Source organism: Pocillopora verrucosa, chromosome 1 (genome assembly GCF_036669915.1).
Source record: "Pocillopora verrucosa isolate sample1 chromosome 1, ASM3666991v2, whole genome shotgun sequence".
Taxonomy (NCBI): domain Eukaryota; kingdom Metazoa; phylum Cnidaria; class Anthozoa; order Scleractinia; family Pocilloporidae; genus Pocillopora; species Pocillopora verrucosa.
In genome coordinates, this window is record NC_089312.1 from 31,889,560 (window position 1) to 32,011,455 (window position 121,896).

At 37.8% G+C, this 121,896-nt stretch overlaps 6 protein-coding genes, 1 long non-coding RNA gene and 2 pseudogenes across 9 annotated transcripts; 4 read left to right on the forward strand and 5 right to left on the reverse strand.

Moving 5' to 3' along the window:
- Window positions 1–14,663: 14,663 nt before the first annotated feature.
- LOC136279177 (ficolin-1-A-like) lies at window positions 14,664–16,046 on the reverse strand. Its single transcript, XM_066162726.1, has 3 exons — window positions 15,962–16,046; window positions 15,420–15,806; window positions 14,664–14,926 (listed from the first exon to the last, which is right to left on the reverse strand). The coding sequence occupies exons 1-3, from the start codon at window positions 16,044–16,046 to the stop codon at window positions 14,664–14,666; spliced, it is 735 nt and encodes a 244-aa protein (XP_066018823.1).
- Window positions 16,047–20,538: 4,492 nt separating this feature from the next.
- LOC136282306 (angiopoietin-related protein 7-like) lies at window positions 20,539–27,460 on the reverse strand. Its single transcript, XM_066169797.1, has 3 exons — window positions 27,031–27,460; window positions 23,177–23,560; window positions 20,539–22,788 (listed from the first exon to the last, which is right to left on the reverse strand). The coding sequence occupies exons 1-3, from the start codon at window positions 27,224–27,226 to the stop codon at window positions 22,514–22,516; spliced, it is 855 nt and encodes a 284-aa protein (XP_066025894.1). The 5' UTR covers window positions 27,227–27,460; the 3' UTR covers window positions 20,539–22,513.
- A 7,751-nt stretch (window positions 27,461–35,211) lies between these two features.
- LOC131768471 (fibroleukin-like) lies at window positions 35,212–37,409 on the forward strand. The gene is made up of 3 exons (XM_059084206.1): window positions 35,212–35,299; window positions 35,510–35,896; window positions 37,342–37,409. The coding sequence occupies exons 1-3, from the start codon at window positions 35,212–35,214 to the stop codon at window positions 37,407–37,409; spliced, it is 543 nt and encodes a 180-aa protein (XP_058940189.1).
- Window positions 37,410–38,999: 1,590 nt separating this feature from the next.
- LOC131775998 (uncharacterized) lies at window positions 39,000–53,358 on the reverse strand. Its single transcript, XM_059092125.2, has 7 exons — window positions 53,318–53,358; window positions 43,811–43,880; window positions 42,448–42,610; window positions 41,994–42,317; window positions 40,844–41,302; window positions 40,089–40,222; window positions 39,000–39,839 (listed from the first exon to the last, which is right to left on the reverse strand). The coding sequence occupies exons 3-7, from the start codon at window positions 42,566–42,568 to the stop codon at window positions 39,756–39,758; spliced, it is 1,122 nt and encodes a 373-aa protein (XP_058948108.2). The 5' UTR covers window positions 42,569–42,610; window positions 43,811–43,880; window positions 53,318–53,358; the 3' UTR covers window positions 39,000–39,755.
- On the reverse strand, window positions 52,244–70,668 carry LOC131776002 (contactin-3-like). Of its 3 annotated transcripts, XM_066159864.1 has the most exons (8): window positions 70,527–70,668; window positions 70,318–70,438; window positions 57,285–57,442; window positions 56,813–57,136; window positions 56,059–56,346; window positions 55,126–55,407; window positions 54,513–54,652; window positions 52,244–53,978 (listed from the first exon to the last, which is right to left on the reverse strand). In XM_066159864.1, the coding sequence occupies exons 3-8, from the start codon at window positions 57,400–57,402 to the stop codon at window positions 53,880–53,882; spliced, it is 1,251 nt and encodes a 416-aa protein (XP_066015961.1). In that variant the 5' UTR covers window positions 57,403–57,442; window positions 70,318–70,438; window positions 70,527–70,668; the 3' UTR covers window positions 52,244–53,879. The 3 variants fall into 3 exon arrangements, with proteins under 3 accessions (XP_066015961.1, XP_058948112.2, XP_066015963.1); XM_059092129.2 differs by lacking the exons at window positions 70,318–70,438; window positions 70,527–70,668 and adding an exon at window positions 61,165–61,301; XM_066159866.1 differs by lacking the exons at window positions 70,318–70,438; window positions 70,527–70,668 and adding an exon at window positions 58,863–59,012.
- Window positions 70,669–94,110: 23,442 nt separating this feature from the next.
- On the forward strand, window positions 94,111–97,371 carry LOC136279183 (peroxidasin homolog; annotated as a pseudogene).
- Window positions 97,372–100,041: 2,670 nt separating this feature from the next.
- LOC136279185 (angiopoietin-related protein 7-like) lies at window positions 100,042–102,270 on the forward strand. The gene is made up of 3 exons (XM_066162742.1): window positions 100,042–100,651; window positions 100,951–101,334; window positions 101,978–102,270. The coding sequence occupies exons 1-3, from the start codon at window positions 100,486–100,488 to the stop codon at window positions 102,268–102,270; spliced, it is 843 nt and encodes a 280-aa protein (XP_066018839.1). The 5' UTR covers window positions 100,042–100,485.
- A 2,209-nt stretch (window positions 102,271–104,479) lies between these two features.
- On the reverse strand, window positions 104,480–106,883 carry LOC136279976 (uncharacterized). Its single transcript, XR_010717088.1, has 3 exons — window positions 106,528–106,883; window positions 105,975–106,048; window positions 104,480–105,643 (listed from the first exon to the last, which is right to left on the reverse strand). It is a non-coding gene; the product is annotated as an uncharacterized lncRNA (long non-coding RNA).
- A 4,034-nt stretch (window positions 106,884–110,917) lies between these two features.
- On the forward strand, window positions 110,918–114,103 carry LOC136279972 (peroxidasin homolog; annotated as a pseudogene).
- Window positions 114,104–121,896: the final 7,793 nt, after the last annotated feature.

The window sequence follows — 121,896 nt, forward strand, 5'->3', positions numbered from 1 at the left end:
AAAAACCAAAACCCGCATTGGATATCAAATCCGAAAACCCGTTAGCATTTTCCGCGAAAACCGAAAACCTAATGCTAAATAATGGAAAATCCGCAAACCGCCATGAACGCCAAAACCGAAAAACGGAAGTTTTTTGCCTCAAAAACCGAAAAACCGATTTAAAAATAGCCAAAACCGCAAAACCGAAAATCCCAGCTCCTCTTTTAGAGCAGGCAATGAGATAACCCCTGGGTTCCGTATGCAATGAATCAGTTCGTATTATCAGGTTTACCTCTTCTAATTATGACTGATTTGCCAAACTTTGATTCTGGCCAGGCATTATGATAAACAATTGGCAAATTACAATGAGCTTTATGCTGGCACCGCATTTGCCAATTTAGTTTATTATGAAATTTCTGCGCAAGTGTGTGCTCACAAACAATAACCCTTTTATACAACTTAACATATGCCAACACTTGCTTTATTGCTTCTCGAGGAGATTACTTTATATGTTTTGCCTACCTTGCAGCTCAATTTCGACAACTTTTTGCCTGCAGTATCCCTCATAATCATTCTGAGCCTCACAAGTGTAGTTTCCAAACTGTTCCATAATCAACCTCTTGAGTATTAATGTGCAGCGTAGCTTTATGACTTTTGATGTACCCTGCAGGCATTTGGCTCCAACTGATCTGCCCTGAGGATCATACCACTGAATATACTTGGTCCATCTCCTTGGATAAAGCCGGTGGTCATACCTTGGCCACGCTATGCAAGTCAAGTTAATATCTGCACCTACTCTTAATGTGCGGTTTGGTGGACTTGAGAAGATTTCCATTTCAGGTATCACTAGACGGAAAAGTTAAAAAAAAATTAATTAAATGTGTAATCCTCGAGGTAACCTAAATCAATCATAACGATGATTCAATCAATAAATTCATTACAAAAATTTATTTGTGGATCAAGTATGTAACTTAAGATTTGTAAACAAAAATGCAGTTGCTACTAACCAGTTTTACTATTGCATCTGTTGCTCATTTCCTCGGATGAAAGGTTGCTTATAGCACTGGTAACAAGAAACAGCATGAAGAAGTTGCCAGCGTTTCCAAGCCAATGTGTGTTTAGCATTCTGGTCATTAAATGTTCGTCCACTTCCTCATACAAAAGTTACCTAAATGTAAAATCGTCTGTTTGCTATGGCATGATGTAAAACGCCTTTTTTAAAACCAAAGCGGGCAGCAGGTGATGGAAACTTTTCTCTTCATCAACAGATTAATTGTAAAGTTATTACCAAACTTCCATAGGGAAAATGAGCCGAAGTGCAAAATGATAGGCGAGGGAGAGGGTTAAACCTGCTTTTGAGGATGTGGCTTTATCATTATTACTATTATCAGACTTATTATCATTACTTTTACCATCATCATCATAATGATAGCTATCATCATTATTATAATTATTATTATAACTATTATTATCATCGTTATTATTGTATGCATTTTGGCATATGAGTCAATTTTAAAGAAGCCGTGATAGCAGTTGCTATTTCTATTAACCGAGAAAAAATAATCCCATTATTTCCCCCAACTGGTCCAAAAAACTTAAAAGAATAGAAGCATGAGACCTTATCTCAGAAAGTCGATATTTTGTGACCAAGAAGATGCAATGAACAAAAAAGACAACCAGATGGCTTATAAGTTGTCTCACGTAAAATGTCATATCTTGTTTCCTACGCAACCGATGCTCACGAAACCTGACCAGAATGTAAATTGAAGATCTGAGTAAAGCCTCATGAAAACAGCAGGTGAGAATTTTTCATAAAAGACTGAAGGGAAAAACGTTAAAGAAATGAGAAAACCTCATTCACTTACCTTGTTATATTTTTATGATTGTTGTTGATTTTTTAATTTTTATTTTTGACAAAAAGTCATTTCCCACAGAATAATTTAAGTGAGTCTTGCAAAAGCTTAAGATGTTCTTCTTTTGAAGAAATGTGAAGTTTCTCACGGATCACTCAAATTGCCGAATCTCCATGAGTTTTGGCACTTAGAGACATCTTTGGTGAGTTTTCGCGAGCATAAAGTATTTTAAAATTAAAAAAATTAATAAATTTTGAAAGTCGTGATGAGAAAAAGATCATTCAACCCACCTCAAGTCTTTTGCTTGCCACAGCAGACAAGACGAAATGTGAATATATTCAAGTTTCTTACGTTGGAATAAACATAAAGGAAACAGGTGTTTTTGCCTACATATGTCACAATGTAGATCTTTTTTCGATCCAATAGTATACCTTGAAGCTATATTTCAACCTAGGCCATGCTAAGAGACCATTTAGGCCTCCACTTATGTCCATTAAACATATAAGAGTGTGTTAAATGATTCTCAAGGTTTGGCAGCAACTGTGATAGACATATCTTCCTAATTGCAACCCAAGTTTAAAATTTATGACCCAAAAAAAAAAACGTATAAATGATATAGCTTATCGTGCGTCATGAGGCATCTAAACTAGCCAGACTTATGAATAATTTTGTGACACCGAATGCGACTTTTTATTTCTATAAGTTCATAAAAATATTTGGATAAAACATAATTATGATCAAATAAATGGGATATAGCTGGTGGTCATTCCTTGGCCACGCTATGCAAGTCAAGTTAATATCTGCACCTACTCTTAATGTGCGGTTTGGCGGACTTGAGAAGATGTCCATTTCAGGTATCACTGCGCGAAAAAGATGAAAAAAATTTAAATGCGTAGCCCTCGTGGTAACGCAAATCAGTCATAACAATGATTCAGTCAACAACTTCATAACAGAAACTTGATTTGTGGATCAAGTATGTAACTTTAAATTTGTAAAAAAGATGCAGTTGCTACTAACCATTTTTAATGTTACATCTGTTGCTTATTTCCTCTGATGAAAGGTCGCTTTCGGCACTGGTAACAAGTAGTAGCATGAGGAAGTTTCCGGCGTTTCCAAGCCAATGTGTGCTTAGCATTCTGGTCATTGGATGTTCGTCCACTACCTCATATAAAAGGTACCTAAATGTAAAATCGTCTGTTTGCTATGGCATAAGGCAAAATGTCCTTTTAGAACCAAAGCGGGACTGAAGGTTATGGAGACCTTTCTCTTCATCAACAGATTAACAGTCAAGTTATTACAAAACTTCCTCTGGGTAAACGGACCGAAATGCAAAATGATAGGTGAGGGACAGGGTTAAACCTGCTTTTGAGGATGTGGTTTTATCATTATTACTATTATCAGACTTATATTAAAGTTCACACGGCAAACATCATCATCATTACCATTATTATCATTATTATTATTTTAATTGTCTGCATTATGGCATATGAGGTAATTCTATTGTGGCCCTGAGATGCTGTGATAGCATTGCCTTTTTCTATTTACCAAACGAAAATAATCAATTTCTCTTTCAAATGCAAGCACTCAAAAGAACACAAGCATACTGTGACCAAGCAAATGCACTGAACAACTAATAAGCTGTTTCGTGAAGTATGTCATATCTTGTTACCTAGGCAACTGATGCTCACGAAACTTGACCAAATTGTAAATGGAATGTCTAAATAAAGCCTCAAAAGAGTAGGCGAGAGTTTGTCATGAAAGACTGAAGCGAAAAATATTATTTTAAAGAAAGAAGAAAACCTCATTCACTCCCCTCGTTATATTTTTATGATTGATATTGATTTTTTAAAATTTGTATGTTTTTCATAAGTGTTGGCAACATAATTTCCCATGGGATAATTTAAGTGGGTCTCGCAAAAGCACAAGATGTTCTTCATTTCAAGAAATGTTAAGTTTCTCACTGATCACTCAAATTGCTGGATTTACATGAGTTTTTGCAGAGCTTTGAGAGCTTTGGTGAGCTTTTGGTGAGCTTTCGTGAGAATAAAGTATTTAAAAAAATTAATAAATAATATAAAAGTCATGGAGAGAAAAAGATCATTCAACCCACCTCAAGTATTTCGCTTGGCACAGCAAACAAGGCAAAAAGATGTGAACATATTCAGCTTTCTTAAGTTGAAATAAATATAAATGAAACAGGTGTTTTTGCCTACATATGTCACAATGTAGATCTTTTTCGATCCAATGGCATACCTAGCAGCTATATTTCTACTTACTTGAATCCGCATGAGGCCATGCTTAGAGACCATGTTCATTAAACATGTAAGAGTGTGTGAAAAGGTTCTCAAGATTTCGCCGGTTTTAAAACGCAATAGGCACTTCTTCATAATTGCAACCCAAGTTTAAAATTTATGACTGGAAAAAAAATACATATAAATAATATGGCTTATCGTGCGTCATAAAGCATTTAAACAAGCCAGACTTGTGAATAATTCTGTTTTCTCGGCGCAAGTCGTAATATTAGCACAGATGAATACATACAGTTTGCAAAATTTGATGAGACACTGAATTCAACTTTTATTTCTATAAGTTCAAAAAATTGTAAATAAAAAAAATAATCACGATCAAATAAAAATATATTATGGTCCTTTTTACAGATTTCACAGAGGAGCTAAGCTGTTTTGGCGAGAACTTTGTACATCAATATCGCCCAGCAGTTAGTTTTCAACATTCGAAGTTTCCGCTTGGTAGACACGCACATAAAGCAGAAAGAATGATCGAGGATTATGAGGATTTTTTCTCCTAACCACGCTTTCCTTTCCGTAGGTTTTACTGCCCAACAAAGAAAAACTTCGAATGACTCACTCATTCAACGAGTTAACAAGAACGAAAAACGCTAGAAATCGCCTTTTGCGTAAAGGTGATAATTCATTGTAATGTTGACATCGTTATCCATTGTGACACCACGAAATGTAAGCTGTTCGTAAATTTTTCCCACGTGTTGCCAAAATATTTGAAGGATAATAAACGCAATAGCCTTCATTAGGCCCGAAAATATGCTCGTAAATGTGCTCATCAGGATCACTACAAATAGAGAGAAATAAGAGGGTCTCAATAGGTCGGGATGATGGTTTTTACGGCTTACGGTTAAAAATTTTGGCCAATTCACGGCTCTCGGATATCTGGATCGGCTGCTTCAGTGCTAAAAACTGTCTAAATCGACCTCAGCGTAAAGGAGATAATTTATTTTAATACTGACATCGTTATCCATTTAATTGCATTTGCAAGCGATCTTTAAGATTGGTAAAATTCAACTTTGCTCAAAGTATGTTGATTCGCTTGAATATTTTTTTGATTATGTAGGTTCTTGCACCTGTTAAACATATAAACTCCACGAATCTCGCTGCAAGGTCCTCACATTAAGATTAGTCAATGTAAAAACTAGCCACATCATGTAGAACAAATGGCTGCATTAGGCTAATATGACGATTGCTGACAAAGTAGCTGTTAAAGCTCTAGGACAAGATGCAATCGCACTGTGATACCAAAGACTTCCTGTGTCTGTACTTGTCTGGTAATTTCCTGATGTATTTCACATAATTATGACACGGCAGTCTTAGCTATAGAGCTTATCACTGGTTACAAAGTTAATGAGTTCTGAACTCCTTAAGGGAGGCACAGGTTCCTGATATCATTAAGGAGCGGATCATACGTTACCATATTCTACCCTGATGGCTGGCCTCAGGTTCGACCTTGAACGATTATAAATTTTGTTTTGGTCCAGTCGCTCCAGTGCTTCCCCCAGCTCTCGCTCGGCAACCGTGAAGTTGGTGCCATGTCCATGTATATCTCTTAAGGCTTCCCTCTGCGGTTGACAAAACTCAGATACGCACAGTTAAACGAGACTGTTTCCGAAGTGTGCGCGACTTCGATGCGCAATGCTCTCCTGGTTAGGCATGAAAACAAACGTCTGTAACGTTTCACCTGATTGCGACCTATTTTAACAAAGAGGAGGCCAAATTAGTCCATGCCCACAAGAGTAAATGGTGGATCTGTCGGAGCGACTCGTGTGGCGCAATACAATGTATTATCTATACTCCAATAATGCTTCATGTATTCGAGGTTAACTCTTCAATCCTCTGAAGTCCATTATTTCGAGTAGTTTCTCTTGTTTTAACGTACCGTTTTCAACTCGCACATTTCCTCCATTTCATTGTTTACACGAATTGATTGGATTTTTTTCGAGTCCTCGATTTCTAAGTGTTATGTTAAGTGCTTTAACACAGCACGAACATTTTGCCAATTTTGATTTATCGAAAAAAAAAGCTCTATCCGCCACTTTAGGCGTTCAAGGGGTAGGATTGACATGCAAGTGAGAAATGGTGACCTAATTTGCTAGTATGTGTCATTCATCAGCAAATTCTCAGGAGATGGAACTCCCATCAGAATATTTGCTCCAATTAACCATGGAAATAAATTATCAGGGATCCGTGAGTTAGCTTTCATTTGGATCGAGGCCTGTATCGTACAAAGTGGAAAAAACTTAGAAGGTAACAGCATTATGATTGATTGGTTTGCATTCCAAGGATCGCAATCAGGAGTATCTCATGGCCAAGCTATTTTCAGTCTTTCCACGATTGGATCACACTGCAATCGGGTTAAATTCACTCAGGCATGGATAATTAAAGCATAATAGTCTCTCAACGTCCTGTGTCTTGTGTCTTGACTCCTTCCGCTAAGAACACCTTTCGTCCTCCCTTTCTCACCTAATTCTTAGAAAAACAAAGAACCCTTTCGATTCGTTTTATCGTTTTTCTTTCTTATGTTCCTGTTTCTTCTGGAATTTCATTACTTCATTCTGTATTTCTTTATAAAGTTTTTAGTTTCTACAGTATCCGCGTCAACAGTACTTCCCATCTTTGCATTTGCAGTATTTGTTTTGTCGTTTCCTTTATCTATGATCATTCATCTATTTTTCTTTTTTATTTCTTTTTGATTAGTCGTTTACATCGATACCCAAAATTCACGTGACTTTGCAACATGGTACTTTAAACCAAGTTCAGGACGCAAACGTCTCCACGAATTATTTAGAAGTTTGTTTACAGGAATCGACGACATTCGACGGCCTTCACGATAAACTTCAGTAATATGTTGAACATAGAAATTACAAAACAGTTCCCATACGGTCAGGAAGTCTATGATATTTATTTTCCTTTTTTCAGTACTGGATGGCCTACGAACATTTCCACATCCTGGGAGACAAAGGATTCCTTGTCTGTAAGGTTTTCCGAAAACAAGGTACCATCTACAAGAAACAGTTACGCCTTATGTAAGGTATGTAATTCCAAAGTAATGATGCCCTCGACAAGGGAATGGTAAGGAGGCTCGAACCCGAAGAGTATAAGCCAGAACGGGGACGAAACCCATTTGGGTACGGTAAGTATACCCGCAGCTTCACAATTCGAATAGTCCGGGCCATAACCATTTCTGGATACTTGATGACGTCACCAACATGGATGTCGTAGTGGGACATCGAGGAAACTCACTCATTACTTTATTCGAGCCCTAGCGACTTAGTTCCCTACCCATATCCCATGAAACCTTGCAAAATTACAGAAGACAAGCAATTACACACAACAAGCAAAGAACTGATGGTGGTCGCGATGACTAGAAGGAAAAATTCAGATGAAAAGTCGGGTGGAGGTCCATGTTGCGAAGGGCTCTATCGAGGAATAACCTCTCTTTAGTTGAGGTTTCCAGGTATGCAACATTTTTTTTTATTCCTAAAAAAAATCTTTTAAAAAACTAGAATAAATTTGCTTCCAATTTGTCAAAATTCCAATCGAGTGCACGAGGTCATTTTTGCTCGAGTGCACGAATGTTGAAAGTCTGTTAGTGTGCAAACTACCAGACGGATTCCTTTGTTCAGATCCATCGGAGTATCGTGTAAACCATAAATTTTAACCATACGTTGTGGCCGGCCAATTTAAAGTAAAAGGACAATTATTTATCGGACCTTTATAAGCCTACATTGTGAATTTCAGATCAAGCAAACAGCATGGATGAACACATTCAGTATCTCGAGACACTTTGTCGTCTTTGTGGCACAAATCTGCCACGGACCTGGGTCAGTACTACAAACAAAGAATCTTTTACATCGGAGCTCTGGATGAAATTTTGAATCAATGTCGATCTTGACATCAGAGAGATTCATTCAGCCAAGGCGAATGCACACTAAAAAATAATTTCAGGAAACCACGGATCTAACACATAAATGTGATTATCCAGCGAGTAAGTTCTCCTTCGGGCAAACATAAAACAAAGAAGTATCACATCTTCAGGTATCGTATCCGGGAAATGTGCGATAAGAGCGGAATGAAGATGAAAATAAAGAAATCACATTGGTGGAAAGCCTTGCCGAAGTGTCTCTATTACAGCATTCCGGAAACAAAGGTTGGAGTTTAACTACACGAACTGATGAGAGTGAAATTTTCGTCTAAAACCACAAGGGACTTGTCTGTAATTGTGAAACTCGTTTAGAAACACCGCTCGTGCTTTCACATTTTTCAGTGATTACCTAAACAAACTTTCTATACAGGGTGTTCAAATCAAAGGGTAATTGTAAAGGACATATTATTGCTGACTAAAAGCTGTTGGACCAAATTTGTGGTGTTCTGAGACCTAGATTCTCCCGCGAATCGATCAATAGCGCGCAAAATACCTTGTATGATTCTCTTGCATTGAATTCGATCATGTGTATTCGTCTTAATATAGATTGCGACTACTTGATTATATTTTATCCCACTCATGTATTTATTGGCGTTTATTTTCCAGGTATCATAATTTCAAGATCAAAGCTCCACGTGGAACACCGCTTGTTATTCAAAGTGAAGACGACAACACGTATGACTCGCATGCACTGGCTTGTCTTCTTCCACGAGAAATGGAACGCATTCCAGAGGTTCTACGAGAAGTCCAGATTTTCAGCAAATCGCAGAGAAAGACATACACTTTAGGAGATGTCAAAGGACAGTAGATCGGCATGGTTCAGCACTTTCTAACATACAGCTGCATGCTTTGCTTCGATGTGGCAAAATAACCAGGAATTGAAGGGTAAGTTGCTGTTTTCTTGCTTTACTGTTACTTTTTGGGGAAAAATTTCCGCACAGCCCCATACTTCATTATGCATGCACATCTTATTAATTATGCATTCTACCCTTTGTCTTTGAATACAATAGACAATTCCCTTGGTAATTGAATATATACATCCATACATAAAAGAGGATTTTTTTTCACAGCGTTTCTTTCCGCGCTGTTTTTCCCTCTCTCTCTCTCTCCATTTTCCCCTCTTTCTCTTCCCCATTTCTCTGGCAGGCATCTTTCCTTCAAGGCCCCTCTCAGTCTATTGTTTCTTTTTTTTTAAGTTACCTGCAGGGTTCGAACTCTCAATTCTCTATCGTCTTCGTCAGACTAGCAGTCTACCCTCTATACCATTGTTCTACATGTGCTTCTTGCCGATAAAGGGTAACTTTCAAAATTATATTTCTAATACCTTATTCAAATTCCAAAAATTAACACTGAAATCATTTTCCTCACCTTTAAAACATGTTGGATTTTGCACGAAGAAATGAGACGTGTCGCCGCGGTCGCTACGTCGAAGGAAAGTTGGTCTTTGATGGCATTTGCCGTGAAACCAAGGCCTGCATCCTTGTACCGGTAGAGCGCAGGGATAAAGATACGCTCATACCCGTTATATGCGCTCAAATATTGCCGGGGATATGCGTGATGAGCGACATGTGTTAAGTTTATGATTGCCTACAGGACGAGGGCTACAATCATCTCACAGTGAACCACAGCCTAAACTTCGTAGACCCAGACACAGGCGCTCATACTCAGCGCATTGAAAATACACGATGGGGAATCAAACGAAGTATACCTCGTACAGGAATATCCAAAGATCTCTTCGGTAGCTACCTATGGTTGTGGCGTAAGCAATATGGAGAAGATCCTCTTGGAAATATAATCGAGCATATCACAGAAGTATATGATGTTCGAAAGACATCATAAAAACTGAGCTCCTCGTGCCTCTGTATGTGCTGGTGCCTGTCTACACAACCACCGCGGATGAAAATAAACATTCAATGAAGAGAGAAAAATAAGCAACTCTACTGTTAAAGAGAAAAGGAAAAACGACAACGACAATGAACAACTTTAAAGGTGAGCATCGATTTTATTTTCATCGTTTAACGAATGTTTGCTTTCAAAAACAACAATTTTGAGGCTAATATGAGGCGGAATTTAAGCTGTTTTGATTTATAGATTTCATAAAGCATAGTAATTTTTTATTTGACTGTTACATATTTTAAATCAGCGCTCGATTAAGCGCAATTTTTAATTAAAAAACGGCGATTTTTTAAAGGTTTGAGTAAAGACTTAAAAAAAAAATTCAACTTCTTGAAAACAAAGCGAATAGTCCCAAAGGTAATCTATTGTTTGCGCTATTGTTTTCTTCTAACAAAGGACTGTATGCATAATGAAGTATGGGGCTGTGCGGAAACTTTGCCCTTTTCGGTAAAGGCTTGATGGACTGAAATTGATAATGTCTATTTAAAAATCGGAGAGAAGCAAGATATTGTCTTTCCTCGACCTATACTGGAGAGAAATGAAATTGTCCCGATTCCGCGATCTTACACCTCACTCGTTCCAATTGTTATCTGTGCGCGTTATTTGGTTCAACCTTATTTAATTGGTTTTCTTGTAACCCAAAATAGGGAAATCAACGGAGAACGGACAGTAACATCGAGGCCAAGCTCTACCCAGAAGTTCTCCAGATACAAACAGGCTGGCGGAGGAGCTTTTATTCCTGTGACGCAATTGGTGGAAGGACCACAGCGTTACAAAGAATTTGTGCTAGAAAGAATCCGCTTTACTCTTCCAGAATGCGAGAATGTCGAGGACATGCATGTTGAATGTTTGAAATAAACGAATATTTTTAATGGTATCTTACTTCAAGTCCTAATTAGCGAATTTTGTTTCAGCTCACTACCGCATTACAACATGGCTGTCACAAAAAAAAAATCAGCTTCTTCTTGTTTCCAGCACCTCTCGGCCAAATTTGCTTTGTTTTGGTTTTGATCTCACCCAATCACAAAGCTCGAAACCGATATCCAGAAATGGTTATGGCCCGAACTGTCGAAAGATACCTACTAACCTGAGGAAACAATTAAGGACACTGGGGATACCGGTCATTAGTCTTCCCAACCCAGTCGAAGAAAAAAACATTGACTCCTTCGCAACCAGGGTTCCAATAGAGCGAATGGAACCTAGTACTAAGTTTAAAGTTTGCTTTTTTAAAGATTAGCGAGGCTGAGATATGGTATACGAGCGCGCTCGATCGCGAGGTGAGGCGAAGAAAATCCACCTGAAGTCACGCTATTGTTTATGCTCTTCCGCCCTAACAGCGCTCATGAAAGGATTGACAATGAAATTTAGGAAGAACAAGTCACAAAAAATGACGTCACGCGGATTAAAGCGCCAATTCCCGGAAACCGTTCGCCAGGCGAACGGTTGGAAGAGCATAAAACAATGATGTGACTAAAGGCGCATATTCTTTGCCGCGCGCATCAAACTCGTTCTCACGCTCCGCGCGCGCGCATTCGTGTATTGCACTTTGGCCCCGCCAAACCACCTGTTCAGCAGGCTAGACTATAGTTTGCATGAAAAATTTTTGTAAAATATTGCAACCCACTTAAGTAATTCTCAAAACGTTCTTTCGAGTTTATAATTTATGAGCTTCATAAAATCTTATTGTTCTCTTTCTACATTACATCAACCATTTCAGTGGCTTGCACATTGACGTTTTAGTACACCAACAATTAAATTAGCATTTATTGTGAAGTAGCGATAAAAGTTGCCGTCTGCTTTTTCTCTGACCAGTTCGGTCATGTTACCTGTAAGGAGAATTCTCTTAATTCAGTTGAATCAACTGAATTTCATGTAAACGATGAAAAGGTGTTTACATAGTATACAACGCAATGCATTTGTTCATTTTGAGTTGTTTAACTCCATGGCTTACGTATACCTATTTTGAAGTTGTGTAGAGGATTTTCGAAAGTCGAATCTGCGATTTTCATAACGCAAAGCCAGAGTTCGGAGAATGCTCCTTTAGTTGAAGATGGTTACATCGTCTATCTCGTTTCTAAACGGCTGAGAAAAGGATGCCCTGTATTTTTCCTTTTTCAGAGGAGCAAGTACGAGAAGTTTGAATAAAGTTAGGTTTCGGAAGCAAGTTAATGAAAATGGGCGAAGAACGAAGATTTTAATCAGTCCGAGCTGTAATTAGCACTAATAGTACTTCGAGTGTTATTGGAAAAACAAACAAAACAAAGAAACTTTGTCCTTGTTAGGTGTGCATTAATTAAACATTAAAAACGTGTTTATACTTCTCCCTGAATGGCATTTCATGTGGTTTATTACTATTAATTCACATTAAAACGTTTGTAAGTTGCGATCTACAATACACGATGGCATCCAAGAATTTTCACAAATTACTAAAAGAAAAAAGTGACAAGGTAACTCTAAAGCGGTTAATAGCGAGCTCACTGCAATTTTAAAATATTGCGGCAAGCTGGTTACAGCCAGTCCACTGCAATATAGAACGTTTTAGCTAGTTCAGGATTACCCTTAATAATTTCCCTCCTATTAGAAAGGACCGTTTCCACATCCCTCAGAAACTTAAACTGAATCAAATGGAATTGACAGAAAAATTTGCTTTCCCTCACTTTTTAAAAACTTCGACGTTAGTCCTCTTTTTAGCATATTTCTAACCTATCATGAAAAAATTACTCGGTTCAGTTAAGATAAATGCAGTTTTCAGTTAATTCAATGCAGAAGAGAGTTAACTCAGTGCAAAAAAAGTAACAAACCAGACTTTGTGATTGGTCAATGATCAAAGAAACTCACAAATAGCCAATCAAATGTAAGCCTTGGATATCGCAAAATTTGCGAGCAAAACAATGGCCGGCATTTTAGGTAGGTTTTCATTCGCCACCGCAACAACAATACAGCAGCTGAAAAACAGCTCTAACAACGAAAACACTGTAAAATGCATTGCTTTTTGGTTGTTGGTTTGGAAAAATTGGTGTTTAGAGAGGGGAAATGCCAAGGAAATCAAAATTACGAGCTGATCCAGCTTTACAATTTGCTCAAGCTATTCTACGTCGAAATTAAAAACAAACATGATTAAACCTCGCAAACGACGATTCCATTCCATCGAAAGTGATTTGGACACAGACCGAAAAATTCCTTGAACTGTCTAGTCGGACTTGTTTTGTGCTTTATAGATGTGAAAATACCTATGTATATTACTGTTTTGATCGTACGCGGTTGTTTTGACCGAATACACAAGCTTGAATAAATTATTTTTGCACTCGATGGGCGCGCTTTGCTTCTGCGTCATTTCTCGCGCAGTTTGGAATAAATAAGTTTGAAAAAATTTAGTCGTACTTAGTTATTCCAAATTGCACTCGAAATCATGTAATTACCTATGCTAATTATCTCAGAATGTTGTAAAGCTGCCCCAAATTTTATTTTTCGATTTTGTTAGCCCTTGATAAGATCTATTTTGCTTGCATTGTCAATGGCAAGAACATTATAACATCTTGAACGAATACAATATTTTTTGCTTTGTTTTTGTTTTTGTTTTTTAATTTAAAAGGGCGACAATAAGGGTAGGAAATAAATGAGAGAAATGTAGGCTTGGTTGCATTTGGGTTAGTTTTGTGAGTTCGGCTACTTTGTTTTTTTTGTGGGTGATCAGAAGACGTTTAGTGAGTTCAACAATGCGGATCAGGTTGTAAGATACAGGAAGAACGAATTTTTAGTGACTAAACGCCATTGAAGCCTTTATATGCAATACCAAGAAAGCAGGTGTAAAAATGGAATTCAGAAAATAAGTTATCAATTCTAAATGTGTCATTCTTTTACACATGAATTACCATCCTAATCGAGTATGTTAATAATTAGTGTATAAGGAGGATAAGTAACAACAATATTTAAAAGGCATTAAATGAACACCTGTTTCTTCCTAGCTTACTGTGAGAGCAGGAACTAGGGGTGACCTCTCAGTTAACGTTCATCGATGTTTAACCTGCTGATTAGTATTTCCACTTGCAGTACATTCAAGTAAAAGGGTTGCAATTCTCTCTCGTCTTCGGATTTACGGTCATTACACTCATTACGGACGGTCATTACCCCCCGATCTCGCTGCGTTCCGTCGGTCGAAACTATTTTCTCGTTTCACCCTCTCGCTCAGTTACTCCAAAAGTTAACAATTATTCACCTCCATCGGTGGCTAGTGGTGGATATTTATCGAGTCGCGAATCCCGTGTGAGTTTCTCGGAGGTGAGGAGCAAATATTCGTAGTTCGATTAGCCAATCAGGGTGCGCCTTCAACGTTATCCACTGTATCAGTATTAATCAAAATTGCAATTCCCTTGACTGTGGTTGGTTTTCAAAAAGTTTTATTTCACTCTTATTCACTTGTCAAGTTGTTATCGGACAGTTCAATAAGGCAATCATATTGAAAGTTGTAGTTTAAATTAACCAATCACAACCGTTGTTTCAATCGCCGTTAAAATAGTGTACAGACTCAGTTTGGCTATTCTTGGACTCTACTCAGTCCTGTTACCACTACGTATACTAACTCAATCATTGCTGACACTTCCAACGACTTATAAAAAAAATCAGCTCACTCTTTGGAGATACGTTCGATTGTCAAATTTTATTTAAGAACATATATCAATACACATGTACTCTTTGAAATAAAAAAAATTATCCTGAGCAATCAGGCTTGATCTTCATTTCGGCTTTGGTGGCTTTATATTGGGGCTCACCGGGCTTATTTTGACTCCACTGTGCCCATCTTAAACTGTCGTTTTGTTGGTATATACCGTTAAGGTTGGAGTTACCACAATGATCTAGACCAATGGGATACCACCAAGCTCCAAATTTCTTAGCACAACCGTGCTGCGTGTCTTTGTCCATTGTAAAAAACGAAGCGTTGCGGTTGTAATCAAAAGAATCACTTGCGTTTCCTACAGAGCGAAAAGAAAAGAAAAAAATAATTAAAAAAATCAACAGAATCAGTTCTTAAGTTCTTAAGTTCTTAAGAATCATAAGTTCTTAGCACATTTGGACTGCGGGTCTTTGTCGGATGTTAAAAATGGAGCATTGTTGTTGTAATCAAAAGAATCACTAGCGTTTCCTACAGGGCAAGAAGAAAAGAAAAAAAAGGATTTAAAAAATAAACAGAAAGATAACGGTATTTATTAAACGCTCAATTTCAGTCAGCTGGATAGAGGCTCGTATCACAATTAATTTTTTAAGACAAAATAAACAATCTAGTTGCTGTTCAGTCAATTTAATGAGCCAAACACTGCGAAATGATTCAGATTTCATTGCAATTCGACTGTCATCGCTTTCTGTATAAGGCTTATTCTCCAAGCCTAAAAATCTAGCTGATTAATTGATTCATTTTTTCAGACTTTGTATGAATGACAATGATAATCACCCAACAAATGTGAATACCTGTAAAAACCCTTCCAATTGTGAGGGCATAATCTTTGAATTCCGTTTCAACTAAGAACAAGTCGTACTCTTCGAAAATGCGTTGAATGCCCTGGCTGAGGTTAAATTCCAAATCTACTCTAAGCTTGTTCTTTGTTCTCCAAGTGAGACCGTTTATTTTGTCCAGTCCTAACCAAAACTCGCCACTCAAGTTACCGAAGCCACGCTTGTAGTCACACCAGCTACGATTAAAATTTACAGAGCCGTCCATTCTCTTCTGGATGACTGTCCACCCTCCTCCACCAGTGCTCTGGTCACAATACACATCAAAGGCACCTAAACCATCAGGATAAATCGTGTAGACACCGCTGGTTGTATTTCCAGCCTTGTAAAGCTCAGCACAATTAGCTGTAAAAAAAATGTGATAAGTCAAAAGAATTAACGGACCTAATCAAAGCCAAGTATTAGTAGAAAGTTTTGGAAAGAAAAGTAGTTCCATGTACGTACTGCTGTATGGGAAATATAACTTCTATGCAAGAAAACAGAAATAACGAAGTACTCACCCGCAAATGACGTGATTGGACGACCCAATATCTGATTCCTAAAAGCCAACGCCAGGAGCAAAAAAATCCGGAGAGAAACTTGCATTGTTCGAATGTTGAATTCACCTGAAACTTCTTATAGCAATGAGAGTGCTAAGTTTTGATGGCAGAACTAGTGCAGCCAACTAAATTTATACTCCCTGATGGTAAACATTTTTAAGGAAGAGAATACTTCGACAGTGCTAAAGAGCTATTTTAGTATCATGGACTCAAAAATTTAATTTTAGACAGCTGTTTAAACAGAAGTTCAAGGATCTCTTTTATGGCCATGCGGAAGCTTAGTGGAAGGAACAAAAAACATCCCACGGCTCAACTTTCGTTTTTGAAGAAACTGTTGCTCAATATTTAGACTTCCAACATTCGCGACTGTTTCCTCTTTAACTATGCTCAAGAAAACATGAACATGCATGTTTGATGCTTCATGTTACAGAACACAAATTATGAGCACAAAGTTTCATGCTTCATGTTCCTTTTTACAGTTGTTTAATTTCATATCTATTGGTTCAAACGATGGATTTACTCTTCAAAAGAAATTTGCTTCGAAAGGAGAGCATATGTTCATATACCCCTTGGAAGCAACACCTCATAATATATGAAACCACCTCTTTTTTTTCCTTTTTTTTTTTTTTTTTTTTTGATTCAAAAATTTTCCTTTGATCGAGCCAAAAAGAAAATAATAATTCTGCCCAGTTTTTATTTTGGATTCATAGTATTGGTCCTCAGTGTAATGTTGCCGGAATCTACACCAATCAAGATGAAATTATTTAGAGTTAATCAGCGGAAGATTGATGATGTCCATATTTTCTACAGTGGACCCTCTTTGAAGTTGAATGAAAAAGAAATAAAAAAGAACGAAAAAGAAACGCCAGCTGTTTTCAAATAGGAGGGTGTGAACTTCAAACTAAGAAAAACTCAACATGCTATTCAAGGAAGTAAAACAGGTCAAGGCTCAAATTAAAACTGAGTTAAGAATGCCAGCTGAACCTTAGTGGGCGAGAATTCCAAAGTTGACAGATGCAATTAAACACAAGATCCCAGGATGTTGAGAAGATTAGGATGTTGGCCCACTTATTTGATTTTTCGTATTCACTGAAGCCTGATGGAGAATTAACGATTTTACAGTTTCATTTTCATGCGCGTCAACGGCGATAGGAAATAACTAGGAAAATATAGGTTGGGTTATGTTCGTGAAGCTCGTGTTCTTATACTCAGTTTAGATACAGAAAATATCAAGGGGCTTTGTGATAGACAAGATCAATTGGCAAGAGGAAGTTAGTTCTGAAATAAAATGTAAAGAGGAAACCCTGACTTTAATTTATGATAATTAAAGGTATGTGGGTTCCTAAGGTGTGGAGTAAGCTTAATTTCGAAGATGTTATATGAAACATGACGAGCGAGTTTTTAATAGCGATTAGTCACTGTTGACGCGCCCCTTGCCATGGAAACGACATGAAAACAGGTGCAAGGGGTAGGAGTAGAGAATTTCCTTTGTTAACATCACGTTCACAATGTTTTATTCTTTGACACAAAAATTATTATTACTCGATGAGAATAAAAGGCATAGTACATTGTAAAAGGTGTAATTGGATATCTTTCCATTTCTGAACTGCTAGTTTAAGAAGCAGTAACCAGAGGTGAATTTTCAATTCATTTTGCTCTACGTCTAACTTTCGGAAAAAAATAAAAATTGACTTCACCTTTTCTTGTTGTGAAAGAACTTCTTCTGATTAAATAGTTAATTAAAAGTTTCCTTGCTTTAACTGCTGTGTCGGAAGGGCAGTGTCGCTAGTAAAAAAATTGTTAAAATTTGAACTTCCCCGGCTATCATCAGGATACATAGAAGTCGGAATCTGTCAGCACGTTTTTAGTATGGTCCTCTTTGTACTTTTATAAACTGAGCCTCGTTATATTAATGAGAGAATTATTGGCGTTTCCATCTGAGAAAAATACGCTGTGTTATCAAGGTATTTAAAGGCAAATCATTCTTTTCAACGGCTTTTATGATACAATGCACTGAAACGTTTGGTTGAAATTCATCAAATAATGGTTGATTACAAAACCATTTAAACTAAATTGCTGAAATGTGCCGTTAGTAAACGGCGTGAAATCTTTCAGTATGTACATATACCAACTGAAAGAAATTATGCCGCTAGTTAACGGTTAAAATCTTACAGTATGTATATTTATCGTCTGAGCCGAATTACGCCGTTATTTAACGGCTTAAAATCTTACAATATATGTTTCATCGACTGAGCCAAATTACGCAGTTAGTTAACGGCGTAAACTCTTACAGTATATAGATATACAGACCGGAAGAAATTACGCCGTTAATTAACGGTGTAAAATATTACAGTATATATCACCAACTGAGCCAAATTACGCCATAAGTTAACGGTGTAAACTCTTAAAGAATATAAATATACAGAGCGGAAGATATTGACCCGAATGAAATTACGCCATTAGTTACCGGCGTAAGATCTTACAACATGTATTTACACCGACTTAGCCAAATGACGCCGTTAGTTAACGGCGTAAAATCTTACAGTATTTATACACAGCGACTGAGCCCAATTACGGTTGAGGAAAAAATCTTACAATATGTATAATTTATGTTTAAATACTACTCAGAAGGCTTTATCCACCACAGGTACTCCTTGTTTCCTTTTTCATTTCGCTAATAAATAGTGAACTCTTGTACGGGTATCTAATGCCTTCGTTAATTGCAACTACAATATCCGTTGCATTGCGGGAGTGTTTCTTCTTTTTCTATTATGTCTTAGTGAGGTCACCTTAGTAAGTACCGCAACGAATTCTCAGTCAAACTTGAAAAGTGACAGGGTATGCGACAACTTTCACGGGTATTGCGTCGGTAACAACTTTCTCACCGTAGTTAATCATAACCGTAACTACAGTGGTATGTGTGCTTCTTTTGGTTACGAACCGCGCCCCATTCGCACTTCTAATCATCCAAAGAAAACCCAAGAAATTCATTGCAACCTAATTTGAATTCGAATGTCTTGTCTTGCTTTTTTTTTTTCTTTTGTGTGTGTGTATATTTGTGTTTGGCCGTTAACTAACGGCATAATTTGGCTCAGTCGGCGATAAATATATTTATATTATAAGATTTTACGCCGTTAACTAACAGCGTAATTTGACTCTGTCGGTGATATATATATGTTTATTGTAAGATTTTATGCCGCTAACTAAAAGTGCAATTTGGCTCAGTCGGTGATATATATTCTAATAGTAATGTCGGCTCGCATAGGACGGATTTTAATCATGAGTTGGGATGAATATTCATCATAACGAGTTATGTGACAAAGTGTCACGCCAGAATGTTATGTAGGTCATGCACGGTTTTACTTTAATGGGAGAAAGAAAACAAAACAAAAGGTTTTCAATCAAACAATTTTGATATTAAAATGGTCCTCAAATAACAAGCAGGACGTGGACTCTTTCCCAGTGGACAATGCTCAATACATCATAAAATAGAAAAAATGAGCATTCAAGAAGTTCTCACAAATCAGTCAACATGGCTACCATTTTTTTTTTTTTTTAATAACATCTATGTTAGCGAATAGAGGGTGGTATGTTGCTCGCACCAATCAGATCGTTTAGGGTATGTATCACGCACCAAATAGATCGCCGCATTAAGGTATGTATCTCGCACCAATCAGAGCGTCGTTTTTGTTCTTTGGTTTGAGAAGTGTTCAAATTTCAACGAAGTAACGGGGTATTCGGAGAGAGCGGTTCCAAATAGAATCATCTTTTAGAATGAGAAATGTTGGCTTTTCTGTGTTTTAAACATGTACATGTATTTTACCGCGCTTTATGAGAAATGCGATACTACTGAACAGATGAAAGATGTCAGATTACCTATAGTAAACTTGTTACTCGTGCTGTGAAAATGGTGGATAGTTGTTCGAGAGAAAATAGAGTCCTGTACATTGTAGCACGATCATGGTTATTGTTCCTTCACGACGAGAGTGAGTAGAAAAATTTTTAGGTGTAGATGAATTGCACCAAACATTTTGATTTGAGCAGTTCTTTAACGGCAAGCTTTGATGCAAGATTCATGATTTGTTGAGTGTGCTGATTATTTATTTCTGAATTGGTTTGCTCGTTGCTATCTCTGGCTGAATGTCTGATTAAAATTAACTATGGACGATTTTGTGTGTGTTTTCGATGCCTGAAGAAAGTGATCTTGTGGAGTCGTTTGTGTTTGGACAAGGACGATTTCAGATACCATCGTTAGTATGCTTATTTGGTTTTGTTATCTGGGACGAATGATTTACGGAGGTAAGTTAATATGATGTGATCTACTAGCGTCGAAAAATATATCAAGTCGAAGGAACAGTTTTGGTCTCAGTCTGCATTTTCGTCGACAAAATAAACAAATACCGCTTAAAAAGATGATAATACGACCACGTGCAAAGCTGTCAATTGTTTCTCGAATGTTGCGCGTGTCAAATATTCAATGATAGTGACATCTCATTTACATCTACATCTAATTTTATTACGTTGGTAAAATATGTACAGACATCATACCAACCAACTCGCGCGCAAAGTGAGAAGACTACATGAGGGCTTGAAATTATATTAAGATCGATTTTGATCAAGAAATGGACCAGGAATATTCCACAGTAGTGCAAATAATCGTGAAGGATGATCACGGAAAAGCGATTGCGTGACGCTCGGTAAGTTGTAAGATGACATGCTATCACTAAACGAAAAAACTCTTTAGATTCTCAGTCTGTATTTTGTACCCATTCTGCAGTCTGCAGTCTACATTTTGTACCTAGTCTACATTTTGTATCCGGTTTGCAGTCTGCAGTCTGCAATCTACATTTTGTACCTAGTCTACATTCTGTATCCGGTCTGCAGTCTGCAGTCTGCATTTTTTACCTACAGGTATCCGTGGCACCAATACAGTTTATTTTTGGTTACAGTTATTCGTACAACACACACAATCTACCACGAAATACCTGTGTGTCAGTTAATTCGCCATTTTCGTTCTTTTCCACGTTGATACTCTTCTTTCCATTTGTTAAGATGTAGACATCACTTGCAATGTTTCAAGTAATCCACCCACCCCCAAAAAGTAATTCTTGCTTGCATAGCATGCCTATGTTTATATCTTCGGGTGTCAAACGTTTTAAAAACATGTTTTGACAGTTCTTCTGTCATCTTCAGTTCTGAATAATAGAGAGAATTTTGTAGATCACGCTTCCACAACTTTTCAACTTAAAATCAAAGAAGCTATCCACATTCAAGGGGAGAAACCTACACCTAATCATCAACTTTATAATGTTAATTTAAAACTTTCCTTGTAAATGCATTGGTTATTCTGTTACCAATGTTTGTCTTGTCCAATCAACACTTGAATTCAACGTTGAACTTTGTATCATTCAGAACTGAAGATGACAGAAGAACTGTCGAAAAATGTTTTTAAAAAGTGTCGTTCATTTTCTTAAAACTACAACCTTATAGGATAAAGCAGTTAATGTCATCAAAAAGTCGAACAAAACTTTTATCTAACCCACTTCAGTAAGAACGAATGGCTGCTAATGAATCTCGCCTTTTCACTCATAAAAACAACGCCGATGTGCAGTAGGTAAACTAAAGACTAAAAACAGTTGGCAGTTACAGTTATACGAAAACAATAGATTATTAGAGTTGATATTCTCTTAACGTTAAAAAGAGTTATGATCTTATATCGATTGATAAAGGGCAAGCAAAACAGGTACCAAAAAAAAACAAACAAACTACGCCATGATTGCTTGTTCCCCTTGCAGAAGGTTTACGCCACCACCTCCCAATATTCCTAGTGATCATGATCATGTGTCTAGAAAGTCTATATTAAAAATAGTAGTCATAGAACTCATCAAGCAATGACAATCTTTTAGGCTTTTGACCGGAAAGTGCGCTCATTTTTTTTTCCTGAGGAAAAAAGTAGATTAGGGAGTTAAATAGAATTGTTCTGAGCCATTTGAGGTGATACAGTTCACACAAGAACCAAAAACAAAACAACGAAAACAAAATAAAAAACATCAACAACAATATTCAGAAAATTGGTCAGAAATTCAACTCTCGACGGGGGATTTTGTGTCTCCGGTTGCTCGGAAGGGTAGAGCACTCTTTACCGATATAATATATCCCAGTCAACATTAACAGGGTCGTTTCTAACGTTAATACCAAGGTGTTAGCGATATTAACATCTAATTATTTAGATTTCGTGAAAAAAGGAGAATATCAACAACGAATCGCCTTAGATACATGCTAGTAGCTTATAATGATAAAGCTTGGTATGAAGGAAAAGCGACTGACAAAACTGGTTCACTTAAAGAGTTGCCTTGTGAAGATGCCATTAACAAAACAAGGCTTCGCTGCCTCTTATGGTCTTATATAGTTCACCAGCTAGTCTCCTTTATTTCTTTTCTCTGCCTTCCAACCCCATCAAACTTCCTAGCAAAATATATTCGTGGCCAAAATAATTCGTGAAGAAAAAAAAATCTACGAATAGTCAACTGGTCTGATTTTCATTTCTGATGTTTGGGGAGTGGTGAGTTCTGGCTCGTCAGGAACTAAGAATCCCCAATGAAACTTTCCCCTTCCGTCCCCTCGATAAACACCGTTGAGATTTGAGGCAAAAGAACAGCTCTTTTTACTCATGTACCACCATCCTCCTCCAATATTCATGCGATCAGAAGAAGCGCAATCATTCTTGTCCCATGTGTTAAAAGACAGGCCCATATGAGGGTGGAGAGAATCGTTAACTGTCGAGCCTTCTAAAATGAATATGTAAAATTTGAATAAGTGAAAAATAAACAAATAGTTTCCCTTTTATATATTGTGAACAAGTGTAAGAATCAGACAAAGAAATCATCTTAAACAACTGAGGGTGAGAGAACAAAGAAAACTTAGAGTTCCCGGGAGTCCATGATGGGCGCCTGGAGTTCCGCGATGATATTGAATTTCAGCTATCACTTGAAAGGAGGGTGTGACGTACTTACGAGTAAAGAAAGGTTCTTCACAGGTAAGCTGTAATTAAAGAAATTGCTGTAAACAGGCCTGAAAACTGAAGTCAGGCTTTGACGCGATTGGAACCGTTCCTTCTAGACACTTCAACGATTCCTCTATTTGAACAAATAATAAACAAAGAGACTATTGACTTACCCGATAGATTTCCAAGGCTCAACCTGTACTTATCTTTTTCTTCTCCTAATCCAAACCACTCGTATTCAGTGTGCACCGCTTTATTAGGGGCTACTCCAAGATCCACTCGGAGTCTATTTTTTGTTTCATTTCTTGTCAGGCGACGGATCTTGTCAAATCCGAGCCAAAACTCTCCTTTGAGGTAATTGCCAAAGCCATATTTGTATTCATCCCAGGTGCGGTTGAAATCGACAGAGCCATCAAGTCTTCTTTGAAATACAGTCCACCCCCCATCACTTGTTGTCTGGTCACAGTATACATCAAAGGCACCAGAACCATCAGGGTCGATTGTATAGACACCGCTGACTCTCATAGCGGATTTATACAGCTCAGCACAGTTCTTGGCTAAAGAAGAAAAACAGAGTTTCATGAGCTGAATTGCATTCAGATCTGCAGTGTGCAGTAGTCTAGGAGGCGTCTCTTATCTCTGATATCATCGCAAACTAACTGGGAAACAGAATTAAAAAGGTTAGAGAAGAAGAAACGAACTGACATCACCTTTCAACCTGTGTTTTTTTGTCCTCTTTGTGTGTCTCCTCTAAATCGCAAATTTCATGCGATCTCACACTGGCTCAGCATTTATTTTCTTAGCATGAATAAGTTTTGGAAGACCTTTCTTTATATTGAATCCGAGCAGAATTGGCGCCCTTCAAGAAATTTGACGTCACATTATATAATACATCACATTGTCCCATTCACATAAACTGCGGTGTTATACAAGGATTTCCGGCCCTGAGAAAAGCCTTAACAACACACGTGAAAAAATATCGTATTTTTTCACCTGTGTTGATATAGTCAATAAGCTGCTGACAGGTTACTCGCCTTTGGCGCCACTCAGTCAGGTTGATGAATGAACCGCAAACCCTCTCGATTCTCATTACAAATAGTTTGTCGGATGTTTGTCGAATTATGGCTGCTAAAACACTAAAAAAATTGTATCGCTCATCGACAGTGAGGTTGAAAGTTTTCTAGAAGAGGAAGAAAACCAATATACAAAAAGGAAAACCGAAAGTTACGAATTTAGTGGCTTTGGTGTTGCCATTTCCCTCGGCTGGGAATGACTGAAAATCAACAGTGGGAAGATTTGCCACTGGCCGATTTTGGCAGTTTACCCGAAAGACTTCTTCTGTCGGTAAGGAAAAAGTCAATAAATGAGAAGTTTGTAAATATAAAATTACGATCATTGTTGTTTTTGACATCATCATTCAACGCATTTTTCCTTCTGAAGAGTTAGCGCTAACGCACTCTACGATTGTCGATTCATTTATTTTCATTCATTGATAAAGTCGACTTTTCTTCTCAGAATAGGGCTATTGTGCTTATATGATAAACAATATAATACATGGTTGCTTGTAGATATGGAATTTATCTTCTCGTGTTCTCGATCTATCGAGTTAAACACTTGAAGGGAACTTCCGTATCGACGCGCGCCCATGTATTATTCTTTATTTGTCGCGCGATATTTTGATTTTATCACGCGATAAAAAATATGTGGCATGTCCTCTATGAGCCATCGTAAAATGCCTACATATCTTAAGAACTTTGCGCAAAGAAGGTTACAATGAATCCCAAATTAATCATCTATTCAAAACTCTTGCTCCGCCAAATTTCCTATACGCTTTAGCTGTTTAAGGCGCCTCGGAATCTGACCTCTCTACATATTTATTTAGTAAGTGCTTATGAATTATCCAGGGGCGTCCAGGAGTCTAAATGAAAATACCTCTGAAATATTGATGACATTCCCTTTCATCTAAAAGTTGGAAAGTCACACAAGCCTCCTTCAATTGTTTAATTTCTTACTTTTCGAGAGGACATAACATCTAATTAAACCATGGAAGGTAAGAAGTTAATTTCTCCGCACGCAGAGCAACGTAATCTGTAAATACGAATTTGACAAAATGTCCAATGTTTCTTATGGAAGTGATTCGAGTTAAATTGAAACTTCCCTTTAACTCATAAGTTCAGGTTTGTTTTTTCTATTACACGTGTCTTTGGTCCGTTAAGTGAAAAAAATAGGGGATTGATAAAACAGTCGATTTTTGTTCTGCGTTGTGTCGAGCGATAATTACACAGGTCGCTGGGAGAAATATATTTTATTACACGTTTTGGTGTATACTATCACTGAGAATTTTTATGAGTTGTGCCGTATTTTGACAAGCCTGCAGGGCGATTCAAAATACAAAAAATCGAGTCGGGTATCAGGAATTAGATATCAGGAATGTAATGTGTCTAGAAAACTTGGAAAGTTAAAGTCTTCTCCCATCTTTCAGTATCCATTTCCGCTTTCTCGTGTCCCATTGAAGTTGGAAGGTCATCTGTATCTCTGCACGCAAGGCTCCTTCAATAATTTGTTTCTTCTGGGGGATGAAATATTCCTCTAAATATATCTTATCAGGCGTTTTGGGGTGTAGTATCGCTGAGCATTTTTACGAGTTGTACCGTATTTGACTCGCCCTACGGGCAAAGAACGAATAGAAATACTCAGCAATACTATACAACAAAACGTTTAATAAGTTGTTTATTATCCAACTGCTTTTATTTTTCTGCTCATTTCTCATACGGCGGAAAAGCAAAGTGGATAGAGAAGCGTAGCGTGCGCTGCCGACTGGTTAAATAAGCTCTTTTATAACATAGCTAGTAAATTTGTCTAATCAAATTCAATTGCGCGAGCGTGCTTCTCATTCCTATTGTGCACGAACATGACGTCAGCAAACAAATCCCTCGAGAAAAAAATTTCCATCGGGTCCAAACTTCCTAAGTGCTTCATATCTCGATGAACGCATGCTGACGTATGAACCAATTGTTAATTAGAGTATAAAATAACAAACTGTCCATATAGCCTAACCGCATAAGATGTTTGTGCTCTATTCGCGCGCTTTTTTTACTCTACTTTGTACAGTTGGATAATAAAAGCCTAATATTCTATGTCCATTTTGCTTTCAAGCTTGTAGGTCTTGTAATTTTCTACACGCAAGCTTAAGTGTCCTTTATTTATTTATTATATTTTTTTCCAGATACAAACAGAATCTGTAGTTCCCATTGCGTGCATGCATTTTGACGTCAACATCTGGGACATCGGCCATGTGCTTTGTCGGAAAAGAACTAGTCGCCGTGTTTGTACTGGCATATTTTGCTACCTAAAATTGTTGAGTTATGGTCAATAATGGTCTTAACTCGGAACAGTCAGTAAGTTCTATCGCATTTCGTACGTATTGTAATTTCGCTCGCTAAAGGTGTTATTTCTGTTCGTAGAAAACCCGCCTTATTGTCTAACTGGATGTTTATTCGGCTTGATTACTAAAACATTTGTGTATTTTCATTGGAATACCTGTAAATAAATGTTTGAGTTTTTGTTTTCGAGTCTTGGAGTCAGGGTTAATATCCCGGTATCACGATGAAGGATGACATTATCGCTGGAGAGAACTTGTATGTGGTAATTGGAGTAAAAAGACAGCTGCATATTTGGTGTATGAAGTGATACAGGTCTGCAAATGTATTACTATTAAAAGTTGGGAAAGCATCAAGTTAAGTCCGGGGTCTTAACAGGTAAATTTATTGGTGACCAAGGGAGGATTTATTGTCCCTTAGTTGAGGATGGAGTGGTACTAAAAGAATTGCTGAAATCTGTCAAATGGGTCATCCTAACTTTGTTCCGAAAAAATCGTAATAAATAATTTATTAAAATTTCATGATTATATCTCACACCTAATGATACTGGGACTGACGATTTTACCGGTGAATTCCTACTCTCGTCATAATCGCAAAAAGCATGAAATCATCACGTGACCATACACAAGGAAAATGATCTAACTTACATATCCTTGTTCTTTTGTTTTCCTTTAGAATTTTAACTTGCAATTGACGCCGTCCAAGTTGTTTCTGTATTTCTTTCAGGGATCCTCGGGTGTCATTATGGCAAGGGGCTCCATGCGTCGAAGCGAAACGTTTTGTCATTATGAAAAGCGCCACAAGCAGTAAAGTCCAACTTAGGGAAACAGAAGTCATTCTCATGCTTGAAGCTCAATCCAACTCAGTATAAACTGCAATCGGTTATAGTGCAATGTAAATTCAGACAGGAGTAAAATTCAGTAAATGAACCGATAAAAAAAAAAATCAGGCACCGATCAAATTAATCTTGCAAGGGATGTGGCCTTCCAAATGTGCTACAGAAATTTCTTGCAGATTCAGCGAGTTCTCGGGCACTGCCTCTAGGTAGATCGAAGGATCTTACACTCTGTCCGAGCAGAGTGCATTCTAACTTTTTATAAGCATGCCCCGTACCTGGTATCAAGAGTACGGACATGACATTCGCAAATGGTCCGGATGCGTTGCAAGCCGTTGTATCAAGTGTAGGTCATCATTTCTCCGCACGCAAGGCTTTTTCAATTGTTTTATAACTTCCGTATTTTCCTTTTAGGTTTGGTGTTGAGTACGGACATGACATTCGTAAATGGTCCGGATACGTTTCCAGCTGTTGTATCAAGTGTAGGTCATTATTTCTCCGCACGCAAGGCTTTTTCAATTGTTTTATATCTGCCGTATTTTCCTATGGGGTTTGGCGTTGACATATTTCCCTGCACGCAAACAACCTTAAGTTAGTAAATACTAATTTGACAAAATGTCCAATTGTACTTAAATAAGTTGATCGAATTGATTTTGAATTTTCCCTTGTGAGCTTATGTTTGCCTTTTCGATTAAGAAGTCTTGGTCTCTTAGGTGGAAAACGAGCGGGTTGATTGAAATGGCCAACTCTTGTTCGAAGGGGTCTATCTGCATTGACCCGCGTGACGATCATGTCAGACAGAATAAGTATGTCTGCAGATTTATTTCAGGTGAACTAGCCTGTAGAGTCAATGTTGCTAAGGATCGGAAATTTCTAACAATCTTCTTCTGGATACTGTTGCCCGAATTATAAGCATCTTGCTCATAAGAACTATCAATGTGCATGTGTTAATGATAAGTTACGCATTCATTGCAAGCGTTTATGTCGGATTAAACTATTTAAAGACAAAAACGAGACTATAACGACAACGAAAGTTTTATGGTTGCTAAAGTTCTTGCATATATATGAATTAGGTTCCTTCCATAATGCGTCAGATCTAATGATCACGAAATTTTAAGTAAATTTGTCGTGTATACTTCAAGTTGAGGATGACATCACCTGCTTGATTATACCGATAAGAACACAAGCATCACGTTTCTTCTCCAATGAAAGAAGGAGCATCAGTTTCCTCCGCATGCAAAGCTCCCTCAATTTTTGTTTGCATGTTTGTTTTCTTTCGTTTCGTATTGTTTCGTTTTTCTTTTTTCTTTTCTTTTATCATTCATTTTTTTTTTAATTCCTTATCGAGGGAAGTCTGTTATGGATTTAATATTCCTATTGACTAAAGAGATTATGTGATGTTACTTTATTTTTTTTTTGTTTGTTTCGTTGTTTATCAACGGACATTAGTGAGGTATTTGATATTCCTATCTAAATTAAAGTATACAAGAAAAGCTTGAAGTAAGGGTTGTTTCTTCTCTTTCAGAATCCTCTTTTTCTCTAGCTTATATAGGTATTGAAATGCATATTTTTATGTCCCTTTGCAGTTGGAGGGTCACCAACCTCAATTCACGCAAGGATCCTTCAATAATGGGATTTTTCATAAGCGGATATGCATTAAGGATGTAGTACTCCTATGAAACATGATCTATCTATCCCCATTTAGCTTCCTAGTTTGAAAGTCACGAAATTTTTCGCACGCAAGGTATTCTAGAGCTTTTGAAATACTAATTGTATCGTTCTTACATTAGTTTAATATATCAAATAGATTAACGGCAGTTACACTCAAGGACTGTCGTTTGGAAAATAAAGACTGCAGCAAATATCGGCTCACATTTAAGACCGCGGAGGAGGTTTTGTGGAAGCCATTTCTTTCCTGGCTGATGAAAACCTCACCGTTTCACTCATCGGCTCTACGTATGTTTATTTTTGTCGGAAGACAGTGCTTCCGGTATTTCATTTAACTCGTTTTGATTGGTTACCTGCCCATTTCCGGAAATGCTGTAACGCGCAACTAAACAGGGGGTCATTTACTTTTCCACAACCTCCTTAGGCTTCTTCTCGTCCTTCCCCCGCCCCTTACCCCCACCGTCCACTCTAACTCCAAATCAAACATGGCCGGTGGGATGAACGATCACGAGCTCATAACGTCAGCTCGCCCTCATAGGACGCCGGCACTGCAGGCTACGGGAACGAAGTCGAAGAACCTTCTAGAATTTGATAACATGTGGCTTTGCAACACAGTTCAGTGATAGTAGCGCCCATTTACTATCTCGGGGGCAAAGGCCCCATTCTTGTCATAGCCTGAATTTTTTAGGCCTTTTTTTTTTCTTTCTCGACTTTCCAATTGCAGATCATCTGCGAGAACAATATATTTACTTGTGCTCCATTCGCAGGACAAAACATCATCCATGTTATACTACATGCCGTTTGGCTAAATTAAACCAGGAAACAGCATAAAGGAAATCGATACAGACATAATTAAAGCAGTATTGCTGTTAATTTGATGATGACGACGATTAATAAAAGAAGCAGATCACCTTATCTAACAAATTTCTCAGGCTCAACTGATACGTAGCCGTCACTAACTCCGAACCAATCATACCCAGCGTGGACAGAATTTTTTAGCAGTCACTCCAAAATCTACTTGAGGTCCGTTTTCTATCTTAATTCGCCTAAGACGGTGTATCTTGTCCAGTCCGAGCCAAAGTTCGCCGCTGAGGAAATTACCGAAGCCATGTTTGTAGTCAGTTCATTCTCACTGTCAACCCAATCAAATTATATTGATAATCATATTATGGCGCATCAATCTGACTGATACTGTCGTTAAACGATTTAATTAACAATAAGTTGTCATCGCCAGAAAAGTGGATCCAAAATGGGTGCCAAATGAGCTATTAATCTTCTGACCGCATCGAGACATGTCTGACCCTCAAAACCGGGCAGAGTTCCAAACAAAAAATAAACAAATTTTGCCCCAAAACATTCTAATATTACTCTTTATCGAATGGATATATGTAAGGTTTGTTACGCTTACATATGAGTAGAAAACAGAAAATTTAAGTCGCATCTGCCCAGATCCTTGACTCATTAAAATACAATGCGGCTTCGCAAAAAGGAAACTAAACAAAATTCGCAAAGCTGAACCGAAGTTTGTTTGTTTCATGCCAAGAAAAGCATTGAAAAAACATCGGAAATGTATGATCATAACTAGGCAGCTTGTACATTCGAAGAAAATGTCGCTCCACGGAAAATTTAACAACTCTTATCTAAAAAAATTTTCGCTAATAATAGAATGATCGATACTAAGCCCAAAGACATCTAAGTGACTCGTGTCACATTTTATGTGCGCGTTCTGATTCTACTTTTCTGGCGATGAGTTACGAAATGAGCGATGTTCCTTTCATTGTGTTTCATTGATTTCTGGGGATTTCATTATCGGAGATCTCGCCTTTAACCACAAAGTACACATTTAGTATAATTACGCGAATGGGTGTGTGTTCTTTCGTCGCAAAGAACATTTACCTGCAACGTACAAATTCTGATGTTAAGTCCAGCTGATGCAATCCGGATTGTGGTTTACGGAGATAAGTTACGGAAACGCCCAGAAAAAGGCACAGCAGCATCCTAATTAAGGGAAGAGAAGGGATAAAACGTACAATTGAGCCGCGAGGTTACATGGAAAGTAAGTAGAAAATTATTTTTTAAACTCAAGCTAAACGTATTACTCTTAATGGTTTTCTTTTATATTCTGTTGCCCGAATCATGCGCATCTAGCTTGACCAAAGACTTTTTGAGCAATGTACATGCCAGCGGTAATTTCCTATTCCGTCTGCAACCTTGTGTACTTATACTTACTTAAACCATGTTAAGACAAAAACGAAACTAAAAAGATTAAGATATTTTTAGGAATTCTAAAGTTCGTGCATATCTAAAGTTTAATTAATAAGATGGGTTCAAATCCCTTACAGGCCTGAATTTTTTCAGGCCATATTTTCTCGACTGCTTAAATAGTGTTCAGTACTTCGAAGATCGCTTCCAAGTTCATTTCTAAGACCGCAGTACGCATATATGATTTCATATATTTACAGTCATTTAACAGACGGAGTTTTACTGTAGGACCAGACAGTTTATGAAATGTATATACCCTACGCATATAAAATACTAGACTGTTATATCAAAGGTATTCGATGGATACACTGAAACAACGTTCTCGGAATCAGGAACAAATTACAAACACTAATGAAATATAGAGACGATCAAAACTGTTTATGGTGTGGGTGAGATGGAAACAAAACTTTCTCAGAAGCTGGAAAATAACTTTTTGCTTGCTTCCTTGCTTCGCGATTCCTGCGATATCGGTTTTTCAAGTGAAATTTAACGTGGAATTCACCCGTCAAGCATGGAGTTTTTCTTGCATCACGTAACTGAATAAAAAGAAGAAGAAAATAGTATTAATATTGTTTGTTTTCATCCTGAGCGCGTGCCCCAGAAAGCCATTTCAAAGTCAACTGTCAGAACTGTTATTGCGTTAGCGAATAGGAAGCAAAGTAAGTCGTACACGTTTGAATCTTCGAAAAATTTATTTTTACCTTGTGATTGTTTTGACATTTTTTTTTCACATTTTTTTTAACAAGCTTCACACTATCTTGAAGATAATAGTAGTATTTCACTGAATTTATAAGCCGTTTATCTTTAACATCTTTTTTCAAATTTCCAAATCATTTGCTCGAGAAGGAAAATAATTTACTTCTTTTACCTCTTTGGTGGCATATTGAAAGAAATGAAGTGTCCAAGCGAAAGTGCTGAAAGTTGAACATCGCGACTAAAGGTATTTATTTCTTCCTCTGTGTATAGGACAATCGACCCAGGCACTTCTTCCGTTGTCGCTTCTTCGTCTTGTTTAGTTAAACTTTTGCTTGCCATTTTCTGGCCTCGGCGTGTTCACAGGATTTTCTCGCTTTCTCGATGTCGCAGGCGAAAGAGGTTTTTATGCTTCTCCAATGATTTTTAGTTCATATCAAAACAGGGAGGAACCTCTGGCTCACTTTGAAAAACGCTTTTGTTTGTCATTTACTAAAATGTAAATTGCCTGTACCCAGTTTAGACCTCTCAGTTATCGGTGTCTCTATTCATTTTAATAGAGGTTACTGCAATGTGGGAGTAAGGTGAGGTTTTTTTTTTTGGTTTTTTTTTGAGAGAATTTGACTGCGTTTTTACTTACTACGAGCGATCGTAAATATTCCTATACAAGCTCTTATAATTTCGCCACGACTGTTATTTCGCAAGATGATCATCTCAAAGCTGGAGCTTGGGCTGCCTGTGGTCTTGTCCTGAAAATTATACAACTGAATGTAATTGATCCATCTCCTGGGAAATGGCTCGTCACTATATACCTCAGCCACACTATACACGTCATGGTAAGGGCTGCCACAATAGCTAGTGTGCAGTTTGGTGGGCTGGACGAGTTATCAGTTTCAGGTATAACTGGAGGAAAGAAAAAGCAAATCAGATGCACGAAACAATTTCTTTTTCAAAAACAAGGCTAAATGCGCACTTTCGATCGGTCGATACGACGTTGAGTAAAAAAAAAAAGGAAAACTCGTCATTCAAACAATACCGGATTTATTCATAAACTGTTGCCAATTAGTCATTGCGCTTTTTTCAAATTATGTACCACTTCCTGTTTTAAAATGTAGTGTGAAATCAATGCTCGTTGTGAGACTTTAAAATAAGCTCGGATATCACGTACAATATGAGTTCATATTAACGTCATCGCTCTTTATTCATACAAGCCGGTCTAGCATGACAAATGGCACAATGAAGTCTTTTCATCGAATTTCATTTAACTCACAGGAGACGATCAGAGGAGAAATTATTTAACTTCGCAACATACGCACCAAGTAAGAGGTCAAAATAATATGTGATTCTCGACTTTCACAACCGTACTCTGCTTCTACTCTACTCTGTACGTACTCTGCTTCTTGCCAATTACAGCGGGGACAGTGGTGATTCGACACTTAAATCTTTAAAAATTCAGACGAAAGTGTCATGAAGGACGTGGGATAGAATAAGAATCTATTTGAAATTACGAGACAGAATCATCACCGAAGTCGATAGACATAAAAGTGAGTGATATGTGTCAGATTCTAAGCTTTACCCTCTTTTACCCTCCGGGTAGGACTAAATTCGTTGTTTAAAGGATACTCCCGATAAATATTTATAAATGAGGTAACGCAAACTGGCAAACACGGAAAAACTATTGAATTAATGACAACATACTGGTCAATAATATCAAGACGTGCTAGTCTAGAACTTCCTTTAAAGCGGAATGCGGAGCATGTAAGATTAAAAAAGAATTAAAGTCTTTTTAAAATTGCGATGGTCAGAATCATTACCGACAGACCGGTAGATTTCTAACAATGATTGATCTGGGCTAGGTTTAAACCTGGAACCTCTTTGTTCATTACAGCGCTTTTTTTCGTTAAAGCCTTGTAATTAGAATCCCCTATGTAATGGAACACATGGCTATATCCACGTACAAGAACCTTTTCATCATATCATCATTGATAGACACTTTCCTATATTTTTTACCAAAGCTGGAGTCAATAAGACTGTTTTAAAAAAAGCTGAACCGTGTATCTTTAGAGACTGCAATAGACAAAGTTCTCATCGTACGATATCTTCCAAGAATAGATAGTTACAGTTTGGGCGGGGAACTTGCATGAAGCACTTAAACGTTGTAACTACTTTTAGTCGCAAACTGAATGGAGTTCAACGTATCAATTCCACGCCGTTGACACGAAACAGACGTCACGTCGATGTGCGACAAAAACAGAAAGGAAAAAAAACACAAAAAAGGAACTCACTCTTACAACTGGGATTTCTGAAACATCAGTGAGCTTTACGTGGTATCCTCAACAAAGGCTTTAACGCAAGACAGCTTCTTGATTAATCTGCTTGCGTAGTGAGAGACCACTGTAAAGCAGGTGCAAAATACAAAGGAACGAAACAACTACAGATAAAAAATTTCCGTTTATGAGTAATTTTTTGAATGACAAACATCGTTCCCGGAAGTCCAAAAGTGCCCTAGCTACGCTAAGGAATAAATTGGGGCATTTTTAAGGTAAAACGTAATGTTTTCGAATCTGATTTCGGTAGCGCTTATTAGTAAGACTCCTAAAGTTCCCATTCGAGGAATGTTGTTTTTAATAATTATCTTTGATAATAAGGAAACCTTTTACGTTATTTTAGAACACGATTATACTTGACCGTTTCCCACGAATATAGACAGGAAAACCTCTTTAGTTATTTTCTTTTTAAACATAAGTTATTTATTGCTGCTTAATTATTTTCACCGTTTTCGTCCCGGAAGTCCAAAGGTACCCTCGAGACGCTAAGGAATAAATTGAAGCATTTTTGTGGTAAAACGTAATGTTTTCGAATCTGATTTCGGTACTACTTACAAATAAGATTTCTGAAGAAGTTTTTGTGTGAAAATTTTATTCTATGAAAAGAAATCGACGCTGTTTGGTAAACGTGCGAATGAACAAAGTTGATGAAATAGTCTTAGGAATTGTTTTCGCTCGTCCTCAAATCTAGAAAAAAGAAAAGGAAACGATTTAGTATGTTGGAAAGAAGTTTAAATATCCGGCAGCAATTGTTCATGAAGGAAACTGGGGGGCTTTTTGTCCTCCTCCACGCTATCCGGATGACGTTTCTGAGTTTCGGTCACTAAAAAAGATCCTTGAAATCGTAATTTAGGTGCTATAAATTGTCCAGGGCGTTATACGAAAATAGTTCGCTTATACTAAACTAAAAAAAATTCCCGTCCAGGAGGACGAAAGCTTTGTATAAAAGCACTCGGCTGCTGCAATTTTTACATCATATCTTCGCGGTGTACATATCGATTCTCTCAGAATATCAAGTGTAAACTGAATCTTATTTTCGCACAATGTTTTACTTTTCACCGAGTTCTCTTTGCAGTGTGCTGCTTATAGCGTGGATTTCTTCAAGTCAGACCTTGGCTCAAAGTTTCAAAGGTAAGTGCCTTACAGCACTTGAAGTTGACAGGATGGTTTATATTTTTGTGTTTAGCGTGTAAGACTCTCTGCAATATTTTATATCACAAACCCCTATATTAAGTTTGTTTTTACGTTTGAAATTCATTTTTCCTTTTTTTTCAGTTATTCAGCCACAAATGTTCTAGAATTGTTTTCTTTTTCGTCTCACCAACACCGTTTGCTCAACAGCTAATTGCGCTGAACTGTACGTGACTGGCCAAAATACCAGCGGTATCTACAAAATTGACCCTGATGGTTTAGGTGCCTTTGATGTGTATTGTAACCAGACAGCAGCTGCTGGAGGATGGACAGTGATCCAGAGAAGACTGGACGGCTCTGTCAATTTTCATCGTAGCTGGTGTGACTACAAGCAAGGTTTCGGTGATTTGAGTGGCGAGTTTTGGCTAGGACTGGACAAAATAAACCGTCTTACTAGGAACACAACGAACCGGCTTCGAGTAGATCTGGAATATAATCTCAATAGCATTATTCATCGTCCTCACGCCGAGTACGACTTCTTTCGCGTTGAATCGGAATTGGAAAATTATGCTTTGATTATTGGAGGGATGCCCGAATGTAAGTTATTCGTTAGTTCATAATTACTATGATTAATAGAAAACGAAATATCTAAAACAATTCATTAGCTTGATGTTTTGCATTGAAAAATATCCTCGACGAATTTTTATCGGAGTGCTACGCCACAGAAATGAGGAAATATTTCAAAGTAGTCTTGCACTTAGGGTTACTGTCAACATAATCTGATCGAAATTTTCAACTCCTTTTTTTTGTTTCTGTTTTTGTTTTGTTTTGTTTTATTTGTTTCTTCGTTTTTTTCAGGTTTTCTCTATTGTTATAGAAAGTATCTAAATTTGATATATTGAACAGTTATTTACAAAATCTTTCGTACGAATTTCAATGACCTTCTTTGTTTTATGATTCCCCATGAGTGTTAGGTTGCTTTTCAACAAATGGCGGGATGACCGCGTTGACATGCGGTTTAATGAAATATAATACAATTGTATTATCGGAATCTGAAAACTCGAGATTTTTTTAAACCGAGTAATCTCTACCTAAACGAATAAACAGGGTTTGTAGTTTTGTCGGATTTTTATTAAAGTTGATCGAATGTTTGTCAGATATTGACACGCAAAAGGGTGTGAGGCTTTACAAAATTCAAACTATTTTTCCTATGGCATCCCAGTGCGTGACGACAACCAAAATATTCTGTTTTGCCATTTAAAAAAAGATTTTCTCGGGAACCGATATGGAAATCAAAAAAGCCTCATACCCTTTTTGACCTATTTTGTTTTGATATCCACGGTGAAGCTGGTAATTCATTCAAGAAAACAACTTCAATTTTGTTTTAAAAGGCTCGCTTACTTCAGGAGACTTAGAAAATATTTTGTTTGCATTTGTCTTTGCGAGACAAATTCATAACGTTTTTATTTGAATTTCCGCTATGACAAGGCGTAAAAACGAAGGAAGAGGTTCAGGGCCGCTGAATGAATAACCACTAATATTGAAATCAACACCAAAAAGAACAACTTGTAATCTTGCGAAATTAACCTCTGGCGACTAAAGATCCACTCTGCATATGGCGGAAACTACTGATAATTTTACTGGCTGTCCGCGTCATACGTTTTAAGGTAGCCCTGTATGACTGCATTAAGAAAGACAGTTCCAGAATAATTACCCTTTGGTCCTATTAATATTGTTGTTTTTCCTCTTTTTCTAACGGAAATGCAGATGATTCTTTAGATAGAAATAACAAGGCTCCATTTTCAACAGTGGATAAAGACGTTTCCAAACAAAATTGCGCTCGTGACTTCGGGGCTTGGTGGTATCCTACAGATAATACCTGCGGTAACTCGAGCCTGAATGGTAGATACAAACAGAAAAACGCTCTAAGGTGGGAAATATGGGAAAGCCATGAACCTGACTTATCCGCAACAAAATCTGAGATGAAAATCAAACCAGTTTGCGTATGAACATAATTTTATTTAACATGTATTATTTGGTAGATAAGGTGACATTGAAATTTAATGACAATGGACGAGCTGATTCTTCTGGGCCCGAGCGTAGCGTTTGAAATTTTATTTATTGTGTTAGGGAACAGGCTAAAACCTTTATATTTTACGATCACTTCGATCGGCGTGTTTGTTATTGCCATTGAGAGGCGAGTCTTTTTCAACATGTTGAAGCTTATCAAGTCGGAAAACCCCGAGATACACTTCTACACTTGTCGAGTCTTCCAATGTAAAGCATCACCATAGACTCGTCTTTGTTATTTCCTTTCTTTTTCATCATTCTGGTATTGTGCTATGAATAAAACGCTAATGAGCACGTTTTACTTACATGCGTGTAATAGGTGAGACCGCACTGGTTAACAAGTTACCAATTAAAGCATTGGTTTCAAAGAGTTTATGAGCATGAGTATTTGAATATCACGTCCTACGGCAAGTTTCAAGTTTCAAGTTTCAAGTTGATCGTTGAATTCGTGACGCTATGTTACGGTGGCCCATAAGTGCACTCCAAATTCCAAACTAAACTCCCAATTCTAAACCTCACAGAGAATTCTTGAACCTCACTCCGAGTTCTTGAACCTCACTTCCAATTCTTGAACCTCACTTCCAATCCTTGAACCTCACTTCCAATTCTTGAACCTCACTTCCAATTCTAAAAACTCACTCCGAATTCTTAAACTTCACTCCGAATTCTAAAAACACACTCCGAATTCTGAAGTTTAAGAATTCGGAGTGAGTTTTTAGAATTCGGGGTGAAATTTAAGAATTCGGAGTGAGTATTTAAAATTCGTATTGAGGTTTAAGAATTGGGAGTAAGGTTCAAAAATTCAGAGTGAAGTTCAAGAATTCGGTGTGAGGTTAAGAACGGGGAGTGAAATTTGGAATTCGTAGTGCACTTGTGGGCCACCGTATTCTCTCGCTAAAAAAAAAATTCACTTTCATTTTCTTGATAAAAAATCAATTTATGTTGCTTGGCTTGCTGATTCGCAAGTTAAACTTCCATATAGGGTCGGGCATGATTTTCGCCATTGTTTTCAGAAGAGGAACCGGAGCGAAGGCTCGAACGATATTTAATGACCGACTTAGCATAGGAATGTTTCAGCATTGAGTCAGCAAGAATAAATACATCATAGGCTCGGCTCATCATCTTCCGTCGCATTGACAAGGACATAGTATCAGAATAAAATGTTGATAACATGAGGCGTACGGGGAAGAATTCAAGGAACTCAAACATTTTCCGTAAAATCTTTGGCATCTAGACGCGAGACTGAGAAAAAATGATTAGAAGTAATCCTTACATTACGGGAAAAAAATACACGAAAATGATTGTAAGGGAAGTAGTATAAAGCGATTAAGTGTCAAATCCTAATATCATTGACCATTTATCTATGCTTTAGGGGCTGAAGTCTAGAATGAAATAATTTTGCAGAATACAGGATGATGTCGCCCTTATCATGGTTGTTACTAAAGACTAAAAGTTTTTCCCTTTATTTTCTTCCTTTAGCTGATAATAATATGGGATGTCTTTGAGGCAGACCCCGTAGGAATCCGGCTGGGTTTGTTTTTCATGGTAGCCACAAATTGCAAAATGGACCAGTGAGATTTCAAAGGGTGCCGTTGTTTACTTCAAGTCTCGGTAAAATCCACGCTTGACATACGAAGAGATCCTACATTTTTAATAAACCTTTTTTGGGCTTTTGTAGATATAACTCAGTCGCTTTTTTGCAAGTGTTGGGTCAACTGTGAACATCACTCAGTCAGAGTCTGTCATAAATAAACAGCACTGCGTAACTTTCCGTTATTGAAATATCACCTGGTTTGATATGGGGACTTACACGGTCACGAACTGTCATCTGTACGCACGTTTTTCAGTCAGCCGTAAAAATAATTGGTACATATTTTATATTTGCTAAAATGTGGACACCACTCCAGTAACTTGTTTTATTTCATGGCCGGGTTAATCTGAGCCCTCTAATTGGTTATCACTAGGTCCGTATTTGCCCTACGGACTGTTTCCAAGGAAACGGTCGTAAGCCGCGTATTTTTGGTCATGAAAGTTAACAAACCACTTAATTACTAACCTACATCCAAAATTCTTTAGTGCGGCCCTAGCGCTCGGTTAGTAAGAAGTTACTCTTCCCTTATTCGGTTGGTTGTAGTCATAGTACATTGCCCGTTGTAAGAAATAATTAGCTTGGCTTTTCCGTCCGTTGTTTGCTCTTATTTAGTCGGTTGTAATCACAATACTCTGTCCGTTGTTAAATTAATTAGCGTGGTTACTCTGTCCGTTGTTCGCTCTAATTTGATTCTAATCACAACACTCTGTCCGTTGAAACAAATTATTAGCTTGGTTACTCTGCAGGTTGGTGAAGAAAGAGTGATGGTTGCTCTTATTCAGTCGGTTGTCAGAGTCAAGATACTCTATAAGATGTAAAGGCAGTAACTCCACGCCTCTCTGGCTTTCGAAGGAGACTCATGGATATCGACTTGCTAATCTGTGAGAGGCAAAAAGTAACGAAAGAAATAGACAAATAAATAAAACTCAGCGAAACTATCGGTAGAATTTAAAAGAGATACAAAGCATATGATATATAAAGCGAGAAAAATTGTTTTTTGTTATCATGCGTCACCATTTTTTAAAATTTTGTTTCAAGCTAATAGATTTTCACGGGCTCGAGCATCAAATTTGTTCTTGACAAGCCATCTTCATATACAGGGGAAAGAGCTTTTAAAAATACCGGTACCTTCACAAGACGTCGATCCAATAAAAATGCTCCAATTGCAAATACAAATACAGATACTACGAAAGCGATCACAGTCAGCTGTAAAATTGGCAAACCAGTCCTTTTGGTCAGCGTACGTGAATCAGATCTAGGATCTGAAAAAGGATAAAAATCTTTGTTCACATAGTTATGTATTCTAAAAAAAATATTCTTTTGAGGGAGTTTAAAAGTCGCTTCAGGTAAATGAAAATCAAGGAAACGGTTTCTTTTAAAATAACTCTCCTTCTTTCCAAAGCACAGGAAGTTGCCTTTTTTTTTAGGACAGGGACCACAGTAAACCACGACGTGAATACTAAGGAGAACGAAGAGGAATAACTCATTTAAGGAGCAAAACTACGATTTTTGCGCGGGTTTCAAATTGTTGAACGTTTCCTTGTAGCTCTTTTTAAATCACCGAGTTGAACGTCTTATCTCGAAATACTGCCCATACCTGGCTAAAGGACCCTGATGGCGAGTCGTTAGGTTTTTTCAAGGACAAATGTACACGCGTCTATGAAGGAAGTTTACTGAGGCCCTCATACACAATGAAGATGATTAAGCCAGACTCTGGTAGTGCCTAATACTGAAATAAAGCTACTTTGAATCAACAATGGCTGTCACGATTGCACCTATTGTCTCTGTAATTACTCTATTCTTTTTAGTCATGCATGTTTGGTTAAAACTTTTAAGATAGTGACCTCTGTGCCACCTAAAACCTAAATCCATCATTTAATTACCTAAATCATTCACATGTAAGTTGACCTCGATGGATGCCTTTTCTCCAGCTATGTTACTTGCAACACACTGATATTTGCCCCCATCTTCCTTCTTCACTTTTGCTATAAACAGTTGGTGGTGAATGGTTTGGTCTCGTCGAACTCGGGTGATCTTAGCCCTTAACCTGGATTGGACATCATATGAACCGTTGTGCTTCGTCCATCTTATATCGGACTGAGGGTGACCAGGGGGATGACCAGTGGTAATACAATTCAAAGTTAAATCAGAGCCGATAACGATACTTAGGTTCCACCGATCCTTGGCCCTTTGATTGGATTGTCCATAATACGGATCATTGTCCCTCACGCATGAGATGTTTGGCTTGAGAGGATCTTTGGCGGTGTAGGTAAAATTTACCGTAAAATCGTTAATAGTGCTTTGGTTCTTTGGATCTCTCACACTTTGAACGGGATGGGGGTCTGAGGAATAAAAATGATGCAATCAGCATACAGCCTTTGTTGCCACAAAGGCTGTATGTTCAAAAACATCTTTGAAAAAAAAGAAAGGAATGAAAAGGCTGGAAACCTGCCTTCGCTATTCGGATTTTTAAGTGCACTTAGCAGGTGACAATTCAGCAGTTGTTTCTTCAATATGCTAAGGAGACTGTGACGTTCACAATTTGTGCATCTCATCATAATTTAATTTGCCTTCAAGTCCTTTGCCTTCCCCTTCTTTTAGTTCTGTGACGTTGAAGAAAATTTTATGAGGAGGAAAATTATTTCAATACGTAAAAATATCTATGATCCGAATGTACCCTTCCTTTATGACCTCTTTTTTACGGGAAAAAAGATAAATAAATTATTTCAAAAAGCAAAATTTAAATGCCTCTAACCTCTAGATTACACGAGTCGAGACGGATTTCAAGAGACGTTTCGAGTGTCTCACGAAAGTTCACCATTTTGAAAACCGTGAGGGGTTTGAGGAAAGGTTTACAGACTTTCACGAAACCGTTACATAGCGCTCACGGCCCTCCTAGAAGGAAGGCTCAAACTCCAACAACATAATATGATGGAATGCTAATAGGGTTGTTTTTCTTGTGTCCCTTTTTTCACAGGGCCAGTCATCACTCGAGCGTTCTTTTCTATTTTACATTCCTCTCATGTTGCATACCTCGCGGATGAATTTCGACTGATTTTCTCCTGCAATGTGCACGATAACCATTTCCTGCTTCACACGTGTAGCTACCGAGTTGCTCTTCCGTCAAGTTTTTTAACATCAACGTACATATATGTTTTAACTCCATTTGTCTACCCTGTACACATCTGTGTCCAACTGGCTTGTCCTGTGGACCGTACCACTGAATATACTCGGTCCATCTATCGTAATACCCTGCATCAATACTCCTGGGTTGTGCCATACAGGTCAGGTTAACCGCTGTACCTACAGATAGTTCTTGCCTTGGTGGACTTGTGGAAATCTGTACATCAGGTATTACTGGAGGAGGGGGGAAGATAAAACCATTCAGACATCCCATGGCACATAACAAAAATTGTCAGCGGCCATTCTTAACTCAAAAAGATGAAATACTTGTCCCAGCAAAACCAATAATACCTCTGCTACTTACTAGTCAGTTTAGAGTTGCAGTTCATGCCCGTGGCTCCAGGGAGATTTATCAAACCACTCATGACTATGAGGACCACCAGAAAAGCTTCAGAAGTGTCATCTCGCCACGAATTAAGTCCCATTATAACACGCTAACAAGTACCTGCGAGTCTTGCCTAAATGGCCTGAAATGAAGACTTTCTGCTTAATACAGGAAAATGTACTATTCTGACATGATTATGGTGAGCTTACTTGGTTATAGTGAGTTCACTATATTTACTCAGTGCTTCAAGAATGTTATGCCGGAAATTTGCAATGGTTTTTGGATGTCTTTTTGGTCTATTTTCAAGTAATGGTTTTTCTGGTCGCTATTGTTGGAATCTTGGCAGCAAGTTCCCAAAAGTACAAGCTCAATTCATCGATTGTTTTTGATGCAGACTGTTAATAGTTTTCTCTGAGTCAATCTTTAATTACATGTCTTAAGAATTAAGCTTCTAAAATTCATTAATTATTCATAACGTGATCATCTAACCAAGTCACGCCAATTTCGTCACGTGCATGTAGTTTGAAACCCCGGTGAAGTACTGGAATGACGCGCTATCCATGAGTTTCATATAATATCAAACCCTTGTGTTGAATAAAGCATCAAACACTGATGAACGGATTTCTTAATTTGAATATTAATACTACAAACTTGCCGACAACATGTGAAAAATTTCCTTTCATTCCTGAGGCGCGATCGAGAAGCTATTTCAAAAACTCGTGCATAGGGTTTCATCAGGGTTTCCAAACACTTGAAACAATGAAAGCACGGGGCCTGCGGCCTCGTGCTTTCATCAGTTTTCTCGTAGCGGCAGAGAAGTTCTATATTTTTTGGCGCCATTCGCCTATTGTGGTCAGTTCAGCTTTGCTCCCCTAAGGCTCACCAGAATTTAATCAAAGACCTAGACAAAATGGGGAGACAAATCTAGCGCTCCTCTTATCAGTACTGCATACATTATGATAAATAGCCAGCTGACTAGGAAGTGATCCTCGATAAAGTTAATAAACTCAATGTTTTCCCGGACAAGTACTGACAGCCTTGTCAGTTTGTAATTAGCTTTGATGCCGATTTTTCTCAGAAATCTCGTTTTTACTTAAGAGAGGGGTATCAGTCGGCTATAAATATACTACATATGCCATTTCGAAAAATTTGGCATGCCTCCATTTTCATAGATTCCATGTTAGGTCTCATACTACAAACCAACAAACAAAATACGAACCTGACATATAACTGACGAGTCACTAATGCAAAAATAGAAACAACTTAGAGCTGGACTAGAGGGATTATTTTTGTTAGCTCTGTAATGTATTGGATTCATGGTTAGTGTGGAGAAGGCACTTACCTTGACTGTCCTTCCAATTCCGGGCATGTAATGTCGAAACAGCTTTGAAATAATGGTTTTATAATCCAACCTGCATAGCATAGCATTTTCGAAACGTAAGAGTGGAACTTTCCAGAACATTTTTGTTATTTTATCATGTATTCCCGTGATGAAATAAGGACTTTATCAGCACCTACTACACAGATTGTAACCCAATGCTCCTGTCGTGTTTATTACTTACAAATCGTAGGTTTTCTTTCACTCATTTGCACGTCAGACATTCTATGATTTCTATCTATTTTTGGTGAGGGATGACTATGTTAGACAGGTCACATATTTTTCTCTCATTTGATTATCGTCATTACGTTGGTGTTGGGAAATCTTGAATTTCCAACGACACCCGCACTTGTCGAATAAAAGATAACTAAAACTTACTGAAATGCTCTGAATCGACATCATCTCTATAGTTAAGTATTGAATAACAACGTTTTACAACGTTTTGGTTTCGATTACCCATTTTAAAGATTCCTGCTTTTAAAGATTCCCATTTTAAAGATTCGCGCTTCTAAGGATTCCCCGCTTTTGAAGATTCCCCATTTTAAAGATTCTTCATTGCCCATTGCCCATTGCCTATTCCCCCATTCCCCGTGCGTTGTTTAAAAGATAGCCGAGCTCCCTACTAACGAGAATATAGTTTAGTACTGATCTAAATCAGGACGACTTTTACTACTTAATTATGTTGGGGCCGTGAGATAATATATGACGGTTCACTTCTTTGGAAAAGGACAGCTTATGAGAGACTTGCCCACATGATCGAAAGGCATGCCAAAGACTTTTTGTATAATCGCACTTAACTGGCCCTTATCTTATTTATTGATAGAAATCGACTGGATTTTTTGCTGACCCTTAAGAAGACGCTGGGTTCAACCAAAAAGTTATGTGTCAAAATAATCAACCAAACATAACTAACATTTTTGTGCCTTAAGATACGTTCGGGTCTATGCTAGAAAGAAATGAAAATATCGACATTACGTGGATCTCTAACATGGCACAGAACAGATTGAGGACCCCGATATCAAATCATCTAAGAGATTTATAATGATAATTAATTGTTTGATATGATACGTGAAACAGATTTGAACTGATCTTGGCGACTCACGAGGGCACTTATAACTAACTCGAGAAATTTCCTTTTACGATATCGTTTCGCAGTAGAATAACGCAACCTTTGCTCTGGCATCCTCGGAATGCAATTACAGGTTATCATAGGTCCTGATAGCTACACACGTGAGCGACAAATTTCCTTCACTTTGCACGCATGAGTTAGAGTTCAGATAATTTCGCAAATGTTTTAATTTTTTCATGAGAAATTTTCAAATCTGAGGGAACTCATTCACACCTCATTTAAAACATTTGTTTTAAAAGAGGCTTCCAAGAGACGGAAGTGTCTCGGTTGAGTGCCGTCCGCATTAAGTTTGCTTTTGGTCGAGGGTCGAGGATTCCGCTTCGAACACATTGCTCGAAATTATCAGAAAACAGCTTTCCTGTAATAAACTCTAGGTCTATTTTTTTTCCTCTAGTCTCTGTTGCCTGTACATGTTTTCGCTGCATTTTTTTTTTTTTTTTTAACCAATTTTATTTACAAGACGATCACATTACACTACTTACAGCATTAATTACACTTACATTGTACTTGCTACTAACACTACTGATACTTATACTTACATAAATTATGCATACACTACATTACGATACATGTATTACAATACTATTAACATTAATTTAGTTTACGGTTGGCGTGTTTACAAAGTTCTTTTCAATTAAAAGACAATCACAAGTAAACATACAGGTCTCAAAAATGAAGTTAAGTATAAGTCTAACTTAAAAACAACAGCAGTAAGAAAAATTAAAGTAAAAAAGCCCACGTGCAATAAAATTTCGGAAGTTCTTTTTTTGCGGTCGCGATCTCTTTTAGGATTTCAAGTTTTCCCGTGATGAACAGTAGGAAGATTTGAAAATCTAAGATGTCTCCGCAAAGGCTTGTGCAGAAAATGTGATATTTGGCTAACAATAGGCAATAATTTAGGACTTGCCAATGCTTTGTCCTACAATGCCAGCCATAGAGTATATGACTTGTGGATAACGTTATTGTTTCATTTGTTTTTTGGTGCCACCAGTCTTGAAACAGAATCCAGAAGTCGAGTATTAGTGTGCAGTTTATTAATAGGTGATGCAACGTTTGTTTTTCTGTATTGCATAGGTTGCATAAGGGGCTCTCTGAAATGCCGTCTCGGTAAAGAGTGGCGCGAGTTGGAAGCACGTTATGAATCACTTTATACTGAAACATTATTATTTTAACTTCGTTTGTTACTTTAAATGGCATAAGATAAACGTTCTTGATGGTAGTTTTTGTAAATCCGTGACGTAGAATTTTGGTTTCGGCAGTGGGAGGAACAAAGACGGTGTTTAAAAGAGAAGAGTAAATAGAACTGGTTCTTAGGCTGTTTACAGTAGTGTTCGCGTGTGTGACGTTTGGAATAGGGTTTGTAAGAATAGCTTTCCAGTCTTTTGGGATTGCGTTGACCAAGCCATAGTATGTGGTGAAAGGCACATTTAAATTAAATTTTGTGACAAATTCATGCCACTTCAAAAATTTCTGATTTTGGTTTAAAATGTCGCTTATCTTAGTAATACCGGCGTCATACCAAGTTTGGTAAAAGACAGGTTTTTTTCCTATAAGAATTTTTCTGTTATTCCAGATTATTTCGTTTTTAGGATTTATTTTGGAATCGATGCCCGTTGAGATTTTAAACTCGCACCAATAATCTAACACTTTTTTGTAAAATGCATGAAGCTTATCATCGAGGTCTAGTGTGCTTGGTGTAAAGTTACATTTTGTTAGAAAAGCAAGACCACCATGTTTGTGTAAGAGCTGGTTAGGAATAATTTTCCAGGAGGCTTGTGAGTCATCTTGAATTCTGTTGACCCAAGCTATTTTGAGTGCTTTTTCCATGATATTGAAATCGCACATTTTCAAACCGCCATCTTTCTTTTCTCCAATTATGGTGTTTCTTTTTATTTTAGGGGGTTTTCCTGCCCAAATAAAGTTGAAAGTTAGCTTATTTATTTCTTGGATATAGTGATCTGGAACAGGGAGCACGGAGGCTGAGTAAATTAACTTAGATATCCCAAGTGTTTTAACTATGTTTATCTTTCCATAAAGAGTTAGATTTCTCCGTTGCCAAGTGATTAGCGTTTTCTCAAGATTACGTATTTTTTCACCGAAGTTCAGTCTATTAGCACTTTCTTGGTTATGAGAAAAATAGACGCCAAGGGCATTGACAGGTTCTTTTGGCCATTTAAAACCAAAGGGTTCATCTGTTCTGTCTTTCCATTCGCCTAACCACATTGCTTCGGTTTTAGTTGTGTTTATTTCTAGGCCAGAAAGTTCTTTAAACTCATTTAAAACCTTCAATAGACTCACGACGGAATCGAGGTCACGAACAAATACTGTTGTGTCGTCGGCATATTGACTTATTTTAAGCTCATGCTTGTTGACTTGGATACCTTTAATAGTAGGATCATTTTTTATGGCTTTAGAGAGGAGTTCTATGCCGAGAACGAAGAGAACGCCAGACAAAGGGCAACCTTGCCTGACTCCCCGCTGGAGGGAGAAAAAAGTTGAGGCATGACCGTTATTCAGAACACAGCTAGTAACATTATTATAAAAAATTTTTATCCAATTTTGGATGTCGTGGCCGAAGTTGAAGAGCTGCAATGTTTCTAAGAGATAGTTCCATTCAATGGAATCAAACGCTTTTTTGAAGTCCAAGAAAATGGCAATACCTTTTTGATTTGTTTTATCTGTGTAATGTATTAGGTCATAAATTAGCCTTATATTTTCACCAATGTAGCGGCCTTTAACATAACCGGTTTGATCAGGGTTTATTAAAGTTGGCAAGACATTTTCGATTCGCGTGGCTATAACCTTAGTGAGAATCTTGTAGTCGACGTTGAGAAGTGAGATGGGCCTTAGATTTTCCAGAATAGTTTTATCCTTAGATTTTTTTGGGATAAGCGAGATTATTCCTCGTCTTTGACTTATAGAAAGCATGCCATGTTGAGAAGCAAAGTTGTAGCTCGCTACCAGATCATGGCAGATGTCGGGCCAAAAGAATCGGTAAAATTCAGCAGGCAGACCATCACTGCCCGGGGATTTGTTATTGTCAAAGTCTTTGAGTGCATTTTGGCATTCTTCTACCTTTACCAATCCTTCACAAGAATTCTTTTGTTCTTCACTTAGTGCGGTTACGTTTTCTGGAATAAAAAAAGGCGAGTTTTTAAAATTTTCGGGATTGATATTGGTGGAGCGGTATAACGACTCATAGAACTTTTTTTCTTCTTCTAAGATATCGAATTGATCTTCTATATAACAATTATCCCCAACTTTGAGTTTTGAGACTGTTTTAATATCATGATGTCGTTTTTCTAAGCTGTAGAAGTACTTAGTGTTGCGTTCTCCTTCTTCATGCCATCTTACTTTGCTTCTCAGGATTGCACCTTGAGTTTTAATCAACATGATTTTTTTAAGATGTGATCTGGCACGTTGAAGTTCTAGTAAGATGTTTCTGTCGTGCGGGTTATTTTCCGCTCTGGATTGGAGGTCGTCTACTTTTTTGTGCAGTAATTTTTCTTCATCTCGATATTTTTTTGCTTTTCGTTTGGAGTACTTGATCGTGAAGCCTCTTATCTCCATTTTTATGAGGTCCCATTTTAAACTTAAATCATGAGTCTCGTTGTATTTCTCTTTAAAAATTGGAATGTTTATCTTAAGTGCTGTTACGTATGCTTCATCTTTAAGTAAAGCTGTATTAAATTTCCAGAATCCCGGTCCTCTTTTTTGGTTTGGGAGATTAGACTGTAGAACAAGTGAGACAGCGGAGTGGTCAGATTCGGGTGTGTGGATTATGTCACACTTCTTTGCTAATTGAATTAACTCCTGCGACACTAAGAACAAATCTAAGCGGCATTGAATTTTAAACGATTTAGTTCTCCGCGTAAAACACTGCTTATCATTGTTCAGGATTCGCCATATATCACTAAGGTTATACAAATCACAAAGCGTGTTAATTTCTTGGATGACAGCTGCCTTTTTAGATACAGGATTTCCGCCTCTTTTATCATTTGGAGTGAGTGCACAATTGAAATCTCCACCAATTACAATTGTATCTTGCGCGAATTCCTCGAGCTGTTGGTATAGTCTTTTGAAAAAAGAAACTTGCTGAGCGACATCGTTAGGCGCGTAAATGTTGACGAGAACAATAGCTTTCTCTTCAAGTGACAATTTTAAAATAATGAACCTTCCTTGTTTGTCTGGAATGAACTTTTCAACTTTGAAATTCACAGAAGGATTAATTAGTGTGATGATACCTTTACTGCGGTTTGTGCCGTGGCTAAAGAAAGCTTTGCCACCCCATTCGTTTTCCCAGATGGGTTCAAGATTTTTGGAGCAGTATGATTCTTGCAAAAATATGATTTGATGATTTTGTTTGTGTAACCATCGAAAAACGGTTCGACGTTTGATCGATTTATTAAGACCTCTAACATTTAATGACAGGCATTTTAGGTCAAAAGCAATGGCAGTATTAACGGTATTCATTTTGTTGGCGATTTAAAGAAACACAAGCCAGGCGGAGTGATAAGTAAACACTGATTTCTTCCGACCGAATTGTGTTGATTCACAACAAATTGGGACATGAACCAATTTGTAATTTTCGCTGATGGGCTGTTACGAGAATGTGAACGAGTAGAAAAAGAAGGTGGTTGTTTCAACCGAAGCGTGTTGGCGTAACATGTAAAGCAAAGAAAGTGAAGCATAATAAACATAAAGACTACAACAACTACATAGTGCTTATGTAATAACATGGACAAAAAGGAAATTTGGATACTTAGCTCGATGAGATAGAGTCACTAACCCGGCACAGTTTTCCAAGCTTCTTGTCGACTTTGAACGTCTTCAATAAGATAACAAAAATTAAGTAGAAGCTACTTGATATTCAACTGGAATATTCGAGATGTTAAAAACATTGATATCAATAAAGAGAGATCTGTTGACTACCTTCGCGACGCGGCCAGCTTGTTTAGCAGCAAACATGGATTGTATAAGGGTTTTCCTTTCTTTCTGGATTTCTCGAGCAAAGTCTTGGGTAATGTATGCCTCACTGTGTCTGGCTGAGGACTTGATCCGGTTTTTAACATTGAATACAGCATCCCTATCTTCTCTCACAGCAAACCTAGCGATAATCGGACGAGGGCGAGCAGGAGTAGCTCCATTGCTTTGTGGCTTGCCCACGCGGTGGACGGCATGAAAACGTGTATGCTGGATGTTCATTTTAAGATCATTTTCTAGAACATCATAGATGATATTCTGGCAATTTTCGCCTCGACTTTCGGGGATATTCATGAAACGCAAGTTTTCTCGTCTCGTATAGTTCTCAAGAGCGACGAGGTTCTCCTGTGCTTCTTTCAAAGCGGGCTTAAGCTTCTCGTTCTCGGCTTGGAGCTTTTCCAGATCAGCTTTTAGGCTTTCGATTTCCGCAGACTGCTCGTCCATCATTTTTCGGTGAGTGCTTTTTGAATCTTTTAAGGCTTTTGACTCTTGCTGTAGGTCCTCGATGCTTGCCCACGCGAGGTTCACGGATTTCTCTAGCTCATTCAGTGTTGATTTGACGGCATTGATTTCGTGTTTAAATTCACACGTAAGCTCTGAGATCTGTGTGTGTAGATTGGAGAAATTGTCTTCCATACGAGATTCTATGGCTCTTACTTTATCAAGGAATATTTCCGTAGAGCTGAGCGAGGCGGTCTCCTGGTTTCTTTCCATTTCTTCGCTCTTCTGTTTGTTTCGTTTCGGAGTTGGCCTGTCGGCGGAGCTTGAACTTGACGAGCGTTCGGAGCGTTTTGACATGAGAATAAGCAGCGAGCAACAATTGTTTTAATTACCTGGTTGTGTCGATGTTAAGAAAAAGACATTTCTGGTTACATTTGGGTGAACTTAAATGGCCTGGTATGACTCTTCTCAGCTAAGGAATCACAGAGCGCGAAGAACACGTCCGTCCGCCATGGTTCCTTCCCAGATTTCCATGTTTTCGCTGCATACTTGTCATATTTTTGTTTATGACCGTGGCCTGTGTATGTAGTTCTCCGGGTATTCCCACGGACTCTCGCCAATGCTGAGCGTAAGATTTAGCATATTAAATTTAGGAATACACTTAAAAGTATTATTTTAGAAGCATGCAGACTCCATATATGCCGTTTTTAATACCTCCCAAAAAAGCCAAAATTTTTAGTTCTGTAAACGACGGCTGACAGCCATCGAAACTCTCAACTGTAGGAAAGAAACCAAAGCCCCGTTCAAACGGTCATAATAGTTGATGACAGTTTCAACAATCACTCGCGTTTAATTACAAACTATCAAGCACTATCATTGGCTATCATCAACTATCATGTAGTTGCTGCCAAAAGGCAGCTGCGTAGAACACCACTCGGTGGTGCCTCCATTTGTGTAGAAAACCAAAGAGAATTAACCCTATGAAAAGAAAGAGTGCGATGTTTTTATAAAACGAAACAGTAACACATTTTGCAGGAACAAGTCGACTTAAAAGACACAAGTATGACTCAACAGTGGAGGATCGAAAACGGGAATCGGCGATATTTTCAATGACAATCATAGCTTAGTATTTAGGTGCCAGTTTCGCATTCGCATGACAAAACAATAAAGAAACGCTACGGCCCATCGAAAAATTTTTGTCATAAAAATGGTCAGTCGAAAAACCGCTCAAAATAATTTGTATGATCCAGTGAAAACTTCATCAATCAATACCAGTTACTAATGCATCAACCTCCCACCCCTCCGTGCGTTCTAATCACCACCCCTCCGTTAGTAACAACAGTCTGCCTAACACCCCTCCCTGAGTTCTGATAGAATGCATTCCACCCCTTCCTAAGTGCTAATGGTCTGCCTCCCCCCCCCCGATAAAATGGTCCGAAAATAGTCCAAAAAAAGGTCCAAAATATGGTCCAAAAAATGGTCCATAAAATAGTCCAAACAAAGAGTCCAGTAGTCCTGTGGTCCAAGTTACCCTATGCTCATTAACCATAACGCTTGCATTCAAATGCTTTATGAAAGTTAATGATAGTCGACAAAATCACTCCATGAGATTTCGTTACTGTACACAAATATGGCGCGCTCTGAGGTTAGAAAAAAAATATGGCTCACTAACATCCGCTCGTTCAAACGGCTGAGACTATCATCATCTATCTCGCCTTTTTTAACAGGGCTTAAGAGACTTTTTACGGTGGCCATCTACATTATCAACTCGATTAATAAAACCAAATTATATTGTCATACATCCCCACCGACGCAGCACCACAGGTTCCTTGGAATTTTACCACCTTTATTCAACTAAGCTCAAGCAGACCTGCGAGCCAGCAAATTTAATTGAACCTTAAATCGACTTAAGTTACATTAGCTTAGGTTTTATCATTTTAGAATAGCTTCCAAATCCTTTTAACCACCTTAACTGAATTTCAGACTTGAAAAAATTTTTTGAACTTCGGAAAATAATGGAAAGAAACTGTCTGATTAGAAGTAAATAAATTTTCTAACGTCAGACATCCAAGAACATCATAGAAAGACTCAAATCTGACGTAGGACCAACAGACAAGGTATTCTTAAGCTACTCGAATGACATCTCTTTCCTCGATTCATATCCCTTATTTTCGTCGGTGAAAATCTTCCCGGAGCCTACTTAATGTTGTGAAGTTATTTGTCTAGGGACCAGATTGAGCCCTCACGTTACGTTTCCTTATTAGAGTGTTACGCCCAATTATCACCTCATATTCGGCGTGCCTTCGTAAAATAAGTGCTAAACACTAATGAAGGTACTTATTTATCCACGAAAAATTACAGTCTAGCTGACGTGGTCGTGTCTTAGTCAAGTCTAAGAGGTAAAAAGTAATAGAAAATTACCGTCGGGATTGAAACTACAAATACATGATTAAAACAAGAAATTGATGATTGAATCTATCTACATCCAATACTAATAATACCCACATTTAAATACTAAATAATATACATGAAAAAATTACTCAGTTCTGATTGGTTAAGATAAATGCAGTTTTCAGGTAATTCAATGCAGAAGAGGGTTAATTCAGTGCAAAGAAAGTAACAAACCAATAATCAGAGATACTCACTGATAGCTAATAAAATGCGAGCCTTGGATGACGCAACATTTAGCTACGTTGATAATTTACGAGCGAAACAATGGTCGGCGTTTTAAGTAGATTTTCTTTCGCCACTGCTGAAAAACAGCGTTAACAACGAAAACACTACAAAAAGCACTGCTTTTTGGTTGTCGGTTTGGAAAAAGTGGTGTTTAGAGAAGGGAATTGCCAAGGAAATCAAAATTACGAGCCGATCCAGCTCGAGTGATTCTACGCCAAAATTTAAAAAAAACATGATTAAACCTTGCAAACGACGATTCCATTCCATCGAAAGTGATTCGGACACAGACTGAATAATTCCTTGGACTGTTTAGCCGGATCTTGAACATTTTTGCGCCTTATAGATGTGAAAATATCATTGTATGTTACTGTTTTGATCGTGCACGGCTGTTTTGACCGAATGCACAGGCTTGAATAACTATTCTTACACTTGATGCGCGCGCTCTGCTTCTGCATAATTATGATAAGCTATCTCGTATTTTTTCATGTATATTATTAATACGTAATCACATGACTTTTCTCGTGAAGTTTGGAATAAATAAGCAAATGTTAATTTTTTCAAAGACCACAAATTGCACTCGCCCTAGGGGCTCATGCAATTTTGTTAGTCCTTGAAAATATTTACTCGTGTTTATTTATTCAAAATTGCACTCGAAATCATTTGATTACCTACACTAGTTAAAATACTAATACTGTGGCCAGTGTGCATCTTCTATAATTCGTTCCATCAAAGTTCCATGTCACCCAAACGATTCCCCACTGCACACAGCCGGAGCTTTTCGTCGACCCTTTCCGCGTTCTTTGCTCAGAGCGACAAGAGCTCTTCAGCATCCTGCGCAATTACGACTGTTGGGTATCTGCCATTGTTCATATGGACCCTAACGACGTTTCGCTGTCCCTCCGACTGACGTTTATCAAATGAGAAAAGACAAATTACCGATAAGGAACTTCAGAACAGTGTTAATGTATCGTTTTTCAGTGCCTTGGGATTTTTTTAGTTCTTATAGGAATGCTCAACAAAAGGAAATATATTTCCAGTAAAATCGTTGCTTCCAAACCCAAATTGAAAATCATTACAGTTTAATTCCAAAAGCGTTCGTTTCCACCTGTCCATTCAAGAATTGGAACGTTTTAAAAACAATTGGGTTTCAATTTCACTTTGAGGCCAGTGAAATTGGCCGTTTCATTCGCGTTTCCGAGTTTTTTAGTGTAGATGACGGGCAAAAGTGAGTCAAAACGAATACTTTGTCGAACTAAAACGCACTATGGATGCATCGTTAAAGAATTGAAGATAATGGAACCTGGACGCGAAGATTTTATTTTTTACGCTTGGAAATTTTTGCTACATTCATGTTTCCTAGATGAAAAAGAATAAGTAAACGTGAACGGAAAAACAAACAACTACACACAAAAAACCCTAAAAACCACAAATATTCACCTTTTTGCCACCTTTAAATCGCTTGTACCACAAAAGCCCCAAAATACTATTGATAAGCAAGGTTGCCACCACACAAGATGCAGCGATTGCAATCGCAATCTGAGTAGTTGAGCTTTCTTGTAGTCTTGTTTCTGTAATTTCTGTGAGATAAGATGAAAAATCAAACTAAAACTGAAAAGACTTTGATGGCTGACATCTTTCGTCGTACTGATTAAAAAAGGACCGTACGTAGTCCAATTAGGTTTGTGATCATACGAGTGACTAACCAAATTGGACGACCGTGAAATGCAAGTCCGATTTGCCAATCACGATTATGATTACTGGCCGCACTGGATGAGATGACATCGTGTTATCAATATCACTTTGATAGTCAATTACAACGTGCATGCGTAAAGAATATCGAGGCAAGGTGATCACAAGAATGTATTTAGGTCTTGCTGACTCAGTCCCACCGTGTGAGCTGTAGGGAAAGAAGTTTGAAAATGTTAACTGACAGTGTTTTGAACGGGAGTTTAAACGTTTTATTACACGCCCTGTATTTAAATTTTAGCGAGATCAATAAATATTTTTCGAAAGGAATATTCAAACTGTTCCTATAATTTCAAGAACTTGCCTTCCTTTGCGTGTAAAGAGGCCAATTTTGACTTTCCCTTTCCAGATGTTCGGCATTGATATGTGCCTCCATCTTCGTTCGTGCTCTCGTTGATAAGCTTTATGCTTAGTATGCTATGGCATTTTGTGGCATCTGAAGTTGCAATGAACTTTACCATTGAATTAGTTTTTGAAACATTTGAATCATTGCTCTTGTTTGGCTTAAAATGACAAGTGGCAGTGAGGCTGAAAATTCCGTTGGAATCAACTGAATTACTTTGGGTTTTTGGGTCTTCCCGCTTTTCTGTAATTGAAACGAAAAAAATCACTATTAAAAGGTGAGAAGAAATGGATGCTATGTTCAGAAAGCATCTGTAATAGTAGGGCAAGCGGAGCAAATGTGACGCTCTCTCCATTCGCGTTGACTCAAGAGGCATAACCTTAGTAGTAATCATAGTAGCCAGAGTAACCACAAAACATGTTTATTCTGGTGAAGCGACACTACGAGGGAAACTCAATAGAAAGGAGTAGTGTTGTAAAAAGTGGGAAATCCGAAACGTACGTGGGTTCAAAAGAATGATTTTACCGAAAAGGCAGAAAAAGGTAAACTGAATAGAAAATGAAAATCAGCGCACGGTCTTAGTATTTAGCTGTAAATTATTTCGATAACATTCCTTTTCGCGGTCAAACTTCTCGTCTCCGACACAAAAACTCCTTAGCCGATGAAGCTGCTTAAAGAGTAAGTCGCTTACTCCAGATCAGATATTAAAAGTGGTGTCTAATCTATGTCATAATAAGCGCAAGTAAAGTCGGAAAGTTGCTTAGCTAGGGGAGAGGATTTCCCAGCAGGGTTAAACTGACCTACTTAGGACCTAATATCTCGTACAGGACGCTCTACTGTTGGTAAATAGTTCAAAGTTGTGAGGAGTCGTAAATGGAAAGTTTTTCTTCTCACCTTTCAGGCTTAAGAAGGCCGATAATGATACCTTTTTTCCAACGCTGTTAATTGCCACGCATTTATATCCGCCAAAATCTTCCTTCTTCACTTTCGTTATGGAGAGCTCACTGTGGATGCTTTTCTTATCCTTTGTACTTGAGTTGGATTGCAAGGTATGAAAATCATCGTTCTTGATCCAGGAGATGCTTGGCTTTGGAAGACCAGTAGCATTGCAATCGAAAGTGACATTGGAATCTATGTAAACACTTTGATTCCTTGGAACCTCCAAAAAAACTGGTGCAGAACCTGGAGGAAAAGTGTGCACTTGTATAAATACAATCAACTCCCTCGTTAGAGGACACCCTCGGGAATTGGAAAAAGTGCCCGCTAATAGAATTTTCTGCCTCCGACAGCTTGCTTTCCCGCGGACGAAGCGTAAACAAAAATATCACATTTTCAATTTCAAAAGTGTCTGCGTCCGTCTACGAGAAACTGGGAGGCCAAAAAAGGAATTAGAAAAAGTGTCCGTAAGTAGAAACATCCGCTAATAAGAGTGGCCGATGGCGGGAAGTTGACTGTTTACACTTTTTTTCATCGAGATGTAAGGTTCATTGTGATTTGAGAGAGACCCAATGCACAATACTCACCTTTCTCAAACAACAGCGTAGGGTGTTTACTGTCACGCATTATTTAAGTAAAAAAAACAAACAAATAAACAAAGAAGGAACTAAAAAAGACAAATTAATAAACTAGTTATGATGAAAATACTTACCTATTGCAAATGATTGCCTTGTGCAGTGTTTATTATAACCATTGCCCGCTTGGCAAATATAGTGGCCAAATTCGTCTTCTGTCAGATTTTTAAACACCAATGGACAGCTGAATTTTCGTTTATATGCAAATATGTTTGAAGGCTGCTGGCATTTTGCTCCAACTTCTGTGCCATTTGGGTTGTACCACTGAATATACTTGACCCATCTATCCAAATAACCTCTATCTATAACTCTCGGCTCTGCTTTACAAGTCAGAGTTATGGAGGCACCAACGGCTAAACTGACATTTTCTGGACTTGAAGAGATGTCGACAACGGGTCTTACTGTACAAGAGAGAAAACTAGTTGGTTAAAAAAATATTAATAAAATTTGGTTCTCTATCTCTATTCCAACCGAGGAGGACAAAGATGAGAAAAAAAAAGTTGAAAAGGATAGGCCGTACTCTTCGTACCATGGGGTTTCACTACTTACTTCTGATTTTAGAATTGCACGTTTCGCTGCTGACAAACGGAGGATTCCATAAATTGCCAGCAAGAGTCAATACCAACATCCACTTTGTTGCTTCTCCCAGCCAAAAGTCACTCATCATCGTGAACTGTTGAGAAATGTCTCGAGGTGTATCCGGAGGCCTGCAAATGGGATTGTCAATTGGAAAAAAGATATGAAATATTCACAAGGAGCAGGATTAGTTTAACAGGGTAGGAACAGCCACCTAAATAAAATGCTTTTCTAAATACATTTAAAAGTTTTTTTTTTGACAGGACCTTACATAGAAATAAGGAAAATAACTCCTTTAAATTGTTCAATTGTTGAGATGAGGGCGAACAGGTAGGGGACGAACAAAAAATTTGACGAAACCCATTATTGTGGGGTGTCTATTTACTACGATGAGTTTTAACTCATTAATATGGTCTATCATAAAAATTTCTCTTTTTTCGTTAATTTCTATAATTTTCTGTGGTGCCACTTTGTCTTTTTTTTAAATTGACTGCACCAGATTCCAATAAAATCTCAACCTCCCTTGGTTTACCAGTTGCCTGATAGTTAACAAGTGTTTAGTCAAATGAATTCCACCATATCGGAGAACATGCAAAGGTTCTAGTTTGGAAATAATTGCCAACAACAGTTCCACGCATTCTTCGTGTTTCTATGATATTATTTCTACAAACTCTCTCTCTTTCTTTCCCTTTAATTCTCGTATTCTACAAACTCTCTATCTCTTTTCCCTTTTATTCTCATATTCTAAAATACAGTGCCTCTCTGTGGCAACTTTCTGATTGTTTTCAATTTCGATTTGTTCCGAAAAACTGAGGAAAAGACGCAGACACTGCCGTGATGTCGCTGCTTCAGATATCACCTAGTATCATTATTGATTCTTTCATTCTTCACTAATTTTAAAGGTTTAAGAGTGAATGTCCCTAAAAATCAAAGAAAAATGAAAAAATCGCGGACATGGTCAAAAAATCGTTTCGTCCCATTTTTTGTTTACAGGTAGCTATAGGTACTACTTAAAGTGAAGTGAAGCTAGTTTGTGTAAATATTCATTTTAACGGAAATAAACCGTTACTAATTGCGTGGTCAAAAATGAGTGCATGCGAGCTCTAAATTATGCAGTTTTCAGGCGGTCCTTGCATGAACTAAAATGCAACAGCAGGACATCTCTAGCTATAAATATATACATGTGGTCTTCCATTACCAAGATATAGTGATATTTTTGGTATCGTGTCCTTCCTGACGGAACCACGGGTTAATTACCAGTGGACGTGTTCGTCATTTTTAATTCATGCCAAACCCGGCCTAATGTAGTGTGGCAAAAATGCATGTGGTGGTCTCTCAAAATCTCCAGCAATGCAATCAATCTTCAAATACATCGTTTCATTTTTCTAGTATCTTCTGCTGTTTTGATATACCAACCAACCAAACTTCGCTAAAATTGTAAATGGCGCCATATTGAAATGAATAAAATCAACATTGCTATGACACAAGCAAAGCATTGTTTGAGTCGCAGCCGCACCTAGCTTTTTATGTTTGACATCAATAGTTCCTTACCTTAGAAATATTTTATAGGCCCTTGCTATTCCGCTTGGAAGATATTTTCGAAATACTGTCCTTTGCAATTTGGTGTAAAGGGGGCCGACCGGCTAACTCAATGAAGCCATTGAGCCGGAATGAGTTAAATAAAGTTCCTCCTTGTCGTCATTTTCTACAGCGTGTCGCAGCCCAGTTACGTTTAGTCTACTTTGATCCTAATTTTGATTTCTTCGACGTCCCACACAAAAAGGGTCCCGTACAAAACGGCAGGTAACGCTAGGGATTTGCTGGATTTTAATTTTTCATAGGTTCCTGTCACTCTGCGTGACATATGATAATCTGTCACGTAACGAGATCAACAAACAATTCATTTTGCATCACATATAAAAATCTAAACAAATAGATTGCCATCATGAACGAAAACGATACAACAAAGAAATAGACTTTACAAAATTTCACAAATATAAACCGTACAGTGAAAACCTTATGGAACGCAAATAACGATACAATTTTCCCAATTTTTTGCTAGCATGACAAGTGCCCGAAACGTGCATAATTTCAGGGTCGCGCTTGGTGAAATTTGAGCTATTTACCCCCGGAAATGTTAAAACAAATTATTACCTTTAAAGTGCATATTTCAAAAATCTAAACCCATTTCCGTTTGTTCACTAGATAAGGCTACCCACAGGCAAAAAATGAACCAAATCGATTTTTGACATTTACTCTTAAGATGTTGGTTAAATTGTAAAATAAATGGCCGCTAGAGAAAAAATCTTATCAATTTTGACTAACTGCGTATCCAAGGAATTTAAAAGAAAGAAATAGTTTCTTTCAGCATTTCTTGATATAGAGTATATCCTCTTCCATCTTCCTTGGATCTTTATTTTAATCATAGTGTATTCAAAAAATGAGAGAAATGTCGGAAATTTGAGGTGGACGTGATGGTTATGGTAACACTTGTAAAGATATGTTTTTAGAAATTTCTAGTATGCACAGTCATGCTGACATACAAGAGATACAATAAGAGTATGTTAACTTTAAAATAAAAAAAAAATTAAAAAAAGATAAAAAATCTAACTTTGGTGACGGCTTTGGTACAGTAAAATCTATCTCGACACTGAACTGATGCAACATAGCCTTAAATTAGAAAAAGAAATTCAAAACAATTGGCCGTCGTCCTTCACGTTCCCCAGATAACGCAAAGTTTGATCATTTCAAGTTGTTACAAGGGACGCAAAGAAATTTACAAAGGTTTATGCACGCGCGCTCATCAAACCTCTTGTTTAGTGACGTTCCCATTGCCGTTTCCGTTGTGGTTTCCTTAAACTCCCAGTTTTTCAACTCTTACTGACCCACAACGGTAATGATAGGTGTCACGGAATATTGATTTTGGCGAAACCGGGGCCTAGAAAATCAAGTCCATCATAGGCATTTGCTCCATGTTTATTTGAATCAAATAAACCTCAAATTTGCACTTTTTCTGAAATGCACTTGAATTTCGGTGCCAAATTATTTTCTCTCCCCCGTTGATGAAGGTTGTGGTCTTGGCCAAGCATTTGAATGAGTTATTTGGTACTTTTTAATCGTACATTTTGCGGAATACAATTCAAAATGCTTTAATGACGAATTTCAATAAATAGAACTAACAGAGAGGTTTCTATAACATTTCTTAGTCTCCAGCATTGTATTAATTGAAACCAGGATTTATATTAGACCGTTCCCTACTTAAAGAGTATGAGATAATTTGCTGGGTACATTTACAACGATGAGATGATTTTTTTTTCGAATGAGAACTCCGCCAACTGTTTATTGGTCATAACTTCCTTCGACTTTCATTTTTAATTTTTCTTTAAAGAATATGAGTTGGCAGGAAATGATATGTGGCTCTTTTCAGTTAAAAAAAAAACTAACCCTTTGATAGATTAAATCGTGGAAATTGCAAATTTACAACCGTCAGAATTTATTGGCAGTCCACATTTTTTACATTATGCGTTGTAGCTCGATGTTATCAAATTTTCAGCTTCCATTTTCGAAATTCAAGTTCAGGAATCGATAAATTAAATCTAGTTCGGTTGGTGATGACATAAAATGAGGAATAAGTGATTTTCATGCGGTTAAGAGCTGATTGTGTATAATTCTACAACTTTTAATTTACAATTTAAATTTAGGAGTTTTAAGTTCTTTTTCATCTTTTACATTTAAGATTTGAATAACTTTTATTTCCTGCGATATCCAGCAATACGATATAAATCGCAACCATCATAAGCAGTACTTCCCTCCTAAATAAGTTATCAAAACAAAGAGTGAGATGAAACCTTACTTTGGTGATGACTCGCTCCAAGAATACAGGGACTGATAAGTCAGACGGTTGCTGAATAATAGCGGACGGGCAGAGGGACTAGCCGAATCGATAACTTAAACCTTTCCACTCCCAGAAGTGATTAAAATGAAACTACGATCTTGATCTAGCACCAAGTTCTTATAACTAATTATTCTGGCCGGAAATGGCCAGAATAACTAGGATGACTGGCAGTTTTCCACTGGCGTAAAGCAACGAGATTGAGTTTTGGCTTCGAATGTATTCAGGCTTGAAGTGCTGGGCCGTGCATAACGATAACCAAGCTTGTTACAGTTTACACTTACCTTGCGAGAAAACTTAATGAAAAGCAATAACCGTGGGAACATTTAAAGTTTAATGACTGATTGATTTGATTCGATTCATTAATTCAATTATCTTATGCAAACATTGGCGATGGGCTTGATCAGTAGATTTCTTTAGCGGACGAAAAAACCATACTTTTCTGAAAAAAGAAATTGTGAAAGTCACTACCACATAGCTAAAAAACTTAAAAGTTTCCATCTGGAATCCAATGCTGCTCACAAATGTAATGCCTAATTTTAAGGTAAAGCGCCTTAGGAGAAAGAATCCACAAGCAGTCATGCGCAAAAATACCAGCTAAAAATATATATTACATTCTTCAATCTACTTCTTTCTCGGCGATACCGTGATGACTGCTTAAGATACTTGTTGTTTTTTAGACGTGATTTTTGACTATCACCATGCTGATACAATTTGGATATTTTGATCACGATCCCGCTTACTTAATGCAGTTAGTACTATTGTGCTATTTCTAAATATTTCTCCCCGAACATAAAGAGAAAGAAAAGTAACATCACAAGATAAATGTGTATTCTGGGGATCATAATTTTCCAACAATTGGAGAAAACTTGGCCCTGGTTAAACCAAAAAAGAATGAATAATATTAAATCAACAAGAAGATAGTAACAAACAGCTATTGTTGACGATGAAATCTTTGAAACCCACAAGTTTACCATCTCCTCAAACGATCGCCGATCTAATCGCAATGATATGTGAAATGTTGGGTTTATCGATCTGTCTCTGACAATCCCATAATACTGAGCTGATTTAAAATTTTGACATTTTTCCGCAAGTTATCAGTTGGCTCGTGTTCCCTAGATTTCACTGCCAGAAGGATTATTTGAGACTGAATATTCCAGACGGTCAATCAAAGGACGTCCTTTAAGGATTAACCAAAGATACACACCCCTGTCTGTCACAGCAAAACGGCCTCCAAAATCACCAGTACCGATTTTTTTTTTTTATCTAAATCTGATTTTAGGACTTAACCCTGTGGAGAAATTTGAAGACAAACTTTATTCCCACGGTCATGACGACTATCAGCAGTGGTACTTACACTAATAGATCGTACGTCTAAGGTGCATTTTTCGTTCGCTATGACATCGGGTGGCTTTGAAAATTCTGGATTTGCGTTTTACCTTACCAGAGAACAAAACTAAATGGGAAGTCTCTCTAACCCGCTGCAATATTCGCTTGGGACAATCTTATGGTGGAATACCAATTTCAATTCGCTGCTTAGCCACGTTAAAAAGTATTTTAACCATGAAATATTGAACGATGTCCGTGCCGGAAAGGTCTCAAAACAAGAACAAAGCTAAACAATAACTAAATGCAGTACTTCGTGCTTTCGTCGAGGCAAAGCGGAATTTTGTGGAACATGTACAATAACAGCAGAGTGTACTTTCTTGTTTATGCTCGAAATGCCTGGTACATTATGCGTAAGAAGCTGTTAAAAACTAAAATTTCCAGCCAACCATGAGAATTTCAATATATAAATATATACATATATAAATTGTTCATCATATTCAGCGCTATTTTTGGTGTCATATGACTGCTTCATTAAAACCGCAAAAGTTAGACATAACTATGAAAAAGGAGGTCCACCTCACAGAGAAATGGCAAGAATGATACTGCAAATTGTCCATTTCTGTACGACTCAACGGTATGACTTATCTGTTCGGTGCGTACATCTGTTAGAGTTTACTACTGAATACCGCTTTCCTAAACTTGTTGTTTTCTTATTATCATCATTGAAATATGCAGTAAAACCTTTGCGAAGTTACTGCGTTGTCCACCTATTCGTTGACCGTCAAGAAATGATTAACGACCATTGGTTCATAATCTATGCAATGCACGCGTATTTAGCTGGAAAACTTGTCACCTTACCACAGTTGAATCGTACTCCCATTTTTTCACCCACTTTAACTTGATAACTTGAAGGCACTTGCAGCGAAAAAAAATTGTACGGAGGTGAAACAAAGTCTTAGGAAATTTTGACAGCAGTTATTGTGTTCTCCCTTTTAAAAAAATTTCATTTAATTTATTCTGTCAACACTTTTTTGATGAGAAAAGAAAAAGTATATATATTTAGTCAGTATTTTCAAATTTCAAAATTTTTGAAAACGGGTATGTATATATATACTTAGCACCACCTTTGCGTGGTGCCGTCGACGTCAATGAACGGAAATTATAAATATGTATATATATATATATATATATATATATATATTTATTTATATACGTAAACACAGAAAAATCTGTCTAATAAATCAAATAACAAACAAAAACGCTCGAGTAAAATAAAAACTGTTTAGCATGATTTGTGATTTAATGATTGGTTCTGAGTCAGAAGGTTAGGAAGAGGAAAAAAGTATAAGAAGCGTCAAAGTAGAACTCCTCGGTAAAAAAAAGAATTCTTGTTGACCAGGTGATTACAGTTACTCGAGAAGAAAATTTCAACCTACTTTAAAGACGACCTGCAGGACTAACTTCAGAAAGACAGAGGTTGCCAATGGATAGGTCGGCTGATTCTCTCTAATCGCTTTGATGGTAGTGAGGAAGACGCTACCAACTACAACTCCTTTTATGTATATGTCAAATCCCATAAGTCCTCGTTGAAAAAATGCTCAATCTAATTTTAACCGTCTCCTGACGAATACATCCAATTTCTTTTGCAATCTCGAGTTTACAATTAGCGGAAAACTTACGTACTTTTGATAATTTTAATCAATTGTTTGGTTTAAAATCGGTAGCAATTTTGCATGCCTTAAAATGATACAGATGCTGTAATTTGGCCTTTTTTCCTAAGTCCATGCAATGTAAGTTACATTTCGAATGTTTGGAAAGGGTAAACCGGCCATGACTTGATTTGGACAATTTTAGCCATCCTCATAGGAGAAGGTTAATCTTGCCATTATATTTTTGGCATCAGATCATATGCTTGGGTAAGCAAGTTCTAAGTATATAACATTCTGAAAGAAACATTTAATCATGATCAAAATTGGAAAGTTGAACTATCGACATTGTTGACAGGTGAACGAAGACGATGAAAAACAGCTCTAAAAAAGGACTGTCGCAGGGTGGAAAAAAAGACCATTCAACTCAGCTTTATGACAAAGCGCTTTCCAGAATTGAGGCCGAGTTCATATCTGTTCTCGCTAAGGATCGAATATTGGAATTGAGAGACAGAGGAAATTGGTTTAGTTTGGATTATCTTAAACTGATCAACCTAATTGCATCCTTCAGACAAAGATATCAAATTTTGCGGAAATCTGGCTGGAGTTTTAAATTAGCGGAAAAATTAAGCCGGCGACACACACAGGTGACCTTTCTTCATAATTACTGTTAGAGAAAATCTTGCTCGTTGAGAGTTATTTTGGCCTAGGGGGCTTTTTGGATAAGTTTCAATCAAATACAAAAGAATGCGTGTGATGATCAATGTGATGATCAATGAAAAGGATACTAAGTACTCAAGTTCTCATTAACTTCGGAAGGCTTTAATGTGATTTAAATTTTGGACGGTTCTATGTTCTTCTAAAATTCTCTTCATTTCTCTCCTTGCGAAGTAGTAAAAATTGAATTTGAGAGAGAAACGGAAAAAACAGATCGCTGTGGCGATTTAATAAGAAGCGGCAGCGGGAATATTTAGACCAGGAATGGTTTCGCACAGTATAGCTTGATAAAAACTGGCACTTTTTACCTTAGCATGTAATGGGGTGCCAAACAGACAACATTCAGTTTTGACGTTGTGTGAAAATGAAAAAAAAAACAATAAGTAAACGAATCAAAATAATATGGAAAAAAAAAGTTCGTCGGCGTGATCTCGTTCGAACTTCTTTGTGAGGACAATAGAATTCGCATATTCGCTTCGTTTGCCTATATTTCACTCAGCTTAGCATGGTTTTCACCGTGCTCGCCCGGAGAACAACAATCTTAGAAAATTCCTTAAAAAAATGATCCCTTACCAATTGTGATTGGAAGGACTCACTTGAAATCGCTTTCAGTAACTGACTAAATGACTCCGTTTTTACACATCGACTTTCGTGTTGGTACTGGTATGTACCAGACGCTGCTACTTTAATTCTCGCGCCACCAAATACGAGTCGATTTTTTATCAGACTTAAACTATAACCCTAGTAGTAGCTGCGGTAAATCAAATCCTTTTGGCTCTCAGAGTTGACCCCCTAAAGGGATATCATGGTGAAAAATTGTCGAAAATGATAAAGAAGTGAATACGACTTTTTACGATCATTCGAGCTTGCCTATTCCCTAAGGAAACGACTATCTGCTGATTATGTAGTGAACGCCTGATCGAAAGAATAGAGAGAAGTGAAACTAACATATATCCAAAATCATCACTGAAACTACCTTGTTGCGAACTTGCTTTTAATTGATTCTGATTTACATGTCTCGAGAAAAAGTTCGAATTCGTTATTACCGATTGCATTTAAAAAGAAACAAGCTCTCGCTCATCAATCAACACCCAGCCGGACAATGGCGTTGAGTCATGTGGTTAATTGATTTTTTCTTGAGGTGTATAAACTCTTCATTGCGCAAAGTGACATGCTAGATAAGCCGGACTGCAAAAGGCACTTGAACGGCCTGTGCAACTCCTGCCATTCGCTAACGATTTTGAATTTCCTGCAGTCAAAGTGAGGGCCCGTTTACATCAAGGAGGGGTAGACCTTCTAGCCGTTGTCGAAATATAGCCCGCGTTTACATACAATCTTACAGCCACGGGATCCTGGGGTTGGGTTTACGATTACTTGGTAAATTGCAACCTCGGCTGATAGGGCAAGCCACCCTGGCGGGTGAAAACGTGATCGAGATAAAATAAGAGATTATATGGAAAGGAGGGTTACACCACCTTACAGGATATCTTTTAATGGATTTCCTTTGTGATCTGATTATAAGGGTGTCATTAATTTCCCTACCTGTGTGTTGTTAAGGTTTGGCAAAGTTAAGCCAGATGAGATTGTGTCACAAAAGGGAATATTTTCTTTTGTGAGCTATTTTCTATATTTTCAAGTAACCAGCTTTTAACTCCCGTAGAAAATAACTCCAGAGATACGTTTCTCAAAACTTTCATCATAGTATCCTCTATTATTTAAGCGTATTTGGAAACTCTGTCTTATTAAACGTGGAGCGCTTCTCCTTTTACGAATCTTAAATTTACGCCTGGTGAATGACACGATAAAAGGCTCGGGAGTTATTAAGGTCTCTGTCTCTTTGTAATGTGTTAGCACGTCAAGTGTCAGCACGTCTTTGGTTCTGACAAAGGGCAAACGCGCCTCGTAATATTTTTAGCTTATTCAACTTTAAATGCCGATATCTAGACAACCAATCAGAAAATCGAAAAAGCATTACACTCTTTGGTTGATGGATGGCTTGTGAATAAGACTAGGAAGCCCTTGTGCTGTTGCTGTGGCATCCGATACCCGATAAATACAACAGAAGAACCCTCGGTCGTTTCACGCCTTGCCGGCCCCTAACACTTCCTAAAATGAAAACCCGCCTAAACTATATTTCTATCATAACCTGATTTATTAGGCTTTCTTCCAATATATAGTTTGCTAGGATTTTAGAGAAACTAGCGCGCGTACGATTTTTTTTCTGAAGGTTACCTGCGAAAGTGGAAAGTAATCTTAATACAGTGATAGAATGACCCAAATATGAAGATAATTATGTATTGTGGCAACGAAGCTACTCAAGCCACGAAACCAAAATGGTTGTTGATCATTAGGAGCGTAATAGCAGTTCGAGTAAGAGGAAAGGTTGATACGCATACAGTGTGCATTTGGCAACGCTTTGAGTTAACTATGTTGGCATGCACTTAACATGAAACAGAAAAATGTACAATCGATTCTAAATTAACATATACTATCGATTCTTAATTTGACATTGTCTTTCATATGCGAAGGATGATATCGTTGTTAAACAGTGCTCCTCCACGGTGAAAATTAGAAAATTTATTCGATAACTAAAGGTACAATAGAAGATATATAGTATAAAATTACTTTAGCGACTACCAGCAGAAAATACTTCAGTGATTCAGTAATCGTACTGATAGTGGGAGGTTCATTAGCTTTCAATTTTTTTCTACTCCTTTTTTTTTTTTTAAGCAAAACCCACGTGATTTCAGCTAATCCAATCAAAGCGTTAGGGAATCAAAGGCGAAATTTATTCCTGCTATTAAATTCCCTGTAAGAAAGTATTTTATGTTTGTTTAGCACAGTGTGTGAGACGGCGGTATTCTCCCATCCTTCCCGTTGATAGGGAGCTATATCCGTGGCCCACCTTTCTCACCTTGCACAAATAATTTTCAATTTTTTCACAATTTCGCCTGTTCCTGTTCGTGTGTCCGGCCAAGCCTTTATGGTCATTGGCCCCCCGTATAGCCGCTAATTATGGCTTATATATGCATACAGTTAGTAGAAAGTTACTCAGGATACCTAAAAAGTGAGGTATTTGAATTGATTTCAAATAGAATTGATGAATATAACTTTCATTTAACAAATAGAGAACTTGACTGTGCTCTGTTTAGTGGAAAGCATGCATGAAGCGGTTTCAACGCGAACAAAGTGTAGAGAGAAACACGAGACGTAGGCACCTTCATGATTGCTATGAATTTTAACGGTTATGCCAGTTTGCCAATATTTTTCGTCATTCCTGTTTTGTTCTGTTTTTTTGTTTGTTTTTTTTGTTTTTGTTCTTTTGTTTTGTTTTGTTTTGTTTCTTAACACGAAACTGTATATACTTTACGAGTGTTCAATGTGTTTGATTTTTATTATCGTACGTAAGCTTGCAATCTAACTGAGCGTGAAAACCTTTAGAACTCGGACTGTCTATTTCGTTTTCCCTTGGAGGATTTTCGTCTCTGCTCACGTCACAATGACGTAAATTACGGCGCCCGGCATGTTTACAAACCCTTGGTTTTTCGGTTGCTACTTGCGGGCTGGATTGCACCGAAATTGTCCTTTTTGTTTGCGAAAAAAGCTTTAACGCGGTCCCGGAAAAAAGGTCGGACGCAGTATAATTTGGTAGATGGCGTAACAGCTTCAGCTCTGCTCTATGCTTTGCACTCTGATAGAGCACGCTCTTTCGACCAATGACAGAGCGCGCTATATCCGAACTTTTTTATAATCATTACTGTCTGAATTCTCCAAAACAATTTGTATTTTGTAAAACGTCGTAAACAATGAAGTTCTGAGCTCTATTTCAATTAAATCTTGGGTAAGCTATTGGACATTTTCAATGCTACGGATACCAAGGCAATTCAGTGACTGAACGTCGCATTTAACTCCTTTGTGTTTGAATTCTCATTTAACTTCAGCTCTTCGGTGGAAGAACGACAACATTAACAGGCGCCATTGAAGCGAACAAACGGGAATTGTTAGAGGGAAAAAAATCAACCTCGCTCTTCCATTCGCCATCATATTCACATGCAAAGAGGCTGTTGAGAATAGCATATAATACAAGATGTATTTTATACACATAGCCACTTCATGCTCGTCAGTCCGAAGTTCAGAGTTACAACGGTGTTGACTGATAGCCAATTCTAGTGACGTAAAAGAATAATCTAGAAATAACGATTACATTACACTGGTTGCCCAAGGCGAAACAAATCGTCGACGCCACCAGGTGCTGTTTCCGAAATGGGCTCAATTCGACTACTCATAATGATATAAAACAATAATCCGGATAAGAGAAGTCCGCAAGGGGTAACATTGACTGCCGTTTTGATAACCTTAAAAAAAATAGTCTTGAAAACCGATAAACAATTTAACTTATATATAGGGTTATTGATTCAAAGAAGCGGTTTAAAAATAGTACGTCGTCAGTCTATCAACAATGGTTATTCAATATACTCAGGACAATTATTGAACCCACAACCGGGAGAAAGTTACAGGACAAGTTGGTGCTTTTGTTCAAGTATCTTTTAATCCACCCAGACAGACTTAACACCGATAAATTTCCACAACAAACGACAGCACAGTTCCTGGCTTAGCAGTATGGCTCGGATCCCAGAATAGTAGATACAGTCTGCCGACAACAATATATATATATATATATATATATATATATATATATATATATATATATATATAAACCATTACAACTTAGCACACGGGTCCAAACATGCGCTATTCTAAACTAGCCGGAAAGCTTTGCGTGGTAGCTTTCTGGGATGATCAACATATTGATATAGTGCGCTAGAAAATTTAATAGGTCTTAATACCTTGGAAGCACAATATTTAGCATTGAAACCAAATTGTCAGGTCTTTTAAAAACTTTCAAAAACTTAAATTAGTACGATTTTTGAAGGGAATATTTTTATTTGTCCGGTAGATTTATCTAGGTATTTTTTGGCTCGGGCAAAAGGGCAATTCCTCTCACAGCCTAAAAGCAGACGAAGCAATGAATAAATCTCTGTTTTACAGAGATTCATATCATTAACTGCATATCGGGATAAGCGGCATGATTGTTGAATAAACCCACATTTAATAGGAAATTAAATTTTAAATTTTCGCAGATCGAATTCAATACTTTTACAGATAGTTTTTTAGTATAAATCGAGATCTGAAAGTGAATATTCAGTGAAATCCGTCCGAATTGTGGCTAATGAAAACAAGCAAGTTTTTCACCTGCCCATGAGAAAACAAACTGCTCTAGACATGTAATTTATGAATTGACGACAGTTAAATTCACAGGAAGATGAATATTGCTGAGGGTGAAAGTGCCGTAGAACTCGGCTGCTGTGACTGATGTGGCCTTCCCCTTAAAACATGCGTTATCATATACAACTTTACTTACAGCAAATTTACTTTTCCCACTTTGCTTTTCTGTAACCACTTGACTGATCGCCTCTGACCAACTCTTACTTACGTACTCTTTATAACTCTGGTCAACTCTCTCGGAGAAACTCCATTCGACTCTGTAAAGTAAATATTTTAATATTCACTACCGGTAGGCATGAGTAAGCATGTTGGCCAGAATAATGTCTCAAATGAACTTTAACGTACTTAGTGCTTCCGATCAAACAATCACTCTAGGGCCGCACATACCGAATAAGCACGTCCGCTAATGGTGCTGGATAATAACATAATAACAGTCACTATCAGGACACTCTTCGCGATTGCTAAAACCCAAATAAATGGTGTTTTGATTTTGAATCAAATCTGACAACGAACAGATGATAACAGAATTACAAGCAGGTCCAGAGAAAGGATGTTAAAAAGATGTCGATTAAGCGGAATTTGAGCGATATCACTTCCGCTATGTACCCAAAAAAAATTTTTCGATGATTGATCGATTTATTTGCCATAAAATAGTAACAATATTTACAACATTTATATGTGAATATATCCCATTAATTTTCCTGGCGGGGGAGCTCATTTGGAAACCATGGGGCAATGATAATGTGCTACCCCTGTCTAAGATGATAGTTCTTATGCATGGACTACCATTAACGGGACATAATTAAGATAAAAAAGACCAAAACAAAAAAAAGAGCTGAATTACGCAGACACACAAAAAACATCGAGCAAAAACATCAGCGAACTATACGTACTTGAATAAAAAAGGAAAGGAGCCAATCATTTAGTCTAGATTTAAAAAGAGAGATAGAAGGGACATTTTAAATATTGTGTTTAAGAGAGGTGGTCGAACCAAGTGATCATTAGTAACGCTATCCTGTTAATTGTGCAAATACTTCAGAAGTGAACGTGGAAAAAATTATAAGGTTCAGCTGTTATATTGAACGACACTCAACTGTTAGAATCACTTCAGTTCTTTCAATTTCGTGATCAGGTAAGAGGTGATACTAACGTTGTAGCACACTAGTGAAATTCCTTCTGTCAACCACATCTTCTAAAGTTAGTCTTCTTAGTATTTTCATAATCGAACCACCCTCTCCTGTTTGCGTCATCAAAATATCTTAACTAGTTTTCCTTGGCAGTTGTCAAAGCATCAAAATAAGCAGTCATGTCTTTTCCCCGAGAATTATCTGCACAACTAAAGAAAGTGGTTTCCAGAGGTCACAAACTTCTTGAGTTGACTGATAGAACCGAATATTTTATGATTCATCCCGACGTAAAGCTGAAATTAAAGTACACAGGTCTGTCAAGGTCACTTTGACAGGAAAGTGCTAAAAATATGAACCGAAGAGACTACAAAAATGTTATTGCAATGAATCTATACTGTTTTGAAAGAGGTCTGTTTTTTTTTTTTTTGAAGCCGAACATTCGGAAACACAGTCATTTTTGTCTAAGTACGGTATAAAGGATCGAGGAATTTTTCAAGGGGCTGAACACTAATCCTTGTCGAGAAGCGCTCAGTAGATAAGTAACACTACGTCGAGTTATCCAAAGGGTAGCGTGGAGAAAGGTTTTTCTTCTATATATTTTGAGATCAACAACCCCTCAAATCTGGATTCCGAGTGACGCCGGATGCGGTGAACAAACAATTTTAAATAGCTGATTGTCTCCGTCGGTCTTTCAATGGCTAAGGACATTTCGATAGAGTTGTCGGTTAAACCTTGTACATTTAAGACAACAAAAAGGTGCAAAATATGTTTGGAGAGCCTGAAGATCATTGGCATAAATGTCATTCAGTAATATTTTGTCGCGAAAAGGTCATAGTGCATACGCGACCAACGCGGCTTAATCAACAACATCGGTCAAGCAGCCCAAACGCACAATTTGAATATTCAGTCAATCAGCAGTATTTTGATGCCTTTCTGATATTGTTTAGCATCAGAGCTCATTGAATTTTATGGAAAACGCGAAATACTAAAACAAAAAAAAATCTTTTATTAACTTATATGGTGCTTGTGTGAAGCTGTGTTGTCTACACAATAGCATCGCACGAAAATAAATGGTGGGCTACAAACTGAGATAAATTAGGTCTTTGCTGTAGACCGCATCAAACCATACAGAAATAAGTAACTATTATCAAGCTTTTTTTCTACATGTATTGATTCCAACTGTAAATTTACTTATTTTTGTCAATGACCGGAGCTACACTCACAAACTGTACTTTTAAAAGGACGTTTGTTTCAACTCAAAATCATGCATGTATCTGTTTTTAAGTAGCCCTAAACAATTATGGAACAATCCACGAATGAGTTACACACCAGCCTGAGACAGAAAGGAATACTGTCGTGCCTACCAAATATAACATAACTGTGATATCTGTTTTACGTAAATCTTTTTACCATGGGGAGGTATGAAAATAAAACCATTCGTAAATTAGAAAGAAATTGGAGCTCGTACTCAAGTAATAAAGGTTAATTTTCTTCGATATACACTGCCATAATTATCGCTAAATTACGCCTTGTTTCAGAATAGGTCGTCTTCTAAAATAAGTTAAATAAAAGCAAAACAAAAATGATCCCTCTCGGAAGGCAGTCTTTCTACGATTGTATATCTTTTTCTTTTTTTTTGTTTTTTTTTTAAAGTCACCTTCGCTCAGCCAAGAGATCAGTATCTATGCTATCTATCGTAGCTCGTATTATTATCTTTCTTGTTATTTTTGGACCGAATTACCCACATGTACGTTTTAATTGAAATCCACTGGTCAATTCAGTGTTTGCAGGAGCGCTTGCACTAGGAGTACTTCCTAAAAAGTCCCAGTAGATGCGGTTCAAGGGAGTTTCTGTTCCTCTACGCGGATGAACACCGTTGATGTTTGACGTTACCGCCCATTTTTACTATACCATCAGCCTCCTCAGCGTGTGTCAATGCACTTCCCATCACTAGGGCCCCTATCTTAAGTACCAATTCTTCAAAGTTAAACTCTAGTCAGGATACTTTGCGTCATGATGACGAGGTCATCCTCAAATATTGCTTTTAAGTGCGTTAGTTTTGGGGGATGTTCTTACGTATGTTCTTGAGGTTGGGTAACCACTGGAACCCGATTGTGGTGGCGTACAATTACGACATTTTCACCCTTTTCGAAAAATTTCACCCATGGAAGCACCCTTGAATACCGTAAACAGCTCGCCGTAATAAAGCAGGAGGTCTTGTGGGCTCGAGTACTGGACGCTGTTCTGGTTGAATTGTAATGATCCCGCAATCTTCCCCGACCATAAAGTAAATACCCTGACACGAAATTCTATAATTAAATGAACCTTGAATTTAAAGTATTTACCCCCCAAAGCTATAAAGCTCTTCTTTCTGAAAACAAATGTTGATAATTCTCTCATAGGTCAGTATTTTATAGTTGCTAGGCGGCAATTTTTGTCGATTGTCAGTTTTATTATTCGTCCTTTGTCGCTAGTCGGTTAACCTCATGTATACTCTACGTGTGCGGGTAATAAAATCAAAGACGATAAATATCCGGTATTAAGCAATCGTGAGGTCAAAATGGCTGGATATCGGCAGATTTTCTCTAAAGAACAAAGCTACTATCCAGCTATCATGACCGATAATGGTCAATAATGGATTAACAATGAAAAATACTTCAAGAATGACTTGTTTATATTGAGCTCGCTGTGAAAGAAAGCTAGCTGTGATGGCGCGTGCACGTTTTATTTGACAATTTGAAAAATGGAGGGATTTGACAGGTTTACTTTATGTTTTTGACACATTTCGACGAAAGCAAATTCATTTCTTGCTCGAAGACTGACACTAACTTCCCTTGTTTTTTTATTTTTTCCGGAGACAAAACTGTCTCCATGTTTTCATATCACTGCGTTTAAATTTTTATATTTTCCGGTTTTTCTGGGAAATGTTCCAAAAATTTACGGACCACGTAAGTCCGCTCCACGCAATTATTTTTCTTGCGCGGCCCAAGATGGGATTGGGTAGCCAATCACAATGCCCACGGACACTATAATGATAATACGCTGAAAAAAGAGATTGATTTATTTGAAATATTGCTAAGGTTCAGTCGGTATGTAGTATTTTAGTCCCCAATCTCAAACCATGCATACCGGCAACGTAGACAGGTTCGTCATTAGTTACTCCCAGTTCGATTCGAGACCTGTTTTCTTTTTCATTTTTCGCCGAATACAAGCCAAACTTCCAGAAATCTCTGAAACCAGGTTTGCAATCACCGCAGGTGCAATTGAAATCAACAGTCCGGGCCATAGACAGTTTTTTCTCTATTATTTCCTGCAAATGATTAGTTTAGAAAATACCAAAACAAATCGATTTGGCCGAGAGAGGATTGGAACTATCCCTTTTCTTGCTAGCCTTATCGTAAAGGTCATGTTATAGTGCGAAAGGGAAGGGAAAACAGAATTGAACACAAATTTTATTGTTAATTTGCTGATCGCTCCTGATGTCAGTTTTGATGAGCTTGGGCTGTCAAAGTAAAGGAACTGACGATTTTAGTAGGAAGCTACAATAGCAATTACCTTTCCATGTAAACAAACCATAAGGAAGCATGATGTGGATAAATTTAATCTCACCTAGTTAGAATGTAGAATCCGAAATCTAATAAACTTATTAGTAAATGGGAAAAAGCTCAATGTGTATTTCTTGCTTCTTTCATTCTAAATATCACAAATCAATCATGCCACCACTTCAGTGTAATTTTTTTTTTTAAGATGTGTACTTTTTCTTATGGTCATCTATTTTAATACTTATCTTTTACCGGCTGACATCTGAGAAGAATCAAGTCCACACTGGTGATTTGACACATTGTAAGCAATGTATGAAGAACAGTATGGAGAATATACATACTAATGTTACGGTGTAAAGGGTTAAAGGCATCACGTAATCAGTTTTATATATGTAGATTATTGCTTGAATATATAATTGTGGTGAGTGCAACAACCTGGTAAACATCAGTCTATGGTCTTCAACTCTTCCACCTTGGAGGGTGCCTTGTGTTCATAAAAACTGAAGTTAAGTGCCTTTACCAGCTTTTTTGGCTACAAAGATCGACAAAGACAACAGCCACACCAAAAAATATTTTTCATGAAAGACACCTCTATAATGGTAGGTACACACAACTGACATGTTTGAGTGAAGCATGTCAAGCATTAAGGTACGATTGTCAGTTTGCTTTTCATTACTTGCAAACAGCTTATTTCTATCAGCTTTGAGAACTTCTGTATCCTAGCTTTCAAAGAAATGCATTTCCCGTCGACATTTAAACATTAAAGACATAAGCTACCATCAACAGGTTTTTCCATTGTTACATTACATCAGATTCTCATCACATTTTTTTGTTACATTTGAAAGCATAAGAAATTTTTAATCATTACACTATAATGAAATCCCCATTTTTACTGTTTTAGTCCCACTAATGACCAAGACTGAATTTCTCCTTACACTATCAGTGCAATATCAAGCAGACGAGTAATGAGAATAAAGAAAAATATCAATTACGGGATAATTGGTTGATCCAATTCCAAATTCTCCAACCTAACATCACATAAATTGTATGGCGGATAGTAAAGAGAATTCCTAATGAAATCTTGAAAGCTAAAGGGTTATGTAATGATATGTACCAGAAAGACAGCAAATAAATGTAACATACTCCAGTAAAGTGTTCTTATGTGCAATGAAGTTTCAAACTCATTGAAATTAAGTTGACTTCATGATTCAGATTTCAGTTTAAGAAATGTAAAATAAAGAAAAAATAAAGCAGAAGCATATTACCTAGTACATAAGAAAGCTACAATAGGTATCTTTTAAGCAATTATCTACATAATTATGTAAACCAGGTGCAATATACGATCGTAAAAGCAATCATTTTATTGTAACCTTCCTCCTTCAAGGCTTCCTTGTGTATCAAATATATCAAGTTCAGTACCTTCAGAGTCATAAGCCGGGCTTTTGGGACTACAAAATTATAAAATGATCAATGCGTTATCTTAGTCGAAAGTCAAATGTAGTTTCCTAAAATCGTATGGAAAGCTTCACTTGAGCTACATATACGGATTTCTCGTTCTTAATTACTGATGAAATTCCGTGAGTATGACTCAATTAATTAAAAAGAAAATATCCAAGTAGGTTACAGAAATGGTTCACGAATTGTAAACTGATGTGTCATCAAAACCTCCCTAAATTATGGTGCCGATACGAATTTATCGTTCATAATCACTTAAGAAATTCCGAGATTGTACCTCAATGAATTCAACAGAAAATATCAACAGAAAATATCCAATATCTCAAAAACGGCTCTCGAATTCAAATTGCCAAGACGCCGTTTAATTACACGATCGCAGCTCAGACGTTTCTTGCAAAATGTGATGACTATCGATTTCAGAGATTGACTCTTTAGTATCCAGCGTTAAGAAAAAGTTATCATATCGCAAGCATGTTCATCATAACCCGAGTGGTAAGTAGGCCTCGAGATGTTGAGAGAAGAGAGAGTGGCTCCATGTTTTGTGAGACAATTGAAATTATTCCCTGAAGTTCGTACGAATCGAGTAGGAAGCACGAAAACATAGTGCTGAAATGTGCCATGACTAAACAATGAAGTTCCCTCATTCAGCAGTAGAACTAATTCCATTTTACCCGTCAGTTTGTTCGCACCACACATTTGCGGTTCGTTATTTCCTTCTCAGATGTTTGACGGGTTCTTGCATGACAATATTGTCAAAATTATATAACCGCGTCAGACTTAATGTAAACATGGACATCGCTGACTCAATCTCATTTAATTTCAATTTTGGGAAAGGCTACCACTTCGTTCCTGGGCTAAAACAACACTTCTTCGACAAAGCGCGAACAGAGTAAATGAACAGAGTAATTGCTGTGATAGATGACTGAAGAGAGAAAGAGGTAGAAACTTGTCCTCGTCGTTCGCTATCATTTGAAAGCTTTCCCGGCAAAACAAAATCCGTAAGATAACTTCTTTTCCATTAACACCACGACTGTATAAAACATTCCAAACGACAGGACAAGAAATACCTTGAATAGGACACAATACAATTAAAGACAGAAAAAATTTCCATTTGTTCCTGAATTCCCTCTCCTTATTACAAGTGACTGCAATATATTTTGCTAGATTAATTTTTTCGCGCACAAGTGAGACAAAATCATCAAATTGGTACGTTATGGTATTTCAAGCGTTAACATATAAGAAATATTTACCCAAAAGAATGAGATGGTTGAGGACTAAACAGTAGGTGTGACAGCGAATAATTCCGAACATAACTTATAGTTCTGAGAGCAGCAGTTTCGTATTACTAGAGATTGAGTACCACTCCTAGAATCTATTCCAAAAAGAACTTGCGTGCATGCAGTTTATAAACAAATGCCACAGGTTCTGACACTCGGAAGGACAAAAGGGACAGGACGGCGAGGTAACTTTTTTTATTTTGTGTAACAAGCTATTCGTTGGTAAAATTCGGTGAATTATTTTGTATTGAAACATCGTCAATTTAATTTCTCTTGTGGCTTTTAATGGTAGGAGGTAGATTTTAGTCGTCACTTTTCTCGACGCCAGACGCTAAAAGTTTTTTTCTCAGAAGTTGGTGGAGGTAGATCTTCAAGGTCAAGCAGCATACTATATATTGTCTTGCATGACAATGAACAAATTGAGGTGGAAGGCGTAACTGGGTCTTTGGAACCTTCTTGCAATGCTTTCTTTAAATTTTGGGGAATAGAAGAAAAAATGCTATAATATTGTAAAAAATTACATTTTGCATTGCAAAAAGAATTGAATTGAATTCCTGCTTGATACCAATGAGGAAAGAATACCATTTTCTTATTCACAGTTAAAAATCGGTTACTCCAGATTGGCTGTGAGAGAACCTCGTTTTTATTTTTAGGTGTGGCCGTTGCGACGTCCTGCCAGTAAAAAATTATTTGTTTGTAGAAAGCGAGAAGATGGTTGTCAAGGTCAAGGAGATCATGATCATAATTACATTTAAGAGCGCTTGTCTGTAAAAATCAGACAAATTCTAAATTTCGCGGCAAGGGTGAAAAATTCGATTTCTTTCTTATTTTAATATTAGATAGGCTAGACTATAACTAAAATCACTGGATACTTTTTTTGGCAAAATATCTTTTTATTTCAGAGAAAAATACAAATAACAAAATTCCGTTAAAATCGTCATTTTTAGCAACAAATTGTTGCACAAGTTTGAGGGCTTCACATTCAAAAACGAATTACTATCTCGTCTTTTTTACACTCAAATCTTCTTTTTCAACCTCACAAGACCTCACAAAACGATTTTTATAAACACTGCGTTCCTCTTTGCGTGTAAAATAATTTAATTTCGAGAGCATACATTTCTCTTCAGTAAAAGTACTTTGTGAGTAAAGTTAATTTTCAGCATGTGCTAAACCTTCAAATGGATTAAGCTTTTGGCGGTAGAATTACGAAAAGATGTTCTCAATATTACTGTAAATATTTCTTTGGGCAAATGATTGAGAGCGATACAAAAGCTTTTCAAAGTCCGTTAAAATGCAGTTATATTACCTTTCGCGGTCAACATTCCAGTCGCAAGTCACACACATATTTTAATATGTTTCAACCCATATTAAGCCGGAAAATGTACATGGGTACACATTTCCAAATGCTCTAACCTCATTCGCCGTAGAAGAAAGATCCAAAGACCATTTTATTGTAGTTATCTTGTCGCTCGTCGTATTTATAACGTCCGATGAAACTTCCTGTCAATCTGCGAACTGTCACCAACCTTCGTTGTAAAAAGTTTGACATCTTTCTGCGCTGTGGCATCTTATCCAGCGGTTCAGTTGACTGTGAGTGTTGTTCAGTTTGTGGTGCAGTAGATGATCGATGCTTTTAAAAGTGGCACTACACACATGTTGCAGTCAACGTAGTGTTGTATACGGAGAGTCCTCACGCAATGCAAATCATACAATGGAAAGTTTTTTTTTAGGGGGTAGGGGAAGGGGAAAGTAAAAAGACGTCACTCTGCTGCTCAGCTTTTTTGTCGTTGCGAATATCGAAATCTCTTACATGTAAGTCGCGGAGATCGGGCCTTTGCTAATACTCGCAGAAAAGTTAAATTTAGTATCCGCTAAAAATAGTAAGCCTAGGTAAACAAAACCTGGTTTATGGTAATTACACTATGCCTATTGTTCGCTTAGAGGCGGGGCTTCGGACTTTGTTTTTCACAAATACACTAACTCAGGGCCTGTTTACATGGAGGTGGGGGACCCCAGGTAGGTGAGGTAACCCGCCTGTCCATATAAATTCTTATTTTATTTTGATCACGTTTACATGATAGGTGGGGGTGACCCGCCTAGGCGGGTTGCCCGGTCTGCCAGGTAGGGTAACCCGGTCAGCCGGGGTGACAGTTTGCCATTTAAACGTGTAAAGGTGGGGTAACCCAAACTATGGTTTCCCAAACTAAGTCAATGGTTCCTCGCGAAACCAAACACCGCGTAACACAACGCGTGACGTATTCATGAATAAATACATATGTGTCCGAGAATTAATCCTTTGTCTTTTTCGAGATGTGAGCTTGGGACGCCTCTGCTCAAACTCCTTAGTGCAAGTGCAACAACAGCCTCAAGAAACCTCACCCCAGCACCCCGGGGTTGTAAGATTGCGTGTAAACGCGTTTTATTTTTCGACCATGGCTGAGCGGGTTACCTCACCTACCTGGGGCCTCCACCTCTATGTAAACAGGCCCTTACACGGTCAACTTTGTTACATAAAAAATGGAAGGTTGTTGTTCGTTCAAGTCGCTTATTGGCGGAGTTTGTGGTTACAACACTAGAGATCAAAAGCGTGAAACGGAAATTGTCCCTTTACTTTCATGCACCAAGAATATCGCAAGTCATAAGTCGGCTTTCAAATTTACTGGTCCTGAAGATTAGATCGACCTTATTTTGTGCCGAGCGCACATATGTCGGCCCCTCTATAGTTTAAGGTTTTAAACGGTAGCTGGGTGTGTTAACAGTGGTTAATAGTACCACTCCCTTTTGCAAGCCCCACCCATTGGCCACGGAACATAGCACCCCTGCCTCACATAAGCCACACATCCCCACCACTGCGTTTTGTAGCATGGTACTGTAAAAATGTAAAAAAGGTTCTCTTTCATGCTATTAGGGTATTCCTTGCAATTTTAGTGGAAAGAAAAACACCCCTAATAAGTACGAAAGGCACAGAGAGCCAAAAATACATGAATAATTCCCTGCAATAAATAAATATGTTTTATTGTTTATCACCAGACAAAGATGACACTATTACAAAAATGTTTACAGAATGAAATATTTTGTAGTTCCAAGAGTTCAATTCTGATAGTGCTTAATTGTATGGAGTTTTGCCCTTCACCTACCCCCTAAAGTTTCTTTGTCACGGTATTGCGTGACAACCCAAATACTCTGAGGGTGTACATGTTTGTAGTCAACTTAGTTTAGCATTGAATTAGACTGTCAGATGTAATCTTTTAGTGCATTGTAAACTGAGCAATACTAGTAGTCAACTGAACCGTTGAATAAGATGCCACAGTGAAGAAAGATATCGAACGTTTGACAACAAGATGGTGTTCGACGGGGTTGGTGGTTTCATCGGACGTTATCGTTTATACAGACCTAAATACGACGAACGACAAGAGAATCACACTAAAATGGTCTCTGGATCGGTCTTCTGCGGCAAATGAGGTTAGAGCATTTGGAAATATGTTTCTATGTACATTTTTCGGCCTCATATGGGTTGAAACATATTAAAATATGTGTGACTCGCGACTGGAATGTTGACCGCAAAAGGTCGAATAACTGCATTTTAACGGACTTCGAAAAACTTTTGTATCGCTCTAAATCATTTGCCCAAACAAATTTTTACTGTTATATTGAGAACAACTTTTCGAAATTCAACCACCAAAAGCTTAATCCATTTGAAGGTTTAGCTCATGGTGAAAATTAATTTTATTCACGAAGTATTTTTACTCAAGAGAAATTCATGCTTTCGAAATTAAATTATTTTATGCGCAAAGAGGAGCGCAATGTTTACAAAAATCATTTTGTGAGGTCTTATGAGATCGAAAAAGAAGATTTGAGTGTTTAAAAGACGAGATAGTGATTCGTTTTTGCACGCGAAGCCCTCAAACTCGTGTAATAATTTGCTGCTAAAAATGACGATTTTAATGGAATTTCGATATTTGTGTTTTTCTCTGAGATAAAAAGATATTTTGCCAAAAAAAGTATCCAGTGATTTAAGTTATAGCCTAGCCTATCTAACATTAAAATGAGAAAGAAATCGAATTTTCCACCCTTGCCGCGATATGTTTAATTTTTGCAGACAAGCGCTCTTAAACAGGTCTATACCGCCAACATCGCCCAGGAGCGATTTTGATATGTACTGCCATGGAGCATCTGAGTTAGAGCATAACCCTATCACACAGTTTAACTGGAGAAAAATCCTTCATGTCCAAGCCACCAGCTGTTTTTTGGTTGATAAGCTTTGCCGGTATTGTTGCTTTGCGAGTTGATTAGAAATTGCAAAATACTGAGAATTACTGTTCAACTTTCAACCTTACCAGTTTGATTTAATCTCCCGCTCCAGTCTCTAGGGTTCAGAAAAATAAAATGTATGATATATCTCTCTCCAATTCACGGAATTTGCGAATAAACCTCTTCTTTCTCACGAGTGGCAAAGGCGTTAAACGTTTTAACAAAAGAAAAAAGTTTTCTCTTTATAACAAACCACTACCTTACTCTTTTACCTTGTTTCAAGCAGTTTCCAGGCCTATTGTTGTAGTCCGTCGGAGCGGTACTCGTTGTTGCTAAAACTTTGAATCAACGCAGAGTCACGAGTAGAAAACTATTAGTTATTTGAAAGGACTTCATTATGAGATGCACTGGCTCGTTCCAGGTATTTTAAAAAGATACAGATTGTAAAGCAATACAACATGTACAAACGACTGCAGAAGCTGCAAGGTCGTATTCTTGTATTTATATCTGCTAAAGCGGTGTCTTATCCTTTTCTGGAATTTTTGGGCCATTCCCGTGCCTCGCAAAAACATGAAATTGAACAAATGAATCAATAAGTAAAGCGATCATGATAAGCTCTGTGGGGAAAAAATTGAATAAAGAATTTATGACTGGGTCAGTGACACGTAGCAGGTTAATTATACTCCACAAAGTGTGGAATCACACATCAAAATCCACATTGCCTCACCAATCTGAAATGAAGGGAAAATTTCGTTATGGATTGTAGCCAATAAACTTTTATTGAATTTAGCGAAGACGGGATTTCTATCAATTGGTTCAGGACAAAGACTTTTTAATCTACCTGAGAGTCTCACGAGAAATATAAACCAAATCCCCTGTCTCTACTATGAAATCTCTCGATTTACATATTCATGAAAATTAAGTGGGAACTTTCTTATTCAATAAATTAAATAAACAGAAAAGATTACCTCTGGCCATATCCTCAAACTTATTCGGGGTTTTCACTTACTATAATGCATTAATTCAGCCTCATTTCGATTACTCCATCGCTAAGGTGCTTTACATTAGCAGCACTCAGCCGATAAAAGCTAACACTTCGACCAGAAATTTGTCCTGCCAGCCATGGGAGCTCTATGAACTTGTAATTAAATGAGAGTTTAGGTAGTTGTGCCTTTGAGGGAAGTGGTTCAATATCGTGACAACTTTACATTGAAAGCAATGCCAATTAACATAAACTTAACCCGCATTCTGTCCTGTAGAAAGTTCAAAACTAGCAAGTATTGAAAAGATGATTGGTTATCACTCATATGATGGTTTCCTTTCTTTACTTGTTTGCCCTGCCTCATTAACAAATATTTCCGTGTGGGTTGTTCGAACAGTGTATTTAATCCTGCCCGGAGAGCGAAAAAGGATCAAGCTAAAGGCTAACACTTATCAATCTTTGTTTTAGTTCTATCTGTCATGGTGATGATTCCTCCTCGAAATCTTAAACAGACTTTTAACATGACATATTTTTACAAACTACTTTCCATATGTGACAAATGAAAGTAGAAAGCAAGGTGAATCGGGAACCTATTGGTTTCTGACTCAATTAAAAGTTCTCATTTCGTGCTTCTTTCCCTGAGTATTGGTAAGAGTGGGTTAAATTAATATTATTTTTTTTTGTATGCGTGTGTCGTTTTCCCCTTTTATAGTAAGAGCATAAGGCTAATATATGACGGGTAAACATGAAAACCCACAAGATGATTTCCGTTGTAAAAGAAATGATAAGCTACCAAGTAAGAGGTCACATTAAGGCAAGTTATCTATATCGGATGGTTTTCAGTAAATCTCTTGTTTTCACTGCACGACAAACTAGAAAATTTTAACTTTTCAGAGCTTCTTTTAGGCACTTGGAGGAAGTGAAACATATATATAAATTTAAGAGACTGCCATGCTTGGTTCAGGGTTGATTTAAGACGACATACGGAAGACAGGGCAAATTAGAGTGGATGGGACTTTTACTGTTCATGAATGGTCGGTTGAATCTCACGCAAACCACTGGTGATAGGTGTAATATTCGAACGTGTTAGTAATGATAAACACCCATGGAATTCGTACAAAGTCGGTCGAGTATTGTCCATCACACTTAAATGACGATGTGGTACCTATGATATAGTTTGTAAAGTAAGACATTGTTCTTAGTTACAGGTAGAGATTTTGTGGTGAGGCATTCCATATCTACACCTATGGACGATTGATATCGTTTTTCAGACCAAAATTTCAATTTTTGTACCCTTGAAAGGACGTGGTGCAAAACTTCAAACTTCACTTCTTCAAACAATGGTAGTTGTGATCTCTCCCTCTGTGCGTTACAATATTTTTTCGCGTCCTTTTCATATACCGTTTACGCAATGGAAGCATCCACCACTAGTTGGTCAAAAGAAGTATGATAAGTGCCAAATAAACATAATAAATGATAGACATAAATAATTTCGACGCGAAGCACCCAACAGCGCAATACACAAGACATAAAAAGTAGCTCCATAGATATAAAGGTTTTAGTAATGGTATAAATCGATACTCATTAATGATCTTTAAAAAAAGACATTTTGAATACAAGGAAAAAAACAATGAAAAAAAATCGAGAATTATATAAATAAACGAAAAAACAAATAACAAAAGGTACCGTTTTCCGCGAAAGAGGAAGGAAAGAACGGAAACCGCAATGAACGATTAGAGGAAGAAGAAAACTGGAAACTGCGAGAAACAAGGTAAAAAAGTAAGGTAGTGGCTTGTTATACGGAGAAAACTTTTTTCTTTAGTTAAAACGTTTAACGCCTTTGCCATTCGTGAGAAAGCAGAGGTTTATTCGCAAATTCCGTGAATTGGAGAGAGATATATCATACATTTTATTTTTCTGAACCCTAGAGACTGGAACGGGAGATTAAATCAAACTGGTAAGGTTGAAGTTGAACAGTAATTCTCAGTATTTTGCAATTTCTAATCAACTCGCAAAGCAACAATACCGGCAAAGCTTATCAACCAAAAAACAGCTGGTGGCTTGGACATGAAGGATTTTTCTCCAGTTAAACAGTGAGGAAGATCGAAAGAAGAAGATTCACGTATGAAGCCAAAAAAGTTTTATGAAAATAGATGAATAAAAACAGCTGCGAGGTCGCTTTTAGCTATCGTTGAACTGTGAGTTTCGCGTCATTATGATCAATAACAGTTGACAGTTGTATTCTTGTTCTACTTTATTCCTTGTCGAGCACTGAGTCTCAGGATTTTGATTTTAAGAAAGTCCTTGGCATTTCCTGAAAAAAAAAAATGCAAGGTCGTATCTGTGGTCGTTTTATTGATAATTAAAATTTTGATCCTTACGTGAATGTATCCTTGGAATATCCTTAAATTAATACGGAAACAATAGACCACAGAATTACTTTTTGAATTGCTTGTCTCTCGATCTATAGTCGCCTTCAATCGCAATGCATCTGAGCTTCAATACTTTAACACTTGACGAGGACTAGCACTACTTTGGGTGAATAAATGGTGAAACAAACTGTGAACTCAAATGTAGCCTCTTTCTTGGTCTTTTCATACAGATGAAGCTTCTGCCATTTCTAAGCCTAATAGCCTATGTCAATACTACTATGGCTCAGTTGTGGAAAATTCAAGCTCACAATCCGAATTTATAACGTCCATTCTTTAGTGCGATCCAGAATTTATTCTTTGTTCCACGCTCGAGTCAAGACATAAAACAACAAACAAACAAAAAAACAGATAACTCTCCCTGAGACTACTGTTATAATTATTTGTGGGTAACATAAGATAAGACTGAGAGAAAATGATTATTCCATGCTCAAAAGCAAATGCACAGTCGGAATGTGTTGACTCATCATGATCAAAGTCATATTCTCAAATAATTACTGGTGAATCAAAGGAAGATGGAGATGAAATTGAGAAATAAAGGAATATGTAACTGAACAGGAAGTTTTAAGTTAAAGGAGGAAATTATTTTCTTTAATTTGTTTTTACATTCACTAACCATTAGAAACAAAGGTTATATCTGCAGCCTGGCATGCCCTCAAATCACAAGACTCACACAAGGAATGAAATATGATCAAATAAAACTAAAAAAATTAGGACAAAGTTCGCAAGTCAGGTGGTGTGCGCACTTCGAATGCGTTGCATTGTGGTGGCTCCATTTTCAATATGGCGATGAAAGCGGTAGAAATAGGTAGATTTTGACTGAACATTCCGTAGAAGTTAGGCCGTTCTTTTTCCTTTCACCATTGGTAAATATAATTTTATTTATTCTGAATGTATAAAAGTATTTTTGTACGTATTTGTCGCGTATTCTATGGTTCTCAAGGACCAACGCAATCACTGTTTTTTAGTATGTAATTTGAGACCATGTCGTTGCATGGAGCCTTTCAAATATTTGGATGGCGGCTTTGATCCTTCTTCAACAGCTCTCACCAAACGCTCTCGAATGCTCTCCAACGGTACATGTGTTTCTCGCATTTTAAGTGCTGGTGTTTGAGACCGATTATGACCGAAACAAGCCTATTGTTGTGTTACACAGCGTTACTATTGTATACTCAATCGCGTTGTAAATCTACTTTCCTAAGTAAAAGCAAATTAACTAATCGCAAGTGTTATATGGTAAATCTACTCTCTGGATCATTGAATGAAGGACAGTTGAATTAGAGCAATGAAAGGAGTCACTTGACCACTGAATAACTCTACATTGCACACGGCGACACGCCTGGTAAGCCGGAAAGGGTGGGGCAGTCGATCGTTAAAAGATGTGGATAGGCTTGAGCGACTCCTGCCATTCGCTTGCGCTTTGAAATCTTCTGACCTGAAATTTTAGCTGTTATTAAGATATCTTTCAATGAATTTCCTTTGCGATGTGATAATAAGGGTTAGTTTCCTGTCATTTCCCTGTCTGTATGTTCTTAAGGTTTGGCAAAGCCGGATGAGATTGTGTTACAAAAGGTAATATTTTCATGTGTGCGCGCTATTTTCTCTGTTTTCAAGTACATACTGTCTCTCCCGCAGAAGATAACTCCAAAGACACGGTTTTCAAAACCTTATTCTGAGTATTCTCTATTCTTTTAAGCATATTTGAAAATCTGTACGTTTTTTTTTAATAAAATGTTAAGCATGACGAATTTGGGCTTCTTCTATGGCGAATCCCATATTTACGCCTTTAAGTGCATGAAATGAAAAATAGTTCGTGTATTAGAAGGTCACTGTCTCTTTGTAATACGTTGGCATGTCAAGGGTCGATTCCCTGTTAAATAACTCGCGAATTTTTATATTATTCACACATCCATCGGCTGTGCGTGTGACTGCTGCCAAATGAATAGATTCTTGGGCAAGGCTGCAGTCTCGATTCTTTCTGAATCTCTTCAGATGCCTCCTAACAACGAATTTGTCACGGAGGAATAAGAGGAGTCGCGCAGGCCTTCAAACACTTTTTAACTTTCGAAGGAACGGCAACAAACAGTGAATCCTCATTACATTTCACGTTTATTCACGCTAACTTGCTGCTACCAGAGATGTTCACTTGACCGCGACACAATGTAAATGTTTCACTTTTCGTTTTACGATCATGATGCAACGCAATCAGAGTGCGCACACCGCCTGTTCACAAGTCGTCCACTTTAAGAAATAACATTCAAATTTAAGAAATCTGACAACAAGGCAAGACAATCCAATCAGGAAACTCAATGAGAGGGCTAAGAATTTTCTAGCTGAATAACAAGGTAGGGAAACATGCAGCAACCTTAAACCTTAAGGATCTTAAGTAAATTGTTCGAACCCAAGAGTAACATTTGATCGTCATCTGTCATCGTCATCATCATCATCATCAGAGTCTCGTATGTATTCGTAAACTGATATTCAGTTTACAAATCGTGTAAGGTAGGGTTTATGTTTTCCGACTGTTCCACCTCCAAGATAGGGTAAAAAGAAAATTTGTCTCCATCACAAAATCACTACATCTTTAAAATCAAAGAAGATCCAAGAAGGTAGCATTTGGGATATAGTTTGATTTCACACCAAATGCTTACACCCTTAATAATAAGAAATGCGTGGCAGATGTTGCAGAGAATTGATATCTAAATCTCGTGGGTTAGAGGGTTGGCCGAGGCGAGAGATGCTACAAGCGATCTCCGAAAGTAGGATGCTCCTCCCTTTAGATTTATCCAATTTTAACTAGTCATGGGGGTATAGTCTTATTAATTCTGGTAGTACATCATGTCTGTTAAAAAAATACCCCACTATGAAAGGGTCTCAGTTATAGCCGTCGTTATTATCGAAGTTAGCCTCGTATAAACTTTTTAACAATACATCAACACGATTATTTTTCCTTGTATATCTTTTCATCTAGACTAAGCACTTTGCGAGCATATTATCGCACTTATAGTATGTCCTTTAGAGAGTCCCTATCTCAGCAAAGGGTCTGAACTCTGACTTGTAATGCATGTCTTAAAGCTCAATGTCGCAATGCTCAGATTCACGTTTTTCTTTGCCCCCCTTTTTTCCCCACTCACCTTCTCGAGATTGAAAAATCTTTTTTTCCCATTATTGAGCTGAAGTTTCAAAGAATTCACGGGTGGATCTTACTTTTTTAACAGAAGCGACTGTCCATGATTCTCTTCGTGCTCATTATGGCTCTTAGTTTAGCAAATGGGATTGAAAGGATAATAACTGAACTAAAACAGGAAGGGAAAGGTGGTGGTTCAAAGACTGTCCTACTGAATCAAATCTAACGGAATTTATGGATGCAAAGAAGACGCAAAGATTCGTTAGGGAAAATTAGATCTTAACGATCCTAAACGCTCTCCCAAAACATTAGAAATGAAAATCAGTCCGGTGCTATGAACATTTCGGCTCTAAGACTTGTCTCGGACACCTGATCAACCAGAAAGGCAAACTTTAAAAGGCGAGAAGAGAGATAGATAAAACGGGGACCAAAGGTGGCAACTTACGCACTCAATTGAGGCGTAAATGATGTTCACGGCGTTATTTGTATAAGGAAAGAAGAAGGTGATTCTGAAAGGGCAAGGTGGGGGATGCGCTAAAAACAAGAGCAACGAGCAATGAGAGTGATCTGACAATTTCCTCAGGAGAGCTATATTTGACTATTGTTAATGAAATCTCTAACATCTTAAATTTTAAAGTAAATTGTTTCAACTCAAGAATAACATTTGATCGTGTTATCTGATCGTCAAGGTTAGAGTAGTCCTGCATTTTATACAGGTCTTGGGTTCCTCCCTATGAAAGAAAGGGTGTGATGATGAAAGAGCGCGTTCACGCTTTTGATTGAAGGACTACCGTTGATCTTGCTAAATTTCTTTGCACTTTTTCTTCTGTTATTTCATGCCTAGGGTAAAACCTTATTTGTCAATTCAGGATTACAGAGATGAGATCGATTCAGAGCATTGCAGTAAGTTATAACATTCTTTTTAATCAACAAGTGTGGCTGTCGTTGGTATTTAAGATTTCCCAACATCAACGCAATGACGATAATCAAATGAGAGAAAACCAAAGAAAACCAGGACCAAAGGTGCGAACAATCGATTAAAGCGAAAATGAGGTTCACGCAATTTATACAAGAAAATAAGGTAATTGGGAGTAAGGGTGAACTGAGCAGTGAAGGCATAATATTAGACAATGCACCAAAGGTGGAGAAGTTAATAGGGGAACACTGTATTTAACCATTATTGGTGAAATATCTTAGTTCCACAGTAAATTGTGTGAACCCAAGAATAACTTTCTGATCGTGTAAACTGGTCGTTTGGGCTAGAGTAATCCAGAGAAGACTGTCGTCATCACTGTCATCAAAGTCAATTGACTTTAATGAGGACTTCCGCCTATTTTGTCGAATTGTCGGTCATTACTAATGTGTCACTCTGAAAATGGTTATTAGATGGTTATCAAATGGTTTTTTGATCGCTTAAGAGAGTTCCTTCTTTCGACAGAACAACATTACTAATAAAAAACTGACTGAAATGTTTATCTGTCTTGTCACGGAGTTAGGACAAAGATAACATCTCCGAGTCCCCAAAAGAGATCGAAACTTACACCTGCAGATTCCATGCTCCGAAGCTCTACCATTGAGCCGCGTAGACTCAATGATGAGCGAGGCCATCACGAGAACCAATAATTCCCAAATGTCCAAAGCTTGTGACATTTCTCTAAACAATCGCTATCGGGTCGGATAATATGATGATAAAATCATTGTTTGTTGACATCTATAAGCTTACGTGTCAACCTATAGTGAAAATACCCTTTTACAGTGAGAAAAGGCCTTCTCGGTAAGCACAAAGGGCCAAGAAGCAAAAACCGTGGAAAGGTTTCAATTGTCAGACTAAGAAATTTTGTAAATGATGAACGATACTTACTGCTGAAGGATATGGAAACGAAGAGGAAGCGATGAGCAGTCAATCGTGTCTATTTCAAGATATGCAATTCCACGGCTGGAATGGAATGGGTCTTGACTAAGCATTCTACAAGAACTAAGTAAGTTACGAAGTATTTTGAAAGAACCAAGCAAGTTACGCGAGTGTCGTCTCGAGCCTAGCTGGAAAACTATTAACTCCCTCTAAATCTTGTATGAAATATTGCCAAATATCTAATGAAATAGCTTCTCAAGTATAGAGTTATGGAGCCAGAGATTTCCACCCTTTGAAATATAAGGGAGAAGGTTGGACACGAGCAAGAAAGAATCGTGCTAAAAATACTTTTAGTGAAGCAGAAAATAACATTTTTATTTGTTACTGGAAAGGGAAAAAATACAAAACAAAACAAAAGCAATCAAAGGGCTCTTAGAGCCAGCTCATTCATATCATGGCTTAAGTTTATATTGATTTCTTGGACTTCCTGAATATAGGTACAGTTGAAGTCGGTTTATGTGATTTTTTAAGACTTATAGAATAAATTTCTTTTATTTTGGGGACAGTTGTGTGATAAGAAAACGTGTGCATTCTTCGCGATGGGAATTGGAAAAAAGCCGTTGTGTGCACTGGAGGTGGGATGAGTAGAGTGTCCTTTTGTTGGTGTGTGTGTGTGTGTGTGTGTGTGTGTGTGTTTGTGAGGCGGGGGGGTGGGCCGGTGGTCATAATCAGGCATCAAATGTTGCTCTAACAACAAAATATTAGTAACCCTCATCTTTCACAATCATTTGCACTATTATGAAATATTCCTTGCCCGTTTCATGATGTCTCTTGTTTTTAAAAAGTGGTCACTGCATTTGATTTTAAACAAAGCAGCCACAATCGTTCTTAATAGAATTTTAAGCCTTCATGCAGTCTGATTTTCACATATTAATATTTGCGTAGTCACCAAACAGATGAGGGATAAAACTACCAGAAAAGTAAACAAATGGCCGGTCAAGAAAGCAACGCTTCGCTTTTCCCTGTAGAAATTAGGTGTGAACATTTCGGCTTCTCGATACAAGTTGCATTTTTAGAAGTTCGGAAACGTGATCTGAGGTTATTATTTTTATTTAACCATACAAACATTTTATTTCTTTCCACGTGAGTTTTTGAGCTTCATCGAAATTTAATTTTGACTTTCACTAAGTGGGGGCGGGGTAACACGCGAAACTACTTCCGTTCACGGTCCACAATGCAACTTCCGTTTACGAAATACAACTTCCATTCACGGTAGACAACTTGCTTCAACATCTTCTTCACCACAATACCTCATTCATGGCTTCCAGCATGAATAAGCTAAAAAGGAAGAACATTGGAAAAAACAATCCCCGAAAACAGGAGCTTTTCGTCCAAACGGAAAGGTTGAAATCAGAGTGCTGAATTTCAATTAAAGACATTTACGTCCTTCACCACTTTTTAATGTCCAGTCCTAACGGAGAGAGGAAAAATAGCGCTTTATATACATCTTAGAAAAAAATATACGTCTTAGAAATCAAAAGAACTCTACCTCAAGCGTGCAAAGAGTGGTTTGATTCTCAGTCCACATGTGTACTACGCTATCCGGACTTATGTTTGCTTATTTTGATAAGCTGAACGAGTTCCAAGGATGCCAGAGCAAAGATTGCATTACATCTTAACTTGCATACTTATTGACGAGATAATTTACATCGTGGATCTCTTGGGAGGTACGATTTAGCCTGTTTAATCTTTCCACAATCCCGAAGTATGCGACCATTCCACTGTAGAGTGCCAAATTTTCCTCAATATTTTCCTATCTCCATAGTAAAGAGCTGAACATATTTAGAGAAGAAAAATATACTGGCTGTGTCAACAAAATCGCTGTTGATGATTATTTGACCTGTATCTTTATGGGTGTTAAAAGCCTCCGATCCAAACAAACATGTAAGTGAAAGCTTTCGTTTACTTGGGCGAATCTCTAACAAGCGGACCTTTGCAAAGGAAATAAACACAGTCACAAGCTTTTTACAATTTTTGCTGGAGTACTGAGGCACCTAATTTACTGATCTTCGTTGTTAGGTTTTAATGCGGGTCGTGGGTTCTTCCTTATAAAATAAAAGGTATGGTTATGCCCCGTTGAGAATAAAACGGCATATTCATACACCCACTGAGAACTTGAGCTGTTTTTTGACCGTTCCACATAACCATTGAATTTTTGCTTCAGATAACACAGGCAGCCCAAGCTCGCGTCTCGAGTAGAAGCAAACGAGTAATTCATGAAAGGGTCACGAGTTGTGTGACTCAGTGTTAAGTTACGAAAGGAACCTTTGAGAATTTTGAACACGTTACAAGGAACAGCATGAGGAGCGAACTTACGCACATCTTGTTTGTCCATCGTAGTTTCTGGCGATTTCTGCCATTTCAAGCTTGCTATGCTGTCACTGTTATTCCTGTCATAACACCATGTCACTTACTCTCCAGACTACATTGTAATGAAGGCTAATTCGCCCAAAATTTTAAAGTAAAAGCTATGATTTGGAATTGATAAAAAAGACAGCCGGAGCGTTGAGTTACGATCATTTGTACGTGGTAGATTGGCGCCTGAAAAACCTGCCTGACGGTTTAATTACCGGATTGTAACATAGAAACCCTTGACAAACAACCGAAATCATCCAGAGCGTTCCAGTCTCGAAAAATGATACTTTTTGTAGGTTGGAGTATAAAACCAGTAATTCAAGGCAGCTTTAACAGTACTTTCCCGGAGCTCTAAGGACAGTCAAGGTAAGAGCCCGGCTCACACGCAGCAATTGATTATAACTTTCATCTCTCTCCACACTAGCCCTAAATCCCACTCTACAGAGCTGAACAAAATCTTTCCTCTAAATTAACTCTGGGCTTTCTTCGCTTTAAGAATTCGTCAGTTCTTACCTGTTTTGTATTTTGTTTCTAAGTCTGTGGTACTGAGACCTAACATGGAATCATAAGAATTAACATGGTGGCATGCCACGCATCTTTGAGTCTGGTTTGCGTTGTTTACCAAGTATTTGACAACGAAAAAAGAAAATTGGGGTCAGTGTTTTTCAGAACATTAATGCACTTATCAGGCACCTCGTGACATACCTTTCCATAAATGGGTATTTTGATAGACGATTAAGACGTCTTAATCTGTTGAGTAAGAACGAGAAGATGAAAGAAAAAAATCGCCGTCGAAGCTAATCAATGATATTCGCTGAGTTTTTCTGGAAGACTAGCTACCACAATAAGCAAGTCACGGCGTATGATTTCATTAGCTTCTGTTTCTAATGCTGCTGCCAGTACAAAGGCTATGTACATGTACAGTTAGCGCCCAAACTTGTCCGTGTTTCCAGACTACAAAGGCTGTCGAAAGCTTATTTCTTAATTGACACACAGTAAATGTTAACTCAAAAAATCAAAAATAGAGCAAGAAGATATAAAAAATATTGGTAATGTAACTGCATGATATTCTTAAAAAAGAAAGGTATCAAACTGAGCGAATATAATCTATTTACTATAATCAACCTAGCTCACCATAATCATGTTACTAGAGTCAACTCAGTTTGACCCTATTCGATTCTGTGTTTTTTTTTGTTTTTGTTTTTGTTTTTTGTTTTTTTTTTATGTCGTTGTTTTTTTGGTTTTCTTTCGTTCTTTCCTTGCTTTTCAAAAAAATTTCAACGATTTGACCGTTATTACGTTCCTCGGGCGTCAGCAATTTTTCTCAGCCACTTGTGTTAAAAAAAGAGATTATGATCATGACGATGAAATTTCACTATTTTAAGAATGCTACATTTTTTTCATTATTACGCGATCAATATTCCTTGCAGGCTATTTGAACAAGACTCACAGATACTCGCCAACGTGTACTGATGGGATTCAATACGTGGCCAGATGATCTTTCTAAACCTTTTCTGGTGGTCCTTATAGTGACGAGCGGTCTCTTGAATCTCCCTTAAGCCACGGGCATGAATTGCAACACTAAACTGACCAGTAAGTAGTGGAGGTATTTTGGGTTTTTCTCGGACTGGCAATCTATCTTTTTAAGCTCAGAATAGCCGCTGCCAAACTCTTTATGTTACATATGTTAATAGACTATCTTTCTCCCTCCTCCAGTAATACCTGATGTGGAGATTTCATAAATCCACCAAGGCACGAACTATCTGTGGATACTGCGGTTAACCTAACTTGTACGGCGCAGCCCAGGAGTATTGATGCAGGATATTACGATCGATGGACCGAGTATACTCAGTGGTACGATCCACAGGACAAGCCAACTGGATACAGATGTGTACAGGGTAGACACATCGTGTTAAAACATAGATGCACATTAATGATCGAAAAACTGACGGCAAATCAACTTGGAAGCTACACGTGTGAAGCAGGAAATTCGAAATTCGTCCTGAAGGTAAATAACAAAGCAGGACAAAGACCATGAAAAATATTTGAGTATGGCGGGTCGAGTAAAAAAAACGAAAAGAAACAACTCTATCAGCAGTCCATCACGTCATGTCAAAATGAGATTTTTATTATTAGCTGTAAGTTTCTTGGGTGTTGTTAACGACCTAAAGCCACAAAATTTTAATTCTTTATTTACGGAATATTGTAAAAAAAATATGGCTACATAAAATTTGATGGAAAATAACTCGAGAGGGCATTTTCGCTCTTGATCTCAGTGTCTAATAACTGAATGTCTGACCTTTTCTTATGTATTACGCAAGCTGTTGACGATACAACAGAAAGAGTGTTAGGGGGGTCTAGACGCCATCTTCACTTGAACCAACCCTTAACAACCTTCAATGTTAAAAATCCTTTATGTATCTTTGTTCTCACAAAAATAAACTTTAACGACTGTCTCACTTTTGTTCTACGGGAGCCCAGAACATTCAAATTATTGAATATCCAAAGAACCAAAGTGCTTTTATCAGTTCCAGCGTAATTTTCAACTGCACTGCCACCGGTCATCCCAGGCCAACCATCTCTTGGGTGAAGAACGATGATCCACAAGCTTTACAAACCAACCCAAGGGTAGAGGAGAAGGTTATTTTGTTAGACAACAAAACCGTTCGCAGTCAGCTCTTGTTAACAGGAACTAAGATGGAAGACATTGGCACATACCACTGCGTGGCTCATAACAGCGCCGGGGAAAGGGTATCAACTGTGTCTTCCTTATTAACAGAGGATTTAGGTAAGAGGCATTCATTTTTTGCACCTGAAAATGACAATTTATTCTTAAAAACTGTGCCGATGATTTATCCGAAAAGCTTTATAACTTTGTCTCGTCAAAAGGAAGGTTATGAAACAAAATTACCTTCAACCTGAAGTGACTAACAGAATATTAGTTTAGTGAGATGGAAAAAAAGTCACCGTACAAAATAAAAAGAAAAGACAAAAAATTGAAGAGGAAGGCATAAATGGACTTGAAAGTGAGATTTAATGACAGCAACAACTTAGGATCGTTCCTGCTTTAAAATATGAGAAATAACTGCTGATTTATCACTTACCAACCACCTCCTGGAAATAGGAAGGACTCGTTTCCAGCTATTTAATTGCCTTAACCCACTCCTTAGGCGTGTCTTCCTTCCTTCTAGTCTATTTGCAAGAGAGTTTGCGAACCTGCAGCTATCATAGCAACAATAATTACCTCATTTTCATTCCTCAGACCTGCAACCTATTCAAAATGTGGAAGATCTCACGAACCAAAGCGTTGTTGTCGGTTTTAGTGTAACTTTTACAAGAGTCATCTCAAGCCAAGCATCTCATGTGCAAGGGGCAATGATCGGCATTCAACACAATCCACCCCAGGGACCAACTTTCACCCATCAGGCACTCAAACTGTAACTCAAGTTGTTGAAGATCGGTGAAACCTAAGTGTTGTCATCGGTTCTGACGTTACTTTGAATTGTATTACAACTGGTCATCCTCAGTCAACCGTCAGGTGGATCAAGAACGACAATTCATATGATGTCCAATCTACTTCAAGGACAATGATCACTAGAGATCGACGTGACCAAAACACTCATTACCAACTGTTTATAGAAAAAGTGAAGAAGGAGGATGGGGGCATATATCAGTGTGCTGCAAGTAACATAGCAGGGGAAAAGGCATCTATCGAGGTCAACTTACGTGTGAATGATTTAGGTAATAAAATCATGGATTTAGCTTTTGTGTGACACAGAGGTCTCTATCTTGCCTTCTTAGCTGTATTTATTTAAACTAATGTTTCGACACAGACATCAACATTCTACAAAGTTTGATCAAATAGATGCATTAAGAGTAAGTATAAAAGAAAATAGGCTCAACTGTGACGGCAACTTCGATAGTCTCAGGCACTTCTAAAGTCTGTCTTAATTATGTTCTTTGTGTCTGACCACCATGGTTACTTCCCTATATAAACGGGTCTATTAACTTTCTGTCCTTGTGAAAACTTATCAAATTGTTAGAAGGGACTTCCCCTGTGCCCTAGATGGGCAGAATTTCCTGATTAGAAGTTGGTGATTTAAAAAGAGCTGAAAAGAAGCAAATCCAGATCTGAAATCTGAATCACGAACACTGGCAAGAAGGACTAGATTGTCAATTTTTCAGCTGACTGCGATCGCTTTCGTGGTATCTGCATCTGTTTTTGCAGTTGGTGCATTTTTGTGGGATCGACGTCTTTTAAAGGTATTCTCAAAAACTCTGTTTCCCCATTTATATGAAAAGGGCTCGTCACGCAATTTGATGCTCCAGCCCCTGAAACCCTATTGGCTTCAAACAGAAATAACTGTAATTACACATAATTAGATGACACTTTTTACTTCCTTTAGTTAGCATGGGCCTTCAACCATTTAAATCACTGCTAGTCTCTTTGACTTTTTATTTAACTACTTCCTATTTGCCTCTCACAGATCAGCAAGTCCATATCCATGAGCCTCCTCCAAAAGTCAGAGAGTCAATCAGTGGTCTAATTGTACTGGCAAGCGAGGGGTGCGGCTACCGCCTCTCTGTTGGGAGAAAGAAAAGGAAATCCAGTCTGACACGAATAAAACAGCTCTGCATATAGTTATAGGAAGACGACCAGAAGCGTTTGAAGCGTTAGTTTTTACAACCCACTAAATCAAACGAGTCACACAAATGACAGAATAAATTTTGCAAACGACCAAATCAGTGCGTTACGCCTTTGACCCCTAAGAGTGACTTGCATCTTAATTCTCCTCACAACATAATCTGTCTGAATCACAGATGACCCTAGCCCTAAGCATTTTCTTGGGATATAAATAGAGAACAATATGGGAAATGTGCTGACAGATGTTAATGAGTAAAGGTATAAACTGGTTGCGTATGATGTTTACAAGCGACCGAAAAAGTCCCTACAACTTACAGTGTATCATGATTACAGGGGGTACGTTTCTAAAGAAACTGTGCTGCTGCGTCGATGGGAGAATAAAACAAGGTAATTTTGTGTTACCAAATGAGTCGGTAACGTAAATTGGCCACTGCAAAGAGTTTTAAAGCTTACGCTTCGAGCGTAAGTCCTCTGTTAGCCCTCTGTTAGCCCTTCGTTAGCCCTTCGTTAGCCCTTCGTTAGCCCTTCGTCATTTTCTGTGGCGAAGTACTTACCCTCAAACGTCATCTTTGAAACTCTCAAGTCAACGGTGGCCAACTTACGTTCTCAACTCAGTTGGTAATACTAAATTGCCTTATCAAAATTACAACCGACCAAATAAGTGCAAACAACGGACAGAAAAGTCAAGCTAATTATTTTTTACAACAGACAGTGTAACCAAGCTAATTATTTATTACAACTGACCGAGTATTATGATAGCAACCAATCGAATAAGTCAATACCAACTTCTTACTAACCGAGCGTGAGGGCTGTACTAAGGAGTATTGGTCATAGGTTAGCAAGTTGTTTGTTAGCTTTCGTGAACAAAAATACACGGCCTATGACCGTTTCCGTGTCATATGATAAAACAAGCTACTGGAGTGATGTCTACATTTTAGCAAATATAAAGTATAAACTAGCCAATTTTTGCAGCTGACTAAAACGAAGTGTGTACAGCTGACAGAGTAAAATTTCTAAGTGACTGTATAAGTCTGCACAACAAACCAGATAATATTTCAATAACGGCAAGTTGCGGAGTGATATCGAGAGAAAGATATGAGAGAAACAGACCGAGTGATGTTCACACTTGACCGCACAAGTGTAAACGAATGACTGAGTTATATCTACTAAAGACCACCAAAAGGGTTATTAAAAAATGTAGGATCTCTTTGTATGTCAAGCATCGATTTTACTAAGACTACGAAAGGAAGAAAACAGACGGGAGAACGTTTAGTCTTTAGTAACAACCATGATAAGAGCGACATGATTCTGAATTCTGCAAAGTTACTTCATTCCAGACTTCTGCCCTTAAGGCATAAAAAACGGTCAGTGATGTCGGGATTAGACACTTGATCTCTTAAGACTACTTTCCATATAACCTTTGGGTGTATTTTTTCCCGTTAAGCAAGAAAGTAACGAAAGATGAGCCGAGCCTAAGATTTCATCATTCTTGCTGACTAAAAGATGAAATATTCCTGCTATGATAAGCTGGGTCATTAAGTATTGTTCGAGCCCACACTCCGGTTCCTCCTCTAGAAACAACGGCGGAAATCATGCCCTACCCCAGACGAAAGTGAAACACGCGAATCACAAAGCCATGCCACATAAATTGTTTTTTATGTATGTTTGTTTGTTTGTTGTTTTTTTCAAGAAAATAAAACTAAGATATTTTTAGCGGGAGAAATTATCAAGCTTCTTGTTGGGCTGTTTTGATGTTGAAATGTCCCGGAAGTCGACCACTGTCATAAAGAACCTCCCCATAATGTTCTCCATCTCTTTTGGACCTTTTTATGTCTTTAATTGAATTACGAGCACTTTAAGGGTTTTAATCCACTTCCGTTTTGTATTCGGGTCAAACTGATTTATTCCGGCAAATTAACATACAGTAACAAGACATTTGCACGCAAAAGTCCTAACCTGATATGTGTAATGGTTTTGATATATAACATAATTTTGTCTGAAGTCTGCGTTCGACTCTGCACAACTTTTCTTTTGATCTAAAGATGGCTACAAAAGCCGCTAAGTAGTAGGGTCTTTAATAAAGAATACCTTTATTTCCTCTTTCTGACCTAGTATTTCATGTAAATTCTCTATGAAAAACGTAATCTTCGCGTGGGTAGCACTTTGATCAACTTAATAGCACACTTAAGAAAATATGTTTACTCGTGCGCTCAAGGATGATGTTCATAAAAAGAAAGAGTGAAGCAGTTGCTACATATTTATGAATTGTAGGTCTAGTTTATGTGAGAGAAAACTACCTCGGAAAAAAATTCCCAACTTGTATGGAGTGTTATCATGGAACGAAAAATGGAGCAATTATTACTACCCTTATTACCCTTGTGTGTTTTTTTGTCAGGAAGAAATAATATTCTTTAGCTCAAGTTATCCAAACTTCTGTCTGCTAACAATTGCCCTTGGACAATCACATCAGGTGATTTTTGGACCCTTAACCCTTCAGTCCAGGTATCAGAATAACTATGCAGCTGATTAAGTATCTTTCTAACAATTAGACAAGTGTTTAGCTATTAAAAAGAATTAACACCCACGTTAAGCATGACTCTGGAAAGTTCAACATCACAAAACTCCTGGCGGTGACGTATTCGTGATGACAGGAAATTATAAACTGAGATAACTTTATCCCCATGACCCAGGTTATAAATCCCCGGTAACGATTAATGTCAAATTATCAAGTAGAGGAAATGATGTAGGAGAACTCAATCAGATAATAACTATTACTAATTATTAAATACCAGCAATATATATCTTTTTCAATGTAGCACAACATAGGTATTCGATTATCAGCACAACAGTCAATAAGAGAACTTTCTTGTGACTTTTAATACGAAATATTCTTTCGGCAATAGCCGACAATGCACAACTTCTTGGTTATGGTCAGAGTTTCAAACGCTAATTGATTGTAGGGATCAAATTGAGATAAATTTTTCTCGTAAGATGTTTCATTCTTCCTACCGGTAATTCGTGAAAGCCACTGCCCCAAATTCTGCCCCACTTAAGCGCATCGCCCACGGAAAGGTGTGTGGTCGCCCAGACAATTCTGAATACTCTTTCACTGAGTTGTGATATTTAACAAGTTCGTACACCCCTATAAATAGCTTTTGCAGTAATGGCCTAAATAGCTAATCAATTCCAATCCAGACTATAAATGACGGTGTTTCTTCAGTCCGTCACCGTTACATATTATAACCTTTCGTTGCTTAAAGCAAGAGAGAGCTTCACATTATATAAGATGAATTCCCTTTTCAGAGTTTCTAATTGGCTGTTCGGGCCAATACTGTTGGTGATTCTAATCTCATCTTCAGCGTGTACATGTAAGTAAGATTACCTTCTTACACCATAGTGATGAAGAGCTAAATTACCACTAGTTCGATTTCTCTGCATGAATTTCATCAGTTGCAGGCTGTGTAGACAAATCATACATGTGCGAGGTTGTGCACTAAAACTAAGGCAAATCAAAATTGACTCAAAGACAATCGTCACACAGAGGCATAGGATGTGGTCGACGGAAGTCAGATTCCTTTCTCATATACGATCCTCGGCTTTTTTTATTTCCATTCTGCTCATTTACGTGCAACTTTGTAGACGAAACTTTCGTATTTTTATTCAACAGTTAAAAATTGTGCTGAGCTGCACAGATCTGGTCAGAGAATCAATGGTATTTATACAATCAAACCTGACAACTCACTAGCCTTTGATGTATACTGTGACCAGACAACAGACGGTGGAGGCTGGACAGTGTTCCAGAGAAGACTAACTGGTTCCGTTGATTTTAACCGCAGTTGGGCTGACTACAAACATGGTTTTGGAAGTTTCCTCGATGGTGAATTTTGGCTTGGACTGGATAAGATCCTCCGGCTGACTAAAAAGAATAAAAACAACAGGCTTAGAGTGGATCTGGGGGTCGATTCTAAAACAATTGTTTACGCTGAATATAAATGGTTTGGAATTGCGAACGAAACGGCTGAGTACCAGCTGAACATTGGCAATTGGGCAAGTAAGTCAATAAAAGCAACAATTAATGACAAGTAGCTTCGTTGCATGACAATAAATGAAACAGTGAAGCAAAAGGATACGACTCTCTGGGGAAAAAGAAAAAGAAAATGATTGTAGTACCTATCAGTCGACAGACAAAACGATTGAGATCTCTTCCTCTCGGGACTTGACTGGTTTTCCCGGTCTTGAAATCAAAGTTAGAGGGTAAAGAAGATGAATTTGGTCCATCGAGTATCAACAAAATGACTACACTGAAGAGCTCAGTTATAGCCGTCTAAGTTAGCCTCATATGAGCTTTTCAACAATAAATCACCGTGAGTATTTTTTCTTGTATACGTTTTCGTCTAGACTAAGCACTTTGTGAGCATATTACCGCATGTATATGTGCGTGTTACTCTAATGAATAGATTTGTCCAGTATTCCTTTAACGAGTCCCTGACTCAGCAAAGGGTCTGAAAATCTGACCTGTAATGCAAGTATTAAAGCTCAATGTCGCAATGCTCAGATTCACATTTTTCTTTTCCCTTTTTTTTACTCACTCATCTTCTCGAGATAAAAAAATCTTTTTTCCCATTTTTTTTTTCATCTTGACAAAAATTGCGCACAAGTTTTAAATAATTTATGAGTGGATCTTACTTTTTTAGCAGATGCGACTGTCAATGATTCTCTCTGTGATCATAATGGCTCAAAGTTTAGAACCTGGGATCAAAAGCATTCCATCTGTCCTGAAACATTAGGGGAAAGCTGGTGGTTCCCGGAAGACTGTGCTATTAGTTCAAATCTAAACGGAATTTATGGAAATATTCATTGGGGAAATTTAGATTGTGCCGATGCTACTCGCACTCCCAAAACAACAGAAATGAAAATCAGACCTGCAGAATTCAAACGGCGAGAAGAGAGGCGGACAAAACGAGGAACAATGAAAGAAAGGGTGTGATGGTGACAGAGTGCGTTCACATGTTTCCTCGGACAACACTGATTTGTTTTCTGAACTTCTCATGTATATCAAGAAATTTACGCTTTTGATTGAAGGACTACTGTTGATCTCGCTAGATTTCTTTGCACTTTTTCTTGTTATTTCATGCCTAGGGTAAAACGTTATTTGTCAATTCTGGATTGATCGATCGATTCGGAGCATTTCAGTAAGTTATAACATTCTTTTTAATCAACAAGTGTGGCTGTCGTTGGTATTTAAGAATTCCCAACACCAACGCAATGACGATAATCAAATGAGAGAAAACTATTTGTAGAAATATTTGTAGCCGAAATGCGAACGAAACGACTAAGTACCCACTGAACATTGAAAATATTGCAAGTAAGTCGACAAAAACAACTATGAAAATTGACTCCATAAAAAAAGCATACAACTTTCTTGAAAAGGAATTTATGGATACGACTGAACAGGAATGATTAATTGGAGATATTTAGATCCTAAAGATGTTACCCGCGCTTCCAGAGCATCAGAAATGAAAATCAGACCAGTGAATTTTCTTTGAGCTTTCGAAATGAACTTTTCGACCCTATGACTTGATTAAGACACCTGACCAGAAAAGCAAATGGCATGCGGTGAAGAAAGTGGCGGATAAAACCAGGACCAAATGTGCGCACACTCGATTAAAGCGAAAATGAAGTTCACGCAATTTATACAAGAAAATAAGGTAATTCGGAGTAAGGGTGAACTGAGCAGTTAAGGCGTAATATTAGACAATGCACCAAAGGTGGAGAAGTTAATAGGGGAACACTGTATTTGACCATTATTGGTGAAATATCTTATTTCCACAGTAAATTGTGTGAACCCAAGAGTAACTTTCTGATCGTGTAAACTGGTCGTCCGGGCTAGAGTAATCCAGAGAAGACTGTCATCATCATTGTTATCAGAGTCAATTGACTTTGATGAGGACTTCCGCCTATATTGTCGAATTATCAGTCATTACTAATGTGTCACTCTGAAAATGGTTGTTAGATGGTTATCAAATGGTTATTTGATCGCCTAAGAGAGTTCCCTCTTTCGACAGAACGACATTATTAATAAAGAACAGACTGAAATGTTTATCTGTCTTGTCACGGAGTTAGGACAAAGAAAACATCTGCGAGTCCCCAAGAGGGATCGAAACTCACACTTTCAGATTCCATGCTCCGAACCTCTACCATTGAGCCACGTAGACTCAATAATGAGCGAGGCCATCACGTGAACCAATAATTCCCAAATGTCCCAAGCTTGTAACATTTCTCCAAACAATCACTTTCGGGTCGGCAAAATGTAGCAAGAAGCAAAAACCGTGGAAAGGTTTAAATTTTCAGACTAAGAAATTTGGTTAATGATGAACGATCATTACCGCTGAAGGAAACGGAAACGAAGCGGAAGCAATGAGCAGTCAATCGTGTCTATTTCAAGATATGCAATTCCACGGCTGGAATGGAATGGGTCTTGACTAAGCATTCTACAAGAACTAAGTAAGTTACGAAGCATTTAGAAAGAACCAAGCAAGTTACGCGAGTGTCTTCTCGAATTTAGCTCGAAAACTATAACTCCCTCTAAATCTTGTATGAACCATTGCCAAATATCTGATGAGATAGCCTCTCGAGCATAGAGTTATGGAGCCAGAGATTTCAACCCTTTGAAATATAAAGGGGAAGGTTGGACACGAGCAAGAAAGAATCGTGCTAAAAATACTTTTAGTGAAGCAGAAAAAAAATTTTTATTCGTCAATGGAAAGGGAAAAAAACAAACAAAACAAAAGCAATCAAAAGGCTCTTGGAACCAGCTCATTCATATCATGGCTTAAGTTTATATTGATTTCTTGGACTTGTGGAATATAGGTACAGTTGAATTCCGTTTATAAGATTTTTTAAGACTTTAGAATAAATTTCTTTTATTTTGGGGTCAGTTGTGTTATAAGAAAACGTGTGCATTCTTCGCGATGGGAATTGGAAAAAAGCCGTTGTGTGCACTGGAGGTAGGATGAGTAGAGGTCATTAGACAGACAGTATCGTTTTTTTGTTGGTGTGTGTATGTGTTTGTGGGGCGGGGGTGTGCCGGTGGGCATAATCAGGCATCAAATGTTGCTCTAACAGTAAATATTAGCAACCCTCATCTTTTACAATCATTTGCACTATTATGAAATATTCCTTGCCCGTTTCTTGATATCTCTTGTTTCTAACAAAGTGGCCACTGCATTTGATTTTAAACAAAACGGCCACAATCGTTCTTAATAGAATTTCAAGCCTTCATGCAGTCTGATTTTCACATATTAATATTTGCGTAGTCACCAAACAGATGAGGGATAAAACTACCAGAAAAGTAAACAAATGGCCAGTCACGAAAGCAACGCTTCGCTTTTCCCTTTAGAAATTAGGTGTGAACATTTCGGCTTCTCGATACAAGTTGCATTTTTAGAAGTTCGGAAACGCGATTTGAGGTTATTATTTTTATTAAACCATACAAACATTTTATTTCTTTCCATGTGAGTTTTTGAGTTCATCGAAATTAATTTTGACTTTCACTAAGTGGGGGCGGGGTAACAAGTGAGACCACTTCCGTTCACGGTCCACAATGCAACTTCCGTTTACGAAATACAACTTCCATTCACGGTCGACAACTTGCTTCAACATCTTCTTCACCACAATACCTCATTCATTGCTTCCAGCATGAGTGAGCTAAAAAGGAAGAGCATTGGAAAAAATGATCCCCGAAAACAGGAGCTTTTCGTCCAAACGGAAAGGTTGGAATCAGAGTGCTGAATTTCAATTAAAGACATTTACGTCTTCCACCACTTTTTAAAGTCCAGTCCTTACGGAGAGAGGAAAAATAGCGCTTTATATATATCTTGGAAAAAAATATACGCCTTAGAAATCAAAAGAACTCTACCTCAAGCGTGCAAAGAGTGGGTGGATTCTCAGTCCACATGTGTATTACGCTATCCGGACTTATCTTTGCTTATTTTGATAAGCTGAACGAGTTCCAAGGATGCCAGAGCAAAGATTGCATTACATCTCAACTTGCATACTTATTGACGAGATAATTTACATCGTGGATCTCCTAGGAGGTACGATTTAGCCTGTTTAATCTTTCCACAATCCCGAAGTATGCGACCATTCCACTGTAGAGCGCCAAAGTTTCCTCAATATTTTCCCATCTCCATAGTAAAGAGCTGAACATATTTAGAGAAGAAAAATATACTGGCTGTGTCAACAAAATCGCTTTTGATGATCATTTGACCTGCATCTTGATGGGTGTTAAAAGCCTTCGATCCAAATAAACATGTCAGTGAAAGCTTTCGTTTACTTGGGCGAATCTCTAACAAGCGGACCTTTGCAAAGGAAATAAACGCAGTCACAAGCTTTTTACAATTTTTGCTGGAGTATTGAGGCACCTAATTTACTGATCTTCGTTGTTAGGTTTTTATGCGGGACATGGGTTCTTTTTTATAAAAGAAAATGTATGGTTATGCCCCGTTGAGAAGCAAACGAGTAATTCATGAAAGCGTCACGCGTTGTGTGACTCGGTGTTAAGTTACGAAAGGAACCTTTGGGAATTTGAACACGTTACAAGGAATGGCATGGGGAGCGAAATGCGGTCGATTTACAGCGATAAATATTTCGAAATATGAACATTCTACACGTAAAATCAATAGAACTTACGCACATCTTGTTTGTCCATCGTAGTTTCCGGCGATTTCTGCCATTTCAAGCTTGCTCTGCTATCACTCTTAATCCTGTCATAACATCATGTCACTTACTCTCCAGACTACATTGTAATGAAGGCTAATTCGCCCAAAATTTTAAAGTAAAAGCTATGATTTGGAATTGATAAAAAAGACAGCCGGAGCGTTGAGTTACAATGTACGTGGTGGATTGGCGCCTGAAAAAGCTGCCTGACGGTTTAATTACCGGATTGTAACATAGTAATCCTTGACAAACAACCGAAATTACCCATAGCGTTCCATGCCCACTTTTCGAAAAATGATACTTTTTGTAGGTTGGAGTATAAAACCAGTAATTCAAGGAAGCTCAGCACTACTTTCCCGGAGCTCTAAGGACAGTCAAGGTAAGAGCCCGGCTCACACGCGGCAATTGATTATAACTTTCATCTCTCTCCACACTAACTCTCAATCCCACTTTACAGAGCTGAACAAAATCTTTCCTCTAAACTAACTCTAGGCTTTCTTCGCTTTAATAATTCGTCAGTTCTTACCTGTTTTGTATTTTGTTTCTAAGTCTGTGGTATGAGACCTAACATGGAATCATTAGAATTAACATGGTGGCATGCCACGCATCTTTTAGTCTGGTTTGCGTCATATCAAACTCTTTCCCCAGCGCGACGAACATTTGTTTTTCTCGGTTCCAGGTGTACGCGACCACTATGCCTTCGTGATGCACACACATGCTCTCTGTTGCGAATTTTCAAAATGGCGGACAGGCTAAAGAGGGAAATAAAAAAAGCAAAGCGATTTTGCAACAAATACTTGACGTAAACCCCCGTTGGAAAGGCGAATCCACAATGGAAAGATACAAAACTGTGTGATATTGAGATCAGGGAGGTTGACAAAATCAACAAGAGAGGTTGAAAATTCATTACGTTGGCTATAGCACATGCTTCGATGAATGAACACCCTTCAGGGCCGATGGAGGATCTGGATATTTTCCGTTTGTTCGCAGCGAAAAGCTGTTCATTCCCTCGGAAAACTCTCTAGAGGATAGAAAAGAATCGTTCCATGGCCAACTTGCTCGTGAAATAAAGAAAAAGCTTTGGTCTGGAAGGCGAGAGGACCCTGATATAAACATAGACCTTAATGTTGACCAAGATGTTTTCATGGAAGGTGTTGGGAGTGTTTTGCCCGGCGTTCTTCAACGAGGGAAGATGGTTTACCAATCGGAGTCAAATAGGGTGCTTAATTCATATCTGGGGCTGAAGTGGGATGAAAGAATTTTAAATGTAGCTGAAGATTTTGCCTATGTAATTCCAGGAACTATTTAAGTATTGGCTGGGACAAAGAAGTCCAATCATTGAATACAAGCTCATCGTTGTAGGTGTTCTTAAACCCTTTCATAACCTGCTGCCTCCAGGAACTGAATCCTGTTTTTCTTCAGAAACAGTTTGAGGGCATCAACCCCTTTGTGAATTGTGGATCTGAAGAAATCTTTAGAAGCTCTATTATTGTATTTTTCCAAGCCTTGCTGTGTGTAATATGCCATATTCTGTTAAGTGACAGGAACTCAGGAACATGATAACATAGTGCATGCATGTAGGGAGTGACATCTTTTGCTTGGTAAACTTTGAGAAAGTGCTCAAACCATGATTTGCTATTTCTTTGCAGTTCAAGAATACCCTCTTCAGATGTAAAATCTAGCCTCAAATCACCAATTATGTCCATAAATTTAGCCCAGATCACTTGTATATCTTTGTTTTGACAAGCATAGGTCAGAATTTTTATATTCTGAAAGAGTTTAAACTTTTCTGGTTCAGTAAGATCTCTATATTCCAGCTTTTTGCTCTCTTTGTTGATTCTAAAATTAAAAGTGATTCCCATACTTTTGATAAATTCTTCATAACATGCCATGTGTTTATATTTATCTCTTGGGAATCTATCAGAAGTTTTTTTTCTTGTAAACAAGTTAATCAAAACATCTGAAATCCTCAGAAAAAAATTTAATGTATCTATGATGACAAGGTCCATAGGTATAAAATCAAATAATGGTAGTGCCTTACAGTTTAATTTCCTTCCAGTGGAAAACCTTGCTATTTCGGTGACAGTTCTAGCACCAAATTTGGGGTCATTAATCGACCATGTTTTGCTTGTGTCCCACCATTGCTCCCTGGGACACTTGCACCACACACAAGCATAATCCTCATTTGCCCTGCCTAAACCACATACCAGTGCTAAAAATTTCAAATATCCACGTAAAAAGTATTCAATTTTATAGGTGTAATTATTTGCACTTATCTCCTTTAAGTTTGACATTTCCATTCGAAGGTCTGCTAGGCTGTCTCTCAGATTATCACATGTCACTGTAGATTTTATAACAGCAAGTATATAATTTCCCTTCTCACGCATTGCCACATCCTTTTCATGGAGAATAGTAAAAGTGAGGCTGACAACTGTAAGCCCCTTTCCAATATTTGAACCATCACCACTAAGCTTGATCTTAATAGTTTCTCCATCATTGATTTCTCCATTCTTCTGAAGCCTAACAATGTGCTTTTGCAAGCTTTCTGCAAATCCTAACTGAACACCTTCAGCATCTCCTGGTGTTGGTTTCAAGTTCCATTCACTGTTTAGCTCATTAATTTGCTTCTTGATGGAATATATATTGGGGAGATCATTAGCCTTAATGGCAATTTCATGCCAGGCCTCATTTAAAATAATGAATTTATCTTTGAGGTAAAGCCACATATTTATGTTTGGGTCAGACTCAGTAAATGGCAGCTCTCCCTCCAACAAGATTGAACGTTTCATATTGATTAGTCTCAGTCTTGAGGACTTCAATTTTGGTTGCAACAAAATTGTACAGCCCAAGAAAGGAGAGTGTAGTTTGGCACTCCTCCTTCTGTTGGTTTTTAATTCTCTTTTAATGGTGCTTAGAATAGTCATTAAACTTCTTCTTAGCTGGGCCTCTACCTTTTTTCCTATTTGTAATCACTTTTTTGGCCAACTGAATAATTTTTTTATTGTAGAAGGCCCCTTTCTTCTCAGCTTTCTCGAGAGCTTCTCGGGCTTTTTTATCCACTCGCAATCGCTTTGCCTTCTCCTGTACCAACGATTCTTCTAATTTTATTTTTTCTCCCCTCAACTGGCTGTTCTCATCTTTAAGCTGATGTACATCAACCTCGTTGTAATACACCTTAAATCGATACCGAGGGCCCCGTTTCCAAATTGCTAAGAAGTGCATTTAATTGCCACGATTACTAGCTTTCTTGACAGCTTTCTGAAAACAGAATATTTTCTTTCTGAAGACTTCTTATATATGGCTATTGATTATTATACCTCGTATACCTGATTGCTCAAACACTTTGTTTACAATTATTGAAAGGACCGACTCATGGTTTTCTCTGAAAACTTCTTTGCTTTGAAATAGTATAGATTAGTAAGCTGAAACGAAAAATTAATCATGGAAGTTTACGAAAAATCCAGCGAACAAGCTTAACAAAGGCATTTATTTAGACTTCATACTGCGATGAACTTCACAAATCTTACTTGTTTATCTCGTAAGTAAACAATGGCAGATTAATTCCCGAAGTGCTTTCTGAGTTTCCCGATCCCTCTCCTACTGCTTTCACGCACACCAAACAGGAAAAAATCAAAAGGAGGAAGATACAGCTGTTTTGAAACGCCATTTGACGAGGGTAAATCTGCTTTTTGTTCGACACTTTACATATCAAAACAAAGGAAATTTGTTCCTCTTTTTGATTCTGGCGGTACATTTTTAAATTGCGCTTGCGTAAAAGGGATATCGCCCGAGACGCTTCGCTCGGTTATGTTTTGAACAAAAACGCCTTGTTAATTTCACGCAACCGCTCGGAGAAAAGGTTAAAATGACGAGGGAAAAACTTTACCTTCAAGTTATAAAATTAGCGAAGTAGAAAGCCACAATATTAGTTGAGTGCTTTTTCCGTAGAGAATCCGCACGATGGTAAAATGTTCGAAAATTACACTCGATTTGAGTGGGGCGTTGAAGTGGGCGTGGTCACTATATTCATGTTAAGACTATTTGTACCCCGTGAGTTTGATATGGTTTACCAAGTATTTGACGACGAAAAAGAAAATTGGGGTTAGTGTTTTTCAGAACATTAATGCACTTATCAGGCACCTCGTGACATACCTTTCCATAAATGGGTATTTTGATAGACGATTAAGACGTCTTAATCTGTTGAGTAAGAACGAGAAGATGAAAGAAGAAAATCGCCCTCAAAGCTAATTCCAAACCGACAAGGGCGCCAATACCCGTCAAAACTACATTTGGGTTTACTGAGGTTCATTTCATGGCCAGTCAACTTTTTCTTAAGGGCTTTTTACAGCCAATAATCCCTACCGTAATGATTGTCAAAGTTGTAGTTTTTTGCTGTTTTTCTTTAATGATTTTCGCTGAGTTTTTGTGGAAGACTAGCTACCACAATAAGCAAGTCACCAAAAGTCACGGTGTAGGATTTCATAAGCTTCTGTTTCTAGTGCTGCTGCCAGTACAAAGGCTAAATCCATGTACAATTAGCGCCCAAACTTGTCTGCGTTTCCAGACTACAAAGGCTGTCCAAAGCTTATTTCTTAATTGACACACAATAAATGTTAACTCGAAACATCAAAAATAGAGCAAAAAGATATAAAAAATATTGGTAATGTAACTGCATGGTATTCTTAAAAAAGAAAGGTATCAAACTGAGCGAATATAATCTATTTACTATAATCAACCTAGCTCACCATAATCATGTTATTAGAGTCAACTCAGTTTGACCCTATTCGATTCTGTGTTTTTTTTTTGTTTTTGTTTGTTTGTTTTTTTTTTTTGTCGTTGTTTTTTTGGTTTTCTTTCGTTCTTTCCATGTTTTTGAAAAAAATTTCAACGATTTGACCGTTATTACGTTCCTCGGGCGTCAGCAATTTTTCTCAGCCACTTGTGTTAAAAAAAGAGATTATGATCATGACGATGAAATTTCACTATTTTAAGAATGCTACATTTTTTTCATTATTACGCGATCAATATTCCTTGCAGGCTATTTGAACAAGACTCACAGATACTCGCTAACGTGTACTGATGGGATTCAATACTTGGCCAGATGATCTTTCTAAACCTATTCTGGTGGTCCTTATAGTGACGAGCGCTCTCTTGAATCTCCCTAAAGCCACGGGCATGAATTGCAACACTAAACTTACCAGTAAGTAGTGGAGGTATTCTGGGTTTTTCTCGGACTGGCAATCTATCTTTTTAAGCTCAGAATAGCCGCTGCCAAACTCTTTATGTTACATATGTTAATAGACTATCCTTCTCCCTCCTCCAGTAATACCTGATGTAGAGATTTCCATAAATCCACCAAGGCACGAACTATCTGTGGGTACTGCGGTTAACCTAACTTGTACGGCGCAGCCCAGGAGTATTGATGCAGGATATTACGATCGATGGACCGAGTATATTCAGTGGTACGATCCACAGGACAAGCCAACTGGATACAGATGTGTACAGGGTAGCCACATGGTGTTAAAACATAGATGCACATTAATGATCGAAAAACTGACGGCAAATCAACTTGGAAGCTACACGTGTGAAGCAGGAAATGGTTATCGTGCACACTGCAGAAGATAATCAGTCGAAATTCGTCCTGAAGGTAAATAACAAAGCAGCACAAAGATCATGAAAAATATTTGAGAATGACGGGTCGAGAAAAAAAAAACGAAAAGAAACAACTCTATCAGCAGTCCATCACGTCATGTCAAAATGAGATTTTCATTATTAGCTGTAAGTTTCTTGGGTGTTGTTAACGACTTAAAGCCACAAAATTTTAATTCTTTATTTACGGAATATTGTAAAAAAACATGGCTACATAAAATTTGATGGAAAATAACTCGAGAGGGCATTTTAGCTCTTGATCTCAGTGCCTAATAACTGAATGTCTGACCTTTTCTTATGTATTACGCAAGCTGTTGAGTGTTAGGGGGGTCTAGACGCCTATCTTCACTTGAACCAACCCTTAACAACCTTCAATGTTACAACTCCTTTATGTATCTTTGTTCTCACAAAAATACACTTTAACGAATGTCTCACTTTTGTTCTACAGGAGCCCAAAACATTCAAATTATTGAATATCCAAAGAACCAAAGTGCTTTTATTAATTCCAGCGTAATTTTCAACTGCACTGCCACCGGTCATCCCAGGCCAACCATCTCTTGGGTGAAGAAAGATGATCCACAAGCTTTACAAACCAACCCAAGGGTAGAGGAGAAGGTTATTTTGTTAGACAACAAAACCGTTCGCAGTCAGCTCTTGTTAACAGGAACTAAGATGGAAGACATTGGCACATACCACTGCGTGGCTCATAACAGCGCCGGAGAAAGGGTATCAACAGTGTCTTCCTTATTAACAGAGGATTTAGGTAAGAGGCATTCATTTTTTGCACCTAAAAATGACAATTTATTCTTAGAAACTGTGCCGATGATTTATCCGAAAAGCTTTATAACTTTGTCTCGTCAAAAGGAAGGTTATGAAACAAAATTACCTTCAACCTGAAGTGACTAACAGAATATTAGTTTGGTGAGATGGAAAAAAACTCACCGTACAAAATGAAAAGAAAAGACAAAAAATTGAAGAGGAGGGCATAAATGGACTTGAAAGGGAGATTTAATGACAGCAACAACTTAGGATTGTTCCTGCTTTAAAATATGAGAAATAACTGCTGATTTGTCACTTACCAACTACCTTTGGAAATAGGAAGGACTCGTTTCCAGCTATTTAATTGCCTTAAGCCACTCCTTAGGCGTGTCTTCCTTCCTTCTAGTCTATTTGCAAGAGATTTGCGAACCTGCAGCTATCATAGCAACAATAATTACCTCATTGTCATTCCTCAGACCTGCAACCTATTCAAAATGTGGAAGATCTCACGAACCAAAGCGCTGTTGTCGGTTTTAGTGTAACTTTTATCTGCACCGCCAAGAGTCATCTCAAGCCAAGCATCTCATGTGCAAGGGGCAATGATCGGCATTCAACGCAATCCACCCCAGGGACCAACTTTCACCCTTCAGGCACTCAAACTGTAACTCAAGTTGTTAAAGATCGGTGAAACCTAAGTGTTGTCATCGGTTCTGACGTTACTTTGAATTGTATTACAACTGGTCATCCTCAGTCAACCGTCAGGTAGATCAAGAACGACAATTCATATGATGTCCAATCTACTTCAAGGACAATGATCACTGGAGATCGACGTGACCAAAACACTCTTTACCAACTGTTTATAGAAAAAGTGAAGAAGGAGGATGGGGGCATATATCAGTGTGCTGCAACTAACATAGCAGAGGAAAAGGCATCTATCGAGGTCAACTTACGTGTGAATAATTTAGGTAATAAAATCATGGATTTAGCTTTTTTGTGACACAGAGGTCTCTATCTTGCCTTCTTAGCTGTATTTATTTAAACTAATGTTTCGAAACAGACATTAACATTCTACAAAGTTTGATCAAATAGATGCATTAAGAGTAAGTGTAAAAGAAAATAGGCTCAATTGTGACGGCAACGTCGATAGTCTCAGGCACTTCTAAAGTCTGTCTTAATTATGTTCTTTGTGTCTGACCACCATGGTTACTTCCCTATATAAACGCGTCTATTAACTCTCTGTCCTTGTGAAAACTTATCAAATTGTTAGAAGGGACGTCCCCTGTGCCCTAGATGGACAGAATTTCCTGATTAGAAGTTGGTGATTTAAAAAGAGCTGAAAAGATGCAAATCCAGATCTGAAATCTGAATCACGAACGCTGGCAAGAAGGACTGGATTGTCAATTTTTCAGCTGACTGCGATCGCTTTCGTGGTATCTGCATCTGTTTTTGCAGTTGGTGCATTTTTGTGGGATCGACGTCTTTTAAAGGTATTCTCAAAAACTCTGTTTCCCCATTTATATGAAAAGGGCTCGTCACGCAATTTGATGCTCCAGCCCCTGAAAACCTATTGGCTTCAAACAGAAATAACAGTAATTACACATAATTAGATGACACTTTTTGCTTCCTTTAGTTAGCATGGGCCTTCTACCATTTAAATCACTGCTATTCTCTTTGACTTTTTATACTTTTTATACTACTTCAGCAAGTCCATATCCATGAGCCTCCTCCAAAAGTCAGAGAGTCAATCAGTGGTCTAATTGTACTGGCAAGCGAGGGGTGCGGCTACCGCCTCTCTGTTGGGAGAAAGAAAAGGAAATCCAGTCTGACACGAATAAAACAGCTCTGCATATAGTTACAGGAAGACGACCAGAAGCGTTTGAAGCGTTAGTTTTTACAACCCACTAAATCAAATGAGTCACACAAATGACAGAATAAATTTTGCAAACGACCAAATCAGTGCGTTACGCCTTTGACCCATAAGAGTGACTTGCATCTTAATTCTCCTCATAGCATCATCTGTCTGAATCACAGATGACCTTAGCCCTAAGCATTTTATTGGGAAATAAATAGAGAACAATATGGGAAATGTGCTGACAGATGTTAATGAGTAAAGGTATAAACTGGTTGGGTATCACGTTTACAAGCGACCGAAAAAGTCCCTACAACTTACAGTGTATCATGATTACAGGGGGTAGGTTTCTAAAGAAACTGTGCTGCTGCGTCGGTGGGAGAATAAAACAAGGTAATTTTGTGTTACCAAATGAGTCGGTAACGTAAATTGGCCACTGCAAAGAGTTTTAAAGCTTACGCTTCGAGCGTAAGTCCTTCGTTAGCCCTTCGTTAGCCCTTCGTTAGCCCTTTGTTAGCCCTTCGTTAGCCCTTCGTTAGCCCTTCGTTAGCCCTTCGTTAGCCCTTCGTTAGCCCTTCGTCATTTTCTGTGGCGAAGTACTTACCCTCAAAACGTCATCTTTGAAACTCTCAAGTCAACGGTGGCCAACTTACGTTTTCAACTCAGTTGGTAATACTAAATTGCCTTATGAAGATTACAACCGACCAAATAAGTGCAAACAACGGACAGAAAAGTCAAGCTAATTGTTTTTTACAACAGACAGTGTAACCAAGCTAATTATTTATTACAACTGAAAGAGTATTATGATAGCAACCAATCGAATAAGTCAATACCAACTTCTTACTAACCGAGTGTGAGGGCTGTACTAAGGAGTATTGGTCATAGGTTAGCGAGTAGTTTTTTAGCTTTCGTGAACAAAAATACATGGCCTATGACCGTTTCCGTGTCATATGATAAAACAAGCTACTGGAGTGATGTCTACATTTTAGAAAATATAAAGTATAAACTAGCTCATTTTTGCAGCTGACTAAAACGAAGTGTGTACAGCTGACAGAGTAAAATTTCCAAGTGACTGTATAAGTCTGTGCAACAAACCAGATAATATTTCAATAACGGCAAGTTGCGGAGTGATATTGGGAGAAAGATATGAGAGAAACTGACCGAGTGATGTTCACACTTGACCGCACAAGTGTAAACGAATGACTGATTTATATCTACTAAAGACCACCAAAAGGGTTATTAAAAAAAAGTAGGATCTCTTTGTATGTCAAGCATCGATTTTACCAAGACTACGAAAGGAAGAAAACAGACGGGAGAACGTTTAGTCTTTAGTAACAGCCATAATAAGAGCGACATCATTCTGAATTCTGCAAAGTTACTTCATTCCAGACTTCTTCCCTTAAGGCATAAAAAACGGTCAGTGATGTCAGGATTAGACACTTGATCTCTTTAGACTACTTCCCATATAACCTTTGGGTGTATTTTTTCCCGTTAAGCAAGAAAGTAACGAAAGATGAGCCGAGCATGAGATGTCATCATTCTTGCTGACTAAAAGATGAAATATTCCTGCTATGATAAGCTGGGTCATTTAGTATTGTTCGAGCCCACACTCCGGTTCCTCCTCTAGAAACAACGGCGGAAATCATGCAATCAACCCCATACGAAAGTGAAACGAAACGACCTCGGAAAAAAATTCCCAACTTGTATAGAGTGTTATCATGGAACGAAAATGGAGCAATTATTACTACCCTTACACGCGAATCACAAAGCCATGCCACATAAATTGGTTTTTTTGTATGTTTTTTTGTTGTTTTTTTCAAGAAAATAAAACTAAGATATTTTTAGCGGGAGAAATTACCTAGCTTCTTGTTGGGCTGTTGTGATGTTGAAATGTCCCGGAAGTTGACCACTGTCATAAAGAACCTCCCCATAATGTTCTCCATCTCTTTTGGACCTTTTTATGTCTTTAATTGAATTACGAGCACTTTAAGGGTTTTAATTCACTTCCGTTTTGTAGTCGGGTCAAATTGATTTATTCCGGAAAATTAACAGACAGTAACAAGACATTTGCACGCAAAAGTCCTAACCTTATGTGTAATGGTTTTGATAAATAACACAATTTTGTCTGAAGTCTGCGTTCGACTCTGCACAACTTTTATTTTGATCTAAAGATGGCTACAAAAGCCGATAAGTAGTAGGGTCTTTAATAAAGAATACCTTTATTTCCTCTTTCTGATCTTTAGTGTTTCATGTAAATTCTCTATGAAAAACGTAATCTTCGCGTGGGTAGCACTTTGATGAACTTAATAGCACACTTAAGAAAATATGTTTACTCATGCGCTCAAGGATGATGTTCATAAAAAGAAAGAGTGAAGCAGTTGCTACATATTTATGAATTGTAGGTCTAGTTTATGTGTGAGGAAACGACCTCGGAAAAAAATTCCCAACTTGTATGGAGTGTTATCATGGAACGAAAAATGGAGCAATTATTACTACCCTTATTACCCTTGTGTGTTTTTTTGTCAGGAAGAAATAATATTTTTTAGCTCACGTTATCCAAACTTCTGTCTGCTAACAATTGCCCTTGGACAATCACATCAGGTGATTTTTGGACCCTAAACCCTTCAGTCGAGGTATCAGAATAACAATGCAGCTGATTAAGTATCTTTCTAACAATTAGACAAGTGTTTAGCTATTAAAAGGAATTAACACCCACGTTAAGCATAACTCTGGAAAGTTCAACATCACAAAACTCCTGGCGGTGGCGTATTCGTGATGACAAGAAATTATAAACTGAGATAACTTTATCCCCATGTGGTCGACCCAGACAATTCTGAATACTCTTTCACGGAGTTGTGATATTTAACAAGTTCGTACACCCCTATAAATAGTTTTTGCAGTAATGGCCTAAATAGCTAATCAATTCCAATCCAGACTATAAATGACGGTGTTTCTTCAGTCCGTCACTGTTACATATTATAACCTTTCGTTGCTTAAAGCAAGAGAGAGCTTCACATTATATAAGATGAATTCCCTTTTCAGAGTTTCTAATTGGCTGTTCGGGCCAATACTGTTGGTGATTCTAATCTCATCTTCAACGTGTACATGTAAGTAAGATTACCTTCTTACACCATAGTGATGAAGAGCTAAATTACCACTAGTTCGATTTCTCTGCATCAATTTCATCAGTTGCAGGCTGTGTAGACAAATCATACATGTGCGAGGTTGCGCACTAAAACTAAGGCAAATCAAAATTTACTCAAAGACAATCGTCACACAGAGGCATAGGATGTGGTCGACGGAAGTCAGATTCCTTTCTCATCTACGATCCTCGGCTTTTTTATTTCCATTCTGCTCATTTACGTGCAACTTTGTTGACGAAACCTTCGTATTTTTATTCAACAGTTAAAAATTGTGCTGAGCTGCACAGATCTGGTCAGAGAATCAATGGTATTTATACAATCAAACCTGACAACTCACAAGCCTTTGATGTATACTGTGACCAGACAACAGACGGTGGAGGCTGGACAGTGTTCCAGAGAAGACTAACTGGTTCCGTTGATTTTAACCGCAGTTGGGCTGACTACAAACATGGTTTTGGAAGTTTCCTCGATGGTGAATTTTGGCTTGGACTGGATAAGATCCTTCGGCTGACTAAAAAGAATAAAAACAACAGGCTTAGAGTGGATCTGGGGGTCGATTCTAAAACAATTGTTTACACTGAATATAAATGGTTTGGAATTGCGAACGAAACGGCTGAGTACCAGCTGAACATTGGCAATTGGGCAAGTAAGTCAATAAAAGCAACAATTAATGACAAGTAGCTTCGTTGCATGACAATAAATGAAACAGTGAAGCAAAAGGATACGACTCTCTGGGGAAAAAGAAAAAGAAAATGATTGTAGTACCTATCAGTCGACAGACAAAACGATTGAGATCTCTTACTCTCGGGACTTGACTGGTTTTCCCGGTCTTGAAATCAAAGTTAGAGGCTAAAGAAGATGAATTTGGTCCATCGAGTATCAACAAAATGACTACACTGAAGAGCTCAGTTATAGCCGTCTAAGTTAGCCTCATATGAGCTTTTTAACAATAAATCACCTCGACTATTTTTTCTTGTATACGTTTTCGTCTAGACTAAGCACTTTGTGAGCATATTACCGCATGTATATGTGCGTGTTACTCTAGTGAATAGATTTCGTCTAGTATTCCTTTAACGAGTCCCTGACTCAGCAAAGGGTCTGAAAATCTGACCTGTAATGCAAGTATTAAAGCTCAATGTCGCAATGCTCAGATTCACGTTTTTCTTTTCCCTTTTTTTTACTCACTCATCTTCTAGAGATAAAAAAATCTTTTTTCCCATTTTTTTTTTCATCTTGACAAAAATTGCGCACAAGTTTCAAATAATTTATGAGTGGATCTTACTTTTTTAGCAGATGCGACTCTCAATGATTCTCTCTGTGATCATAATGGCTCAAAGTTTAGAACCTGGGATCAAAAGCATTCCATCTGTCCTGAAAAAGTAGGGGAAAGCTGGTGGTTCCCGGAAGACTGTGCTATTAGTTCAAATCTAAACGGAATTTATGAAAGCAAAGACAACGGAATTCATTGGGGAAAATTAGATCCTAAAGATGCTACTCGCACTCCCAAAACAACAGAAATGAAAATCAGACCTGCAGACTTCAAACGGCGAGAAGAGAGGCGGACAAAACGAGGAACAATGAAAGAAAGGGTGTGATGGTGAAAGAGCGCGTTCACATGTTTCCTCGGACAACACTGATTTGTTTTCTGAACTTCTCATGTATATCAAGAAATTTACGCTTTTGATTGAAGGACTACTGTTGATCTCGCTAAATTTCTTTGCACTTTTTCTTCTGTTATTTCATGCCTAGGGTAAAACGTTATTTGTCAATTCTGGATTGATCGATCGATTCGGAGAATTTCAGTAAGTTATAACATTCTTTTTAATCAACAAGTGTGGCTGTCGTTGGTATTTAAGAATTCCCAACACCAACGCAATGACGATAATCAAATGAGAGAAAACTATTTGTAGAAATATTTGTAGCCGAAATGCGAACGAAACGGCTAAGTACCCACTAAACATTGAAAATATTGCAAGTAAGTCGACAAAAACAACTATGAAAATTGACTCCGTTGCACGATCATAAATAAAGCATACAACTTTCTTGAAAAGGAATTTATGGATACGACTGAACAGGAATGATTAATTAGAGATATTTAGATCCTAAAGATGTTACCCGCGCTTCCAGAGCATCAGAAATGAAAATCAGACCAGTGAAATTTTCTTTGAGCTTTTGAAATGAACTTTTCGACCCTATGACTTGATTAAGGCACCTGATCGACCAGAAAAGCAAATGGCATACGGTGAAGAAAGTGGCGGATAAAACCAGGACCAAAGGTGCGAACAATCGATTAAAGCGAAAATGAAGTTCACGCAATTTATACAAGAAAATAAGGTGATTCGGAGTAAGGGTGAACTGAGCAGTTAAGGCGTAATATTAGACAATGCACCAAAGGTGGAGAAGTTAATAGGGGAACACTGTATTTGACCATTATTGGTGAAATATCTTAGTTCCACAGTAAATTGTGTGAACCCAAGAACAACTTTCTGATCGTGTAAACTGGTCGTCCGGGCTAGAGTAATCCAGAGAAGACTGTCGTCATCATTGTTATCAGAGTCAATTGACTTTGATGAGGACTTCCGCCTATTTTGTCGAATTGTCAGTCATTACTAATGTGTCACTCCTAAAATGGTTGTTAGATGGTTATCAAATGATTATTTGATCGCCTAAGAGAGTTCCCTCTTTCGACAGAACAACATTATTAATATAGAACAGACTGAAATGTTTATCTGTCTTGTTACGGAGTTAGGACAAAGAAAACATCTCTGAGTCCCCAAGAGGGATCGAAACCCACACCTACAGATTCCATGCTCCGAAGCTCTACCATTGAGCCACGTAGACTCAATGGTGAGCGAGGCCATCACGTGAACCAATAATTCCCAAATGTCCCAAGCTTGTGACATTTCTCCAAACAATCACTTTCGGGTCGGATAATATGATGATAAAATCATTGTTAGTTGTCATCTATAAGCTTATTTGTCAATCAACGGTGAAAATACCCTTTTACGGTGAGAAAAGGCTTTCAAAGGGCCAAGAAGCAAAAACCGTGGAAAGGTTTCAATTGTCAGACAAAGAAATTTGATAAATGATGAACAATACTTACTGCTGAAGGAAACGGAAACGAAGCGGAAGCGATTAGCAGTCAATCGTGTCTATTTCAAGATAGGCAATTCCACAGCTGGAATGGAATGGGTCTTGACTAAGCATTCAACAAGAAATAAGTAAGTTACGAAGCATTTAGAAGGAACCAAGCAAGTTACGCGAGTGTCTCCTCGAGCTTAGCTCGAAAACTAGTAACTCCCTCTAAATCTTGTATAAAAAATTGCCAAATATCTGATGAGATAGCCTCTCGAGTATAGAGTTATGGAGCCACGATTTCAACCCTTTGAAATATAAAGGGAAAGGTTGGACACGAGTAAGAAAGAATCGTGCTAAAAAATATTTTTAGTGAAGCAGAAAAAAACACTTTTATTCGTCGGTGGAAAGGGAAAAAAAACAAAACAAAGCAAAAGCAATCAAAGGGCTCTTGGAGCCAGCTCATTCATATCGTGGCTTAAGTTTATATTGATTTCTTGGACTTGCTGAATATAGGTTAAGTTGAATTCGGTTTATGTGATTTTTTAAGACTTTAGAATAAATTTCTTTTATTTTGAGGTCAGTTGTGTGATAGGAAAACACGTGCATTCTTCGCGATGGGAATTGGAAAAAAGTCGTTGTGTGCGCTGCAGGTAGGATGAGTAGAGGTCATTAGGCAGACAGTGTCCTTTTTGTTGGTGGGTGTGTGTGTGTGTTTGTAGGGCGGGGGGTGGGCCGGTGGGCATAATCAGGCATCAAATGTTGTTCTAACAGCAAAATATTAGTAGCCCTCATCTTTCACCATCATTTGCACTATTATGAAATATTCCTTTCCCGTTTCTTGATATCTCTTGTTTTTAACAAAGTGGCCACTGCATTTGATTTTAAACAAAGCGGCCACAATCGTTCTTAATAGAATTTCAAGCCTTCGTGCAGCCTGATTTTCACATATTAATATTTGCGTAATCACCAAACAGATGAGGGATAAAACTACCAGAAAAGTAAACAAATGGCCAGTCACGAAAGCAACGCTTCGCTTTTCCCTGTAGAAATTAGGTGTGAACATTTCGGCTACTCGATACAAGTTGCATTTTTGGAAGTTCGGAAACGTGATTTGAGGTTATTATTTTTATTAAACCATAAAAACATTTTATTTCTTTCCATGTAAGTTTTTGAGCTTCATCGAAATTAATTTTGATTTTGACGAGACTACTTCCCTTCACGGTCCACAATGCAACTTCCGTTTACGAAATACAACTTCCATTCACGGTCGACAACTTCCTTCAACATCTTCTTCACCACAATACCCCATTCAGTGCTTCCAGCATGAATAAGCTAAAAAGGACGAGCATTGGTAAAAACAATCCCCGAAAACAGGAGCTTTTCGTCCAAACGGAAAGGTTGGAATCAGAGTGCTGAA

Excerpts from the sequence above, each read along its gene's own strand:
- LOC136279177 (XM_066162726.1), bottom strand. The coding sequence starts at position 16,046 with ATGCAAGTTTCTCTCCGGATTTTTTTGCTCCTGGCGTTGGCTTTTAGG. Across the intron at positions 15,807-15,961 it reads TCCAATCACGTCATTTGCGG|CTAATTGTGCTGAGCTTTAC; the intron begins GTGAGTACTTCG and ends TTTTTTTTACAG. Across the intron at positions 14,927-15,419 it reads AATTGGAAGGGTTTTTACAG|GAAACGCAAGTGATTCTTTT; the intron begins GTATTCACATTT and ends TTCGCTCTGTAG.
- LOC136282306 (XM_066169797.1), bottom strand. The coding sequence starts at position 27,226 with ATGAGAATGACTTCTGTTTCCCTAAGTTGGACTTTACTGCTTGTGGCG. Across the intron at positions 23,561-27,030 it reads AAACAAAAGAACAAGGATAT|CCAAGAACTGTGCTGAGCTG; the intron begins GTAAGTTAGATC and ends TTTCTTCTTTAG. Across the intron at positions 22,789-23,176 it reads GAGCCTTGGAAATCTATCGG|AAGGCTCGACAGTTAACGAT; the intron begins GTAAGTCAATAG and ends TATTCATTTTAG.
- LOC131768471 (XM_059084206.1), top strand. The coding sequence starts at position 35,212 with ATGTTTTACTTTTCACCGAGTTCTCTTTGCAGTGTGCTGCTTATAGCG. Across the intron at positions 35,300-35,509 it reads CTTGGCTCAAAGTTTCAAAG|CTAATTGCGCTGAACTGTAC; the intron begins GTAAGTGCCTTA and ends TTTGCTCAACAG. Across the intron at positions 35,897-37,341 it reads TATTGGAGGGATGCCCGAAT|ATAAGGTGACATTGAAATTT; the intron begins GTAAGTTATTCG and ends ATTATTTGGTAG.
- LOC131775998 (XM_059092125.2), bottom strand. The coding sequence starts at position 42,568 with ATGGGACTTAATTCGTGGCGAGATGACACTTCTGAAGCTTTTCTGGTG. Across the intron at positions 42,318-42,447 it reads CTGCAACTCTAAACTGACTA|TAATACCTGATGTACAGATT; the intron begins GTAAGTAGCAGA and ends CCCCTCCTCCAG. Across the intron at positions 41,303-41,993 it reads AGTCGAAATTCATCCGCGAG|ACCCCCATCCCGTTCAAAGT; the intron begins GTATGCAACATG and ends TTTATTCCTCAG.
- LOC131776002 (XM_066159864.1), bottom strand. The coding sequence starts at position 57,402 with ATGATGAGTGACTTTTGGCTGGGAGAAGCAACAAAGTGGATGTTGGTA. Across the intron at positions 56,347-56,812 it reads AAGGCAATCATTTGCAATAG|GTTCTGCACCAGTTTTTTTG; the intron begins GTAAGTATTTTC and ends CTTTTCCTCCAG. Across the intron at positions 54,653-55,125 it reads CTCTTTACACGCAAAGGAAG|AAATTACAGAAACAAGACTA; the intron begins GCAAGTTCTTGA and ends CTTATCTCACAG.
- LOC136279185 (XM_066162742.1), top strand. The coding sequence starts at position 100,486 with ATGACGGTGTTTCTTCAGTCCGTCACCGTTACATATTATAACCTTTCG. Across the intron at positions 100,652-100,950 it reads CTCATCTTCAGCGTGTACAT|TTAAAAATTGTGCTGAGCTG; the intron begins GTAAGTAAGATT and ends TTTATTCAACAG. Across the intron at positions 101,335-101,977 it reads GAACATTGGCAATTGGGCAA|CAGATGCGACTGTCAATGAT; the intron begins GTAAGTCAATAA and ends TTACTTTTTTAG.